The sequence below is a fragment of the Brugia malayi genome (assembly GCF_000002995.4).
Source record: "Brugia malayi strain FR3 genome assembly, contig: Bm_v4_Chr4_scaffold_001, whole genome shotgun sequence".
NCBI lineage: Eukaryota > Metazoa > Nematoda > Chromadorea > Rhabditida > Onchocercidae > Brugia > Brugia malayi.
The window spans coordinates 1,727,826-1,862,359 of record NW_025062478.1 but is presented as its reverse complement, the minus strand read 5'-3'; the positions used below and the strand labels follow the sequence as shown (position 1 = coordinate 1,862,359).

At 24.8% G+C, this 134,534-nt stretch overlaps 17 protein-coding genes and 1 non-coding gene across 18 annotated transcripts; 12 read left to right on the top strand and 6 right to left on the bottom strand.

The window, feature by feature from the left end:
- Positions 1 to 8,865: 8,865 nt before the first annotated feature.
- Bm5112 (uncharacterized protein) lies at positions 8,866 to 10,063 on the top strand (the record flags this gene model as incomplete). Its single annotated transcript, XM_043081322.1, has 5 exons — positions 8,866 to 9,022; positions 9,135 to 9,256; positions 9,377 to 9,499; positions 9,574 to 9,753; positions 9,929 to 10,063. The coding sequence occupies 5 exons, from the start codon at positions 8,866 to 8,868 to the stop codon at positions 10,061 to 10,063; spliced, it is 717 nt and encodes a 238-aa protein (XP_042937256.1).
- Positions 10,064 to 14,614: 4,551 nt separating this feature from the next.
- Bm17717 (Uncharacterized protein) lies at positions 14,615 to 15,267 on the top strand (the record flags this gene model as incomplete). Its single annotated transcript, XM_043081321.1, has 4 exons — positions 14,615 to 14,640; positions 14,842 to 14,900; positions 15,075 to 15,147; positions 15,225 to 15,267. The coding sequence occupies 4 exons, from the start codon at positions 14,615 to 14,617 to the stop codon at positions 15,265 to 15,267; spliced, it is 201 nt and encodes a 66-aa protein (XP_042937255.1).
- A 27-nt stretch (positions 15,268 to 15,294) lies between these two features.
- On the top strand, positions 15,295 to 15,650 carry Bm17716 (Uncharacterized protein; the record flags this gene model as incomplete). Its single annotated transcript, XM_043081320.1, has 2 exons — positions 15,295 to 15,420; positions 15,546 to 15,650. The coding sequence occupies 2 exons, from the start codon at positions 15,295 to 15,297 to the stop codon at positions 15,648 to 15,650; spliced, it is 231 nt and encodes a 76-aa protein (XP_042937254.1).
- A 1,368-nt stretch (positions 15,651 to 17,018) lies between these two features.
- Positions 17,019 to 17,248, top strand: Bm1170 (Uncharacterized protein; the record flags this gene model as incomplete). The annotated part of the gene is made up of 2 exons (XM_043081319.1): positions 17,019 to 17,123; positions 17,207 to 17,248. The coding sequence occupies 2 exons, from the start codon at positions 17,019 to 17,021 to the stop codon at positions 17,246 to 17,248; spliced, it is 147 nt and encodes a 48-aa protein (XP_042937253.1).
- A 4,130-nt stretch (positions 17,249 to 21,378) lies between these two features.
- Positions 21,379 to 24,204, top strand: Bm8837 (Uncharacterized protein; the record flags this gene model as incomplete). Its single annotated transcript, XM_001894728.2, has 2 exons — positions 21,379 to 21,498; positions 23,533 to 24,204. The coding sequence occupies 2 exons, from the start codon at positions 21,379 to 21,381 to the stop codon at positions 24,202 to 24,204; spliced, it is 792 nt and encodes a 263-aa protein (XP_001894763.2).
- Positions 24,205 to 25,031: 827 nt separating this feature from the next.
- Positions 25,032 to 28,049, bottom strand: Bma-anmt-3 (Uncharacterized protein; the record flags this gene model as incomplete). Its single annotated transcript, XM_043081318.1, has 6 exons — positions 25,032 to 25,228; positions 25,583 to 25,679; positions 25,861 to 25,938; positions 26,134 to 26,295; positions 27,542 to 27,697; positions 27,972 to 28,049. 6 exons carry the CDS (start codon positions 28,047 to 28,049, stop codon positions 25,032 to 25,034), a joined length of 768 nt encoding a protein of 255 aa, XP_042937252.1.
- A 7,589-nt stretch (positions 28,050 to 35,638) lies between these two features.
- On the top strand, positions 35,639 to 38,832 carry Bma-arx-2 (actin-like protein C, putative,actin-like protein 2, putative; the record flags this gene model as incomplete). Its single annotated transcript, XM_001896740.2, has 10 exons — positions 35,639 to 35,686; positions 35,851 to 35,961; positions 36,052 to 36,201; positions 36,376 to 36,489; positions 36,878 to 37,039; positions 37,294 to 37,443; positions 37,738 to 37,876; positions 38,220 to 38,359; positions 38,514 to 38,609; positions 38,758 to 38,832. The coding sequence occupies 10 exons, from the start codon at positions 35,639 to 35,641 to the stop codon at positions 38,830 to 38,832; spliced, it is 1,185 nt and encodes a 394-aa protein (XP_001896775.2).
- Positions 38,833 to 40,483: 1,651 nt separating this feature from the next.
- Bm13793 (insulin-degrading enzyme, putative) lies at positions 40,484 to 48,739 on the top strand (the record flags this gene model as incomplete). The annotated part of the gene is made up of 23 exons (XM_001896741.2): positions 40,484 to 40,596; positions 41,231 to 41,351; positions 41,508 to 41,601; positions 41,841 to 42,034; positions 42,368 to 42,507; positions 42,925 to 43,065; positions 43,288 to 43,441; positions 43,648 to 43,741; positions 44,181 to 44,321; positions 44,525 to 44,655; positions 44,820 to 44,928; positions 45,078 to 45,217; positions 45,372 to 45,487; positions 45,689 to 45,857; positions 46,116 to 46,275; positions 46,496 to 46,648; positions 46,832 to 46,923; positions 47,014 to 47,125; positions 47,370 to 47,537; positions 47,698 to 47,822; positions 47,916 to 48,063; positions 48,244 to 48,425; positions 48,614 to 48,739. 23 exons carry the CDS (start codon positions 40,484 to 40,486, stop codon positions 48,737 to 48,739), a joined length of 3,123 nt encoding a protein of 1,040 aa, XP_001896776.2.
- Positions 48,740 to 49,919: 1,180 nt separating this feature from the next.
- On the bottom strand, positions 49,920 to 55,800 carry Bm3725 (Uncharacterized protein; the record flags this gene model as incomplete). The annotated part of the gene is made up of 11 exons (XM_043081317.1): positions 49,920 to 50,167; positions 50,532 to 50,721; positions 51,257 to 51,347; positions 51,499 to 51,680; positions 52,409 to 52,502; positions 52,779 to 52,873; positions 53,395 to 53,539; positions 53,994 to 54,160; positions 54,340 to 54,433; positions 54,729 to 54,940; positions 55,549 to 55,800. The coding sequence occupies 11 exons, from the start codon at positions 55,798 to 55,800 to the stop codon at positions 49,920 to 49,922; spliced, it is 1,770 nt and encodes a 589-aa protein (XP_042937251.1).
- Positions 55,801 to 60,777: 4,977 nt separating this feature from the next.
- Bm2135 lies at positions 60,778 to 65,131 on the bottom strand (the record flags this gene model as incomplete). The annotated part of the gene is made up of 6 exons (XM_043081316.1): positions 60,778 to 61,100; positions 62,268 to 62,434; positions 62,718 to 62,854; positions 63,078 to 63,202; positions 64,373 to 64,505; positions 64,928 to 65,131. The coding sequence occupies 6 exons, from the start codon at positions 65,129 to 65,131 to the stop codon at positions 60,778 to 60,780; spliced, it is 1,089 nt and encodes a 362-aa protein (XP_042937250.1).
- Positions 61,855 to 61,926, top strand: Bm14545. The gene has a single exon. It is a non-coding gene; the product is annotated as a tRNA-Glu (tRNA).
- A 5,668-nt stretch (positions 65,132 to 70,799) lies between the features above and the next one.
- Bm5032 (Uncharacterized protein) lies at positions 70,800 to 72,539 on the top strand (the record flags this gene model as incomplete). The annotated part of the gene is made up of 4 exons (XM_043081315.1): positions 70,800 to 70,922; positions 71,402 to 71,566; positions 71,875 to 72,051; positions 72,489 to 72,539. The coding sequence occupies 4 exons, from the start codon at positions 70,800 to 70,802 to the stop codon at positions 72,537 to 72,539; spliced, it is 516 nt and encodes a 171-aa protein (XP_042937249.1).
- An 8,997-nt stretch (positions 72,540 to 81,536) lies between these two features.
- Positions 81,537 to 85,179, top strand: Bm3374 (Uncharacterized protein; the record flags this gene model as incomplete). Its single annotated transcript, XM_043081314.1, has 7 exons — positions 81,537 to 81,638; positions 82,123 to 82,236; positions 82,620 to 82,726; positions 83,486 to 83,568; positions 83,918 to 84,053; positions 84,593 to 84,705; positions 84,953 to 85,179. The coding sequence occupies 7 exons, from the start codon at positions 81,537 to 81,539 to the stop codon at positions 85,177 to 85,179; spliced, it is 882 nt and encodes a 293-aa protein (XP_042937248.1).
- A 423-nt stretch (positions 85,180 to 85,602) lies between these two features.
- Positions 85,603 to 86,971, bottom strand: Bm5552 (Uncharacterized protein; the record flags this gene model as incomplete). Its single annotated transcript, XM_043081313.1, has 4 exons — positions 85,603 to 85,721; positions 85,992 to 86,158; positions 86,534 to 86,576; positions 86,863 to 86,971. The coding sequence occupies 4 exons, from the start codon at positions 86,969 to 86,971 to the stop codon at positions 85,603 to 85,605; spliced, it is 438 nt and encodes a 145-aa protein (XP_042937247.1).
- Positions 86,972 to 89,017: 2,046 nt separating this feature from the next.
- Positions 89,018 to 96,991, top strand: Bma-msh-5 (MutS protein homolog 5, putative; the record flags this gene model as incomplete). The annotated part of the gene is made up of 21 exons (XM_043081312.1): positions 89,018 to 89,153; positions 89,878 to 89,958; positions 90,162 to 90,338; positions 90,488 to 90,600; positions 90,850 to 90,959; positions 91,035 to 91,205; positions 91,417 to 91,555; positions 91,890 to 91,952; positions 92,439 to 92,567; positions 92,699 to 92,771; positions 92,970 to 93,038; positions 93,155 to 93,371; positions 93,814 to 94,029; positions 94,318 to 94,393; positions 94,593 to 94,742; positions 94,944 to 95,018; positions 95,163 to 95,306; positions 95,518 to 95,655; positions 95,765 to 95,891; positions 96,191 to 96,356; positions 96,787 to 96,991. The coding sequence occupies 21 exons, from the start codon at positions 89,018 to 89,020 to the stop codon at positions 96,989 to 96,991; spliced, it is 2,775 nt and encodes a 924-aa protein (XP_042937246.1).
- A 1,481-nt stretch (positions 96,992 to 98,472) lies between these two features.
- Bma-ima-2 (Armadillo/beta-catenin-like repeat family protein) lies at positions 98,473 to 103,411 on the bottom strand (the record flags this gene model as incomplete). Its single annotated transcript, XM_043081311.1, has 11 exons — positions 98,473 to 98,617; positions 98,858 to 98,930; positions 99,501 to 99,678; positions 100,089 to 100,291; positions 100,547 to 100,793; positions 101,170 to 101,257; positions 101,356 to 101,484; positions 101,561 to 101,759; positions 102,274 to 102,376; positions 102,805 to 102,947; positions 103,312 to 103,411. 11 exons carry the CDS (start codon positions 103,409 to 103,411, stop codon positions 98,473 to 98,475), a joined length of 1,608 nt encoding a protein of 535 aa, XP_042937245.1.
- Positions 103,412 to 107,951: 4,540 nt separating this feature from the next.
- Bma-dmd-3 (Uncharacterized protein) lies at positions 107,952 to 109,915 on the bottom strand (the record flags this gene model as incomplete). Its single annotated transcript, XM_043081310.1, has 5 exons — positions 107,952 to 108,211; positions 108,406 to 108,484; positions 108,569 to 108,711; positions 108,872 to 109,223; positions 109,769 to 109,915. The coding sequence occupies 5 exons, from the start codon at positions 109,913 to 109,915 to the stop codon at positions 107,952 to 107,954; spliced, it is 981 nt and encodes a 326-aa protein (XP_042937244.1).
- Positions 109,916 to 130,183: 20,268 nt separating this feature from the next.
- On the top strand, positions 130,184 to 134,139 carry Bm5518 (RE68566p, putative; the record flags this gene model as incomplete). Its single annotated transcript, XM_043081309.1, has 7 exons — positions 130,184 to 130,254; positions 130,742 to 130,940; positions 131,263 to 131,352; positions 131,669 to 131,899; positions 132,880 to 133,023; positions 133,418 to 133,620; positions 133,878 to 134,139. 7 exons carry the CDS (start codon positions 130,184 to 130,186, stop codon positions 134,137 to 134,139), a joined length of 1,200 nt encoding a protein of 399 aa, XP_042937243.1.
- Positions 134,140 to 134,534: the final 395 nt, after the last annotated feature.

Below are 134,534 nucleotides of genomic sequence, written 5' to 3'. Positions count from 1 at the left end.
TTGATTTAGGTGTAAGAACAATTGATTTCGAAGTATTTTGTAACTGTTTTACACTTGCATATCTCATTTATTGTCTGCAGTGACTAAGTAAAATCAAAATGCTTATAAAAGGGAATTTCTTTATTTTGCCATTGGAAAATGGAACATAGCTTGTTTTAGATCAAATCAATTTGAAATCACTCTTTCTTCCTTTTTTATTTTTTGTTTCCTTCACTAACTCTTTGTGATCAGCTAACTTTTATTAAAAATTTATTGTTATATTTTACTATTTTTTCACTCAAGTAATGTTGTGAATAATTTAGGCATGATCCCTTTCTTGAAATTCCACTTCCTATTACATACTTTCGTTCCATTTAATATCGACAGTACATATGGACCTCATCTGATGATTCGATATATAATTATTATTAATAACTTTTTTTTTTTGTTTTTTAAATCCTTCACAACTATCGTTTATTTTTAACTTTTATATTATTTCAGCCGTTATTTTTGTTTGCTGAAAATTTTGATTATTGTTATAATGTTTAACATTTATTTTTGAATTTTTGCTCTTTTAATTTTTTCTTCGTGAATTGCGTTCAAGTTCAAACTTCTCCCCTTGTTTTTTGAAATTATTTAGGTTTTATTTGAATTATTAGATTTTCGGAATTTTCATTTCTTCTTTTTCTGGAGTTAATACGATATTTGAATTTTCTATTTGCAAATTAGACTATCTTAGCCTTCTTGTTTTCCAAATTTTTTCATTTTCTCTGTGTTTTGTATACCCAATGGTAAATATGGTGTTAATCGAATCGAATACAATAGTTGAATTAGAACGTATCTTTTTGCCGTATCTGAATAACTGGACCTTTCCAGAAAGTCATTTAGGCAGTTTAATACAGGTAATTTCTTCATTCACAAGATTTTTTTATTGACGAAAAAACCATTTCTTAATAAGAATTCTATAAAATTCGCATCTTTCTAGGTTATACTTCCGGGATTTCTGTCCAGTTTTTCACACATCTGACACTTATTTGGATCCTGTCAGAAGCTTCCTGTAACAAATGTAATACTTAAATTCTTGTATATTTGAAATAAAAATTTTTCATCCTCCAATTCGTAATTACAGTTGCTGCAGTAGAATAAGCATAACCTCTATTCCATATAATACATTTGAAAACAAACATCAGGATCAACCAATCCTTTAGATATGAAATTTCAGAAGATAGTCATCCTGAATAGCATATAAAACTTGAAAACAGATTCACTCATCACAAAAATGGCAGGTGAAAATTACCAGTGAACTTTGATAATTATATTCTTCATCAGATTTTCTAATAGAATTGACTTGTCAACATCTTTACATGTCGGTTTCATTTACTTCAACAAATATTCTTGTCGAATCTTATTCTTCCCAGCTCATTTAACTATTGACTTACAACTAATTACCTTACTCTTTTATTAACCATATACTTTACCTGACTTCTTTTTTAGTTATATACTTAAAGTGTTAATTATTAATAGTGCAAAACAAAGCAGAAATATCATCCATGCATTTATTACCGAGTATAGTGTTACAAATGTAGCAGTAATTTGATGATGTCAAAATCTGTAAGCAATAACTAGCTCGACTATGGAAGAACGAATTCACAGGGAAACCGGCAATTAATAGAAAAGTATTTTAAGATTATCAAGCAATAAAAAGAAGTTAAAATAACTTTAAAATTGCCTGAAAATTTTCGGAATTTTTTTTTTTGGAGTTATTTTGATATTTAAATTTTCTATTTTCGAATTAGATTATCTTAGTTCTCTTTTTTTTTTTTTTTTTTTGGTTTTTTAATTTATGAAATTGTTTAAATTCTTTGAATCAACAGAAATTGTTTTTTGGCATTAATTTCAAGCAGGTTTTGTAATCGAATTTAAATGCTTCTACTTAATTTACTTTGTTTTTTTTTCGCTTAACTTGTTGCATGCTTTCCATTACTATAATATTTTATATAATTGCAGTCTCGAGTCTTTTTCTTTTAACATTGTTTTTGAAGTCTCTACTAATTTCATGCTCTTTTAACTTCCATTTGTCGCTAATGCATACGTTTTTCTTTGCATTTTATTGACTGCATGCTTTTTTTTAATTAATTTCACTTCTGCTATAATAGCTGATATTTTGGATTAATTTTGGTTATTGCTTGTTGCATATTAACTTGTTCACTACGACAATATTTACTGTTAATGCATGCGTTTTCTTGTATTTTATCAACTGCATGCTTTTTGTTAATTTGTTCATTCTTCATTTCTTTATTTTGCCATCCGAATTGCAAGTCAAAATTTTTAAACAAATTCGATCAAATGCTTAGAAGGCAAATTTTTTTTTGTCACGTTTTTAACTTAAAAGGTTTTAAACTTTAAACTTAAACTTAAACTTAAAAGGTTCTGTTTATGAATTATTCCTTTTTTAAATCCTTGAATTTTTCATTTTTTTGATGAATGTCTTTCTGTAATTTCATTACTTGATGCTATTCTTGCTGCCTTCATTTTTAATGCTTTATTATTACAATTTCAAATCATTTTTTTTAAATTTTATTTCTGCATGCATTATTGGTTATTGCTGTTAGCTGCATGGTTTTTGTAAACTTTATTCACACCATTTGACATTATTACATAGATCTCTTTTATTTTAGCAACTGCATGCTTCTACCTTTTTTTTCTTTATGCTAACTGCATCAGTTCAGGACTAGCATATGACTAAGAACGAAATAATATTTCCTTTTTCTATAAAAGAATTTCGCTCCACACAATTTGTTCATTAACAAAAATAAAATATGAAAAAATTAATTCTTCCCTTGTGAGATATTTTGGAAAAAAAAAAGAGAAAATTACCAATCATTTGACTATTGTAATGGTCATTAGACCAAAACATCCGAAACTATTCAACACACCTGTGACTTGCAAAAATGTTACGAATCAGGAACCATTTTTTTTTTTTTTTTTACATTAGTAAAAAGTAATATTTGCAAATTGGAATTGCAACATTTTAGCGCAACCACTCTCTGCTCAACTTGCTTCTATGAAGCAGTTGTTATTATTATCCACTTCACCAGTAAATAAGGACTTCGTTTCATTTATCCTTCACTAATTTCTCTAGGTTTGCTAATTCATGTTTCCTATCCTTTTCTAATTTCTCTAGTTTTGCTAATTCATTTATTTCAAAAAAAAAACCCCTTAATCATTTTCAGCAATAGCAGATATCAACAAACTGATAGCATCGTTATAATCATTTCTTAACTTTAAAAATGGCTCTAGGTTATTTTTAATTTTAGAACGATCTTCTTTTCTGTTAAAAAAAAAAAAATTTTGCAGTAGGTATTAGAGCCAGAGCTGAAGCACCAACACAAACATGGATTTAAAGTAGTAGCATATTTTGTAATCTTAAGAATGCCTGTCGTATTAATAAACAAAAGGGTTTGGAAAAAGTTTTAAAAAAGAGACATTTTTTTTTTCTTTCATTATCCATTAATACTCACTTTCACACCTTATTTACTCTACCAACGATAATAAATAATACTATAAAAATATAGGAATTAGGAATTTAATCTGCTGGTGATCGATCAAGTGATCAAACATCAAAGAATTTACTATGGCAAATATTATTGCAAGGACGAACCTACTCTTGTCATTACTCATAATAAAACTTTAACAGCAAACCTTTATCAGCAAATGAGAAGGCTTTTTTACCATAATGGTGTTGAATACTTCATTTTTCATATATAATTGCTATCATTCTGGAGCTTATTCATCACAGATTAACATTTATATTGAAAAAAGATTGTGTAATCAATGAAAGAATTAATATGCTGCATTATTCTACCGTTTATTTCCTACCGGAACGCGAGGTAACGATCACTTGAAAGGTGCCTCAATACAACCATAATTTTAAACGCTGGAAATAAAATTCATATTGATGATTTGCTGAATAATTTAGCTAATCGCTAATATAAGCGTTTCGATTTGAGAGCAAATATTTCAGAGTGTGAAGCGATTTTATTGATATATTATTTCTTGCTTATTACAAAAGCAAAGTTTGAACGATTATCGTTGATTTAGCAATGAAATAGAAAAGAGACTTCTGAGATAAACGATATTATCGTTTAATTTATCAAAACGTAGAGCAATATTATCAAGCATATAGATAAAATCATCATTTTCCCTACATGCATAATCCATTAGTCCTTATTTATCTCATTTTTTTTTTTTTCTGAAGTATATCCTATTATGTTAAAATCACCAGTTCCTCGTTAGGATGTAAGCTGTGTTAGCTGTACTAATGAAAAAGATTCTCTATAATCTTTATATTTTGACTTTTTTTTCTCTCAAAAAAACGAAGTACAATGTCAATTTCTCTTCCTCTCCCCTCTCACTCTCCATCTCAAAATTATTCGATCTATATTTTTTAATTAACACTCCATTTGTAACTAATTTTTATAAACTTACTAATAGTTGCATTACAAATGAAAAATGATGAATTACATCTATATAAGAGTGCTGAAGTGGCATGCTGAGATGACATGTGATTTGTTATTGTTGTGATGGTGGTTGCTAGCGCAACAGATGCAGTTTTCTTCTCCCTTTATTTAATGAACAAAAGTTAAGCATTTACTTTGATAAGTTTATTTAGTGTCTTGTCTGCTCTTCCATTTTCACACAAGCAATAGAAGATTCCTTTCCGCTTAAATCTTCCACTACATGTAGATTTGACTACTTCCATTCCACTATCTTTCGTCTCATTTTAGTGTTATAGTAAATGTGTCTCGGCAATGAATATAGTTGATGCTATTCATTTGATCAATCATTTTCTTCTTCGTTACTCACAGGCATTATGAAGAATTGAAATCTTCAAAGCTTTATCTTATTGATTCAGAATTGGTCCATAAACTATGATTTTAACGGCCTTAGAACAGTTCACTCTTCTTTTTATCTTTTTTATTCAATTTTTCAAAGTATTATTTTTCTATAGCTTTGTTTGTTTGCAACATTCTACTTATTCATTTTATTTAAATTTAATTCCATTCATTACTTCGTCAGTCAATTTTTGCACTCACTATAATCTCTCCATTCATTTATTTGATAAGACCTAAATCTAAACTGTCATTACTTCCTAAACATTTTCTTTCTAGCCGTTTCTGTATTATTTTTCTTCATTTCTGTCAAAAAAAATTTTTTTTTTTCTTGTTTCAGAATATATCAAAAGAATTTCATATCAGAAAAATGTTTTCCCGTATAGACCTATTAATAAAATTGTATAAGTCATAGAAATTTTAATCTTATAAGAATAAGTCTTCCATGTGATCACAATTAACCTGATTTTTCCAAGGTTCAGTCATATAATTATGCAACATTAAGTCATCCGGTAATTACAAAATTTTGAAATATTCAATAGTTAATTTGTTTTTTTGATTTGTTTTAGTTATAATTTGCATTAAATGTAAAATAGGAGAAATGTGGGAAGGATGGAAAATAATGAGAAGAGTGGTAAATTGCCCGTTTTTTACATCAGTTGTGCTTGTTTACGCGGTAAATGTCAATTTTCATTATCATCATCACTGTCACCTTCCATTGGATTCAGGTTGTGAAGCAGAGGTCAATGATTTAACTATGATGATGACAGGAAATAGCTTAATCAATAGAAGGCAAAAATTCAGTGTTCAGTAGAGGCATTATCTTCTCATTGATCCAATAAATAGGAGTAGATCGATATGGTTACTGGATCAGTGTTCAAAAGACAACGTTGACAGCTACAAGTGATCAAACAAATTTGAAGAAATTCGAGGATAAACAAGTAATCTGTTAAAGAGCATTACTTTGCCAATAAAATTTTCATGTAATGAAGGTAATGTGATCTATTTGCATAATGAAAAGAACACAATTTTCTTTCTTACTTTTTCTTCAACTTTTAAGGATAAAATGAATGGAACTGTGAAATTCATAGATTAGATAGTTTCAATCATTATATTATTTTTTAATATGGCGCATTAATTAATTGGCTCATCAATATGAGTTCATGGATTCAATTTCAATTCATTTTATGGGTTCACTCAGCACTAGTTGTCACATATTGAAATTTTTAATGTAAAATTTCTTCTTTCATACAAATTTCTCTTTCATATTAAATCTTTCTTTCATATACTATGCATTCGCATTACTTTGCGATGAACTATTTCGTTCAATCAACAATGAAGTTATTAAAAAGGTGGATGATTAATTACACCTTTGTGTTTGGTAATAAGGATTAATTTCTTGGTTAATTTTGTAAGTGGTAAAATTGCCAACGAAAATCTACTGGAATTTTTAATTTGCTGTAATTGATGCTCAGTTTTTTTATCTTGAAGTAAGCATTTGTAGTTGATCCTGGATTTGGTTATTTTTGTTCTTTCGATATTAATTCGATAGGAGAAAATAGACGATTCTTGTGATCCCTCTGCGTCAAAACTGTCACATTAATATTCTTCGCATTCATGAGTAATCGATTTTGAGCATCATATCACTTGTCATGAGGCACTTTACTTAGGTCATTTCAATTTTAATTCTCCAGAAATTTAAGAATAAACTTGCTGTCACATTGCTGGAGAAACTGGTTTATCCGGAATTTATCGATGATGGTTATAATTAACTTTTTAATAAAGGAATTATATTATCATCGGCCACAGTGCATCACACTTCTTACTTTCAACTTTTGGGTTGTAGTTAATTTTTTTCCTATTTTTTCTATTTGGCGTTTAGATGTAAAACATTCATAACTGAAAGATGAGAAATGAGATTTTTTGAATAGATAAAATAGAAAAGTTATCTGCTGCTATGAATATCAGTGGTAATAGGAAAATTCGGTGAAAAAAAAAGAGTATTTTTGACAATTATTTTAAATTCATAGCATTGAGTTCTAGTAAACAATGTCACCTGTTGATGACTCCAAATAAAAAAGTGACACGCTATGTCAGAGTAAAAATGATTGATCGATTGCATTCTTCATTTTATTTAAATGGTTGGTAATGGGCAACAAATTTCATTAACGAAATATTTGGGCATTGCAAATAATACGTATAGATTATATCTATAAATAACAATATAAGGAAAGTAATTGGGGAACAAATAATTCCACCAATCGTCAATCTTTCATTATTTTTTTTATTAGCATTGAATTTTCACCTTTAATCAGTAATTTTAGCGATTATTTGGATATTCATTCATTAATCATCCCAAATTGTGAGAATTATAAATGTTATTTCACACAAATATCCATTTTTAACGGTTAAAAAGTATTATTGAAGAGCTGTTTTACAATGAGCAGAATCATTATCTACAACATTTTTTTTTTTTTTTTTTTCTACAAATCTAATCCTACAACATGAAATAATAAACAGACTTTTGGTCGCAGATTTCAAATTTTTTGCTTTCTACCCAAATAGGGATTTTATTCTCATCAAAATTTCTAAATATTTAACGTTTTATTAAGGATATGGAGATTAACAGTGGTGTTTATCAACGTATGCTTGCTTACAGTGCACTTTTGCTTTTAATATTTTCCGTAATTTGGTCGAAAAATAGTGTTTACTTTTAATTGATATTTAATATTAATGTCATAATGAGGAATCATTTGATCATCTAATTTACAATACATGATCGGAGCATAATCATAATCATAATCATAATCAGCTCCAGCAATCTTTTGCTGTGCTGTTAGCGTGGCAGTATGATCCCAATGTGCTATCAGTATGGATTACAGTTACTTTGAACAATAACATCAAAAAAAAAGCTTAAGTGTGAATAATTTCAGAAGATCTCAGTTGGAAATACTAAATTGTATTTTCGTTTTGGTTGCATGTCTCACTTTTTACACTAACTTTTCACATATTCTTTCAAAAATATACTTTCTACATGAAGCAAAAATGTATTACAAACAGGGATACATTGATAACACTTTTGTCAATCTCCGTATGATTTAATAAAACGTTAAAAATTCAGGAATTTTGATGAGAATAGAATCTTTATTTGGGTAGAAAATAAAAAGCTGAAATGTGTAACTGACTAGACCGGTAATTTATCACTTCCTATCAACTTGCTGTTTTCGATGTAATGTTTTTCAGTTCAGTTCCTTAAATTTTATGCAAATTTAGAGAATCACAAAATTTCAAGAACTGTTTTTGTAAAAAAATGTGTGACTTACATATCTCAGTTGATCATCTAATTTATAAATCGATGAGAAAAAAGATGAAAATTTATGGACGAACTTTTGTTTGTTTTACTACTTTTATTCTAAGCATCTTATTTGCCAATTCTCGCACATCGTAAACAGTTACTCTGCTAAGGTGCGTGAGTGCTCAGTGATAACTGAAAATTTGCAAGATGTGAGAGCCATAATTATTTCTAACCACTTTTTACACAAGATATGATGCATAGATATATTAGGAGTGAAGTATCATAACAAAGAGTTATACAGTTATTGTCAAGCAAACATGAATTGTGGATTGATCTGATCCGATTTAAAGAATAGATCACATTATGAGGTTAACATGTATGAGCTTTGCTTCTTTTTATTGCTTCAGCTTATTCATTCCTTCATTTCTGATGTATCACTTATTGATCAGTTTTAAATTTATTACCAATTTGTACAGAACATCGCCATTTGTTGGTTGCAGTTATGCAAGGTGGTGGCATTATTGCATCAATTCCCTTTCTGAATATTAGTATATCATTGAATGACTGACAATTTCATTAATAATAATTATTGGAATACCTTTTCCGCTTGTTCCAACACTTTCAAATTTTATTGATGCGCTAAGAAACGCTATTTCAATTCTCATTTTCCGTCGTTCCTTTCAGTTTCGTATTTTACATATGGCGGAGACGAATTTTAATGGATTATCCATGCATCGAATTACCGAAACCGATTTTGATTGTGTTAAAAAATTTCTGTTAACCGATTTCTTATACAATGAACCGCTGAACAGATCAGTCAGTCTAAATGCCGAAGATTCAGATGAACTGTTTAATGGTTAGCTCACTGAACTTTTTCCTGTTTGCTTATCGACCGTTATTTTGTCAAATTACGAACTGTGAAATTTGAATAAAAGGGTTAGGGCCGACTAATCCGTTGTTTTTAACAGATTTGGTAAACAGTGGGATTGCCTCATCGTTATCGTATATGCTACGAAAACCGGATGGAGAGATCGCTGCACTTAGGTTGGCTTCAATATTGAATCGACCAGAAGACGAGCAACACAATGAAGTATATGCTTATTTCTAATTTTTTCAATTATAGATCTATCAGAAAATGAGCTCTATATCACAGGAATTGTGGAATATTAAATTATCCATAAAATAAAACTTTTCCATTCTCATTTTGCAGCATAGCGAAAGGTCATCTGGGAGTAAAAGTGCAACAAGTGGTAGTAATAAGAGGACAGCAACGAAAACAATGAGTCCAAAGGCTCAGATTATCATGGATATTCTTGAGGAACTGGAAAGCAAGGCTTGTTGATTTGTACCTTTCTCTACATGCAATTCTCATTTTCACTCTTCAAAGCAATCAGTGTGTATTTGCAGATTTGGATTCTCACTGATCCAAAATTAAAACGTTTGCTGCTGTGGTCTGTAATTTCAGTGCATAAAGATTACACTAGACGTGGACTTGCTGAGAAAATGCTTTTTTATAAGTTGGAAGAAGCCAAGCAAATGGGTTGTCAAGGGTGCGTTGCAGAAGCATCCGCATTTAAATCACAATTGGTCATTTTTCAATTTTGACTTATAAGATAAAAATTAACCAACGATATTATTTTCCATAAATGCAGTTCTAATTTCTATTTCTCTGACCTGAATTTCTAGATTCTTAATCTTTCAAGTTTTAATGAAGCCATTCGTGATTTCTCAAATTCCGTGAAATTAATAATTGAATTTCCAGCTATTCAAAAAGATTGGATACGAGACAATCTATGAAATAAAGCACGCTGACTGGCTTGATGACAAAGGGCGACAGATTTTCAAATGTGATGACAGCACTGATTGTATACAGATTGTTTTCAAACCATTGCAATGAATAATTGTTGTATTATAATTCTCGAAATTTCCGTTTGTTATAACAACGAAAATAAAAAAATGTGATAACAACACCGATCCCGTCGAGATCGCTGTATTTTCAATCTCAACCAAATATTATACCGAAATCACCGCTCGCTGATAGTCTAGAACATACCAAAGCTAATTGACCTAAGAAGATCTATGCGAGTTAATCCAGGTTTCTGATATGGTGTGATACAGTCAGAATTAATCCTGACGGGAAAGGTTTAGATTCTTTGCATCATTTAAGTGTCGTTTCTTTTTTAAGCAAAAAAAGAAAAAAAAAAAAAAGATTTGCAAATTTCAAGTTTCCAAATATCTTCGAGTGAAAAGTTGAACGTTCCGAAAATATTCATGTTATCTGTCTTTCTTTTTCTTTCCAACAAATTTTGGTTTCAAAAAGTTTTCGTAATTTTTATGGCTTCTGAAAAAAAAAGCAGCTCAATTTGGTAAAAAAAAAAAAGTTATTTTGACGGTAATTAGCTCATTTGGATGGAAAATAACGCATTTTGTTGGAAAATAGCTCATTCAAATGAGGGAAATAGGTATTTTAATAAAAATTAGGTCATTTTAATCAAAAATTAACGCGCATGCCTTCCTCCTCCAACGACTCATTCCGATCACACCAAGTTATATACTTTAACAGCTTGCACTGAAACCATCAATGACACTATATTTCGAAGGATCACATAAACCTCTCATTCTAAAGAATCTCAAATCCAATTATTAAACAGATATGACTTAACTTCGTTGATTCATCACCACTGTATTTAAATTTTATTTTAAATTACAAACTTTATCAATTAGATGATTTTAGTTCTCCAAACATTTTTTTTAAGTGGGGAAAGACATATTTTTAGAAACTAAAAACATCCCTTTCTAAATAACTCGGATTCATTTTGTTTATTTTCAATATCATATCTATTCTCACTACTCCTTTGTCCATATATCATAAAATGATAAAACATTGATATTATTTATTCATTCTCAATTCTTTTCGTAAAAATCTCCAGAAAATGAAGTTTACTTAATAATATATCCATCCAAAATTATTTAAATGCAGCAAATAGTACTTCCTTTGCAAGTTAAATAATAAATAATGTAGAAGAATAGCTCCAACGGTGTTTATGATAGCTAGAATAACAAGATAAATAAATATCAATGAAAAAATTTTTTAACTACGATAAATGAGATAGTTAACGTTGGGAAAATTCTGCACAAACAAAATTTAAAAATAAATTATATCTGCAAAAATGTGTAGCAAACGGACAATGCATTCACTTTTATGTTTTCAAAATATAATACTTGCACTTAAGTTTGAGATAAAATATCTCAAAATTTAAATATTATGATGCTGTTAAAAAAATGATAAAAGAATAAAGTGATTACCCTGATATGAATCATAAATTGGTGTAAATAACTGTAATGATATCACAGTATAGTGCTTAATTACAATGGCTATTCATCATGACCAAATATTAATGTGATATTTATGATTTCCGATTCAAATTTGAAACATCATGAATGCAGATGATCAAAAACTTGCATTAAAAAGAAAATTTTATTTTAATGTCGTAAATTAAAGATAGAAATTACGGCTAATCTGAATCATAGAAATACCATTAATGATTAAACCATATAAATATATTTGTTTGCTTCATAAACAGTTAAATACAGATGAGAATAAGGAAATTCTGTTCACACAAAGTAATTTAAGTGGATGATGTTAAAGAAATTAATCTAAATAAATGACCTTTACGGCAAACGGAAATTTTCTATCATTGGACATCGACAAAACAATAACGAGAAAATGTAAACAATGAAGTTCTCAATCAGAGAGGAGAAGTAATTATCCATGAGAAAACGAGAAGAGTGAGGGAAGAGAAGAGTAGAGAGCGAAAGTTTATCTAAAACATTAATAGAAACAGATTATCAGTGAGTAAAAGTGGAGTAGGTTAAGGTTGAGTAAGTTAGTGAGAATGTGAGTGAGTGGGTGAGAGTGAATGAGTAAGAGTGTGTGAATGAGAATCAGAGTGAATGAGTGGGAGTGAGAGTGAGTGAGAGAGTGAGTGGATGGATCGATCGATAGACATACGATGGATATTTTGGAAATCTACGGAAAATCGTTGATATTTAACTATCAAAATGAGAAAAATCAATTTTGGTCGAAATTAATTATATGAGAAAATCAATTTTGGTCGAAATGATTAATTATATTTTGAAGAATATCACTGCACAGATTGATACAAATCGTCAAAATATTTTATTTAATCTGAAAATTTCAACTCGTTTAGTTAGCTTATTAGCATATCCTTTTGATTTAACTCAAGATTACAAGATTTCCTAGCTTTTTTGCTAATTTCTTATTATAATAGCACAAGTTTGCCCAACTATTATTCATTTCCTACTCGATTTATACTTTCTAAGGGAATTAATCGGCGAATCTTTTGGTAATTGTTACCACGATAAAAATTGATTGATCCAAATCGATGGATCTATTGTTTTGGTCATAAATTTAGTATGAATAATTGTTTGCTAGTTTATTCACTAAATATGTTTTAAATTTATTATTCCATCGTATGCGCAATTAACAAATAGCTTTCCTGGCCGTTCTCTCACAAAGCACAATTTTATTGCTAAAATAAATTTTGATATTCTCACATTATTTGTCTTTTGTTATTCTTTCATTCTTCTGCAAGAATAACAAAATTTGAATTTTTTCCATTCAATTAAATTTTACAGAATGTTATTGCCATTTTTGCTCAAAATGTATGATTTGAACGATATAACAGGAAATTTCGTATTAGTGCATACTGGAGTATAATTTCAGAGCTGAATTCTGTTCAAAATACAATTGAAAATTTGATTTTGCTTAGCTAAAAAATGCTAAATTTTAAATCCAAGAATCAAAAATAAAACAAAAATAAAAAAACAAACAAAAATCAGAAATAAAACAAAAAAGTGCTAAATAGTGCTAAACATTAATTTTTATTTCAACAAATTTGCAGGTTGTTTATTCATGTCCTTTCAATAACAAATACCGTTGATCTATATCAAAAATATGAAATGAAAAAGAAACGAAAATACAAATAATCAAATTTTCTATGAGCAATATATATTTATTATTACTACAGCATTACTGCCGATTTTCATCTGAGAAAACAATCACCGTAAGACTCATTATCAATTAGTCTTTGAAGATAAAAGCAATTACGGCCACAACAAAAGCTACTAGCTTACATTAATCAATGTAGTGTAAATTCATTTCAAGCAACTCACGAAAGGTCATAAGTCATAAGATGGAAACACTCTTTAATGTAATCCCTCATCAACCAATCTATGATAGAAGATATTTGAAAAGTTTTAAATAATAGTGAGAAAAAACAAATCGCCGTAAGACTCATTTCATTTGTTGACAGGAACACTTGAAATCAAAAAATAAAAAATTGAATTTTGGATAGCAAACCACAAACCTGAAAATAAAAGCAAAAACCAGAGCAAGAATTAATTGGGAATGAATAAATGTATAAAGCACAAGTTATATTTCAATATTTAACGAAGGAATTATTTGAATGCTTTGAATTAAAATTTAATTTGCATACAAATTAGAAACAAATCAACATTTGATGAAATCAAATTCAAATGAAAAAGAAAAGGGTTACACAGCAAATTTGAAATCATTGTTGGAGACTACGTCTATCACTAATGGACCATAATGATATATATTCAATAGCAATCTCGACTGAATTACAAAACAAAAAACCCGCACGAATAAAATCAAAAAGCATTGGTCTTTTCATATTGAATAATAATTAATTAAAAGGATGAGAAGTTATACATTGTTTAAGTAGTATATCCAACGTCTTTTTTGTAAATAAATTGGTCGACACTTTTTGATGGCTGACATAGTGACATAAAAATTTTAGCCAACGATAGAAAATGTTAAAAATAGAATATAAGAAGAATTGCTAAAGAAATCTCAGTGAATTGTCCAAAGATGAGCAGTGGTAATTTGCAGGCAACGTTTATCTGATCATTAATTCTCAAAAAATTCAGCAGAAATTTGCATTAAAAAAATGCTTAGAAAGTTGTTTGTGCAGAGTAACAAAAATATAATGTGAGAATGTCAGGTAGAGATCAGAAGAGAAAGCAGATGATATTCGTTATGAAAAGCATAAAAGGCAAGAGAGCAAGAGGATTAAATAGTCTCGACACACACACACACACACACACACACACACACACACACACACACACACACACACACACACACACACACACACACACACACACACACACACACACACACACACACACACACACACACACACACACACACACACACACACACACACACACACACACACAAAGATACACAAAAATATTTGCTTATCTTCGTGAGTAAGGGGGTGAGAGAGAATACAGGAAATTAGAAATTATCATGGGTGTTCGTTTCTGTCACTTTTTTTCTTGTCATTTTCTTCTTCCATCAGACTTAGAATAGGAGGAAGTATATTCGGTATTAGCATAGATGTATTATGCTGTAGGTAAATTGAAGTGTGTAATTCTTTTGTTATATGTAAATAATAGTTGCATCGCGTGTTTTTGCGTTTGAATATTTGGTCAATTTACTACTTTTAGAGAATAACGACGAGGACGATCAGAATCCGGGTTCCTAGCATAGGAGGCACTAGCTACGGCAATAGTAGAAGAGCTTCACCCAGATAATTTAAATGATCATTCAAAGCAACTCTGAAGGGAGTTGAAAGTGCCCCAGACAGAACCATACACTCAAGGAAAAGGGAACAATAAAACCGGTAAATTTATAATTTTAATAACTTTGGAAATGATTATATGCCTGTAATTTGTGGGAAAAATATAACATATTTTAATTTCTTCCTGATAAAATCTTATTCAATAAAAAAAATCGATTTACACCATTTATTCGATATTCTAGCAACAATTTGTGCAATAGTATTTTCTATTTTCAGTGTGTGGTCTCTGCGGCAGACAGTTTGAACAAAGGGTGGCGTATTCACGCCTCGAGAACACACAAGCAAGACGGTAAGTATTTTGAAATGGAATTTCCAATTGGTTTTTAAATTGAAAGCCAGTAGATTCATTAATCATTCATGTTCCAGGCTTTTGCGCCCTTTGTGGCCATCACCTCTTGCTGCCACCTGAATTTACGGCCACTAGAGAACGGCAGCAATGGAGCTTCATGCCCTCGATTGGTGTTCAAGGGCATGTGCGGCCGTAATAAACGAACGACAGGTGAAACGCCGAAGACTTGATTTGGTGGAAGAGAAGAGGATGCCCATCACTTCTTCATTCCAGGTAAGAAATTGGTATCACTTAAAAGGCGAGATTTAAATGTTAAAAACGAAAAATTGAATAACTATAATTGAAATTGAATGACTATCTTATAGTTTTTTCAATCATTGATTTTTTTTTTGTTTCAGGTCAACCGGCTTCCTCACACGGCCAACTTGTCGCTGTTTGCTTCAGTTCTCCATCCTCTATCCAATGAAATAAGTCCAAGCGGGTTAATAATATTCAAAAAATAAAAATGAAAAAACCAAGAAAAATTTTAAAAATTGGAAAAGAAAAAAATGTGAAAAACAAAAAAATAGAAAAAAATGTTAAAAGATGAAAAGGATTCAAAAAAAAAAAATCAAAAGGATAAAAAAATGCAAAAAACAAAGAAAAAACAAAAAAAAAGAAAAAATGATGGAAAAAATAAAAAAACAGAGAAAATGAAGGAAATGCTAAAAAACGAAAAGAAGCAGAAAAAAGAAAAAAAGTTTAAAAAAAAATAAAAAGATAAAAAAATGCAAAAAACAAAGAAAAAACGAGAAAAAGTCGAAAAAAATGGAAAAAATAAAAAATAGAAAATTTTAAAAAAATGCAAAAAAAAGCAAAGACAATACAAAAAAAAAATTACAAAAAAAAAAAATAACAAAAAAAAGATTTATAAGAAAAAATACAAAAAAGGGTAAACAAAAAATTAAAAAAATGGGAAGAAGATTAAAAAAAAAAACAAAAACAGAAAAACGCAGAAGGATAGCATAAAAAGTGGAGAAGAATAAAATTGAAAAAAAGTTGTGTTGTTTGATTTAGGTGTGAAACAATCGATTTCGAAGTATGGGAAAGATTGTGGATTTTGTAACTGTTTTACATTTGCATATGTCATTTATCGTTTGTAGTGACTGAGTAAATCGAAATGAAATGGCTTGGGTTTTATTCAAATTATCAGATTTTCGGAATTGTTTTGATGTTTGAATATTCCATCTGATTAGATTTTTGATTAGATTAGACTTTCTTAGTCTTCTTGTTTTTCAAATTTTTAAAGAAAAATTAAAAAAAAAACTTTTTGCACTTAATAGGGATGAAATCCTATTAAGCAAAAGACCGACATATGTCAGTCTTTGCCTCATCATATTATCAACATATTGTCAGTCTTTGCCTCATCATATTATCAACATTAAACAATTTTCCTGGTCGAATGTTTTTGACTTTATATCCTAACCATACATGTGTGTTTGCATTTTATTTTAAGGGCACTATTCCGATTCGACACAAGTTTATGTCGATTTAAAAATTATTCCTTGTTCTGCGAATGGATTGATCATTTTACTCTATTCATGCTGTTTTATTTTGTACATATTGGTGCTACATTTTGTCATACTTATTTCAATCTCACTCCGCATTTTTCATTTACATTTACATTTGCTAAAGCATTTTGTTCGTTGTGGATTTCTTTGTCAGACAAATAGTATAACTGGAACTGTACTCTCAAATTTCCATTTATATAGTTGTTTTTGATAATTTTAAAGGGTAAAACAGTATGAAACACACAACGTACCGGCACATTATTTCTCTGGGATACTCGTCCTTACAAAGCATTGGTATGTTTTGTATGCCTAACGGTAAATATGGTGTTAATCGAATCGAATACAATAGTTGAATTAGAACGCATCTTTTTGCCGTATCTGAATAACTGGACCTTTCCAGAAAGTCATTTAGGCAGTTTAATACAGGTAATTTCTTCATTCACAAGATTTTTTTATTGACGAAAAAACCATTTCTTAATAAGAATTCTATAAAATTCGCATCTTTCTAGGTTATACTTCCGGGATTTCTGTCCAGTTTTTCACACATCTGACACTTATTTGGATCCTGTCAGAAGCTTCCTGTAACAAATGTAATACTTAAATTCTTGTATATTTGAAATAAAAATTTTTCATCCTCCAATTCGTAATTACAGTTGCTGCAGTAGAATAAGCATAACCTCTATTCCATATAATACATTTGAAAACAAACATCAGGATCAACCAATCCTTTAGATATGAAATTTCAGAAGATAGTCATCCTGAATAGCATATAAAACTTGAAAACAGATTCACTCATCACAAAAATGGCAGGTGAAAATTACCAGTGAACTTTGATAATTATATTCTTCATCAGATTTTCTAATAGAATTGACTTGTCAACATCTTTACATGTCGGTTTCATTTACTTCAACAAATATTCTTGTCGAATCTTATTCTTCCCAGTTCATTTAACTATTGACTTACAACTAATTACCTTACTCTTTTATTAACCATATACTTTACCTGACTTCTTTTTTAGTTATATACTTAAAGTGTTAATTATTAATAGTGCAAAACAAAGCAGAAATATCATCCATGCATTTATTACCGAGTATAGTGTTGCAAATGTAGCAGTAATTTGATGATGTTAAAGAAAAAAGCCTTTTTTTTCATCCATATAAAAGCATTTATAAGGTTTAATTAAATTCCATTCTTTTCATCATTATCACACTTATCCTTAAGGGCTAAATTACCGGAAACCAATGTACATGTAAATGCTTCCAATCTAATAACTAGTGATATTTCACTCGTCATGCTAATCAAATCTTCTTTTATGCAACTTTTCACATAGCTTTGTCTAATACAATTATATCAGGATGTTTAAAAGGTTCAAGACAAACAAAAAAGGTTATGAGAGATTAGTTGGTTGATACAGAAAAAGGAATGTTGGTTGAATGATTCATCATATTGAACATCGTAAATTTATTTAGTTCCAATTTGTAGCATTACTTGGGAAATTATATATATAAAAGATAATCATGACAAATATATATATATATTTGTCATGATTATCTTGAGGTTCGCAATAGGATCGGAATGAGCAGCATGGTTTCTTAAATCCATAAACAATAACTAGCTTGACTACATTCAAAGCACTACGAATGCAAGAAAGGAAGAACGAATTTGCAGGGAAATGGCAATTAATAAAAAGGTATTTTAAGATTATCAAGCAATAAAAAAAATTATAAAAAATAAAAATTTTAAGAATTTTAAGATTATCAAGCAATAAAAAGAAGTTACAATAGCTTTAAGTCGTCTCCTAGATCCAGGATATACATTCAAGGTCTATCTCTTTCACAAGAAATAGCTAAAATATCCTAAAAATAGCAGTAAATATACCACAGTTACATTTACCAACATTTAGCGGTGATCCAGAAAGATGGAGGTACTTCTAGAACAATTCCGATGCCACAGTTCATCTATGAAGTATGTCAGACGTTCACAAACTGAGTTGTTTAATGTTCTGTCTAAAAGAAGAAGTTCTGTTAGATGTTAAAGGCAACAGTATTTCTTCTCCGAACTTCTCCAAACCAGCATTAGTGACTTTAACTGAAAATTTTGGAAAGACATCCGTTATAAAAAAAAATCTTAACATGCTGAATTAAATTTATCAAAGAAGATGATATGAATCAGAAAGCAGTAATAGAAGCAATCGAAAAATTTTTGGAATACCAAAACTTCCAAAAAAAGTAAATTATCTGTTTGGATACTCTCAACAGTTTTTATCTTTTTGAAGTTGTTCGATTAATGAATGGTTTTAGGCTACTGAATAGACCAAAGTTAAATTTTGTTTCTTTTAATGACCAAATAACAACTTTTTAATTCTAGTGATTTTCCTTTAAATTGTTCTAGCGCCTACTTATTACCATGGGTATTAGGTTGTTCCTACTGCTTGTAAATTTTAGTTTTCAGATCTATATCTCAACTTTTAATAGCATAAGTCATTTCTATGAACTTAAATCCATTAATTAAATAACAAAAAGATAAACATTGCTGATATATTTTGTGCAGCATTCAAACAGGGTAACTTATTTTTTTTGAAGTTTTCATATTGCGGTGTTCAAAATTTCTTCGATTGCTTCTGATTGTCGGAGTATTCTTTTTCAGTTGTTTTCATTGTTATTTTCCATTCCCGATCGGTTAATTTGACAAATTGTAATTCGGTATATAAAGGTATTTTTTATAATAAGGTATTTCCCCGAATTTTTCAATTAAAGTCTTTCTAATGGTTTTTTTTTTTTTTTTTTTTTTTGAGGAGTAATGTCGTAATTTCTAACAACTAGCAGAGCTCCTTTTTCTAGGTAGGATTAATTCAGTTTCTGAACGTGTGGTATGATTTAGAAATGGACTGTAACATCGGAACTGTTTTAGAATTGCCTTCATCTTTTCGAATCAATGCTAAGTAACTGTAATTGCAACTGTGATAGGTTCACTGTCAATTGTGAGACTATTTTAAATCTTTCTTGTGACTGAATTAGATTTTGAGTTATGTATCCTGAATTTAGGTTAGATCTTGATCCTGGGTTTAGGTGATGAACTTGATAAACTGCTAACTCGTAGCCATTTTCATAATTTTAAAGTTATTTTGATTCCATTTCCTCTTCCATTCTTTGAATATAGTCAACGGTCTAATTTTTTCCTCATAGTTCATTTTGATTGATTGGTGATGAATCCAATTCTTTTATTTCTCTAAGAAGTAATTCTATTTTTTTTCTAGCGTTGATTAAGCGCTTTTTGTCATGCTGCTGACATTCTGGCATGTGACATCAAATTTGTCGTGAAGTTCTTTGACTTTAATTTTCACAGGAAGAATTATTATCTTTTGCCACCTGACTTTTTGATTCTTTTTTTTTTCAGTATCTCAAATTTGGATAATTAAACCTTTATTCTGATAAAATGATTATTTTAGATGATATCAATCAACAAAAAGAAAGATTTCAAATTACGCCTCAATATCACAACCAACCATTCACCCAAATTACTTTGTAAAATGATTTCGATAGGTGAGGTGCAGATCCTTTATAAGATCACAAGTTTTCACTAGTATAGCGCTCTCTATTAGTGCAAACTATAAAGTATATATGTGTGTGACTTAGAATGAGAATATTTAGCTTTAAGCCAAAGGATTCGTGATACAGTAAAAGTTATTATTTAGTTGTAATATTGGATTAGAACTGAGGAGAAATTGATTGAGTTGCAGTCTAGGAGAACTCAGTTGTAATTATACTATTGAAGCGAAAATCCTCCGTAGAGAGTGAAAAGCAAAAAATGGCGTAAAAAAACAAGGAAAAAGATGCTGCTAATGAATTCTAATTCTTTATATATCGGATGATTTATAAATACAACCTTATTCGGATACAGAGAAAGTTATGTGAACAAAAAGAAGGAAATTGTGAACAGAAAGAAAGAGCTGGTTGTAGCTTAACTTTTAAATATTAGCTATCAGAACGAATACATTTACATGTTCATTGGTTTCTGGTGTGTGATAAACTGAACAATCAGAAACAAAGATTAGAATTAGATAAATCATTCATTTCATTAGATATCATAACATCAATTTACATTCATTTTATGCTATGAATCATTTAAATGAGAAATATTGTTATAAATACTTTGATTATTTAGAAGTATTTATATTACAAATTATTTCAGTTTTCTCGACACCATCACATTTGCATTATGTTGCATACATATATAAGATAAAATTCCATGTAAATATTATAAATTAATATTATAAATAGAAATTGCATTTATTATCTACAGATATTAAATTATAAATTACTCTTTCTTTACTTTTACTCTGAAACTGGTTTGCAGTTTTCGAAGTGAAAATGATTCATAAATTATGTTTTTTTTGTTTTCTGTTTTTTTTTTTTTTTGTCCCTTTTCAGTACTTTTCATTTTACCGCCCCATTTTTACTCTATGTTACTTAATAACAAACATTTCCTATTTCAATGCTGTTAACTGATATTTATATATAGTTGTCTGATACTGTAACATAGTGGCATTTCCTATTTTTGTATTACTAATTCATATTTATATATAGTTATCAGATACTCTAAACTAGTAACATTTCCTATTTTTGGCTGCTAATTAATTGCTATATTGACACTGTAAGCTATCGTAGAAAGTCAAATAATTATGTCAAATTTAGTACTTTTCTTACTTGTTTCGTTCACTTGTAAAATCTTATCTGCAAGATTACCTCATAGCAATGAACATTCATCCTCGAATGATGATTCAGCAATTGGCCATAATAAGGTATTTGTTTTTTTTTTTAAATTAATAATAATTTCAAATTTTCTAAAATTTGAAATTATTATTGATTTTTTTGCTTTATTTTAAATGCTTTCTTTTTCTTTTGAATTATTATTTTCTTGATAATATTGCAAATAATCAAATATAGAGCCATAATTTAGAGATATAGGATAAGATAGAAACAAAGTAATCTGGAGATGAAATAGAATACCAAACTTAGCGCTTGATTAGAATATTTATACATAAAAAAAATACAATGAATTAATTTTTGAAATTTATTTGTATATGATTCATTTGCTGTGCTTCATTTTACATTTTCGTTTTGTTCTTTTTTTTTTTTTTTTTAAAGAAAACAAAAAACTTTTTTAATCTTTTTCAAAAGAGAAAAGTCCGGTTCAGTAGAAGGCAGTAATGTATTATCGATTCTAATAAATATTGGAAAATAGTAGTAGCCTTGCTTTTTTATTCTTTGCCTTAACAGTTAGACTTAAAGATTGATGCAAATTTAAAATTTTTGGACTTTTGTAAGACATTATATTATTTTGTTAGATTTATAAAACTTTTTTTTATAACTGCCGAAGCTTCCTCTTAATTACTCAATTTTTTCAAACTATGCCTTTTTTTAATACAACAATTTAGTTTGGAAAATAAAAAAAGATGAATATCAATTTTATAAAAAAAAGAAAAAATACAGAAAAAAATAGCTAGTTTTTGAAAACTTCAGTTAACTCTCGCTAAGCAATATTTGGATATTCCTTATTTTTTATCAAGAGAAATATAAATTTTAACGTAAATAAAACTGAACAGCAAAAAAATAAATATTGCACTTGAACTTTGGTTTTCTTTTTTCTAATTTTTTTTTATCAAAAATGTCTTTTTTTAATAACCAGTTTTGGTAAAATGTTAGGTTTCCCTTTTCATCGTTTTTTTTTTTTTTTTTTTTTTTTTTTTTTGATATGATCGATCAGTTTAGATTTATTTTGAGTTGTTGGTTTTTTCTTTTACTTTCTTATTTTGTGTCAAATTAAACACTCTTCTTTTACTGTGAGCGAAATTATTTGAAATTTTTCTTAAAAAAAAAGAGGAAGATTCAGAAATAATTTCATTATTTGCGACAATAGAAAATAAAAACAAAAAAAAAAAAAAAAAAACGTTTATAATTGCATCATAAATTTTTTGTTATTGATGCAAAAAAAATTTTGGCAATTATTTGATATTAGCAATTCAACAATCGCTGCAATTTAGATTTCTTTCATAAATACATAGTTGATCATTTTATTCGGCTGTGCGAAATTCAATGGAAGCTTTAAAAATTGAAATCGATATATTTGTTTCATAATTTTAATTAGCTTAAAAACTGAAAATTAATCATTCTTAATCATTAGGTAATTTTTGGAGCTTGCATCTTTTAAAAAAATTATATAATATGAAGAAATATTTTAATTTCTGTTTTATTTTGTAATAAAAGATTAATTTTAATATTTCAACACAAACATTGCAATTTTATTGAAATTCTTTAAAGTTTTCATTAAAAAAAATTACACTGATTCAATATTCTTTGATACTTATACAGTTGTGTTCAAATTTATTCATTATAAGAAATGACAATTTAAATTTGGCGTTTAAAATATCAATAATGAAATAATTTTCGATAATAATAAAGTAACATCTAGCGTTTAACGATGAAATCGTGAATTAATTGAAAGAAGGGAAATTTTTTAATTTTAAAGTAATTTATGGTGATTGTTAAAGATTTTATTGATCAATAAAGTAATGCGGACAAATTTTTTAAACTTTTACATCAGCCAATAATATGAATTTTAATGGGAAAATTTTTTGCAAAATTAATCATTTTATTTCATTTTTACAAAATTATTTTATTTTTATTTTTCAACATTAGTAAAGCAAAATTTTCAGATAGTTTAAATGTAAGTTTTCAGATTATCATCATATAGTTTAATAAATTAAAAAAAAAAAAAAAAAAAGAATTCTTTTTACCATTTTAGACAATTTCTGGAGCATATTTAAAAATTTCAGGAGGTAGTTGTGACAACCGTTGCGACAACAACATTAGACTTGGAATCAACGACGATGCAACATACTTTCAATGACATGGATAGTGTTTTGTATGCGGAATTGAGTGAAGATGGTTCAATGCATGTTAAACCAGCTGTAACGCACGTGATTGACGTGTCTTTATTATCGGATGATTTGGTAACACTTACACATATCGACAGGTTAACAACTAAAAAAAATTTCGAATCGTCTCAGAATCAAGAAATGGAAACTACGAAAAATTCAATAAATTCGGATAGTTTGAAAAACGGGACAAATCCGGAATTGAAGTCAGTGACAAATGATTCCAATAAATTTCCGGACGAAATAGAAACAACAACATGCTGCTATAATTTTGATATAACGAATAAAATTGTTAACTTTCAATCGAAATCAAATCAAGATATCGAAGTTAAAATACTTCAACCTGCTGCTATAGCGGAATTTTCGAAGCCTGAACATGAACCTACGTTAAAATCATTATCAGGAAATTCCAGTGAAATGAATGATCCAGTGAAAATGATATCTTTAATCAAATTAACGAGACAAGGAAACGCAAATGATGAAATATCAAAAGGTAACACAACAAATTTACCAATGGTTTCCGCTTCAATTGCTTGCTTAATAGTTTCAATTTTTTTAAAAATTTTGTAAATTTTTCGTTGAAATTTAAATTTTGAATATTGAATTTTTATTTATTGTATATTTTGTGCTCAAATTTTTTTTTGCAAAAATTTTTTTTACTGCAAATATTTTTACATTTGTATAATTAAATTCATTTGTATATTCAATTCAATAGGAACAAAACACAATATAAATCGAAAAGTTAAATTATATTTATTAAAGTACTCATTTCAATTCTTTTTATCTTTCACGGGAGAAGAGAGAGAGAGTAAAAGTAACTCTCTTTCATAAAGATATGAAAGGAAATTTTTGTTGTTATACAGAAAAATGAAAAAAGATTACTTGTAAAAGAGCACATAGCACGGAATTTACTTATTCCTTTGAATTGTTTTGCAACAATATTTTATCATATTGTTTGTGGTATAATCTTTAATTAAATATTTGATTTTAATATATTTAAATAAATACTTGATTTTAGAACGCTTATTGTGCTTCGTTAATGTTTTTGAATGAAAAGAAAGAAAAAAAAAGTTAACGTAAGTTATTATTACTACTTTAGATAATCATAATTCTTTTTCGAAAAAAAAACACAAAAGATGAACCATTTTTCAAATTTGATATTATTGTGAACAATAAATATAATTTATTATGTTTATTCTTTTGGTGTAATATATTTTTACACTAAGCAAAAGATGAGCAAGTAAATTAGAATGACGATAAAATGAAAGATAGCAAGCAGCTAATGCATACAATAGTAAACAAATAAAAGATAGAGAAATTTATGAATTATTTGGTCAATTTTTTGAAACTAATTGTAGAAAATAAATAAATACTCAAAAGCATGTTAAATTTACCATTTAAATTTGTTTCTTACAACAAATGAGGAAAATACCTTGCGCACAGTAATAAATACATGACTGATCATCATCTACTAACAAATTAGCTTCACGTAATGCTTCAAATAATAAATTTTCGGTAAGATATAAACACGTAAATTTACGTCCACCGAATGAACACCACGTTTCTTCTAATACACCACCCATTACAAACCAACCTAAAATGATAACATAAAATTAATCTCAAAATTGTTAATAATTTTTCTTTTTCTTAACAAATAATTGAAATTAAATATTAATTATTCATTTTAAGCTAGAAACTTTGTAATTAATTTATTTAATTGAAAAAAGTATTATAGAAATGCATATATTTTACCAATTAATTTTACTTGGCAAATATATGTAAAATTCTCTAGTATAAAATACATGCATTCTTTTATTGATTAAAATTTAATTAAAAACTTTCACCTAAATTTTCACCTCCTAATTAGTTTGCTAACTAATTACTCCCAGGAAAATATCATTCATTGAAATTTCTGAGGAGAAAGAATAAAAAAAAAAAAAAAACTTACCGCCAGGTTTTACTTGATCTACAACATTTCGTACTGCTTCCTTATATTCCATCTCACTGCTACAACAATATTCCAAGCAAAGAATAGTCACAACTATCTGAAATATTAATTCAAAAGGAAAAATTAAAAATAAAAACTAAAACTTCTGCTGATTAATTAAAATTTTTCAATTAATAAAATAGATATGATTCAAAATATCTCGTCTATTTCAATATTTATGATCAAAAATATTAGCATGAAGTGAATATGGAACTTAATTACTTCGCAGTTTTACTTACATCAAAATTATTTTGGAGAATTTTCGGAGCGCTTATCGATGGTTTATTATGACAATTACAGTGAAAAATTGAACGAATCTGTAAAAAAAAAAAAAAATTAAAACAATGATTCTGTTCTAAAATCACACACATATGCAATGATTCGTTACAATTAATAACATTTTTCATCTTAATTAATTTTACTAATTGCTATCAAAAGAATTTTTCTTCCTCATTGCTTTTTTGTTTTTATTCGAAAATTTCAAATTTAATTGATAGAATTGAAATTATAACCTTTGACTTAGTATATTGTTCCATTTCTTCAAGTTGCAACCAACCGGAACCTTCCACTGAAGCAATCATTTTAAGTGCTGGTGTCCAATCAAATGCACTTTTACCATTTGCCCATCGTGATAATTCATTACGATTTTGCGGTAAATAATCAGCCAAATATATCTGGAATATAATTAGCCTAAAATTTATAGCTAGTCGAAATTTATAAACATCTATAAAGTAACATTTTATAAAAGAGCCAAGTATGTCAAAAAAAAAAAATTCAGTTTTCCTTATGCTGAAAGCTAAATAAGCCAAATATAGAGTTTATCGCATGTCCAAAATGAGCCAAGTATGTCAAAAATGTAGTTTAAAGTCTACATGAATCTATCATTGCAAATCTTTTTTTTTTTTTTTTTTTTGTTTTTGGTTGTAACATGATATATGATTTTTGATAGATTTTCTTGGAATAAAATTTAAATTTAAAAATTTTCAGACAATGAATACTTTTAAAATAATTTATGCTTATATAAATCTTTGCAAGACATACGTTTTTTGCTTCCTCTAATTCAAGTAAGTAAGCAATTTTTTCTTTTTTCTTTTAGCAATAATACTTTTCGTTTGCCATAATTTTCAAACAATATTTATATTATTTTGTCTGAAAACTTTTGACACTAGCAAGTTTAGAATTAAGATTTCAATAAATTCTATCTGAGAAGAATACCAAATAAATGAAAAGATGATGACATTAAAAAAAGCAAAAATTTTGATGTGTCTAAAAGTTTTCAAAGTTGAAATTTTTGACGCCAGCAAAATTACAATTTAGATTTTTTATATAAATTTTACCTGGAAAGAATATCAAACAGAAAAAAAACAACAGTGTAAAAAAAAAAAAAAGGTTTTAGTGTTACCTCTTATTGTAATATTGCACTTGGAAGTTTCTGACTAAAACTTTGACAACCATTGGTTAAATTTCAAAAAATTTGCAAATTTCGTTTCAAAAAGAAAAAATGCAACAATAATGTAATTTCAATGATATTTTACATCCTTTTTTTTTGATATTTTAGAAATAAAAGTTTTAATTTCAATTTCATTTATTTCTTTTTGTTTCTTTATATCATTTAAGAAAGTAAAAGATGAAATATAACTTCACATTTTTTTTTTTGTAATATTATTGATAATTAAATTTTTGATAACCACTAGTTATATTTCAAAATGTTTTGGCAAGTGAAAAAAAAGATCAAATTAAAAAACTGGTAAAATAAATTTTACCATAATCATTTAATTAAAATCATTAATATCATTTAATCTTTATCAGAATACTAAAAAAAAAAAAAATGAAAAAAAGGAAAAAAAAAAGGAACAAAAAAGATTTTTCCAAATTTTAAGTATTCTGATAACTAATTATAATAAATATATAAATGCTTACATTGTTTACTTTATTCCTGAAAACAACCGAAACATGTATGGTTGGTCCAGCACCAAAATCCAAAAGATTATCATAACAATCAATACGCTCAGCAATACTAGGTAACAACATAATCATCATTTGCATTGCTGGATCATCAACACGTTGATAAAAATCCTAAATTAATAATTAAAAAATTTAATTGAATTTCAAAGTTTAAAAATTAGTTCAATTATAAAAAATATTAGATAATAAAATTTTGTTAAAAGAATGCATATCGTTTAGTTGCTTGATAACTATTTCATATTTTTATTCCTCTAATTCAATTAAACTTTTTTAACATTTCAAATCTTAAATTAACTTTACCATTTCAATTATTTAAGTTTTTATTTTTTTCAAATTCGTAGGAGAATTATACTATCCTGAATTATAGATTTAAAAAAATATGCACCGAAAGATAGGCTTGAGAATCAAAATTACTTTCCAATCCATCTAGCCCAACAATTGTATCATTCTCAATTGTCATCATTAATTGTTAAGGCTAAAAAGTTCTAAAAATTTATGAAATTTTAATTAATCGATAATTCAGAAAAAAGAATTTCGTAAAATTGCTTATTGGTTATTTGCTGAAAATTCATTTATAACCTTCAAAACGATCAATTATGCTTGAAAAAAAGAACAAAAAAAAAAAGAAAAAAAATCAATAATTCATTTTCAAAATATAAAAACGTTTTAATGTTTCGGAATACAACGAACGAAAAAATGCACATATTCACTTTCTTCATTAATTAATAAATAATATTTTAATATATATATTTATAGAAAAGAATTGATTACATTCCATTTCATTATTTATTAAAGTATTTATTTGATAAATCATTTTTAAAGATCCATAAAATTACATCCATGCGAATTTATTTGTAAACATTATTTATTTTTTTTTATCATATATATTTTGTGTTTATTATATTCATAATGTTTATTCATTTCTATTGTTTACATATTTACAATGTTTATCATTTATTAATTACCAGGCAAAAATGCATCGTCTTTTTGTAAGTCATTCTAACCTTTCTTTCTTTTTTTTTGGTAGAAATTAATTTTAAAGTTTAAATTATAAGTAATATTTAATAAGTTAAAATGGATGATAAAATAAAATAACACATTAAAGCAAAAGGGAATGTAAAAGAAAGTATGTTTTGATTAAATAGATTAAAATTTTTAAATTGAAAAAGTTTAAAATAAATTTAAAGAGCTATTGCTCACTTCTATTTGCTGTACTTGTGATGAAGCGTTTAAAAATATAGCTCAAAATATTGTTGTAAATTTGAAAAGCATTGAACTATCTAGCATCAAATTACTATCATTTTAGCCTTTCAAATTTTAATTTAATAATACCACCTTTTTTTTTAATAAATTCCATTTTTAATTGTGACATAATTAATTAAAACTTAATTCATTATCAATAATTATCAAAATTTTATCGTTTGTTCATTTATTATAAATAACAAGTAATGACTAAGTAATAAATAAGTAATTTTACTAATTTCATTGCTGTTAATTATACCACAGGTCACCAAAAAATTTTTTAATTTTAATTTAATGATACTATCCGATTTCTAACTGTAACATAATAAATCAAAATTCGATTTATTAACAATAATAATTTATTAAAGTTTTACTTTCCTTGCTGCTGTTTTTTATTGACTTTTAATAACTACTGTTTTTTGATTATTTATTGTAAACAATAAATAATCAAAAAATTGAATTAATCATTGTCAGTTCATTTATTACAACAATAAGAGATGGCTTACTTATTATTAATTACATGACATATAATTAAGAAATTCCACATTACTTGTTGCTTGCCTTTATTATAAATAAAAAATAGGTAGGTAATGAGTATTTTTATTATTATTAGCACTAGTGTTTATGAATACTTTTCTTTTATTTCTCATAAAAAATAAATGATTATTCTCGAACATAAACTACAAAATATTTTCCTAATTCATTTACTCAATTCTTTGAATTCATTCTTTTTAAATTAAAACAACAAGCAAATGAATTAAAATGTCAGGTGAATAACAAATATTTAAATGTCAAACTTATGAAATAAATAAAAAGTTTTTCGAATGGTCTAATCTCTGACGATTACAAATATTCGAAAATTTACAACTAAAATAAAGCAACATATTCACTTTAACAAGCTAAAAAATTAACCAATTCATCAGGAATTATCGATAAATTTACTGATAAGTAGTGATTTGACATGTATTTACAATTTTCAGATAACTAAAGTAAAAAATAAAAAAAAAAAAAAGGAGAAAGTACACATATATACATATGCATCTCATTTGTTCTGCTTAAATATTGCAAAAGCAGTAAAGTTCAGTTTCACTTTTTTCTTTTTTTTGTTTCAAAAAGAAATTGTTTTTTCACACCAAAAGAAAGAGAAGAAAATGAATTATGGGACGATCAAATAACGATTGACGTAATTGTAAAGTAATAATGTTTCGATAAAGAAAGAAAACGAACTTTTTTTTTTCTTCAATTTTTCAAGAAGTAAACGATAAATTAAAAGAAAAAAAAAAAAACTAAGAAACAAAATTTGAAAATTTTTTTTATGACAAATTTCGTTTGCTTTTTTTTTTTTTTTTTTTTTTTTTTGTTTTAAACTAACCACCTGTTAATTCCATCTTAACAAAATAATCGTACTCTCTCGTACCATTTACCTAATCATATTATCAATATTTAAGTGAACTAAGCTTCATTTTCGTTCTTTTTTTTGATTTGCTTAAAAAAAAATGAAAGGTATTAATCAACAGACTCAATGCGCAAATATTTAAAAGTTTAAAGATGGAACAAGAAACAAATGGTTGATTAATTAAATTTCTTTTTTACTTGCTAAGACAGCTAAGTACATATTCAAACAATTTAATTATGTTTTTGATCACAAATTATTACTATTTCAGATATTAAATTGAACTTTTAATTAGAGCACTTAACTCACATTAAACTCGCATAAAAAAAAAAAAGAAAAAGGTAAGAAAAACAAAGGAACGTTAATATGTCTAAATACCAAAATATGTGCGTTGATTAAACTAATAAAAGATTCAACTATTTAATAGTTTTTTTTAATAGATTTTTTTAATAGTTATTTTAATAGTTTTTTTTTTTGTTTTATTATAGTTGTTTTTCAGCATTTGATCAAAGCAATTAATTGTTAAGTTTTGCAACAAAAAAATAAGTAAATAAAAATAAAATAATAATAATAAATTCAATATTTATATGACTTTTAGAGAGGAAAAATTATTTTTTAGCGAGATCAAGGTAAACAAAAAAATTATTAATGATTATTTTTTTACTTATCAATGATAACTAAGGCTAATTTTGCTTGCAGATATTTTTCTGAAGTTTCGGTAAATCTAGAAAAATATAATTTTTTTCAAAATCAAATGTAATATCATAAATAATAGTTTCTTCTTTCTTAATTATAGCACATTAAATTTTTACAAGAGATTCAAAAAGAAAAAAAAAAATGAAAAAGAAAGACAGTGGTTCAAAAATACATATAATTCAAAAATATGACTATATGATCACGTTGGTTCAAAAATAAGATCATATTAAGATTATGTAGAAACTATTATATTACGTAAAAATAAATTTTAATAAAATTTTATTCAGCATTCTAAAATTAAATCGTCTTATTATATAGGATTTAAAAAAATGTTGCATTACCATGTTGAAATCAAAAGTAAGATTATATCATTACGCTGGATTCAAAAAATAAAATCGTATTATTACGTAAAACTCAGAAATAAGACTGTATTAATTCATAAAATTTAAAAAATGAATTGCATATTTATTGATATGCGAAATCATTACTTAGATAAGGTATTTTAGAATATAATAAAATTATATAAAAAAATTTTTTCATTCTTCTTCTCATTACCTAACTCTTTATTTTATTATAATAAGGAACATGTAGAAACCTAAGTATCTGATAATATTTAAACTACCGTATGGAATGTTTTTTTTTTTCATCATTTAACATTTGTAAAGTATATAATATGTATATTAAGCTTTTAATTATATTTCCTTCCTCAAATATATCATGAAATTAACTCTGTCCTATATCACATTATAGTAGTAATTTCAGTATTACTAATTTAAGGTTACCAGTGTGTACATTAGGCTTATAATTAAAAGCTTATTTCCAAATATATGTCAGATTTGTAATTAAAAGTTTATGTTCAAATAGCAAATATTTTGAATTATCAATTTGATATTACTAGTCAAATTAATAAAATATTTAATGCTGAGAAAAAAAAAGTTTGCAATGGAAAAAAAAAAAAAATTTGTTTGCAATGGAAAAAAAAAAAAAACTAATTAAAAGTTTACTGAATTTTTTTCTCTCACAAAATTACACAACAAAAGCTAAATAATATATCGAAAAGGGAGAAAATAACTAAAATTACGTTTAAAATTAACATTGTAAGAAAATCTCCACAAAAAATTAAATTTTTTATGTAAAATGTCAATCATATGTATGCGTAAAAATATCTGATGAATTAAAGAAATGAAGAAAAAGAAAAAATAAATGAAAAGCTTGCATCATTCTTTTTTCTCTACAATAAAAAAAAAAATTATATTTTATGAAATTTTTCATTTATTATATTTTCACAATAATAATTTCGTTTCCATTTAAAATGCAAGAAGTCAAAAAAATAGATAAATAAATAAATAAAAACAAATAAACAATTAATAAATTTCATTTTTTACAATCCTATGCCATTCAACAATTTTCGTTTTATCACTTTCATGCAATGTATGAAATATAAGACAAAATTCAGCTGGAAAAAAGAAAGAAAAAAATTTTTTTTCCCTCCAATATTTTCCACTTGTTCTATTTTATTTAAATGTTGAAATAATGCTGAAATCTACTTAAAATTTTTTTTTTTCACCATCTCCCTCTGTTTCTCTCTGTCCCTTAAACCCGCTTTCTTTCCTCTGTTTGATTTTTATTTGTTTATCATAGTTTTGAATCAATTCATTTTGTCTCACTTACATCAATATAATAAATCAAAAGTTTCCAGTAGCAAACTAAACAAGATGAATAATGCTTAAAGGACGAAAAAAAATTTATCAATATTGTTGAACGTTGCAATTTCTTTTTTTTTAACAATAGTTTCATACAAGTGACTTTAAATTTTAATATTTTGATTAATAAACATGATATATGAAACAAAACCATCATTAAATCGATCATTTGTTGTAAAATAGTTTTAAAATTTGAGATGAGAATAGTTGTTATTGCAATTATTGTTGTCGCATCGGTATTTTACATGTTACATATTGCGTATACAATTTTATTGACTGAAATTCAGTTATCAGAAATTGAAAATTTTAGGACTTCGTCACTTACTTAAAAGAGTACTTACAAAATGCGGAAATGTTCAGATTTTGCAGATCAAATTACTTAAAATAAAGAAAATTGTTTACACTGTTAAATGAGTAAATTTGTGAGAAGCCTTTTTTTCTTGTCAAATCAAAATTTTTAGATTATTTTATTTTAACCGTATACATCAAAAAGTAAAAAGCAGTTTTATGATTCATTTAATTCACACTCTCATTTATTGTGAAAATTAAAGATAATGAATTTTCATCAAAGCATGCCAACACTATTAATTTTTGGAAATAAAACTCCCCAGTATAATAATATAACTGGTATAGAAAAAAAAAAAAGAAGCTAAAAACTGCTATTAGAATCAAATTTTGTACATTGGAAACTTAGAAGTACTTAGTTCAAACTTAATCCATATCTTCATATCTTACAAACAGTAGTTTTTCCTACTTAAAACAATAAGCAATATAGTAAAGTTACTACTTTAAAATCAAATTTATAAATGTTTTACAATATACCACAAGTGCTTTATAATATTTATAATAATATTGTATAAATGAACCACAAATATTTCATACCATAATTTTTTTATAAATATAAAAAATAAACTTATATCATAACGGTGTAAATTTATGTTAAATTTATACCATTTTAACATGAATAAAACGATTGAAATACTACTATTGCATGATCATTAAATTCCATCTATTTTTCATCTATTCATTCTCTAATCAAACAAATGCACCAAGCAATATAATAAAGCATCGTATAACCAATTATTATCATTTAATGAACCAATTACTATCACTTAATGAACCAATTACTATCACTTAATGAACCAAATACTCACATTACTTAATTGATGAACCAATTACTATCACTTAATGAACCAATTACTATCACTTAATGAACCAAATACTCACATTACTTAATTGATGAACTAATTACTAACATTTAATCGACTAATTCCTATCACTTACTGCAGTGGAATATTGTATAATATCATTGATAAATAAAATATTGCATAGTCAAAAACTATCGCATAACGAATGAAATACTACTGTAATAAAGTACTACAGTGATGAAGTGTTACTGTAATGAAGTATTACTGCAATAAAGCACTACTGCGATAAAAATACTACTGTAATAAAGTATTACTGTAGTGAACCGACACTGTAATGAATGAAATGTTGTAAAGTGCTATCGCATAATGAAATATGGTACATATTCCAGTTATTACACAGTACCATGTATAATAACTGGAATACGTATAATGAACTGCTTATGACATATCGTATAATGAATGAAATACCGTATAATGTAGCACTATCGTATCATGAATGAAAAATAACGAATATATTACTACTGCATTATTTTTTCATATTATGATGCATCAATAATTCGATAATTCATTTACAAAAAAAAAAAAAAAAAAAAAAAGAAAAGTGAAAAAATAAAAGTGGAAAAAGGAAGAAAAGAAATTTATAACAAATTATATGAATGATATAATTCATAAAACAGCTTTTCTTCCACTTTTAGAATCATTCATGGTGAAGAATTACAAAATAGCGAAAGTTTATCATTAATTAATCTATCATCAAAATCTAAAAAAGAAAATTTTTTTTTTTAATAAATCGATTATACGAAATAATAATTGCAACAAATTAAAAAAAAAAAAAAAAAAAAAAAAAAAAACAAATTAACGAAAATCGTTTTTTCAACATTAATAAGCTTTTAATAAGAGAATGGTAGAATGATCAATTTAACAGATTAATAAATTAGCCTAATACTTAATGTTTTCAATTTTAATTATATCTAATACATCAAAAAAAATTTGTTCAATTGATCAAATAATTAAAATCTACGAATCAACTAGTTATTATCGTCAATTAAACGATTTTTAACCAGGTATACAAAAATGTTAATCATATTCGTTTAAATACATTCTTTTCAATATTTAGTGTTGACTTATGTAACGGTATTCTCGAAACGCTAACTTGTGTACCGTAATTTGTGATTTAGTGAGTCATTTAATGAGTCATAAAATTGACACTTTATATTTGCATATATGGTTAACGTATTAATTTTGGTGATTGATTAGTTCAGCTATAAATAAGTTACGTTACATAGAATTCATTAAATTTTTATATATAGAAAACTTAATTAATTTTATTATACGACGATTTTTTTAATATGTACTCTTATGTGTCATAATTGAAATAGTTATGATTTAAACTCTTTTATTCAGTTATAAAATACTTTTACAGGTGTAGTTGTTAGTTTCACAAATTATATAGTACAAATTGAAAAAAAAAAAGTTTTTTCCTAACATTGTTGTAATTCCTGTCAAATCAATTTCACTTTTCTTGCGTATTCTTTTTCTTTCCATTAGTTACTATGATCATTGCTTTAAATCTCATCGTCACATTTTGTAAGTTTGATATTTCGCTTATACATTTTCTTTTAGTTTTTTTTTTTTCCAATTATTGTGAAGCTTAATATCCTGACCTTTTTTTTCCGGAATAATAGTTTTAATTTTTGGTAGAAAACGGTTGGTAATTATAACCTGACATGTATTCAAGCATCAGTTTTACATTGTGGTTAAATCTTTCTTGACTAGTTTTATCTATTGCAGGTATAACCTGTAAGATTGGCAAGAAGCAGGGCAAATAATTAATTATTAGAGTGTATTTTGCTAGCTTCTAAGTATCGTTATGGATTCACAAGGTCGAAAGCTTATCGTCGTTGACAACGGCACTGGAGTAATCTTTTCATTTAAAATAATAAAAAAAAAAGTTGACATTGGAAAGCAAGTCTATTGTTTTTCAAAGTTCGGCTGCTCTTTTATTTAATTTAGTTTTTAATCTAAAATTAAATTTGGCAGCATTAAATTTTCAAAGTACTTAAATAAATATAAGTTTTTCAGTTTGTAAAATGTGGTTACGCTGGAACCAATTTTCCTGCCCATATATTTCCATCAGTGGTAGGACGTCCATTGGTACGGTCATCGCAAAAAGTTGGTAGTATAGAAATTAAGGTAAACCATTTCGTCATTTCTGACTTTTTTTTTCTGATTTGGATAATTCCTTTTGTTAGGTGAAAAATGGGTAGTATTGATGATTTTCAGGATCTTATGATTGGTGAAGAATGTACTCAGTTAAGGCAGATGTTAGAATGCAGTTATCCAATGGAAAATGGAATAGTTAGAAATTGGGATGACATGGGTCATGTATGGGACTATACATTTGGTCCAGAAAAGATGGATATTGATCCGAAAGTGGGTTCTTGTTTTCCTTCTCTTTGATCTTTTATAACGCTGTTGTGAGAACCCAACCAAGATTAACTAATTTACTAGGCAGGCATTTATATAACATCGTATAACTTTGATAAAATCTAGTGGCAGATCACGATATATTATTTAAATTTTTTGTTGTAATTTATTTAATTCCAGGACTGCAAATTATTACTTACTGAGCCACCGTTGAATCCAAGTGGTAATCGTGAGAAACTTTTCCAAGTTATGTTTGAGCAGTACGGTTTCAATTCTCTCTACGTGGCTGTACAAGTAAGTTTTCTAGATTTGCTGAAAATTTAATTTTTTATTGAAGATAAAACAGTATTCAACGAACACTTATTGTCATAGTATTCTATTACCCGAACCACTGATGTTGCAGTTTCTTTTAGTTGATTTAATACAGTCCACACTCCTCAGTTAAATCTAGAAGGAATTTTTATATTGAACCATTCATTTTACCTGTATTCCTTACTTTTGTGTTGCAGTACAAATCCGAATTGAACCCTCTTGTTAAATTTTTTTTTTCTTTATACTCATTTCAAATGACTACTAATTGTTCAGATTATAAAAATTTGGTGTTTTGTATCTCTACTTCATTTTCTGCTGTATTTCTTTGCAAATTATCTTCCACTTCTTAATTTTTTGGATAAAAATTCAGGCAGTATTGACACTTTATCATCAAGGATTACTTACGGGTGTTGTTGTTGATAGTGGTGAAGGTGTAACACACATTTGTCCGGTGTACGAAGGATACGCTTTGAATCATTTGACACGCCGTTTAGATATTGCTGGGCGTGACATCACTCGTTATTTAATTAAAGTATGTGGATAGATTTCTAAACCATCAGTTTATTTTACTTTTGTTTTTTACTAAAGTTATAATAATTTTGGAAGTAAAGTAGAGATATATGTTATAACGTTTATGGTGAATAAATGCAAGTATTGTTTACTTTTCTATGATTTGTTCTCACGAACATGAAAGATAATGAGCTGTCATACTGGAATTTAAGAAATTTTGATAAAGTAACCTATTTTTAAGTATGCTTTCACAATCCTTACTTGACGCATTTTTAGCTCTTGCTACTGCGAGGTTATGCTTTCAATCATACAGCAGATTTCGAAACTGTTCGATTATTGAAAGAAAAATTATGTTACGTAGCTTATGACGTGGAGAAAGAACAACGTCTAGCTCTTGAGACGACAGTTCTCACGGAATCATATACTGTTAGTATTCTTAAAGATAATGGCTTGTACAATGACCATTCTCTTCTCCTTGCTGTGTCGGTCGGCTTTTACTCCATTCATTACTCCAACTATCCATTTAGTAACATTTTTAAAAAATTCTTCAATCTGGAATTGAGCAGTATAGGTAATTTGTTTAGCATTTTCTTCAGTATTTATGTTCAAAATAGCATTATCGGAATTTCAGCATTAATAGGTTGTTTGATATTTTATTAGTAATTCTAATGATAGTTTATTGTTCTGTTAAATTTGATTGTAAAGTGCAGATTAATTTAGTTACCGGATGGTCGCGTGATTCGTGTTGGGGGCGAAAGATTCGAAGCACCTGAAGTTTTATTTCAACCACATTTGATTAATGTTGAAAGATCTGGTCTTAGTGAGTTACTGTTTGGAGTTATACAATCTGCTGACATCGGTAAGTAACTTGTATTTTTATTACTCTTCCGTAACCGCAAAATCATTATCAGTATCAAAACTTAATGTTAGTATTAAATAATGTACTTGATTGTCAGCAATATTATTTGCTCTTGATGGATAATAACTTTGTTTGAAACAAAGAGTCTTATGTTTTAGCATACCTGTGCAGCGAAAACTTTGACTTTAGAAAAAGATAATAGGCGCTTTAAATGTAGCTGTTCTTTTTATTTTTAGAGCTTTGCTCAAATTATTCGATCAAATATGTAATAGATTACTCACAGTGAGGTGTCAATGACTTTAAATTTTGTTATAGAACCCTTATTTTTTTTTTCTTTTTTTAGATACTCGACTTGAATTTTATAAGCATATTGTGCTATCTGGTGGTACCACCATGTATCCTGGTCTTCAGAGCCGTTTGGAACGTGAGTTGAAACAGCTTTATCTCGATCGAGTTCTGCGAGGGAATACTGAGGCGTTTCAGGTCTGTTAACTAAAACACCCTTTTCGGTCATGAGTTACCAGACTGAATTTTGCTGTAACGTCTTGATGTAATTATCACTAAGATCTTATTTGACATCTACTCATATACTCATAGTTGGGTTGCTAGCAATTATGTAAGATTTATTTTATTCCAGAAGTTCAAAATTCGAATTGAAGCACCTCCAAGGAGGCAACATATGGTATTTCTTGGTGGTGCTGTATTAGCGAACATCATGAGGGATCGAGACACAGTAAATAATTATTTTTATTTGCATATGTCTATTTTTTGCTTTCACTTCTACGATATTGTTGTATAAGGGTCGGATAATGTTATTGTGATTGTTTATTTCACAACGAGCCAAATTACATGTTTTTATTTTAATTATTGTATTATTTCAGGATTTCTGGATTTCGAAACAGGAATATGAAGAAGGAGGACTTGAGCGATGTTTGAGAAAGTTAGGCATTAGGTGATTTGAACTTATTGAGCTTAGCGTTATGTGTTATGGAATGTTATGTTATGAAATTATTTGTTGTATCAAATTAAGTTGTATAGCTCTACTGATTAAGAAGGAGAATGTCATGCTTAAAATCTCATGAGGCATTGTTATTATTGAAAAATTCCATGTCGCCATAAATGTGATTCATTTTCTTGACTAATTGTACTTCATATGAAAGTATGTAGCTACATAATCGTGTTCACATAACTTTCTCATAACATAGGAAACATCTTTATTATCCAGAAATTATTAAGGATACTTTTTTTGAAGGGGGAGAGGTGGTGGGGAGGGGGGAGACAATTAAGGAGTGATCCATTAAGTAATGAAGACTCATGTCTTTCACATTATTATTCATCATTATTTATCAGTACTGGGTAATTGTAAAGTTGTTGATTAATAATTCTGTTAACTAATAATTTGCTAACTAGTAATTTTTGCTTTACCTTTAAAAATTTAATTACTGATTATCTCTACATTGTTGTTCCATTTTAGTATATTTGTTTTACTGCATTATTTGTTGTGAGAGCTAATGATTAGATAAATAATAGAAACGAATTAGATTTTACTTTTGCTTGTAATGAAAATATCTTTGAATGTGAGATTACGCTTTAAATCCTGAGTTTGCAAATGGGAAGTATTATTATGGATAGCAAAAAGTACGGAAAATAAGAGGGATTTTTGGTGCTTTAGAATTATTAAGCTTTAAATAATATCAGCTTAGCAGTTTCATTATCTTATTGACATTGATGTTCACTTTTCTTGTGCTATGTTTCTAATTGTAATTTCTTGTTTTGTTTTTAATTATCGAAAGTGATAAATTGGCCCAATCTTGTATTATAATCATAATCATGATCATGTTAGGTGGAAATTGTTGCTTCGACATACTTTCGTCTCTTATATCAATTTTTTGGGAAAGAAATTAAATGTTCACTTCCTAAAATAGGATGGAAGAAATAATGCGGAGTGATATGAGAGGAAGAGGGAAAGGAAGTGAAAGAAATGATGAGGAGTAGTTTGAGGGAGAGAGAAGAGACGGATATGGGGAGAGCAAGGGTGAGCTGAATTTTAATATTGAAGAAAATGTTTATAGTATCTTTTGAAAAGGAAATGTTACTTGTGCAGTTTTTTGTAATAAAAAAGAAAGAATAAAATCAGTCGTAGACAGGAAGTAGAATGATATTTGATGGGAGTGTAAGTTCTGTAGTTTACTCTGAGAAAATGGGTATTAATGCAGTGGGTTCTGTGCTTTAATCTGAGTAGCATATGATATAGTTAATTATTGAACATGGTTAATTCATATGAAATCTTTGGTCGAAAAAGTTATACTAATAAATAAGTTCAATAATTCGTCATTTTATTTTGAAATGTTTAAGAGTTGATAAATAAAACTAAATAGGTCACCCGGTAAGATAAGATAATGAGAAAATTTTGCTATGAATTGCATTGCATTACAATTCCTATTAATAGACGTATATATGGATAGTATAAAATGAATATGTCATGATATATTTAGATTATTACTATGTTATGTTTCAGAAATTTCAGTTAAAATTTAGAAAAACTAATTGTCCGAGAAAATAATTGATAATATCGTAATCGTGGCGGAATACCGTTCCACGTTTTGAATGAACAACATTTATCGCTGTTTGTTTTCGAAAACACCCGTACGCTTTTGGTCGACAATCGAACGATCGTTTGCGTCATTGGGTGTTTTATCTCCTAGAACATTATCAATACGGTAATGATGTATATTCATTTCTTTAAAACATTTTTTTTTATTTTTAAATTAAATGTGTTATATTTAAAAGTATACAATGTAGATGATTCACCTCTAAAATGTATGTTATATATTATTATCCATTATTATTATTGTTATTATTATTATTATTATTATTATTGTTATTACTATTGTTATTATTTTCATAAATGTATATAATGGTGCATTTCTTTTCAAAAATGATTATATATGTATATATTTGCTTGCTTATGTATAAAATTTTCACTTTTAAAAAATTACACTTTTTACATGCATAGTTTGTGAAATATATTTATTATATTTTGATATATAGCATATTTTTTTGATGGCAATTTATTTTATATCACTAAGATAGCTTTCATTTAAGAATAGAATATTTCCGTGTACTTTTAATTATTTTTCAAATAATTACTACAATTGTAATTAATCAAATCGTATAGACTCCTTTTTTTTTCGATTTCTCAATATTGAATTATGATCAAAGATAGAAGAAAATAGCAGTGTATAGCTTTCGTGTTGACTAGTTCTTGCATTCATTTTCAGTTTATTCACATAAGTCGTTTTTATGCTCGTTTTATTACTTTGTTATATTTTTCTGAAATTATTGAAATTTTAGGAATTTACGTTTCTCACCTACTCGATTCATACTATCAATGTCTCCCTCGAAAATTTCATCAGTTGATGTGATTGCACAGCGATATGATAATATTATTAAATCGAAGGAGGATAAGCGAGAAGTTGGTGATTAACATTTGGATTGAATTATAATTCAATTTCAATATTTATTCATGAGAATTTACATCAATTTGTTGTTCTCTCTGTTGGTAAATCTTTTCGAATAAATTTTCATGAATTAAATTTGCTTTAAAAAAATTTATGGAAAAAAATTTCAGTATCGAGGATTGGAGCTAACAAATGGTCTTCGGGTTCTTTTGATTTCAGATCCAAAGACAGATAAAAGTGCTGCATCAATGGATGTTAATGTTGGTAGGTATTTATACCATTAATCTTCAATTTTCATAACTTTTTGTTGATGAGGAAAAAAAAGGAAAGAAGTGTGGAATGGGAGATTTATCCAAAGTTGTTATGGAAAATAAGATTTGATGGATGTATTATTACATCTACTGCGGAATTTTGCATTTTGTTCAGGTTTTATTGAGAAATATTTTTCGAAAATTTTATGCCTGTTTATATGTTTACAATATCACTTCATGATTTATATTCAGGACACTTGATGGATCCATGGGAATTACCCGGATTAGCACATTTTTGTGAACATATGCTTTTCTTGGGCACTGATAAATACCCATCGGAGAATGAGTATAGTAAATTTATTTCATCGCATGGTGGAATAACAAATGCTTATACAGCTACCGACCATACGAATTATCATTTCGATATTGCACCTGAACATTTACATGTCAATCTTTTTCACTTAATTTCCTCGAAGAATTTGATTTTATTTTCTATCCCAAAATATTTGCTAGTTTGGTATTATTTGATCAAAATTTTCGTTTACTGTTGTATTACAATTAATATTAGTGATTATCGAATACAGTCATTTTAATCTTTTTGTTTTCCTTTCGTGGCTGACTTTTAGCAATTATTAAAATTAGAGATTCGTAAAAAAATAAACAAATTGCTTTCAAAGATATCTATCATACTTTTCCTTTTGCTACACATCTCTTATATTATTAGCAGTTATTCATTCACTTATTTACTTTTTCCTTCTTTAATATTTCCATATTTTTAGGGTGCTCTAGACAGATTCGTACAGTTTTTCCTATGTCCACAGTTCACGGAAAGTGCAACTGAGCGAGAAGTACGAGCTGTTGATTCGGAATTTTCCAATAGTCTTTTTAATGATCAATGGCGCATGTTGCAAGTTGAACGGTAAGCTGATTTATTATTTATTTCAGTTATATCAAAGTGGTGAAGGAGAACACTAAAGATTCCTATTTTTTCACTTACAGAATTTCGGATTTTTAGAAATTTCCTTTTTTTTTTTTCCTTCTAATAACCATCAATAAAGTATATATATATCGTTTGCTAGGAAGAGTCTGCGTAGTTTCATCATGAATCTCAACTTATTTTGAAACATAAAAAACATCTTTATCGCTATAATAAGCAAAATAATAGATAATGGGCTTCATTGTCAAGAGTTGGAATTTACAATAATTAAAATGGAATTATTTTCCAAGACAATAGCAGGAATACTAAAAACTTTGATAGAGGAAGAAAGCAATATGTTTCTTAAATGTCGTTCTAATACATTTATATTTAATTCTTTCCTGCATCGTTTTATGTTAGATCATTATCAAAGCCTTCGCATGATTATGGCAAATTTGGTACCGGTAATCGTACAACACTTATGGTTGAAGCATTAAAAAATGGAATTGAACCACGTAAAGCTCTATTAGAATTTCACAAGACATATTACTCATCGGACATGTAAGTCCTTATCCTACAAGTGCTTGTATAAAATTATCTTTTACCAGTCACTTTTTGAAATGATTGAAAAAGCTGCAAAAAAAGATATATTTTGTTTCATAAAAAGTTTTGTCAGTTTCATTTATTTCAATTTAAAATTAAATTGACAAGAAATAGGATGCTGTTTTTGTGTTTATTCTGTGCTAAATAAGAATTTTATGATTTCGAACAAAACTTTTCAAGAATGTCATTCGCCATTTTGGGGAAGGAATCACTGGATCAGCTGGAGCAAATGGTCACATCGCTTAGCTTTGGGGATATCGAAAAAAAGAATGTAACAAGAAAAATCTGGAATGAAGGGCCGTATGGTGAGGAACAGTTAGGAGTTAAAGTTGAAGTATGATTTTTATATCAGTAACCATCATAATATTTATGAATGGGCGATTTTGATAAATTATTGGGACCTTTTGTTTGGCTTTATTCCTGCCATAACTTTTAATTGCGTGGTCCGATGTGAAATAAAAATTGTCAGGATGATTTCTTTTAAAAACAATTTTGCTATAAAACTTATTCACGTATGATTTTATCGAGTTATTTTTTCAGTTAGTACCTGTGAAAGACCTCAGATATTTAACTCTGACATTTCCAATTCGCGATTATCGAGATGACTACCGATCTTGGCCAGCCCATTATGTCTGTGAGTTTAATCGCTTTTGATTTATCCAATTATTTTCTATTTTGGTCTTTGAATTGTGATTTTTTGTTAGTGAAAAGTCATTAAAATTTGTTGATCATGCAATAGTTGCACAACTACGCTGTTTGCATTGGATTCATGACAATAGTGGACATTTTCATTTATTTGCTTCGTATGTTTACACTTTCATTAATTTCGGGTTATGAAACAAATGAGAATTTTTTTTTTCTTTTGAATAAACAAAATTGAGTGAGAAAATTCGACGTTTATTTACTTTCTTGGCTTGCTTTTAAGCATTGAGCAGTATTAAAACTGAAGGAAAATTACTTATCTAAATTACAGCAATATCAAATTTAGGTCTCATATTCTTGGATCAAAGCTCATGTTTAGAAACTTTTGCAACTTATCAATAGCATCATAACTGATAAATATCACTTTTCAGCACATCTAATAGGTCATGAAGGTCCGGGATCACTATTATCTGAGTTGAAAAGGCGTGGTTGGGTTAATTCATTGTCAGCTGGTGATCGACTTTTAGCTAGGGGTTTTGGTAACTTCAGCATATCAGTTGATCTAAGCGAAGGTCTGTTTTTCCATATTTCTTTACCATTATTTCTGAGAATTAGACAAACTATAAACATATTTCATACTCGATAAATTTGCTCTATGGAATTTCACTTTGTATTCATCATTAAGTGTTAATTAATTCAAATTAGTTTATGTCCTATTATTGAGTTTCGTAATTTTTATTTTGAAATTAAAAACATTATTATTATTATTTTCTAGAAGGTTTGCTGCATACTGATGATATCGTTAAGCTGGTGTTCAATGAAGTGGGCTTAGTAAAGCAAACTGGTCCACTGAAATGGATCTTTGATGAGCTGAAGCAGTTGCAAGAAATTAAATTTCGTTTTAAAGTATGTTATTTTATTTTTGTAATTTTTCATTCCTATGGACTGCTTGAATGTAATATTTATTTCTGACACCTCAAATTTGAATTGTAATTTCTGTTAATCATTTTCATCAGAATTCAGTCATTACTACTTATTGTAACAGTAAATATTCCAAGTAATTGTTACAGGACAAAGAAAGTCCACTAAATTATGTCACGCAGATTTCTTCGGAATTACAACGGATACCATTCGAAGATGTAATCTGTGCAGATTATAAAATGGATTTGTACAAACCAGGTATTTTGCTTTTCAAGGATATATAATTGAATCTGACTTTAAAAAAGGAAAGGAAAAAGACGAAAAATCATGAGAACGCTTTTTTCATTGCCTTACATACAAGTTATGTTATTATTTCACTCTATTTTTGACTTTAACGGGTATTGCAGATTTGATAAAAGAATTTGTCGAAGAGATTAAACCCGAAAATATGTTTTACGCTGTAATTTCACAAGAATATGCTGGCAAAGAGCACAATATAAAAGAAAAATGGTACGGAACAGAATATAACAATACAAAAATTGACAAGGTTTGTTGTATTTATCTTATTTTATAAAAATAGTCGCATGTTGTGATAACGTGAGATTTTTCATAATGAGAAAGAATTTATAGGTCAGAGTAAAATGAGTGCTAATTGATAAAATTGTTTGGTTAGTTCTTTGAGGCATGAATATTCATTGCAGAAAGTTTTATCGAAATTCAATGAAGCACTAACTCAGATACCAGATTTCTTCAGTTTACCAGCCAAAAATGAGTACATTGCAACCAAATTTGACTTAAAACCACGAGAAAAAACCAAGTGAGAAAAAAAAAAGCAGTTATTTTATGATTTGGATTTTTCCGTTCTATGTGTTAAATCTAAATTGATAATAATTGAATGGATAGATGAAAAAAGAAAAAAAAAAAAACCTGCGTTTCTAAAATACAAAAAAATGTTAAAATTTATTTTTTTTTCGAGAAATCCACTGAAGATTCTATTCTTAACATTTGTTATCTTTAGAAAAATACCGTATCTTGTCGTGAATAACGATTGGTGCCGATTATGGTTTATGCAGGATAATGATTTTAAGCTACCGAAATTAAGCACCCGGATAGCTTTCAAATCGCCGATGATGCATTCAGATCCGCTAAATTCCTATCTTTCTGCAATGTTCGTCATCTGCTTACAGGTAATTTTATTTTGTTTTTATAAAAAATTGGTGAAATAATGGATGGCCATTGGAATATTTGCTTGTAATAGCAATGAAAAATTTGGTTATATTTATACTGTGTGATTTGTGTTTGTTCAGATTTATGTTTTCTGTGCTTTTCTTTTGAATTTTACTGATTAATTGTTAGCTGAAGAGCTTAAATAATCATTTCTAATTGTAAGAAACTGTATGAGTTTAAAGGGAATTCCGTAGGTTCTTTCATAGATTCATTTTCAGGATGCTATCAGTGAGGAAACTTACAATGCACATCTTGCTGGTCTAAAATCGTCATTCGATTTGCAATCTTATGGTATTACTTTACATGTATCAGGTTACGATGAAAAGCAGCCAAAATATATCAATGATTTGATTCAGCGATTTATCACTTTTGTGCCAGGTAATAATTTCTTGAGGTGAATATGCATCATCTTGAATTGCACCTTCATCAGGCGATAGACTAAAAATGAAATAAAAAATTGATTTCTCAGGTTCCAAATCAGCTTAGTTTGATTTTTTTTTTTTTATTTTTTATACTATGAAATAATTGTAACATTATGTGAAAATTTTTAGCGGTGATTAATTTTGCTTTAAGCATGCTAATTGACAGTGATATTTAGATGAGGAACGTTACAAGGTATTGAAAGAAACATTTTGCCGAAATCTGCGAAATTTTCGTCAAAGTCAACCGTACATGCAGGCTCACTACTACAGTACATTATTGCTTGGTAGCCGTCAGTGGAGTAAGGAGGAAGTATTAGCTTGCGCTGAGAGTTAGTTTATGTTTTATGTGGTTTCCTAATGTTTTTGTTCTTTTGAATTAAGAATCGATTAATTCACAATAATAATAATTAATAGTAACAGTTAGTTATAATAGTAATAATAATGATAATAATAAGAAAAAGAATAAGAAAAACAGTAGTAGTGCTCTCAGAAAGATAAAAAAAATATTTCAGATTGTGAGGTTGATAAATTACGGAAATTTGCGCATGAATCTCTACAAGCTTTACAAATTGAAGCACTTGTTTACGGCAATAGCACTGAAAAAGTAAGCATTTTGCTGGATCAGTTTTCCTCTGAAATCAATGATTTTCTTCTGGCTTTTGTTTTAGATCTAATTCAAAGAGTGGATTTTTAGGAGTCTGCCAAAATTCTGGATGACGTTATATCGAAGTTCAAAGCACTTCCAGATGCTCGACATCTTTTCGATAGTGAATTAGATCAATGTAGAGAGCATGAAATTCCAAAAGGTAAAATTTTCATCATTCAGTTAAGTTTTACGCTGTCATGCTACTGTTTATTCTTTAGCAACAACATGCATATGTCATCGAAATATTGAATATTTTACAACTAAGGAATTTTCCTGTATATTAAATTATATTGCATAATGTCTCTCAAAAAACATCTTTCCACATTTACCACTTTTTCCGAAGAATTAAATTGTAAAATTCAAATTCAAGCTTAAAAAGCATGTAAGATATTTTCTCATTTCAGGATGCCAGTACGTTTACAAAGCATTTCAACCAACACATCCAAATGCATCAGTCAATTATCTTATGCAAACGGGTCAACAAGATACTCGAGAAAATGTCTTGTTAGAATTAGTCGTGCAACTGGCTGCTGAACCTGCTTTCAATCAGCTAAGGACAACGGAACAGTTGGGTAAGGAAAATTTTGGCTTCATTTATTTAATAATATATTCAGTTTTATTTCTTTGTATATAGTTCAATCTTACCAGAAGTTTTGATTTTAGGATTTGAAGCGGAAAAGGTTATTTCAAGATTCACAGAGTTACAATATTTTGTAATTTGAAAAATTCCAGGTTATATTGTTCACACAGGAGCGAGGCGAAGTAATGGTGTTCAAGGAATTGAATTACTGATTCAGGGTCAACATATTCCCGAATTTATAGTAGAAAGAATCGAAAATTTCCTCGTAAAATTCAGGGTAGAGATTAACATCATAATAATTTTTTTAATGATCATACTTCTCAAAATATTTTTTTTCAGTCAAAAAAAAAAAAAAATCTTATTTTTCCAGTCCGATCTCGAAAAAATGTCTGATGATGAATTTCTTGACAACGTTGAAGCACTTGCAACCAAACGTCTCGAAAAGCCAAAGACAATGAAAGCTCAGGCAGGCCGTTACTGGGCTGAAGTTGATAGCGGATTTTATTTATTCGAAAGAAGTACTGTAATTAATTTTCAATTTTTCGTTTCCGAAGAATTAGAAAATGTTTAATATTGTTCAGAGATAGCACTATAATCAATCTCTTGAATTTTTTTTTCGTTTTTAAAAAAATTAAACGGACGATGGAAGTTATAATCTTTATCGGATGCTTTTTTTATCAGTATGAAACCAATTTCAGATGATATTGAAGTACCAATACTGCGAAAACTAACCAAAGCAGATGTTATTGAATATTTTGACAAGCACTTTGCGGTGAATTCTTCGGAAAGACGAAAACTTTGTGCAATGGTTTACGCTAATAGCGAAACGGAAGATACAGTTTCAAAGCGTGAACATAACGCTTCCGGTGATGCTGAACAGGTAAGCTTTCTTTCATCCACCTGTATACCAGTGAATCAAACTGCAAATGACATAATCCGTTATATTCAATGAAAAGAAATATTTACTTTATACCAATTTATTAATAATTGTTCCGTTTTCTCAATTCTTTTTGATATTTCTGGAATCACAAATTCACTTCCCATATCCGGAATTATTTGCTTTTGCAGTTGCCTGAACGGATAACGAATATAAGAATATTCAAGTCTCGATTATCGCTTTATCCGTTACCACAACCAGCAGTAGATATTAATCAACATATTTCAAGAGAGCAGAATGAAGTAAATAAGCAGTGATATTTATATCCATTTTTATATACACTAAATATAAAAATTTTGTTTTCTGATTGGAATTGCTGGAAATTTCAATCCTTTATGACAAGAAAAATTTTTGCATGTTTTTTGTTGCAGCAGTGTTATTTATAGTAGCTTAAAATTTTAGTATTTAATATTTTAGGATGCTTCAAAATTTTCACTCCTCCTGTTTACACGGTTTTGTTTACTAAATTTGCCATTACACGAATGTTTTCTTAAATGGTATTTTTATTTTTTTTCTTTTTTAAATATGTTTTATTATTATTGTTGATATTTAAGGATTATTTCTATTTTTCTAATCATTGAATATAATACATCTCATAATATTGATTTGATCGCATACCGAAATAGCCATTTGTTGCTCATTCCTAATGATGATGTTCTCTATAATGTTGTGATGTTGATACATTCGAACTTCTAAAGTTAAAGTTATGCATTAAACTTCATTTCATTATCCGATCTTTTTAAATTTCATAATATTTTCACAGAATTTAAAATTTTCCATATTTTTATAATGTTAAATCTTCATACTTCTCTATGATTATAAAATGCTAAATATGTGATAAAATTGTTGAAAACGACTAACATATTTTTAAATGCTTTCATGTTTATTTTGCATTTGTAAAATTTGATTTAAAGTAATAGTTGAACCAATAAAATGAATAGTTTATATCATTAATCTATCATACATAAATGCAAAGAAATTAATGGTTGATGAAGGAAGATAGAAGTTGATAATAAAATAAGAGATTTTAAATTCCTATCTTTAATTCGAATAATAGGTTAGGAAGAAAGTTTAATACAGTACAATAATTTGAAGGTTTGAAAATTCTTAAATCGCTTAAAAAAAACGAGTGATACTGCTCCTTGCTAGTTATCAATAATCATTCATTCATGAAAGTGCATAATCATATTAATTCATTACTTAATATTTTTTCTTTTTTTTTTTTTTAAAAAAAAAAATTATCTTCCCTTATTAATTGAAAAAAGCAAAAAAAAAGAAAGAAAAAAAATTTTAGACTACTTAATTCTTTTACTTATTATAATTGCTTTAATTATTTTATTTTTTATGATTTAGGAAACAATTTTTCTAATTTTTATTTTATTTTACATACAATATTATTCAAAATTTAATTCTATTTAATACAATTATAAATGTAATTTATAAATGCATTAAACTATTTGGTTCAATTTTTGCTATTGGTTCTTCCGAATTTATCACTTCAGCAACACTACATTCAGTTGTTGTTAGTGATTGCAATGTATTAAGTGGTGCTAATTTACGTCGGAATGAACCACGTACACGTGTTTTGCTACGTCTTAACGAACGACGTGCGTGTATAGCATTTCGCATAATAATTGGTCGATTTGCATCCATTTTAGAGATTTCAGCACACTGTTCGAAAAATTCTGAAAAAAAAAAAAAAAGAAATATTTCTTCAAAATACAAAATATAAAATGTGAAAATTTACTTAATAAAATAATTCATATAAAGTGATTAACATATATTTTTCTTTTCATTAATATATTTCAAATTTTTATTTTAAATTCATAATTAAACTTACATATAAAATTTTATACTTATAATATCTGTAATAGATTAAGGAAACGAAAAAAAAAAAAAAAGTAAAAGGAAGAAGAAAGTGATGGTAATGTAATTGAAATAAATTTTTCTAAAACTTTTCAAATTATCACTTAATTTTTGAAAAAAAAAAAAAATTCTAAAATTTTCTTTTTTCAACTTTTGAATTTTTTATTCTAATTTTATTTTTACCTCGTAATTTATGAACATCTGGCATAATATGCTCCTGTAATTCGCTCATTTGTGCTCCAGTTAGCTTTAATGCTGTTTCTAAATGCTCTAAGGCTTTTTCGGCAGCTTGAAGTTGCTTTTCGGCACCTATTCGTGCCATTACTTCATCTTTTAATTCAGCTTCTGTTATATCACGTTGTTCGCTTACTTCCTGTAAAATTTTTCCCTTTTTTTTTTTTTTTCATTTTCTTTTTATCAAAAATTTTATGCATTTATGGATATACATATATATTTTGTTTTTGGTTCATTTTAATGAAATTCAAAATTATTTTCATTTTGAAATATAATTTATTTAAGTAATAACCGTTCAAATGGAAGATGAAATTAAACTTCTCTTTTTTTTTTTCTATTTTTTCCCACTTTTTGTTTGTATGAAAAAATATTGCATTAGTTTTTTTTTTTTTTTAAATGATTAGTTAAAAAAGAAAATGAAATTTAACATAAAAAATTTCTAAATTATAAAGAAATATTTTTGATATATTTTATGCATTATAAAACAATTGTAAAAAGTCGCAAAAAGAAAGAAATGTTTTATTAATAAATAAAAAATCAAAAAAAAAAAAAAATCAATCTTTGTTGTAATATTTTTTTAAATTATAAGTGATAAAATCATAAATTATACCATTTTCAAATACAAAAAGAGAAGAAATTATTTCTGAAATAAAGAAAGAAAATAATAATTTTACTTTCAATGAATTTAAAAGTTCCATTGTTTGACTATTGTAATATTCTCTTTCCTTCTCCAAATCAATCGTTTTTTTTTCATTTAAGCGAAGCCTAAATTGAAAACAGTAAAATGCTGAATAAATGAAATTTTAAATAAATTAAATTAATTTAATTTATTTCAAAAAAAAAAGTGAAAAGTAAAATTTTCTTAAATTTTATAATAGAAAATGAATTAAAAACGAAAGAAATACTACAATCATACATTGCTTCAACACGTTCCTTTTCCACTAAAATACAATTTGTTTTCGTTTCAATTTCCATTAATCGATTTTTTAATTGACATGTTACAGTTGATAAATTCTGATTTTCAAGTAAAAATTTTTCACGCTCTCTGATTATCGTTGATACTTGCTCTTCAATTTTTGATTTTTCCAAATTGAGCGACTATGAAATGCAACGAATATATAATTTTACTTAATTATTTAATTAATTAACAACAAACAATCAAAATATAAAATTTTAAATTGCAGAAAAATGACATAATTTAGAGAAGATAATTTCAAAATGAAATATGATTTTTTTAATTGATTAACTAATTAAGATCTATGTAATTTCAACAAAATAACAACGTTTTTTTTTTTTTTTTTATTTGCTATTTCTCAATTCTGTATTTTCCTTTTTTTTTTTTATTTTGTTTTTGTTTTGACAAATGAAAGAAACAAAGAAAAAAGCCTGAAAAAAAAAAGGAAAAATAACTGTTATAAATTTCAAAAAATATTTTTATGCATATAAAATTATCAGTTTTATTAAAATTGGTACTTTTTATTTCAAAAATTTTTTTTTAATTTGCAAAAAAAAGAAAAAAACGAAAATTTTGTGACTAAATTTGTTTGCTATATCAATGCTAATATACTGGTACTTTTCTTAAACAATAATAATAATTATAATTTTGTTCTGTTAATTTCTACTATTAATACTTAACATAATTTAATTAAATTTTGCTCATTTGTTTATATCTTGCTAAAAAATGCTCGAACAATTGAATTGTCAAAATAATAATATTAGCAATTAATTTACCAAAAATTTTTATGCATAAATTCTTTTCTCTTCCTTCATTTTCCTATTTTGACCTTTGTTTAATTTTTATAAATTTAATTTGATCAATTACTCACCTGCATATTACTGACAAGATGTTCAGTTTTAGCATTTAATGAAATTTTTTCCTGCTCCAATGTTCGTTTCGTTTCATTTGTAATTTTCAATTCACTATTAAAAAAAAAAAAAAAAGAAATCATTTCTATTAAACGAAATTTTCTCATTAAAAAAAAAATAAACGAAACTAATTAAAATGAACAAATAAATAGAAATGAATAAAAAATTTCAATTGGTTAATGAAGACAAAAATAAAATTAAAAAAAAAAAAAAGAGAAACGAAATAAATTTTGTCTAAAATCTAAATTTCAAATGATTAATTTAAAAAAATAATTATAAAAAAAAAAAGAATTATTAGAAAATAATTATGTAAAATTGAATATGATTAACTTTTTTACGCTTTGCAAATCATCTTTTAATTTTTTTGTCATTCGAATTAATCTTTCTCGTTCCTTTTCCAATTCATCTTTTGCTCTTTCAAGACACTATAATATGATGATAAGATGATGAAATTAAATGATAAGATTAATTGTTTGTGATAAGATTTTTTAAAAAAAAAAAAAATTTTTTTTTTTTTAAAATTATTGTAAACATTTCTTCTCTTTCGTTTCATTCAATTACTATTACTATATTTATATGCTATAATTACAAAGGAAAAAAATGAAATTCAAATTTTTCCATTTCACAAAAAAATTTATCATTCATAAATGCTTAAATAATTTAAAATTATTTGCATTAAACTTTTCTAAAAAAAAAAAAAAAAATGTTTTTTAAAAATTATATGAATATGCTAAATATTATTTATTGCAATTTTTTTTAAGTAAAAAAAAAAAACAATAACTTAAGCTTAACAAATACAAAAAATTTTACCAGTGAACTTATTATGCATTTTATTACAAATTATTTTAAATAAAAAATACAAATTTAAAAAAATTTTTTTTTTTTTGAATAAAGAAACAAAAAAAAAAATTCGAATTAAAATTTTATATAAAAAAATTAATGAAACCAAATATCGGCTATGTTCTTCTTGACGTGCTTGCGACTCGGCTAACAATTTTTCTTCATACATTTTTTTTTCTTCACTTAACAGTACGCCACGACTTTCTAATTCATTCACTAATTTTTCCCAGGAAGTAGTATTCTTATATGAACTAAAATTAAATTTTTTTTTAAACTAAATTTTATTAAAATTTTTTATAAAAATAATATTGCATAAATTTTTTTTTTGCAATCTTACTAAATTAGTTTGCTAATTAAAGCAATTAGAAATTTAAAAATTAACACATTACAGTAAATTTTTCAAATTTTACTTACAAAAATAACTTATATAAAGTATTAAAATTATACGATTAACTTGTAAGTAATATAATGAGTATAACAAAAATACAATTTTCCGTGTTAATTTTTTACTTATAACAATTTTTTTGTGTGTTAATTTCAATAATTTCTCAAAAATGATATTACAATCTTTTCTTTTTCTTTTTTTCTTTTTTTTTTTTTTTTTACAAATTTTATTCATCAAATTTAAAAAACGATGCAGATTAAATTTGCTGAAAAATTATAAATAAAAAAACAAAAATTTCAAATTGATTTATACTAACTAACATTTTTGTAGCATCACGTAAAGCAGTTAGCCAACTTTCTTGTGTTTTTGAATCTGGTGCACAAACAATAATTGCTGATTTAAATTGTGTATGCGTTATCAGTAAACAATTCTTATGTCCATGATCTTGACCAGCAACCACAGAACAACCAACCAATGGAACTATTCCCTAAAATAAATTCAATTCTATCAATTTTAATACTTTGATAATTTTTAAGTAAATAAGTCAAATAATTTATATTAATTATTAGTAAGCAACAAAAAAAAAAAAAAAAAAAAAAAAAAAAAAAAAACCAGTAGAAATATTATAATTATAATTTAATACTAATCACTCATAATAAGAATTACTTTTGGATGTAGACTCATTCGTCTTGTTTTCTCAAATATTTTTTTCTCCGATGCTTTATAATAAACCAGAAAACATTCTTTGAGTATGAAAAACCTAAAAAAAAAAAAAAAAAAATAATAAACTACTTCTAATTTTAAAATTCTAACTCTTTTTTTCCAACAAATTAAATGCATGAAATTTTTAATATTTGCTTTATTAAACTGTAAAATGAACAATAACAAATGTAATAAGCAAAGAAAAGAAAGGAAAAATTATAAATTTTTTGTGTTTTTTCTTTTTTTTTCTTAAAAAAAGGCGACAAATTGGTCGTAAATTGAAAATAAAATTTGTAAAAAATTAAATATTTTAAAATTTGAATAGAAATATCAAAATAATTTTTTTATCATACCGTTTATTCCATTTTGCTGTACGATTTTTTCGTTTATTTTGTTTTAACATGATGCCATAATGTTGAACACCAAATGTTGATGAATACATGGCTAATTCAAGACGATTTGGCATATAACCTTGATTATCAAATGCGCCTTGTTGTTCAGCATCATCTGAACTGTCGAATACGTCAGCTAACTTACGTCTGCCACGAGTTAACGATGTACTAAACTAAAGATTTCACCACTAAATTATTTAATTCTAATTAATTATCATTTTAATAAAATTTAACATCTTTCTAAAAGATCAATAAATACATTGATAACATTTATTTTCCATTTCTTGATTCACTGAACATTTAAATTAATCATTAAAAAATAATAATCCTATATTAGATTAATGTATGTATGAAACTTATATTAATTTAATTAATTAAAATCAGTCTTTTAATTTAAATCTAACTAATAATATTCCAAACCAATTATCAACAAAATTATTGACTGTGATATTGAACTTTGAATTATCATTGAAATAATAAATTAAACAGATATATTCTAAAAGTGTTCAAAAAATTTCAAAAAAAAATAACGATGTAATCAATCTTATATTAATTTAAATTAATAAATAGCTATTAATTGGACAATGCTATATATGTTGTTATTGCTACTAGCCATGAAAATAAATTTCCTAATGAAAACAGAAATAAATTTAATGAACGCAATAAATTGTTTGATCAGATATTATAACATTTTATTGAATAAATGTTGATAATTTTAAATTGATTAAAATTGAAATTTTTTTGACAAATTTTTAGCATTTTTTGTAAATTTTTTTTTCACCTGAAATGAAAGACTTCGCAGAATTCCCCGCTTCTCATCACAACAACTGCTTTTTGGCAATCCTTGTATTCTAATTACTGGCGATGTTGTTGTCGTTGTTGTTGTTGTTGTTGTTGTTGTTGTTGTTGCTAGTATTGTTGTTGCAGTTGTTGTTGGTATTGTTGTTGTTGTTGTTGCTGTTGTTGCTCTTGCTATGTTAGCATGTGAGCGGCGTTGTCTTTGTTTTGAATGATCATCCGCATCGACCCCCATTCATTTAATTGATTTTCTCTTTTCGCTAATAATTGAAATCATAATTTTTCATTTTGAAAAAAAAAAAAAAAAAGAAAAAATCTTTTTAAAAAGATGGAAAAACTCTTACGAAAACTATCGGACGAATGGGATCGATTTTTCTATCAAATTTTGCAATGGCAATTCGGTAAGCTTTTCTTTTTATTGTTGTTGTGCTATTGCTGTTGTTGTTGTTGTTATTATTATTGCTATTATTGTTATTGTCGTTCTTGTTTGGATGTTGAGAAAAAGAGCTTTAATTCAGTTTTAAATTCGAAATAATTTAGCTGACTGAAATTATGACCATAAATTCCGGAAAGTGAAACGAACAACAAAAGTGAATGACAGTTACCATTTTAATAAATGATTTAACTAATTGATAGATTAATTAATATAAGCTAAGTTAAGCTTAGTTTAGGTAACTAAGAAAATAAGTGGATGAATGAACCGCAAATTTTTTAACAATAGTAATAAATATTATTTACTTCAATTATCTGTAAATAATTGCAAATACATTGTAGTATTATTTGTAAGGTATAAATAAGATTTTTCCTTTTAGTATCATTTGCTTTTAATATTATTGAAAGTATAAAAATGCATTTAATATTGCTTATCAATTACAAATAATGTTTATCGATCATAAAATATTATTAACCGATTATAAATATTATTTATCGATCATAAATGTTATTTATCGATTATAAGTATTGTTTTTCGCTTTCTATGCATAAATACTGTTTATCGATTATTCTTTAATCATTTATCAATTGTGATAAAACTGAAAGAAAAAAAAAATCTAACGAAATTTTTCCAAAAAAGCACTAAAAAATTTTTATTCATTTTTTCGCAGTCACACTTCAAATACTTTTATCTTTCATCTAAACAATAAATGAATTTAATTTTTTACTTTTGTTTATGTTTACTATTTTGTTTATGTTTACCCTCACATTCACTAATGCATTGTAATTATCATTGATATATTTCTCATCCCTTTAATCTTTTTAGTTATCAAATAATTATCAAACAATAATAATACAAATAAAAATGAACTGTTTCAAGTTTTATATCTGAGCTAAATATCCTTAAACATCACAATAGCTCTTGAATTGCATTTTTTTTTTTTCATATAAGATTAATAAGAATGGAAAAAACAAATAAATGATATCAGTTTATAAAATTTCACTCATTTCAATAATTTTCAGATTTCCTAATTGTTGAAAATTAAATATTATTATTTGATGCTTTCTGCTTTCTTGTATATAGTTATAATAACACTTATAATTTTTGTTTTGCAAATAACACGATCATTTAATATTTATTATTATTATTATTACTTATTATTACTTACATTTTAATTAATGTTACTTGTTCTATAAAACCGTATTATAAAAATGAATTTTATCAACACATACAAAAAAAAAATGTATAAAAAATACATTAAAAATGAAATAATTTTATGAACAGCGTGAAAATATATACTTAGGTACAAACTTTTTTTAAAACTAAATAAAGTGCTTCTTTTTTTTTTTTTTGAAATGAAACAATATGACTATGTAATATATATTATAGAAACATACAATAAATACAATAACTCTAATATTCGACATATTTATGCAATAATTTTTAGCAAATTTAAAATAAAAAAAATCTATTAAAATTGTTAAATGATTTGAATCATTTTTAAGAAAATATTTTTTCGAATAAAAATAAAAATATACGATTAAATAAAGCACTAGCACAATATTAAATGAAATAAATAGGAGATCATTGATAAATGATAAATTTCAAGGACATTTTTGGCTCATATAAAAGTAAATAAAATTGTAAATGGTACATTTATTACTGATTCTCAAGAAAGAGAAAGGAACCCTATTGCTATTTCCATTTCTCAATTCATACATTTTAGAATGAATGGCTATTTATGCCAATAAATATTTATATATTTGTTAAAATGAATGGTCACTTATGTAACATAACAACACTAATGCCCTTATAGCCATTGACCATATCGATACATTGACCTAATTATTTGTTAAATGAAGAAAGTTGGTTAAATGTTTCAAATCATTCGTCAGCCAAATATTTTAATAGTTTAACATTATTTCGTATAGTATAATTTCGTATAAGATATTTTAATAAATTTTCAATTATTAGTAAAAAATAAAAAGAAATTATTAAGAAATTTTTGAAAGGAATAAACATCAAAAAATTATATCAATTTGTTGAAATTTTTATTTTTATTACAAAAAAAAAATAACAAAAGAATAAAACATTTAATTTTTAGCAGTTTAAATTATCAAAGCAAAGTGAAGATAAGAAAAGAAAAAGGAAAAAAAAAACAAGAATTATCATTGCTAATTCAATTGAATTTATTACTACGCATTATATCATTACAATATGAAAACCTCGGTTTCAAATTATTAATTTAAAAATTTTTTTTGTAAGAATGTGAATTTTTTAAAAAAATTTTTTTATCTTAGTACGTTTAAATTTTCTTTTTAAATTTTTTATTTATGGTTTAAAAATCTTAAAACGACATGCTCATCGTTCTAAAACTATACTAATATACCAATAAAAAACTAAAATTATTTAATCATTATCTTTTATTACATTTTAATCGTTTGTTGTCAATTATCATTGTTTATGTATTACTTATCATTATTTTTAAGTACTAATTCTTATTTTAGATTCTAGAATAAATCAATGGAAATTTCTTGAAAATATTTGATCTATGATTGCTCTCTTTTCTCTATTTAAAACAATGATTATTACTGCAAATCCGTAATATTTTTAATTTTTACATACTGGTTTTTTTTTAATTGTAGAAATTTTATTACACAAATTGACTTCTTTAACTTGTTACTAATTTAATTTAAAATTTCAACTCTAACTTAATGGAGCTATTACAAAATGTTCTAATATACATTATTGGTTTGTGCATTTGCTCACAAATTATAACTCATTTATAATCATTAGTAATTAACTTGAAGCCTTTCAAAATTATCTTTTTAATTGTTTATAATAATTACTTTAAAAAAAATCCTTTTTGGAATAAATATAAAAATTGGACATAAAATTTATTATTTTGAAATTTCTCACAAAAAATCTGATGATAATACATGAAAGTTGTGAAACATTAAGGTAGTATTTTAGTAATAGTATTATTTTAATATTAACATCAAAAATGTAATTTTCGCTAGTTTCTTGAATATTTACAAAATATTCACTGTCTTTTTTTTTTTCTTGATACGATGACTTATAACATTTATCAATTGGGGCTAAGATGTTAGTAAAAAAAAAATTTAAACTTGAGTAGGATGTTACAAAGTACTAAACATGGCTAAGTATGGATTAATCTTTATCACATACTAAAAACAGGTAGAAGTGTTGCAAATACATATTTAAAAAAAAGAAAAAAAGAGTATAACTAAATACCAAACGTAAAATGCCATCAAATATTGAACAACAATACTATTAAATTGATTTTAACTAAAATTTAGTGTCAACTTTATAGGTTAACGACATGAATTAAACACATAAAATTGATCAGAAATTTATTTGAAATTGAAAAGAGGGCAAAAATTTTAAAAATTTATAAATGTAAATGACGATTTTTAAATTTTCATATATAATAAAATATTTTCAATAAGCAAAAATAGCCACAACAAGGTATATTTGATACGATGACGTTTTCGAAAAAAAAAAAAAAAAAAGCACTGAAAAAAAAAGATTATTCACTTATTTTTTATTTTTATAAATACTACAAGAGACTAAATCGTTCCATATTGAGAATGACCTAAATTGATGAAATGTAGAGTGAATTAATTTGATAAAAGAAATAAAAAAATGGAAAAAATCGAATATGCCACCATAATGAACCATTAAATTTGTTCATTTTTGCATCCAGCAAAAAACCATAATAAACTTTACAAATTCAAAACCAAAAATAACAAATCTGAACTAAAATTGAATTTGGTTAGTTTATTGCAAATTGATTTACCCAAATAGAATTTAATGTTTAAAATTGGCAACAAAAATTAGAAATTAATAATGGTTCTATTTTTTTTTTCCCATCTGATTGTTCTTGGTGGTAGTTAAAAATAATCTTTACTATTAATTATTAATTAAAACATCATATCTTTTATAAGCTGCAACATTTTCATTGCTTTATTCAAATACGTTATAAATATCATATCAGTCACACTATCGTTCATCAATCGCATTATCTTTCATTATTATCATATGATTAACTTTAAGTTATTCAAGCATACATTTAATTATTATTGGTTTTTTTTCTGAGCTAAACTAAAAATGCAATTCATTTTTGCACAAATATTTTTTTAAATTATTCAAGCATACTAGTATCTACAGTATATTACTACAGTATACTACTCTTCATTATATCACTGTTAATTGTATCATTGCATTACTTATGTCAATGAAATCAAAAATAAATATTTCATTAGATATCATTGACTTTACCATCTTTACAAATATAAAAGCTGAAATAATATCATAATTTTGTTGCTATGAAATTACCACGTACGTCACCCAGTTCTGTACGTACCGTATATACCACCACGGTGCTACAGTATGCTGTCAATCACAGTATTTGTGCGATTTCATCTAATTTAATTTATTATCCATTTTCCTTACATTTATCATAAACATGCATTTACTTCACTGTTTCACTATATTTCATCAATTCTTCATTCATTTATGCATGCATATCTCAGTTACATATGTTTGTTTACATATATTTGTAACTTATTTTATTCATAGTTAATATTGCAAAATTATCATTACAATATGATAAAAAATAGATTATTTAAATGTTACAATTAATATGACAGAAAATATTGGTGAAAGTTAGATAATTAAATGAAATAATAAAAATAATAAAATATAATAAAATATGCAGAAACAAAAATTGAAAAAAAAAAAAAAAATGTTTTTTATTTATGAAATTATTTCATTCCCTTTAATTTTCTTCATAAACCAATCAGCTATAGTGTGTTTTAACAGGAAGTAACCATTAATAAGATTAAATGTTGATGGAATTACTTTTGGTGGCCAACCAGTTATGAAAGAGTATAAGTCACATATCAGAAAATCTCGTATGTTGGTTGGAAGTAATAGAAGTAACAAATATATCGAATCCAATCCGGGACAATAATGACATCGTGGAAAATTGCCTGTGATCGCATGATAGTATGAATCAATTACTAAATTTAATGATGTTGATGCACCATCGTTGAAAAATTCACACGAACGTTCACAATCTGAAAAATTCAAATTTTGTAATGAAAAATTAAAATCACTTCTGTAAACAATATGAAATTCAAATAATTTTTATAAAATTATTTTGTCTGAAAAAAAAAAAAAAAGATTATTTAAATGTTACAATTAATATGAAAAAAATATTTGTGAAAGTTAAGTAATTAAATGAAAATTTTTTTAAAAAAAAAAATCAAAAATTTTCGCTTACTATTTGCATAAAATTTACTACAATGACTGATTAATATTTATAACAAAAACATAATTACAATTTTCTATTAGGAATTAGCACAATAATTTTATCTATTATCACTATAAGATATTTTTTTAAACATTATAGGTATTAAATCATTTTTATAAAATCCTAGAAAAATTTGCAGAAATAATGAAGCAAATTTAATTTGTATTAATATGTATTAATAATTTGCAGTTTTTTTTTTTCTCAAAATATATTGTATAGCAAATTTTGCATATGTTTACACAACAATTTATTAAAATCATTTTTTATTTAATTTTATTTCTTTAAAATCATTTTTATTTAATTTTATCTCTCTAATTTTATTTCATAATTTTTATTGAGCAAAAAAACTAACTCATATACATATATAATAGGCTTAAAAGACGATAATACTTTCAAAAATCTAATAGATATGGTTTTTAAAAGATGAGAAAAAACTGAGGGATTTAAATTTTCAATTAAATTTAATAAATTTCAATTTTCATTCTTTTTGGATTTTACTTCGTCATCCCACCCGTGAATCCCATGTGGTCTAGTGGCTAGGATTCGTGGCTTTCACCCACGCGGCCCGGGTTCGATTCCCGGCATGGGAAGTCGTGTGATCCACCGGCGATGTGAATCGCGACTCTTTTATATTGAAAAAAATCAGCTTTTTATTATGATAATACCTTTGATCATTACATATCTCTGTGATTTACGAGATCAATCAATAAATGAAATGATATGATATGTTTAAATGTTACTTATCATATACCAATAATTCTAATTATAACTGTTCATTGAATTCTATTTATTCAAGTAATCTTTTCTTTCTTTTTTTTTGAAAAACTTTTCTTATTTATCACATAATTCAAAATTAATTTTTGTTTTTAATTAAATTTCCAAAATTTGATTTATAATTTTTAATGAAAGGAAAAAAAAGAAAAAAACTTACATAATTCTTTAAATGCTTCACCACCATATTCAGCTTTTTTAGCATTATCCAAACGATTCCACACACGACTGATACGATCTATCATTGCTTTTTTATCCATAAGACCGGTCCGAAAGCGCCCAGGCTCCAAAATTATACATTGAACACCAAATTCTCGCATTTCTTGACTAAAATATCACTTTTCCATTCTTCAAATATTCATCGTATTTCTCCTTTTTCCTTTTCTTTTTTTAAAAGTTTTTTTTTTTTTCTGTAAATTAATCTAATTTTAATAATTTATCAGTTTTCTGAATAATTTTAATTTCTTTATTTTTTCTTTTTTGTTTTAAAAACAACTATCAAAGTAATTTGAATGAGTCATTTGAACAAAAGACATATTCCTAGTAATTTAATGACTAGTTGTAACAAATTTTTGCAAAATTTAATCATTATAATGCTTTGTAAAATTACCGCAAAACATTGATATAAGCCTCGGTGGCAAATTTTGAGACAGTATATGGGCCAATTCCAGGTAATGCTAAACGACCACAAATACTGGTTATTGTTATTACTCGACCACGAGATTGCTTTAGCAAAGACAAAAATGCCTAAAATACTTTCCGCTTTTTGAGATAATTAAACATTAATTCATAAAAATAATAAATAGTTTAAAAAACGACTATTCTTCTTCTTTTCTATTATTAAAAAATTGGAATTTTAAAATTAATTAAAAGGCAAGGAAAAAGAGTCACATATTTTACTCTAATTTATTCGGAAATTTTTTTTTATAATACTCATAAGATTAATTTGAAAGTATAAAATAGTACAAACATGTGTAACTCGAATAACGCCAAGTGTATTCACACTCAAATCTTTTTCATATTCCTCAATCTTACACCAGTCATCATATCCATAAATTCCAAATGATCCAGCATTATTTACTAATGCCCATAATTCTGAAATAAAAAAATAAATAAACAAATAGATAAATAAATAAGTAATTATAAATACATACGAAAGATAATTAAAAAAAAAAAAAATTCCAGAGGGAAATAATTTCAATAATTAAATGTTGCATTAGCAAGTTAACTGCTTTAAAAATGTTGTTAGACTTGAAATTCTACTTGAAAATTTTGTTATAACATTAAAAATATCACATTATCAAATTAATTAATTTATCAATAAAATAATATATTTCAGTGAAATTCATAAGTGCGGCATCTAAAAAATTAATCATATTAAATAAATATTATATTATCACAGTAATTAAATATCACATTGTCACTGCAAATGACTAATAATAATAATAATAATATAATTAAATTTCTATATATATGTACGTCACTTAAATAAAAAATAACAAAATTTGTAAAATAAAGTATTCCATTATATGTATGCATGTATGTATGTATGTATGTCACTTCACAAATAAATAAATCACCAATTAAAGTTTAAATATTAAATGTTGGTTCAGAATTCAAACTGTAATTTGTAATGGCATCCGGAAAGAAATTGATTCATCACAGTTTAAATGTGACGCAAATATTTTTAATTAATTATGACTGACGCATTTTTAATTGATTATGTTTGAAATTTTTTTAATCGATTATACCTGATATTTTTTATATTTTTAATTAATTAAATCTCGACAAATATTTTTAGTTCATAAATGGCATAATTTTAATTAATTATGTTTGGAGCACTCCTAATTATTATTATTACCTGACTTAATTATTTTCAATTGATAAACTTTTAATTTCATTACTTCGATTAATTTATAAAATAACTTTAGATCATTGTTATCTGATAAAATATAACCAATTATTTTATCATACAAAAGAAAAAAAATACAGTAAAAATTATTAGTTAATATCAATCATTAAATCGTCTGATTTGCGCATTAAACAACGTAAGGATTTACTACACTATTTTCTTTTATTTTATCATTTTTCAACAATTTTTTTCGATTAATTTTTTTGGAAAAATAAAAATAAGTTTCATTGCATTTTTTTTTTTATATTTTGAACCATATTTTTTAAAAAATTTATTATACTTTTTGTTTATAAATTTAATTTTCATAATTTATTAATGGAAAGCTATAGTATTTTAATGTCTAATTTGCGCACTTAATTTAGAATCCAAATTCTCTTGCACAAAACGGACAGCATTTTGAACCGAATCTTCTTTGGTGACATCAATTTGTACCGGAATTAACATTCCGATAGTTTTTTTAGCTTCTTCTCTGATTGTTTGCATTCCCTAAATGAGTAAAATAGTCGAATATTGCTCAAATATTTTAAATTATGTTTTAAATTCATTTTCCAATGTTTGAATTCGAGAAAATGAATTCAAGAAATGGCTAGCATGCAAATTTCTTCCTTTAATTTTATCATTTTCTTTTCAAGATCTATTATCAATATCTATTATTACTAAATAAGCATTCTATAATACTATAATAAATCAGTTATAATCTTACCATTTCAAAACTTTATTTTCCGTTCAAATTTCATCAGTTAATTAAGTAATATACAAAAACATAAAATAATTATTTATCATTAATAACATTCACAATCAAATCATTTATCTTAATTATTTATTTCAAAATTTTACTTTCATTTAAAAATAATAATAATAATTAAAAAAAAAAGATACATGTAAAAGTTAAAAAAAGACAAACACACCTCTTCAGTTAAACATCCAGCAAATGTTGGTAGGCCATTTTTTGCACATTTAATAGCCAATAAGTAGCCAAAGCCAGAATCACATCCACTAATGAAAACTGCCTTAGAATTAAGATTAGCTAGTTGAATTGTTTCCAAGTAATTTCGTATGCCATAATAAAGAAAGATAAGTGCTGCGATAAGTAATAATACTTGTAGTAACATTTTTCTTCAAATTTTTAATCCATCAAAAATGGTATTAAAATTTCAAAAATCTGAAAATAAAGCAAATTTCTTTATTTTTTTTTTTTTTTTTTTGCAAAATAATTATAAAATTAGAATTAAAATTTTTTTCAACAGCACTTTATTAGCGTATTATTCAAAATTATCGCAATAAAATAATAATTATAAAATCAATGATACAACAGAATTAATTAAAAATAAAATATTTCCACAAAAAAATTTCCAAAATTAAAAATATCAATTCAAAAGCAATGTAATAAAATTTCTTGTTTCATTCTCCTAAATGAAATAAATCGGCTCTTTTATATATTAAACATTAATTTCAAATTTGTTTCCAGTTTCTTCACTTACATCAAATTTCAAATTATTTTCAAGTAAAAATATATATAACGAAATGTTTCCAAATTTTCTTAAAAATTTATATTTAAAAATATGGAAGTTATAGTGATGAAATATAAATAAGATATATTTTAAAAATTTAAATTAATCAATTATCTAATTGCACATATAAATTAATTGAATTTTCTAATGTTTCACTTAAAATTAATTTTTTTTTCAAAATCAAAATGAAAAAACGAAGGAATGAAAGAAGAGAAGAAATAGAAAAGATATATACCAACATTTTTCGTTTTTGAAACAAAAAAAAAAAAAAAAGTAAAACCAATGAAAAAAAAAAAAGTGATGATTTAATTACAAAAAAAATAAAAAAGAAGGAAAGAAAGGTAAGAATTGAAAAAGTGGTAGTAAAATGGCATTATTTATCAATAAAAGTCATGTATGACTATCATTTGACAACTGTCAACTACAACCATTTTTCACCTACTTTTAATCTTTCCTTTTTCTCTTTTCCGATCTATCATCCATCATTTAATTATTTCATTTTTTTTTTTTTTTTTTTTTTTGTTTCATTTCATTCACTTCACATTTTCTTTTTAATTTTTTATATTATATTTTAGGTCACATTAAAACACAAAACAAACATTTGGGAAATAAGTAACAGTGACAAAATAAAAATATCATTCGTTGTTAGGTCAACGACAGGGTCAAATGTATTTTGTAGAGCAAAAAAGAGAAAGAAAAAGAAGGTCAGTTAAATAAACTGTGGAACATTAGTGATTTTTAATTGCTGTGTAAAATGATATTAAATGAGAGAGAGGAAGAGAGAGAGAGAGAGAGAGAGAGAGAGAGAGAGAGAAAGAGCAACAAAATGAATGAAAAAAAAAATTTTTGGAAAGACAAAAATAAAATTTTGCCAGTTACATTTGATGAAATAATTTTACAAATAACACAAATGAACAAATGAAATGAATTGAAAAGAAATTATTTCAAAATTTAAAATTTGTCACTTCTTTTTTCAAATGATCAATCACTGAAAATACTGCTGAAAATGAAATTTAAATGTGAAAATTTTAATTTAATCAAATTTTTACCTTTAATATATTGCTTCTTAATTTAGCAACAGTAATTTAATAGTAACAATTAATTGGTGAATTTGTCGTAATTTATTTTTTAAAATATCAATAATTAATTTAAAAATTTATTAGCACATAATTTTGCAATTATTAAAAAGTATTATTTGCTTTAGCAATATTAATTTGATATTTACATTTAATTAATTGTTTGCATTCATTCATAGTTCTTCCAAAAATTGTAATAATTTCGAGAAGCTTTTTTTTTTTCTCTCTTATAGCAGAATAAAACTAAATTATGTAAGCAAAGAAAGTTAGCTAATGAATATGAAAGATAATAATTGATGTTTCCATTTGAAAAGAATGAAAAAAAAAATAAACATTTAAGTGAATTAAATGCAAATAAATTAGTTAAAACTTATATATTAGACAAATAGATTAAGTAATAACTTTCTTAAAATATATATTTGTGAATTTTTTCACAATTTTTTGTGGTTAAATTGATTAATTATCTATTTATTAACATCAATTAATTCCTTTGTCATTTTCAATATAGTATTAAGTATGTTTATAATTTAACAATTTGTTTCACTATTTATGATTGCATACTAAAATTAACAATGTTATTGCAAAATTTTAAATTAACTTATAAAAGATGCCCTTAAATAAACACAAATAGATGCAAATATACTTTGTTGCCTTAAAAAAAAAAAAAGAAAGAACCGGAATTAGAAAAGAAAAGGAAATCCGGAATACTCATCTCATAGCATAATGTTATTTCGAATTACTTTATCATTTTTGCTTTTATATGAAAACAAAAAAAGGAAAAACTTGTTTTATAATAATTTCATAAACAAATATAAACATATGACAAGCAAAAGGGAAAGTAAAAAGCTGATAAATAATAAACAAATTGATAATATAATAAGAAATAATTAAGCAATCAATTAATTAAAAAATATAAACTGTACAAATTATTGATGTCTAAAATAGCATTAAGTGGATAAAAGTAAGAAAGGACAAAATTTAGTTAAAAAAGAAAAAATTAGGTATGAAAAAATTTTTAAATAAATAATACGTATGTACCATACCAATTATTGCTATTTTTAGGGTAAAAAAGAAAAAAATTTGATTAAGAAATGAGAAATGATTTTTTAATTTAAATTTAAATTCTAATTTATTCACTTAAATATCAATTAAAATATTTAAGATTGATAAAATTTGAAGTTCCTTTATTTATAGGTATTGTTAGGAAGCAAACGGTTTTGTATATCAAACATTTCAATGTATGCATGAAATGGGTAATAATATGTTAAACATTTTCATTTATTGTTTTAAAAAGAAAAAATAAAATCTAAATTTATTTTTGTGTAAGTTAAAATTTTTTGTTCAAATTTTTCTTTTTAATATTTAAAATTCAAAAATTTACTTTAGTAATTGTATTACGCTGCTTAGATAAAATTTGATCTTTGATTGTTTATCATTTCATTATAATTAATTATATAATAATTTTACTAATGAATTTTTTATAATTTATTTGTGATTTACATATTTTATTAATTTATACATTCAATTTTCACAAGTGATTTCGTATCGTTTATTTCAAGCAATATATTGTTGCTTATTAATTGATAAAACAATTAATTAATGCTTCTCATTATAAATGTAAATTATAATAATTTCTGATATTCATTAATGTTTGATACTTAATTAAATTTCTATTAAAATCAAATAATATTATAAGAAAGTTTTGCAATACTGTTGTCATAATCATTGTTATATAATTATTTCATGTGATATAAAATAAATAAACAAATAATTTTGCTAAAGGACTTTTATTAGCTAATTTTTTAGCAAATCAATTTGAAAAGAATCAAAGGTTGCAAAAGCTTTCGGAACAAAATTTTGTTAAAGGTGAAAGTATTATAAAATTCACTGAAAATTTACGAACTTCAGGTATTATAAAAAGTTTTATCTAAATTTAATTTGCAAAAATCAATTCAAATAGCAAAAGATGCGATATTTAAAATTTTATTCAAAGAACTACACGGCCGCTGCAATTAAATTTTTCACCTTCCATTTTAAGCTTTAATTTTAGAGCTATTTGTAAATGCTATAAATGACTTATTAAGTTCGTTTATTAATTAAATAATTGATAATAAATTTTGTTAATTTAAATACTCGATAATAGTATTTAATAAATTAAATACTTGATAACAAGAGGCGTCGAATTAAATAAGTAATATTTGTTCGCAGGGAAATTAAAAATGATAACAGAACATGATGGAATGCGACGAAAAGAACGGCATATATCAAGTTTTATGCAAAATCAAAAAGTAAAAGTTCAAAAATTTTTTACTTCGTTTTTTCTTTTTCTTATTTAAAAATTTTCCTTTGGAATTTCCGCTACAAATATACTTTTTTAAATATTTAATTTTAATTAAAAACTATTTTAGTTTTTCATTTCTTTCATAAAAATTTTATAAGTAATTGCTTAAATTATTATTCTGAAATTAAAATAGTCAAGAATTAAACATTTGCATTATAACATTTGAAGAACAATAATATTATTTTCTAACACAAGAAAAAAATTGCTTTCATCTAATTTTTTAAATTAATTTTAAATTAATCGAAATTAATCAATCATATGCATTTCAAATAATATAACTAAGTTTGACAAAATTTTTAATAATTTGAAAAATATTATTTATTAATTTGGTTGAAATAAATCGAACAAAATAGATATTTGCTAAAAAATTTTATTAATTAGCAAAATATAATTTTTGCAGAAAAATCGTTATCAACACATTGTGCTTTACAATGAAGGAGCAATAATTCTTAAAGTGACAAAAAAAGATGCTAAAGATGATGATTATATTCATGCAACTAAAATTAAAGGAAATTTTGGAAGCTATATACTAGCTCAGGTATTATAAATTTATCTTTCCTTGTTTATTTTCTTGAAAACAAAGAAAAAACTAACAGTAAAAAAAAAAAAAAAATTATTTTACATTTATTGATTAAATCATTTATTAAAAGTCTTACAAAAAAAAAACTATTTTAATAATTTTTCTATAATATTTTATGGCGATAAATGTGAAATATATTAAATAAATCTATTAAAATTTGAAGAATTTAATTCCATTTTAAAATAGTAAAATAGTAACATTAAAATCTATTAAAAGTTAAAAAAATTGCTGAGAAATTAAATTCCGAAATAATTGCATAAGTATTTTATCAATACGCTTCTTTTATTAAGAAAATAAATAATATTAAATTAATTTTAAAAAAAATTTCGAATAATAATGTGCAATTTCTTAGAATTAGCAATAGCATTAGTTTACTTTCTCTATGAAATAAGCAATTTAATTCAATTCAAATAAAATTTTAAATCGATTAAAAAAAAATAATAATTGCAATTATTTTGTTAATTTCATATAATAATGAATTGTTTGCTTGTTTATTTATTTATTTGTTTTTCATATCAAATTAGAGAAAAGTTTATTAGAGTCCAAAGCGTACAACAATAAATTCATGGTTACGTATGATTTGGCAATTTAATGTTACAATTATTATTTGCTTAATACCGCTCATTTCCGAAGACAAATGCGCCAAATATTTTGAAAAAGAAGAAGGCAAAAAATTCAATGTATTCATTTTGTTTTTATTAATATTTAAGAGACAATTCTTTTAATAACAATAATGATAATAACATCACCAATAAGAGTCTATTAGTTGTATTAACATGATAAAATGATAAGAACAATGCTAATATTTATGGAGACACTGATAAGAGCAATAACAATTTGATATTTACATTGCTATTTGTATAATTTCCGAAGATAAACAAATTAAAATGAATACTATTTTTTAGGCCAATATTCATAGGATTAAATTACACTGAATGTAATTTTAAATTTATTTTGAAAATGATTTTGCAACGAATATATAAAAACAAATAATTCAGAAAATGATTTAAATTAGTTTGTAGTAGAAGCTGCAAATCTTACTTAATAATATATATAAATTAAAAATTTTGATTGACAATTTAAAAAAAAAAATTATTTCTTATATATTGAAAAATCATTAAATATTATCTCATTTAGAGAGAAAAAAAAAAGGATTTGGAGACAATTTCTATTTCATACATAATTTGATATATTTCAACTGAAATTAATTGTAAACAAATGAACTAATTAAAATAAAATTAAAATATAATTAGTTTTTAGCAAAAATATTTTATGATTAAAACAGTTTCATCACGAATAGAAGGTTCAATTACAACATTTATTTTAAAATTAACAAATAAATATGATCTCGGTGAACGTACAATATATGTGCTTGTTTTTAGTGGCTGGCAAGAAGTATGTCTTTTTCTCATTAGAAAAAAGTATTATCAACTGATAATGATGTCTTTTTTTAATGATAAAAATAAGTGATCAAAATATGGTAAATAAAGGAGAAAAATTTTTTTTTGAAAAAAAAGAATTTAAAAATGTAATAATATGAATGAATAATTAATATCTGATTTGGAAATTTTTTAGATATTACTATAAAATTTCAAATTATTTGCATTTTATTTTAATAGATTAAATTTTTTAACTGAAATAAAAAATTGTTTCATAATTGCATTAATGTAGTTTTATCCTTTTTTTTTCATTTCAAATTTCAAACTTAATTTCTTTTTCGGTAGTTTAGTTCTGCTACATTTTAATTAGAATTTATACAGTGAAAATAAAATTTCATTTTGATACATAATTTAAAATATGAATTAAATGATTTAAATTAAATAATTTTTTTAAATAAATAAAAATTAAATAATTAAAAATATGAATTTTCAAAGGTATCGAAACGACCTGTAATAACTGAACTACTCGGTCTTCTTCGAGCAGCATGGGCAATTGAACAAAGTAATGTATCAGATAAAAAATATCCAATATTAGTACATGGTGTTAGTGGTACTAGAAGAACTGGAACATATGTACTACTTTCGATACTTTGCAAACAGGTAAGTAATATATGGGTAAGTAATATAATTAATTAGCATAATTTGTTAGTAACTAATTAATTAAAATATTTATTACGAAAGAAATTATTAAATTTAAACGATAATTTATTGAATCATTGATAATCAATAATTGTTCAAATCAAATTGTTAAATGTGGTTGAAATGAAATATTTAACTAATATTACTGAATTAATTTATTAAAAAAAGAATCGTAAATTCATTTTATTAAATACATTAATTAATATTCATTCATAAACAAATGAATCATTTCAATTGTTTCAATTAATTAATTAAATTAATAAATTTAGATGACAGAACGTGGACAACTTTCACTGATAACAGCATGTTTAGCTGTACGTAGTTATCGTTATCATGTTATGAATAGCCTTTATTATTTTATCATTTTATTAGAAGCATTGCTAATTTATGCAGCTGATATTGGCTTAATTAATCAAACAAAACAAAGTTTTGCAATAGCTAAAAAGGTTTGAAATTTTTTAAATAATTCAAACAAAGCAAAAGTTTGCAATAATCAAAAAAAAATTTTAAAAAATAAGCTAAAAATTGCAAAAAAAAAAAAATGTATTATTAATTTTATTAGTATTTAATGTTTGTTTATAAAAATAAACAAAATCTTTTTTCCTTTAATTAATAATGCAGCAATATTTTCTAATCAACTTCTTTCTATCTTCTTTTTCATTTCATATTATTTCAAATTAATAACGATTGTGATATAAACAAAAAGTAAAAATAGGATCTTTAAAAATTTTTCCATTTTCTAAATTCTTTTTAATTCAAAATTTTAATACTTTGGAATTTTAAATTGTATTAAATTAACAAAATAGAATAAATAAAAGTTCAATAAAAAACAAAAGTGAAATTTTTCATATGAAAAGTTTGTTTTTTTCTTTTTTTCTTTCAGTTCATACGAGATTTGGCAATAAAAGAAAGAGAAAATTGTGATAATTATTAATCAATTAATAATGGCAATAAAAATATTTCGAATAAACAAATTCAAAAAAAAAAAAAAGAGAAAAAATTTTATTTTCAAAATTATTTTTGTTAATTGTAAATGATCAATTATTTTTGTCAAATTTTTTTCACTCAATGTTTAATGATTATTGCTAAATAGAATCGATTTACAATTCAAGAATTAATTTTTTACATTTTATAAAATCATTCGAATTTTGAATTAATGACAAAACAAAAAAAAAAAAAAGAAAAAATTTTTAAATGAAGAAAAAAAGAGCAATAAAACGAGTGAAATTTTAAAAAATATGAAAATATCAGGTATTATCACTTATTATTTAACATTATTTCAGAAAAAAAAAAAAAAAAAAGTTAAACGTTAAAAAAAGAAATGAATTAAATAAATAAATATTGTTGAAAAATATTATTTTAGAAAATATTTTTTGAATGAAAATTTAAAAATTGTTTTAGATATAAATGTTTTTTTTTTTTTCCTCACCGAACTACGTTAATTATTTTTACTCTTCGAATTTGCATATCCGCAAGTAAACTTTTAATGTTATCTCACTTGAAATTTGAATATTTTATTGACATAACTTTTTCTTTCGAATTTTTTTTGTGGTTATTTTAATATTTTAAAAGTATGCAAAATTTGTTGTCTGTAAGAAAAAATAAATTAAACATTTAATTTCTGCAATTAAAAGCATAACATAGAACGAAAAGAAAAATTAAAAAAAAATTAATTAATTAAAAAAAAAATTAAATTTTAAAAATATCGTCTAAAAAAAAAAGAATAAATATTTATTTATTAGAACTATTGATGAATTTTTTTTTCGTACTGTAATATATTAGCCTAATTTTTGCTACCTTTTTTAAATGACAACAACAAAAAGTTTTTTATATAAAATAGAATTGGTCAATTAAAGATAAAAGAGAAGAGAGAGGGATGCAGGGATAAACAGAGGGAGAGGTGAGAAGTGAAATTGAAGTAATCATTCTCTTTAGAGTAGCAAGAAAAAAAGATGATGAACGAATAATACTTAAATTAGAAGAGTGACCTCTGAACCTGCCATTTTCATTTTTTACACTTCTCCTTTACAATTTCCTTTTTTATCATTTTTTGTTGCTCTAACAAAATAATATCAATGGTAGAAATATAAATTACAATAAAATTTATTACTAATTTAAATTATATCACTGAAATTTAATTTTTTTTTTTGTTGTTAAAAAAAATTATTGCAAGCAAATTCAAATTCTTTTTTCTTCTAGCAAAATTTAAATTTACTATTTATGCATATTTTTTCCAATGAATGTTTTAAATTTGCTACTTGTATATATCTTTTCCCTAAAATTGTTTACTATTTATGTTCAACTTTTTTAAATTTACTATTTACATATATAATTTTAATTTAATATTTATGTATATCTTTTCAATTTTTATCATTATCACATGCTATCGATCCAAAAAATTATAATTATTTGAAATAAATTGAAAATGAATGACAACAGAATTGTCATTGCTAAATTAATTAATTCAAAAAATTTTGTCTTGTAATTATTTTTAATTTTCAAGTTGAAAAAATTTCTGTTTTTATCCTAATTTTAATGAATAAGAGGAATTAAAGAATTTTTTTAAACGACTTTTGCACTTTGTACAAGATTTGCCATAATTTTTTGACCACTATGCTGGTCATTTGATAAGAGCGCATTTTTCCCATGTAATTATAAATTAGATTCCTTATCCATTTGGTCACTCTTATCAAATGACCAAATGGACTTCCCATGTTATTAATTACATTCCTTTACCCATTAGATCGTTTGATTTGATAAGAATGGACTGTTCTCATGTAATTAATTACATTTCTTAGCCATTTGATCATTCGATAAGAGTAGTAGCACATTGCTGAATTTAAAATTTGCAAAAAATTCTGACGAAACTTATTTAAAGTCAAAAATAATGCTTTCATTATTTCTTCAGCAATTTAAAATTGAATTTTTGAAAACTTGAAAATTTAAATTTTGAATTTATTTTTAGTATTTAAATGTAGTCATAATATTTACGCATGCTACACAGCAAATTGTAAATTTAAAATTCTTAATAAAACTTAATGGAAGTTAAAAGTTATATTTTTTTAACAATTTTAAATTGCATTTTTGGAACTTTAATTTTTAGTACGAATTACTAAAAGTTAACAAACAATAAAAAGTATTATCTATCATTTGTCATATCAATTTGGACAGTTAAAATTGGAATTATAAGAAAACTGTACCGAATTTCTCCTTAAACTATTTCACTATTTTAACTTAATAACTCTGACATTTAATTTCTTCAATATTTTGAAATTTCTTTTTCAGAATGAAATCGCTAAATTAACTTTCTCTACTCTTCTACTAGTAAGTATATTACAATTCGGGTGAGAATAATATTTGTCATTTTCCGGAAGAATCTGCTGAAAATCGATAGATACTTACTATAAGTCACTTTTTCCGGAAAATTCTTTAATATTTCAAATTGACTTTAAATGCAATGAGTGTCATAACTTATTAATTAACTAAATCACTCAAAAATAGAATTGAATATAGGTAAAGCGGTAATTGTTGGATATTTAAGGGTATTAAATTTAATTAAATTTCAAAATAAATTTATGAATATGATTATATAATTTTATAATTTTAAATAATTTTAGAAACTCAATGACAATTGACAAATGATAACAATAAAACAATTTTATTATGCGGTGATAAAGAAATTGATGAATTGATAAAATCAATTCATTTTTATAATAAATTTGATAGCAATAATTTAATTTATGTTATACTGATACAAGATAAAGTTGTATAATTATATTGGAAATAAAAAAAATATATGCTAAACTTATCAATAATTATTTTAAAATCAAATACAAAGGATAGTGAAATTTGAAAAAATATTTAACTATCATTATAATTCGATACTAATCAGTTCATCTGTTTTTTTTTCTTTCTTTTTTTTAGATAAAAAAAGAAATTAATGAAATATCGGAAGCATATTATTATTTAAAATAAATTTGAAACAAAAATAACAATAAGAATAAATCATATATTATAAAAAGATATTTTTAAAAGCATTGCATAAAAATCATTTTTCAATTAATATAATAACATCTTTCCCCTATCATTTGATTATTTCATGAAAATTTAACATTTTTTAATAATATATTGAGAAAAAACATATTAGTTAGACATGAATTTCTTTTTTCATAAAATTTCTTTATAATTATTAAAATAAAAAAAGAAATTTAAATTGTGAATAAGTATTCGATAATATAGGATATAATAATAATAATAATAATAATAATAATAATAATAATAATAATAATAATAATAATAATAATAATAATAACAATAATAATTAATAAATAAATAATTTAGTCTTCATATTGCACTTAATTGTCACATATATTTGAAAGTGGCAAATTAGCTTATCAACGCACGTCGCCTTTCCTGTTAAAAAGATAAAAAAGTCAAAATTCATTTTTCAGGCTTAATTTTTTTTCTGAACTGAACTGTGTTTTGATAATATCAACAAATATTTATTGATTAATTACACAATACTTTGTGTGAAGTTCATAAATTTTTTAAGTTTTTGATTTATTTTATCATTTGTAACTTAGCTTTTTTTAAGTTTGTTGTATATAAATTATATCATTTCAATCAGATTTTAAAAACATAATTAAATTGTCAAATATTTGAAAGTCATTTCTTGCAAATTTAACAAGAAATCAATTAATTATTTTAATACTTTCAAATATGTAAATGCAATATATTTTTTACTGCAACATTTCATTGATACCGTATCAATAAACTTGACAAGATATGAATAAAACGTTTATGTAATTTAATAAAAAATTTTAGCTCAAACAATAAATACTAAACGAAATTCTGAACTAGCAATATTTCCATAACAAATAATTTGTCCTAAAAAAAAAGAAAAAAAAAATAGATAAAAATGAACATGAAAAAAAGAATAAGAAAATAATTTAAAATGCTACTATTGATGCTGTGCGACAGATGCGCAGCAGCAGTGAATTCTAATGACAATTGCGCAATAACAATGCTAGAAAATAAATGTAAATAACTAATGCTAACATTATTCATTGCAAGTGAATTCTAATGACAATTGCGCAATAACAATGCTAGAAAATAAATGTAAATAACCAATGCTAACATTATTCATTGCAAACATTACGAATTATGATTTTCCTGGGATCTAAAGCTAATTTTACATTTGTCAACTATAATTATTAACATTTGTAAACCATAATTTAAATGGAATATATTATTAATTAAAGTTATTAATAAGTTATTAATTACTTTAATTTCCACTGATGTTGTTTTTTTTCGCTATAATTATGTCATTTTTACTCATTATGCATATTTACCTTAATTATTATAACCAATGAATTAATTCATTTTCACAGGCATTATCAATTTATTTTCGAGAATATTTAAATACCAATTGTGGTAATTATATTTGTATTATCGATCAAACAAAAAAATTTAAGTAAGTTCTTGCATTTTATATTATTTTGATCTAATTACTTTAAAATTTAAGCAATTATTGTTCAATTTCTTGGTTTGATTTACAATTCTGTGCAATGAATTTTCTTTTCTGAACAAATACACAATAACAATAATAATAATATCAAAAGAAATAACGATCAAATGTTATGTTATGAATGAATTCTTATCACTTTGAAATATTCAACTGTCGCAGTTTTATTATTCATTCATTCATTCATCCATTTTGTATTTTGATGGGAATTCAGTCAAATATGTTTTGCTTTATGCAAAAAACATTTTATTTTAATTTTGATAATAATGAATTTATTATTACATTCTTTTTGCTGTTATTCATTGTATTTTATTATCATTAATTATTTATTATTATTATTATTATTATTATTATTATTATTATTATTATTATTATTATTATTGCAATTGCAGTTGTTATTGATCATTTTATTGGTAATTCAACTATTTCTTTTATACAAATATGCATTTTAAATTGCTAAAATGCAAACATTTTATAAACATTTAATTCATTTTTGCATTTTTATAAACATTTAATTCAAATTTTCATGTTATGAAATAGATGAACTAATTGTTGAATTATTTAATTCAATATAAAAAAATGATTAAAAATAAGTGTCATATTTCACTCATTTTATAATTTTGCTGAAGCAAAAAATTAACACTTTTTCTGTTTTGTAACTCTTTTAAAATTTCAAAAAGTTTACTTCATTTTTGATTTCAAATTTAAACTTTCGAATGATTAATGCAACCAAATGAGAAAGGAAGGAAGCAAAAGAACAAAATCATTTATTTTCAACATTGTATATTTTCTTATCATAAATAAACATTCTGGTATTTAGTGTGTGTTTATTTAGAATTTCATTTCAATATTCAAAATTTATTCATTCTCATATTCTTTCAATTTATTTCTGTTCAGCTATTGTTTCATTGAATATTTATTTATTTCAATATTCTTGCATAACTTGTTTGCATATTTAAATTTTCAATTTATTCATTTGAATATTTCAATTTGTTTATTTGAATTTTTTGAATTCTCTTTGTTTTATCATTTGACATGTTTATTGGAATATTTATTTTGTTGGTTGCATCTAATACGCAGTAACCTGTTTTTTAATTTTATTACATATTTCACTATTTCTTCCTTTTTTTTTTTTTTTGAATTTATATTTTAACGAATCATTTAATTATTTCATTCATTACTTTTTTTATTATCCCATCTATTTTTGAATTTTTTGTTCTTCTTTAAAATGGATGAAAAAAAAAATGTGTGAATTAATTAATTAATGATGTTAACTAATAATTAATAATTGTTAATAATATTTATAAATAAAAAAATAATGTCATGTTATTTTGTTAATTAAAGATGATAAAAACTTGACAATAATTATTAGTTCAAGTAATATTCCTAGCAGAAGTATTCCAATTGTAATTTATAAATGAAAGAAGTTAAGATGAAAGGAAAATGAATGAAAGATGAAAAAGCGGAAAAGTTGAATGAGAAACAATTTTGATTTAAATTCCGAGCAAAAAATTATTCATCGATAAATTTGTTTAAAATGAAATTCTAAAATATTCAAACTTCTTCAATGCATTCAAATATTCTATTTGTCTCTTTCTAACCTTTTCATTCATTGATATTTACAATGTTAAGAAAAATATGTAAATTTAGTCGAAAAGAAAAAAAATAAAAACAAAAAGTAAATGATAATATATTTTAATTATATTTAATATATTTTAACAAATAATTTATTACATTCTTAGCATTATTATTATTATTATTTTTTTTTTTTAATTATGCATTACATCATTTACGATGTTATAATTCACATAAATTATTTCAAAACTAATAAAAGTATGAGTTATTTAATTAGTTTAATTATTCTTAGGTTTGGTAGATGGCAGATTTTATAATGAATGATTGATCCAATAGAAACTAAAAAAAATGTCCTTTATCCCACCCACTCATTACACACCTGTTTGTTTATTTATTTATTTATATACATCTTCATTATTAGTCTAAAGATTATTTTATCTGTAGAATTATTCATAATTTAATTTAGTTGTGAATTTATTTTAATTGTTTTTTTATTTACATTTAATTACTGAAAATTTGATTTATTTATTATTTTTATACATACACATGGGTATGTACCTGTATGGGTACGTATGTTTGTGCATACGTACGTGTATGTGGTGTCTTTTGTAGATACATATGAGTATGTGCCTGTATGGTACGTATGTTACGTACGTGTATGTGCGTGTCGCAGTGTGTTCTTTTATTTTCTTTCTTAATTATAACAATGAAACGATGTTTTTAGCCTTTCTTCTATTTTTTTTTTCCATTTTGAAATATTTAATAATATATTTAATTTTTTATTCAGAATTTTTATGGCTAAAATTTGATTGCCATTTGACCTTTAAGCAATATTATATTATAATTTAAATATATCAAATCATTCAGTGATAAATTGTTATTGCATATTTAAATTGTATACTTAATTTTAAAATGTCTCCATCATAACAAAAAATGTTCACTTAGAGTTGACAATAAAATATTATCAAATGTCAAGGTTGTTTATAGAAGAGTTCAGATAAAGTTCAAAATATCAAAAAAGAGTGAGAGAGAGAGGAAGAGAGAAAGAGAGAGAGAGAGAAGAAAAAAGTGGAATAAATTATCTATAAGAATAAAAGAATATTCAATTGAATTTAAATAAATTAGGAAATAAAAGTTGAATTTTTCAAAAATTTTTTTTTTTCTTTTCTTTTTAAAATAGATGAAACAGAAAAGAGAAAATATATAAACTAATCTTCGTATCTTTCTTTCTTTCTTTCTTTCTCGCTTTTTCTCTTTCTCCCTCTCTCTCCCTCTCTCTCTCTCTCTCTTTATTTGCTTTCTCATTTAAATTTTTTGAAATGGTTAAAATAATCAACGCTGTGCCGTTTTCTAAAAAGTTGTGCTGATCTTTGCTGATTGCTGCTTATAGTTGGATTAGACATTGCTAAAGTAATTCGATAATTTTAAAGATAAGAAAGAGAAAAGTCGAGAGTGATATCTTTATTCTTTTTTTTTCTTTTTTTCTGTTACATTTGCGCTCATTTATACTAATCAACAATAAATGAAAGAAGAAAAAAGAAAAATACTAAATCTTTCAATCCTGAAAATGTTTCATTTGTGAACAACTTTCATTTTATGATGTCAAAATTGTTTTTCGTTTATTCATTTGAAATTTTTTTAAAAATTAATTCCAAAAAAAAAAAAAAAAAAAGTAATTTTCTTTATTGTTATTTATTTCTTTTTATTTCAATTTCAAATCATCAATAATTTGTAAAAATTAATGAATTGCTAAAATTTTAATGTTTAAAAATATAATCATTTCGTTTTTTTTTTTTTTTTTTTGGTTCTCATTTTTTAGTTAAATAAATACGATAAAATTGAAATAAAATAAGTTAAATTAATTATTTGATTTTTAATTAGGAAATAGATTGAAAAACGCAGCTAACTTGACAACTTTCGAAAATTCGTACTTACTATTCATCAAAATTTATAAATTGTTTTTCAATTTATTTTAAGCATTACAATGTGATAGGATGGAAATTTTTTTTTAACTATTTACTTCCCTCCTTCTTCTGCTATTAATTCTAACTTTTTTAATTCAATAATTTTTTCATTTACAGCTTTTGTCCATTTCAAAATTTCAAATTTTCCTTTTCCTTTTTTCTTATAAATTAATGCTTTTCCTTTCTTTTTAACATTCATACTACTTTACTAAAATGTTAAATTTATTCAAATTTCCAGCTACTTTTTTTATGATTTATGCTACTACCTCCCATCCATATTCATTAATTATAATTTATTATATTTTATAAATGCTAATATACCATTTGTTATTTTTCATTCAGCAATTGCCAATAATTTTATTCGAAATTTGTAAATGATATTAAAATAATTTGATCATAATTTTATTAGTAGAAATGTAAGTAATAATTTTATTTATGCGTTAGAAATGATAAGCTGCTATAACTGCTTGTTAAAATTTTCATTTTTTCCTTTTAATTGTTAAAGTTTTATTAAATTATGTTTATGATTTTTGCTTAATAATTTAAAAAAAAAATTTCTTTAGTTTTTTCAACTTCATTATATATTTTTTATTTTACAATTATGTTTTTATTGTTTATTTGCTTCTTTCTTTTTTTTTTAAAAAAAAATTGATTTTAGTTTTTCGTGAATTTTTTTTGCTAAATTTTTAATTTAATTATTTATTTACATAGTTCTATTACATTGTTTCACTTTTTTTTTTAAATTTCACAAAATTATGATTTTTTTTTTAGGATGAAATCCTCAGAACTAACATTTTCAATTGTTCTAATACTACTATATCAGAAAGGATTATGTTTTAATCATGAAAAATCAACAAATCTCACAATTATGACATTTAATACCTGGATTTCGGGTGATAATGTCGAGCATGGAATAATAAAAATTGTAAAACACATCAAATTGATCGATCCGGATGTTGTCGCATTACAGGTAAATAAATTATTCAAATAATTTAAAATAAAAAAAAAAAATTTTTTTGCTAACAAATTTATTAAAAGAGAAGAAGAAAATTTATTAATGAAATAAATTTTAGCATCAGGCTATTAGCATGAATTTATTGCTATCTCATCATTTAATTACAATTAATTTATGAACAAACATATTTAAAAATTTTCTTCTCAATGATAGTAATTCTTGAATAGCAATTTTTTATTAAATGATAATAATTATAAATTAATTACTCAATTATTAAATGATAATTTGTCATAAATTCAATATAAAAAATGAAATTGCTTAGCATAATTCTACTTCATTAATTACATATAATTAATTATTCTTTACTGTATTAATTACACATTTTTTATCACTTTTTTCATTTAAAAAAAAAAAATTTTTTTTAAACCAATATTTTAATATTAAAATTAAAAAGTTTTTGCTCAAATTTTTTATTCTCAAAAAAAAAGAAAATTTATAGGAAGTTCATGATGCAGAATGCTTGGAACATTTAATGGTTGAAATGGGTAAAGGATGGACGGCTATTTCAACAACATATTCATATCCTGATACAGCTATTTTAACAAAACATAAAGTTAGTTAGCATTAGCTCTTTAATTTTCATTAGTCTCAAATTATATTTTTAAAAAAATATTAAAAACAAACAAACAAAAATAATCAAAAAAAGAAAAGATGAAATACAAAAAGAATAAAACAATTTATTTGACACTTTTTAAAATATAACTTATTTTAAATTTTGATTGTTTTACACAATAATGAGCAAATCATCATTTTAGCCTAAAAAAATTTTTTTTAAATATCATTTAGTTTAAATTTTTATTATTTTAAACTAAAATGACTCGCTTCAAATTTTGAATTTCTTTAAGTTAATCTTTCATTTTTTTTTTTTTATTTTTTTGTTCTTTTTTCGCAACTATTTTTTGTCTATTTTATTATTAGTCTTTTCTCATTTTTCAGCTAGTAAATCAATCATTTCATCAAATAAGCCATGGTATGGGTGTTAAAATAGAAATTGAGAATACAAATAGAACAATTCATATATGGAATCTTCATTTGGATTATCAGTTAGTGTTGAAATATTTTTTTAATGGAACTAATATTTAATATTTATTTTAAATTTCGAAGTTTTTTGAATTAATCTTTCATTTTTATCATTTTTTATGAATTGCAATAATGAGATTAATTAGTAATTTAATAATATCAGCAATTTTTTTTTTTTTTTTTTTTGATTTTAAAGATGAAAGAACAATATGTGATTAGCATTTTTAGAGTAATAAATGAAATTATCTCCTTATATCTAATTATTTCTTATATCCAACTAAAAATCACCTGCATGAAATTAGCGATTTTTATCTTTAATTTTTTTAAAAATTAATTAAAGGCATTTTAGCAATATCTTTAATTAGTTTATAAAATATTTGAATCTGTAAATCTAATTCGGTGAAAATTACTAGTAACCATGACAGAATTAGATTTACATTAGATACGAAGAAATTCATTTAACAAATAATATGTGGTAGAAACTTATACAATTTAAAATGTAGTTTAGAAATGATATCTAATAAATAATTAGCAGGTGGTTTATCATACGAATTACTTTTTGATTATCATAAGAAATGTTAGAAGCCAAAAAAATGTAACTGATTATATAAAGAGAAATATGATTAAATATGAATCATATCATTGTCGTTGTAACAATCATTTGTCATTCAGTGAATAAGCCATTAAATTGATTTTAGTTAGAAAGAATATATGACCAAATATTTTACGCTTATTTTTACTTTATTATTATTATTACTATTTTTTTTTTTTTTTTTTTGTAGGTCATATGGTCCATATGCAGCATTTAATAAAATGGTTACTAAAGTAACACAAATTATGGCTGGTGAAATGATTGATGGCAAAGGTTTTTGTTTCTTTCTTACTTTTCTTTTTTCATCTTATTTTATTGTTACGATAAACTATAAAAATGTAATTGATGGAATATAAATTTTATTCTTCTTTTGAATTAAAAAAGAAAAAGAAAGAAAAGTACGCCAAATCTTTTAAATGAATAAATTTCGTTTTTTTTTTTTTTTCTGCTAGCAAGAATTTCGTAAATTTAAAAATTTTACTTATATTTTTCTGCTTCAACTAAACATTTATTTTTTTTTTCTCTTTTTTTCTCATTTCTTCCTGTGTCAGAAATTTAAGATTATTTTCATTAATTAACAATGAGTAATTAATTCACTTCGAAAAAAGTAGTAAAAGTTTAGGTCGTTTCCAGAATATGCGAGAATTAATAGTTGATGATCATTTTCAAGCTGCAGTTGGAAATTCATCCACTGAGCCATTGATTGTTTGTGGTGATTTTAATTCACCCTCACATCTTGATTGGACGAATCAAACAAGGTTAGAATTTGACAAAAATGAAATTTCTTTTTTCTTTTTAAAATTTGGAAAAGGAAGTTAATTCATTGGAGAACAAAAAGGCATGCTTTTCACCCCTTTATTTATTTTTTGAAATTATTTGGTCATATAGTAGGGAAAGTTTATGATTGCTAATTTTAGCAATTAAAAGAATCATCTTATTGGATTTCAATTCAAACGAAAACTGACATCTACTGTATGGAAAATTATTATTTTAGAATACCAGCTGATATATCTTTTTTTTTTTTGTCGTTGAATTTATATTTATGAATCGGAAAATAGAAAAACTAAAAGGGAAAACATTTGATTTTATGTTCAGTGTATGAATGAATGCAAAAAAGATGATTGAAAATGAAATGCAAAATGACAGAATTGAAATTTTCATAAGTGAAATTTTAGAAACAAAAATATAGAAATGCCCAAGAAATTTTTTTACGAGAATAAAATTATGTGTGAAATTAATTTTAGATTTAAATGTATGAGTTCTACTTGATGTTCGAAGAAATTTGAAAAAATTTCAGTTTTCTTCACGGTAACTGGAAATTTCAATGGCCAACAACGCAAATATTACAAAATGAAGCTGGAATGAAAGATTCTTATCGAGAACTACATCCAGAAGTTCTTGAAAATCCAGGTTCATTTTGCTCAAAATTAGTAGGTCTCAAAAAAGATTAACTTTTTTTTTTTTCAAAGATGAAACTCACGTAATGTTTCCCTGTAAAAATTATCTCTTTGACAAATTCCAATTGTAAGAACAATTAGGGAAACATCCGGCATTATCATTTAAAGGCTAAAGATGACCACCTATTAAACTCTGGATAAAGTACTGCAAATTGACCACTTTATAATATCTCTAAAAAGCAAAATTTTTATAACATCAGGAATAACATGGTCAACAGTAGAAAAAATGACCAGTACCGGTTGGAGCTGGACGATACCGGAACCACAGGATAGAATTGATTACATCTTTTATCGTAGTCCTCTGCTTTTTCCCATACAGTCATATACATATCAAGGTCATGCAACTGTTTATCCTAAACCATTCCACTGGAAAAATGATTATCCATCTGATCATTTTGCTGTTATTACCACTTTCCGTCTAATGTAACTTTAACAAATTCACCTAAGAAGGATAAACTTGCACGAAAATTCTATGAACATTTGTTTTGTTAGGTTATAATCCTAATTAATTTATTACTAATATTTGTACCAGGTTTTACTCCTGCTTTTTTTTAAGTTTTAAGATTAGCTATCTCAGTGCAATTTCAACCTAAATTGATCATTAACCTGGAAGTTACAGGTACTAAATGAATGCATATTATTGCCAAATAAATGAGAGAATGAAGAAAACATTTGAGAATAATAAGTTTTAATAATACATACCAGCCAAAAAAGAACGAAATCATATTGACCAAACGGAATGAAAGAGTTTAGATGAAGATAATATTGCAACTTTCTATTCACTTCAATTAAACAAATTAGAAAAAGCTGTAGTACCCGAAATATTTAGGAAGAAAAAATGATACTAGTTTCAAACAATTTGTCTATATTCAGCATATGTTATATAACCGTCATCATCGATATCCAATTTTTTTAATGTCTCTGATACAATATCTTCCAAATCTGTTTCAGAAATCGATCCTGTATTCTCTGAAATTATGTTTCATTTTTTGAATAAATAAACTTAAATGAAACGTTCAACAGACCTATATCAGTTTTTTTGTAATAATAATTGTTATAAGCTTTCTTATTGCCTCGTTTATAGGGATTGAACTGAGGGTAAATTTTGAAACAGAGAAAAAGAAACACTCTTAACCATTGCAATAATAAGTGTCTATTATAGTAGATATACCTCTTAAGATTGAAGGTTGAAATTAGCTTTGCTCCAATTTTAGTGTAAGGAAAAATGGAAAAACTCACCATTCATTTTTTCATGTAAGTGGGTTAATCCTTTAATAAGCTCAACACCATCAATTTTGCCATCTTTATTTAAATCATGCATTCGGAAATAATGAAAAGTTTCCAAATCTTTGTTGAATGACATTCTGCGAACATCCACTTTCCGCTTCAAATGTTGCTTGATATGCCTGGAAACATTCAATAAACTACAGCATATTTGCAACAAAAGCAAATAGATCATAACACATAACAATAACTTCATGGAGTTTAAAAAGCAAACTTAACTGCGATAAGAACATACAAAACTTTTCATTTGTAAGTCAAATTTTTTTAATAATTTCAGATTACAAAACTGTAATTCAATGTATCGATAATGCAAAAAGTTAATTACAGTGAGATCGCATTTACATATATGCTCAAAACTTTTTACATATATCTGTGAATCTTTACATATATCTGTGAATCGAATATTCAATAGATAATTAAAAAAGGATCTCATATGCTTATAGGTGCAAATGAACTTAATAAAACAACTGATGATAACAATATCAATAGAAACTTACGATGTATCATGTACTGCATCTTTTTCACCAAATCTCACCGCCACTGAAACAACGGAAAATTTCACCAATTTGAAATATAAATACGGTTTAATGAAACAACCAAATGCAATACAGAAAAACATCCAAAAATAAAAAAATTAAAATCAGAAAACAAAATGCTAAAATAAGCTTTCTATAAGTTTACAAAAGTGTACAATGTTAAAATATCACCCCTTTTTCTCTCTTCATTTTCAATATCCTACGCTTTAACTGTCAACCATAAAATTAAGCGCACGCACACTTTTAGTGACACAACAAACTAGCATAGTATTTTTATTCATTTAACAAACCTGGTGGTGGTTGTGGTGGTGCTGATGGTAAATTATTTGATTGTGAAGTTTTACCAACATCCTGAATTGCTGGTAAAATTTGAATGATAAAAATGATAAACTGTAACATGCTAGTGAGTAAATGAATGGTAATGATGCTGGTGATGACGATGATGATAATAATTACGATGATACTGATGGTAACATAGCTGCCAATAAAAACATCAATGGATCAATAACTCGATAATCGATAATATCACGAAATGAAAGTACTAGAGCAAACAGCAGCAAAAGCAACTATTTTATGAAAAGCATCATATCATATTCTCGATGACAAAACGAAACGCTTCGATAAGCCTAAAATAGGATCATATGATCAATAGATACAAATGCAAACAATCAAAAAACGCACTGCCAGCCAAATGATCTGTAATATTTCGAACAAAAACAACGGGAATAACAATGATAATGGTAAGAATAATGTGATAATTAATAAGAATAATAATAAGAATAATGGTGATAATTAATAATAATAAGAATAATAGTGATAATTAATAATAATAAGAATAATGGTGATAATTAATAATAATAATAGTAATAATAATAATAATATAATAATAATAATAATAATAATAATAATAATAATATAATAATAATAATAATAATAATAATAATAATAATAATAATAATAATAATAATAATAATAAATAAATAATAATAATAATAATAATAATAATAATAATAATAATAATAATAATAATAATAATAATAATAATAATAATAATAATAATAATAATAATAATAATAATAATAATAATAATAATAATAATAATAATAATAATAATAATAATAATAATAATAATAATAATAATAATAATAATAATAATAATAATAATAATAATAATAATAATAATAATAATAATAATAATAATAATAATAATAATAATAATAATAATAATAATAATAATAATAATAATAATAATAATAATAATAATAATAATAATAATAATAATAATAATAATAATAATAATAATAATCAGTAACATTGACAACAACAATAATGACAGCGAAATTAAAAATAAGAATAATATAATAAACAACAATAATAATAATAGTAACAGTAACAATAATTATTTTCGTTTAACACTGACAGAAGCTAATAATGGTGACTAATAATGGAAATGGAACATTCCGGAAAAAAAAAACAGAAATGAAAAAAAATGGCGCGAAAAGGATTTGTTCAAATTTACAAAATTTCACTTTTTGTGATTGAATGCTAATTTCTTCCTTTGTAACTTTTAATCAATAAAAACAAAAAAAAAAAAGCAGCGAATTGTACTTTTTGCCTATTAAATTTTAAATATGAATGCGTGTAAACTTACAATTTGAAATTTTACCAATTAAATTTCAATTTTAATTATTCCTTTTTGCAATTACTAATTTTTTTAATGGAACAATTTAGTAAGTAAAAGATTTTTTTGTTTATTTTGCTGTTTGTGTTGTTGCAAAGTAAGTTTTTAGATTTTTTTTACTAAAATTTGAAATTTGAATTTGCAATTTATTAGTGTGTAAATGATAAAATGGTTATGATTATTTTCCAAGTTAAAAAAAAAAATGAATATTTGAGAAATTAAGGAAAGGAATTAAAGAATAAATTTAGGATTGAGGAAGGATGAAGGAATAGTGAAATATGTTTGTAAAATTTGGAAAAATTAATTTAAACGCTGAAATTTCATTGCTGAAATTTGGTTTTAGTTGAAATTGAAGTTAATAAAATACATTTTCCTAACGGTACACTTTTAATGACAATTTTTTCTTTCTTGCATTTACAAAATAAAAATTGTTCATCAAAAATTATTAGTGGATAAAATTTTGGTTAAAAATTGAGTAAAAAATTGCTTTATAATTAGTTTTAAAATGTTCAAAAAGCGTTTAAATTTAAAAGGACTCCGTTTGGAAGTGATTTTGCTATGAATTAATTTTTAATATTATAGAAATCCATCTGAGAAGTATTAATTTCTGAGAATTTAATAATCTTTTTTTTTCAAAAACTAAGCTATTAATTTTGCCAAAAAATTTATTCCTGAGAACTATTATTAAATTTTTTAAAGGAAATTTTGTATAGTGTTGAATTTTAATTAATACAGGTTGAAATCCTAATTTATGTGCTTTACAGATGTCAGCTAGAGTTTTATCAGTGTATTATAACCGGAACAGACTTGGTGCTGCATGTTATGATCAGGAAACGGCCACAATATTTGTGCTGACCGATTTGTTGGAGGATGAGGATGATTTCCGGATGGCACATTCCTGTAAGTCTACTGAAAATTTTCATCTCAATTTTTCTCTTAATTATTGAACATTTTTGTTGTTTTGTTCTTGTTTACTTGATAATTGCTCAAAATAAACTTTTAAAATATATTATTCCTCAGTGATATATTTACCTAATTCTACATTTGTGCAATTAATTAACCTTTTTTTCAGTGTGCTGAATTTTAAATTATTGAAAAAACACACAAAAAAGTGAATGTTATGATTTTTCAAAGCACATTTTAAATTGTCAAAATATGTTTTGAAGCACAATGTGAATTTGTGTCAGAAAATTTTGTAAATTTTGAAAAATTGAGCCTATTTAATAAATGCTGCTCTAAATGATCAATTAAAGGGTTGGCATAATTACATCTTCTTTAAATGTAAAACTTATAATTTCAATGATTCGTCGATCAAAATTAGAACATAAAATAAAAATAAATGAAGTTTTTTTTTTTTTTTTTTTTTTTTTAAATCACTGCATAAGTAATCAAACTTAAAGTTTCAAAATTTTGTCTTATGAATCTCAAAAACTCAGCGGAATTCAGATTGCTTTTGTTGGCTATTTTATTCGCAACACAAATGATAATGCTTAAAATTTAGTGGAAAATATTCATTTGACCATTTATTTTTCAAATATGTTCCATTATTTTCAAATAGGTGAAGTGAGTTTTCTAATAATTTCTTTCATTTTTTTTTTTTTCATTTTTTTAAATTTCATTGCAGTATTGTTGCAATTGGAACCATCAATAGTGATTGTTAGTAAAATGCAAGATGTCAATCTTCTAACGAAACTTAATAAGTTATGTAAGTCTTCAACAGTTAGACTTACTCTTTTCGAATGAGTGAATTTAATAACTTTATATTAATTTAATGAATTTTTTGTTTATTAGAATATCTTTCTTTCACATAATTTGATTTGATGCATAATTTGATTAATTAAATAAAATGCACGATTAAGATTGTTATGGAAAATGCTTTTTTTGTGTTTGTCTATTTGTTTTAAATAGGTTTTGGTGAGAAAAATAGCACTGCTACCAAAATACCAGACAAACAAACTGAACAGAATTCTGCGATAAATGAAGAAGAAATGGATGAAAAAGATGAGGAGGATGTCGATGAAAATGAGGAACAAACAGAGGAAAGACCTTTAATTGCATTACATTTGATGCCAAGTGTTGCTTACAGTTCGTTCTTTTCTTCTTTTAAAATTAATTATTCTTCTACTAAAATTATTTAATACTTAACGAGCAGTTGTTAATTATGGAGTGGTAATTTGCAAAATAATTTGATTATTTTGATTGGTTGAATGACTTTTAAATTGATGCATTTTCAGATTTTGAGGATGCTAAGAAGCGTATTTCGTCTCTTTTTGAATCACTGAATTTAACCGAGGAAGAGAATCATCTTCGATTGGCATTTCGAGTAGATTTAACAGCTACGAATATGGTTAGTCTATTAATTAATAACTTATTGGTGTGATTTTATGAATGGGCAGTATTTAAAACAACTAAAATTTAAATGATTTGCAATCAATTTTGTCAAGTATTATATAAACGGTATTTAATGTTACCATGGCTTTTTTAGAATAGTTTTTTCTCAATTAAAGGAATGCTATATCCAATTCCTTTTTAGAACATGTTCGAATGTTTCAATTTTCCCTTTTTTTTCTAATTTAATTTTTAGATTCAATTTTAGATTTCTGCTTTTGGTGCTTTGTTGAAATATTTAGACGCTGTGCGGTTAGGTGTGGAATTTGAAGACATCAATACGAAAACACCCATCAGCACAATTAAAACGATTACCCTGTTTGGTTTAATTTTTGAATTCGATCGAATATTTTTTGGGAAATATTTTTAATGCAATATAGGCTTTTTTTTTAGAGAAGAAATGTTGCAAATGGATGACAGTTCGATGCGTGCCTTGCAAATTTTTCAAGATGATCTACATCCGTCAGCTTGCAAAGCGTATTCGGTTGGTGGTGCTCGTGAAGGGATCAGCTTATTTCGTATGTGTAATCGATGCCAGTCAAAAAGTGGCGAAGCTTTACTTCGGTATTTTTCACTCCTGTAATAAAATTTTGGCAGCAAAAAGCTACCTGTCCTTAATTAATAATTACTTTCATGAAATATTGCGCTTTCATAGTCTCAGATATAAACATATTTTAATGTAATAGACAAACCTGTGTATTTAGTTTAACTTTTTAGTGAGGTTTTTGGATTACAGATATTTCCTTCCCAAAAAACTTCATAATCTTTTTTTCAGGCGCTGGTTTGAAAGACCAACCACAAATCGAGAAACGTTAACAAATCGTGTGACAGCTATTCATTATTTCGTGCAAGATTGCAATTTAGATTCAGCTGATTTCATACGCATAAGATTGAAGAAAATTTGCATTTTAAAAGTATGAAATGCTCTCTCTTTTTTACGTTTTTTCTTAAAACTTTTTCTTTACTTTTCTGTATATTATAAGATAGTCAATGAAAATAGTCGGCAATAACGTTAAATGGTTAAATGGGATGATTATACATATAATTGTGAACTTTTTCCTATAGAAATTATTTTTAAAATCTACCTGGCTTATAGCATTAAACAGTTTGTTTTTATCTTTTGACGCAAATAATCTATTTAATATTAATATTTATTTCGATTTATTTGAAATGATTTATTTATTATATATATGTTGAACTGAATACACTTGTACATTTGCATTTATGATTTTACAGACATCATTTTAGGGAATTCTCAAAAGAGCGAAATCACAACGTTTATCGGTTAATGATTGGCGAAATCTTTATATGGTTACATTCAATATTGATTATAGATTTTACAAAATCCAAAAGTTGATATGAATTTAACTTTAATTTTTAGTACATATCTTTTTTTTCAACTATTTTGATGTTCACAGCTATTAAGCCCTAACTACAAGTGAGATAATCAATTAAATCTTATCATTAAAAAGAAAAGTGTTAGCTAAAATAAGGTTTTAGCTAAATAACATAAAGCACTGAGCCTCATGGATCACATTTTATTGAAATAAGGATGAATTTTTGCAAAAATCTTCATTGTTGCTTCTCCAATTTATTCCTTTATCACTCTATTTACCAAATCTCCCTATAATCATATGTTCAATTTAAATTTTATATTATTAAAATAATTTTTTAATAATTTTTTTAAAATAATTTTTTAGCACAACTTAAAGTAGGAAAAAAGTCTAATTAATAATTCAAATTTACATTCATTATTGATAGAGCTTTTAAAATATAATTGCTAATTTATTTTTAAAGACATGCAATACAGCACAGCAAATCATGGATTATATTAAAATGCGAGAAATAAAACTTAAATTATTTGAGAATGATATAAGAATGGTTGGCAGTGATATTACACGCATCACAGCTGTCATTTTTGAAGTTGTAAGTCTGCTGTCTTTTAATTTTTAATTTAATTTAGCTTATTCTTTTTTATATAATTCTTCCTATAAAATACGATTTATTGAATCATAACAAGAAGCTGAACAATGACTCAGTTATTTTTTTCTTAACAGATCAATTTTTCGGAATCATTTGTGGAAAATCGATTTGTCGTAAATGCAAATGTTGATGGAAATTTGGACCAATGTAAAACATTGCTTTACCATTCTACAAATTTATACTTTTTCCTTATATTATAATTTTTTTTCTTTTGTTTACGTCATTTTTATTCGTGAAGTGATTTTTTCCAGCACAGTTTAAAAAGGGATAATTGTACAAGTATCATATCATTACAAATTTAAATTACTAGTTTACGTCCATTTTTTGATGAATTCTAATTTTCAGTGAAAAAATTGTATGCGTCATTGCCAGAAACACTAACACATATTGCAAGAATGGAAGCTGTAGCTTTGAGTACGATTATTTTTATTGTTTTGTTCATCTTTTCACGAAATTATGCAAATGTTAGAATTTGTTGTGTTAACACAAAGAAATTAGTGAAATTTTTATAAATAAATATTTTATTTCAGATGTACCATCGGCAGTATGTTACGTACCAATGTTTGGTTATTTATTAGTGGTACCAAAAAATACGGTATTTCCATTATCTGTTCAGAATGAGATTGAACTTTTGTATGAGATAGAAGATGCATTACATGTGAAAAATGATCGAATGCGTCAACTTGATCGAGAAATTGGTGATATAAAGATGGAAATAATTGATATTGAAACAAATGCAATGTTAAAGTTTGTTTCCTTTCGTAATTTTCAAAAAATATTTTGGAATATTGGGATATCTCAAAATTGAAATGATAACTAAAAAAGTCAAGGTGAAAAATGTTTTTGTTTTTGAGTTAAAAATTATTTTACAAATTAGATATTAGATATATTTGATATTTTACAAATTTAATATTAGATATTTGAAGCTACTGTTATGTTAATTTGCAATCTCAGTTGCAGTATTTCTGAAATAGCTTTTAATTCCATTTCTCCTTTAATAGAAGATATATGAGAAAAATTATGGAAAAAGTAACTCATGTTGAATTGGCATATTCTTCCACGTATCATTTCGCCTAAAAGTTTATTACTTTCTTTTTTTTTATTTAGTTTTAAATTTTTTCATTGGATTGTTTTGTTTAAGTTATTTGAACAGAGATGATGATAAGAGAATTCAAGTTTGTCAATTTAGACTAAAACAATTAATTTGCCGGTATGATAAAGCTATCCGTCAAGCAATTAATATTTGTGCCAAATTGGATTGTATTATTTCACTTGCACTAACAGCTCGTGAATATAACTGGTATTGTCCACGTTACGTGGATGAGTCTGTAATTGACGTAGATGATGGAAGACACGCTATCATGGAGTTGCTATCAAAGACTAAATTCGTTCCAAATCCAATTCGGTAAACAAAAAGTTGTTCAATTTTAAAATTTTATTAGTTTATATAATTGCAGTTGATTTATGTATTGATGAATTCATGCTGGATTGTTTATTGATAAATAATATATTTTAAAGTGTAATACTCCATATTTAGATTTAGCTATGTTTTTTATTTTTTTATTTCATTCTAGAATTGACCAAAATAAGTAAATATTATCCTTCACAAGAAGTTCTCGAAAAGAATCGGACTGTATTAGTTTAGTTTTATAGTGATTAGGATTAATATATATATAACGAATATTTTTTACAGTTCTGGAGGTGCACAAACAAAGGTGAAAATTCTAATGGGACCAAACACATCAGGCAAAAGTATTTACCTGAAACAGGTATATGGTCTTATAAAAATACAAGTATTAAAGTTTATGGATTTTAATGATGGTTCAGTTAATTAATTCAGTTAATCGATTAATAGTGTGCAAGAACGAGTTAAAGTGTTGCTTTATTCTTAAGCAGCAGTATAATGATTTTCTTAAAGCTTTATGATTTTTTTTTTTTTCTTAAATAATAAATAAAATTATTATGCAGATTGGAATTATCGTATTTCTTGCGCATATTGGAAGCTTTGTGCCAGCAAAAAGTGCTACTATCGGACCAGTGGATCGCATCATTACAAGAATGCATTCACTTGATTGCGTATTAGATGGAATGTCAACATTTGCAAATGATTTGTCGCAGGTTATTTACTAAATTGTATCATTCATTTAATTATTTGATTGCTTATTGAAATTATTTACTTGTTGTTTGAAACTAAGTTTGATTTTTTTAATCAAAATACATGTGAATTATTAAATTTATTACTTTTCCATTACTTTTGCAACAAATAGGATTTAAAATATAATAACTGCAGATGATATAATTTTCCTCCAAAATTTTCAGATGGCTATCGCACTACGACGTGGGACTGGAAATTCCCTTATTTTGATTGATGAGTTTGGTAAAGGCACAGTTATGGTAGCATAATTTTAATTATTCAACAACAATTTTTCTAACTCTTTCGAAAAATGAGATCTCTTGTATAAACAAGCTATTTTGCTGAAAGACAAAATCTTTTTATATTAATATTATTTAAAAAATGTTCTTCGTGATGTTTTTCAGGAAGCTGGACTCTCTCTGCTAACATCATCATTGAATTACTGGATTCGAAAAGGCAAAACCGATTGTCCACATGTTTTTGCTGTATCTCATTTCCATTCACTAATTGATCATATCGTTAAGGATGTCAACTTATTATCATTTTTGGTACATAAATTAAATTATACAATTTAAAAAAATATTTTGTTCAAAATGTTTGCGAAATTTCATTTAGCAAAAAATCACTGTAGATTATCGGAAAAAGAAATCCCAAACAGTGGCATGAATTATAGTTTGCACATTTATTTAACTATTTAAATTGAAAGGATGAAAATTTGGATAAGAAAAGATTGAACTCTTTTTTTTATTCTTTCTATAGACAATGGATGTAATCTTAAATGATGGAAATTTTGATTTTCAATACAAACTTGTTGATGGTTTTATTGACTTTTCACATGCATCATATGTTGCATCCAAAGTAGGCATTGGTGATGAAGTTATAAAACGTGCAAATCAGGTATATTTCTGAAAAATTATTTGTATTTTTTAATTTTTTCCTATATTATTGAAAACAATGTGAAAGTAAAGCAATTTGTTGATATTAATTTGAAATTAGTTAACTTCAGATTTATGAATGTTTAAAGTGTAATAAACCCATAGATCCTTTGGATGATGATGATGGAGAATTATTATTCAAAATTGTACCTTTGTTGGATAATCTGAAGAATACTGATTTTAACGTTGATCTCAAAAGTAATTTTTGGCATTATTTAGGTGTTTTCTAATATTATTTTTCAATTAAAATGTAATTTGCTCATTTCTAAACTGTATCTTACATAGAGATAGCTTTTTTTTTGATGGACTGAATTACTTATTTTAAATTTTAACATGATATTGATATTAATTTATCCTAAAGAGTATTGACAAAAAAACAATAGTGTATAAGTTATTTGATAAATGAAATTTTAATATCAAAATTCTTTGTCAAATGTGCTATAAAATAGATTACAATTAGAAAACTTATAGGAAGAGAAAATTTTCATCATTTTTAGATTTCTTGCAAATTATGACTGATTTATTGCTACCAGTGAAAGAGCGAAATGCAACATTAATGGAGGAAATGAATGAAAATATTGATATGAACATACAAAATGATGATAGCATTAATGTAGAACAGATCGATTTAACACGAAGTGATGATCAAAGGATAAAATTAGGGTAATACTTGGAAGATAATAACGAATACTTTGGTCATTCTAAACACAGTTAACGAAGATAGCTAACAAGAAACTGACTTAAAGTTAATATTATTTATTTTTTTTTTATATAAGTTTACTTTTATAACTGATTGTTGAAGCATTATAAAAAGTTCTGGTATGGTGTAAAAGACTTTCTTTTCATTTTTGCTAATAAGGAAAATTTTCTAGCAAATCTGCTAGTTGAATATAATCCTGATTTATATGATATTTTTTTTTTTCTTTTTAAAATAAAACAATACAAATATTGTATGATTTAGGAAGCACTTCCTTTTTATCAAAAAACTTTCCTTGCTGCTTTTTTTTTAGTTTCGAAACTTCAATTGTCTCGTAGAATTACAACATAATTTAAAATATCAGATTTAAAATATATAAAAAAATATATTTTGCAGGCAAAACGACTCTCATGCATCATCTTCTGGAGTGTTACAAAGATTAAATGATTCAGCTATAATTTTGACAGATTTGTTGCATGGACCAGAAGACAATAATAGTACTATGATAGATATATTTGAGTCGTGTCTAAATGCCACAGGAAAATCGTCAATAATGAAGAAAACGCAATTTGAACATGCAAGTCTTAATTTGTTCAACTAGCTACGTACAGTATGATTTTAAATTAGTATAACAAACCCTCTGATAAATAATCTTATCAATGTGGCACTAAGCAACCGATCAGCGACAACTAATTAGCTAATCTGAGTAATTTTCGAGATTTTCGAGGCCCTAATTAATTTTAAGGAATTTTTTTTTTTAAAAAAAAATCTAGCAAGGAAACATATCTTTGATTTATGATACATTTTTCAGTCATCAAAATCTTCGCGCAATGTTTCATTTTTGAGTCCGATAGTTGATCGTCAAAACTCTAAAATATTTGGGTGAGTGCTTTCAAGCCAATTAACTTACTGATTTATTACCAGATTTACATCTGTTGATTAAACAAAAATAAAAATTGTTAAAAGAAACTGCTAATAATGTAATATACAAAATGTGCGAAATCGTTTATGGATGCAAGTCGTCAAAGAAAACTGTTGGTCCTTACAAAAAAAAAAAAAGATATTTGAATGAGTCTTTCTCGTTTAGAGTAGAAAATGAATCAAAATCGTCTAACCAATAGAGTATCAGAATGCTATATAAAATCAATGGTTGTATGTTCACAATGATTTCGAACTAGTTTCGATGATGCTGTGCATAGCAAATATAATGTTATTAACTTGTATGATAATCTCATGTTCAACTCAACCTTCCTTACCCTTCTAACATTTCCGCAATCGATCTCGAACTTTTCCAAAACAACATTTCATGTATGCTAACTATGATCTGTTTTCCAATGATCTATTTGACTGAATTTTTTGATAAAAGAATACGGAAACTGTTAAGTTCTCGAAAAGTCCACAATTGCTCCTACACCACCACTATTTTTTGTTCCATTTTATTATTTTTGTCAAGAAATCATATCTCGCCCTAAAACCTAACTCTTCAAATTTTCTATCCTCCCTAATACTTGTTGTTTATTGTTGTTCACTTTGTTGAGAAGTCAACGTCTTTAAATCCCTGTCATAAACTCATTTCTTGTATCAATACATAGAATTTTACACTGACAATACATAGCACATTCTTCTCTAATCGATAATCAGAAATATTTTCAAGACTATACTTGCACATTATACAAGCTCTCATCAATAAGTATTATAGAACTAAGTTAAGTTACTACGGCATCTCAAATTTTGTTGTATTTCACATACGTCACTATTGTTTAAATCGAAAACTATAAATAGCAAGTACTCATTTTGATAGATTTTTGATACTCCTGTTCCCTTTTTTGGATTTTCGTTTTCGTAAAAACCATATCAAACGAAGGATGCTACTTGCTAAAAAAAAGGGAACTTCCAAAAAAAAACAATGGATGCTACTTACTAAGAAAAACTACTAAATTATAAAAGATCATCATCAATGATGATCTTTTAAATCAATTCCAGCACTGTGAATTCTGGACATAATTAAGCGGTGGATATATCAGAAAGACCTCAATGCATTTGATACCATAAATCACAAAGGAGAAAAAAAGAAAGCAGAAATTAAGAGAAATTAAAATTATTTAATTTATGATTGCGAACTACATTATTTTCATTGTTAGCAGCATTATTTTCCTCATTATTGTCGCGAAGATAGTATTTCTCCATGATTGTGCATGCTTTAAAAAATATTTCCGTATTCGCACTTCTAAAAAAAAATGCTTGAAAAAATATCTCGGTTTTATTAAAATAAAAATATTATTAAAGGAAACGTTAACCTGAAAAGATTTGGAAAACACAGAAGCAAAAAAAAAGAACGATGAAACGACTGAACTATTTATCTCTACCAGCTAGAAAAACAGAGAGGTCGGCGAAAAATCCATCAAATCGTGTGATGCACCTGCTGAAACCATAATAAAAGTATTTTCATCACGAAAATTCAACTTACAACATCAAGAATTCGAGTTTATCGACCACGTTCAGTTCTTCCAATCTGGCAGCGTAAGGATTTTGGCCATCAACTGCAAAACGAATTATAATATAATAAATATTAAAAAATGCAATCGTCGTTTGTAAACTATATCTATCAAAATAACTATTTACGACTATTTCATGGAAAATTCCTTAGCACTGATATAGTCGATAAGTACACATCCATTATTCAGGTTGCTCCTGGTGAGAACTATTGATAAACCCAATTATTCATCTCTTTACTTTTTTTTTTTTTCTAAACCTTAATCATGTCGATCATTCTCAAGTCCACATATTTTTTTTGCAAAATAATTTATCAGCAAAAAATTTTTTATTAATAAGTTACTTTTTACTTTTGATTTTTGTAAAAAAAAAAAGACGACCTAGAACTCCCAGTTTCTTTTCTTTTTTCATTTATTTATTTATTCTTTTTTGATGTCCTGTACTGATCTATCAGAAATAAATAAGTAAACACATAATTGCATACAACATATCTTTTTAAATGCTACTTTAGCTACTTAATTACTTAAAACTAATAGAAATGCCACACATGTTCATAAAGAGGAATAAATGAGAAAACAAATAATGTCAGCAAACAACTGAATACAACTGAACACTACCTTTAAAATATTCACCGCATTCCAGAATCTCACTCAGTGCTTTCAATACCATAACAACAACACCGCAATCCATGACAGTTAGCATATCACTAAGTGGGGTAAGAGCACCTTCACGTACAATTCTTGCTATATGTTCTCTGTTACCACCAGTAATCGTATTAGCAATCACCCAACAGGCCTAAAAAATATTTCACTGCATTTTAATTCTATTAATTAAGCACAGTTGAAAAAAATTTCCATTAAGTCTTCATCAAACTATGCTGAATGTTCTACAACAATTGAACGAAATATGAAAGAACAATTTTATATTGATTTATTTTATCGTCATTTTCCACAACTTTGATCTATTTTTTTTTCTTTTTTCTTAAAGAAATATGATGACATAAATCTTCTTGATGCCAAAAGTCTCATTCTATGCATTTCAGTTAAACAAGGAACCATTCCATTTGGGAATAATTTCCTTATTTTAACCCACTAATACAGAACTTGCATCTTTCTCTGAAAATCCTAATTTTCATGAGACAATATTTGAAAGACTGTTCGATGTAAAACAAGAAAGAAATAAATTTCACAGCAATGAAAATTCACCTCTGAACGAACTTGGAATGTTTCCGTCTTCAAAACTTGTATCAAAGATGGAATAATTCCAGCATCAAAGATGGTCTGTATCTGCGAAGACGTACCAGCAGCAACATTCGATAGCACCCAACATACTTCACGCTTCATTTTCTGATCACCATCCAGCAAGAGACGATGAATGTAGTTCAACGCATTCGCGCAGTTTAAAACACCTTCAATTGTGTTATATCTATTATCAATTGTCAAAGATGATCGCATTATGATATGTTATTGATATTCCTCGTACAAAATTATGTATCGGACATGATTTAATTTCTCTATTATAAATTTAGTAGAAGTAGATGCTTGATGACTTAAGCGCGAGAAAATTGCTTAATTGAATATTTTGAAATAAAATTAAGACATGCTTTTAATAGCTGAAAAAAATCAGGCCAAAACTTAAATTAATAGGAACTATATTCACTTACTTTGTGTTTGCTCATCATCTCCTGAAACAATATTTCCAACCGCAAGTAATGCTGCTAAAGATATTTTTGAATTTGGATTTCCCATATGCTCTACTAGACATTCAATGGTATTTGCCTTCAGAATATATTTATATGAACTTTCTGGTGCAGCATCAAGCAACCGACCAAATGCACGACATGCATCTGAGATAATTAATGTGTCATTACTGTACAAGGCTTCGTTGAACAATGGCAGCAGCACAGCAATCTGTAATTCATTCACTGCTATATAAAAATTTTTGATGCATGTAAACAAATTATAAAGTACAGCAAATAATTAGAGACATTCCAAAACGACTCTTTAATTTGCTTATTTAATTTAGCTCAATTCAGATATTCAATTTAATTTAACTTGTGATTCCAGTGCTATGAGTTCTACCTAATAATAAAAATACAAAGAAGAAAAAAACAAGTTTTTAGTTTCGTTCCGTAGAAAGCACATAACAGTTTACTGAGATGAAATAAAGTGAAGCCAATTGTTTCAAACTACATCATGCTCCAAAAGACTGTACACGATAAGAAGTTTGATTAACAAAGAACTAATCTGCATCTAATAATAGCGTAATCATTTTAAGTACACTAACCTTTTGGAGATCAACTGGAGGATTTTTTCCACGACATAAATTAGAAGCAGCCCAAACAGCACATCGCGCTTCCATTAATGTCATAGTACTGTAAAGTAAATGCGACCTTAAAATTCAAATAACTCAAAAAAGGAGCAAAACAAAAGTAAAAGTCAGGATAAGACCGCATAGTTTTACAAAATTCACCTATTTGGAATCATCGTCATTTTATCGGCCATACCATATCCAATGCAAAGATCCCTGTATTCACAACACTCAGCGGCTATGTTACCCAGTGCAAATAATGTTAGCTCACGCATTTCACGATCTGGATTACTGCAAACATTCAATTATATAAGTGATATTTTGAGAAATTATTATGAAAATGTTTCAAAAAAAAGAAAAGAATTACCAAATCAAATCAACCAAATCTGGAACAACACCGCTTTTGACAATTGCTTCGGTATGCATTGAACAGACGGAAACAATAGCGCCAACAATATGAGTAGCAGTTCGACGTATATTAAAAGTTGGCCCAGTTCTCAACAATTCCACAATGCGAGGTATTAAATTCAGTACAACAATTTCATCTGCCACATCACTGGCATTACCTTTAATACATTGTATTCTTCATAGATAAACATAATGAATTCTATTACAAATTTTGATAGAAATTGAAAATGCTTAACGAATTTTTTTTTTCTCTTTTCAAAAATAGAATAACTCGTTCTGCAATGATTTTGGAAAAATTGAACAGTCAATGGAACTAACTAAATAATTCGACCATTATTTGAATCAGGTTTCAATTTTCTTTCTTTTAGTTAAGCAAAAAAAAAAAAAGAAAAGAATTGGTTTGTTGATTTGATTATTCATGCAACAAGCGGCTATCAGCAGATTAAATACCTTCAAGTATGCTAATAAGTGATGATCATGATACGGCATATCTTTCTAAAGGTACAGGCCATTTATTAGGCATTAACTTATATATATATATATATATAAATAGGAAGTATATATATGTAGAATAGTGACTCTCACACTACAAATGATAATTCATACTGAACTCAAAAATTATATAAAATAATAACTCAAACAAAAATTATATAAAAAATACAATATAATTACCTGTGCGAAAACGGCGTCTATAGAAATCCAGAGCTTCCTCTATATCTTCCGGGCATTCTCCACGTAGTTTTGTAAAGATTCGCCCATCCACTGTAGTACACGCCTAAAACAGCTATTTGAAATTAGTTCACACTTCGATGAATTTTATCTATATACAATTTCCTCTATAACAGCCACTTTACCTAAATTCCAATATAAAATGAAATATAACGTGTTCTGGCAAAGCGTGAAACTAAGCAATCCAAACTACATTCCTTTCATCAAATATAACACAACAGATAATTACAAGTTCAATAAAAATTTCAGGACCACAAAAACAGTACCAATAACTACAAATTCCCTATAATTTATAAAAATGGAAATCAAAACTATCAGTTTGTTCGTGGCCTGCCACTGCAATAACTTGGCTCCACGCTGAAGACGACCGTACACTAACTTCCTGAAAGAGAATCACGATGCTAATGTCAAATGAGCCCACTATTGCTATCCTATAAAACGTCCTGCTCAATAAGTAATGCTAAAATGACTTACAGCTTCGTATCCTGATTCTTCCTCCAAATTAGCTTGTGCCATATCCATTTGGCGTCGTTTGTTTAAATCATCATATCGCTTAGCTTTACGAATTTCAGCGCAAGCTTCCTCACGTCGCTTACGCATAGCATCTGGTGTCATACCTAAAACATCATTTTATTTCCTTATTAGCAATTTACTCCTGAAAACAAATACACTTGTGTCATAATATCCTATGATAGCGTAAATGACATACATCAATAATAACAAGAGGAATCTCATATCATGCCTATAATATTATAGTAATTCATGCGCTGTTGCAAAATCATACCGTCGATATTTGATGCTACTTTTTTTCCTTAAATATATGTAAAATATAAAAAAAAAACAAAAATGCATACTTATTTCCAAACATGGAAAATCCATTATTGTTAATAAATCAAGATAAAAATCGCTTATTACTATTAACAGACAGAGAGAGAGAAAAGGAGAAAAAGAGAGAAGCAAATAAATTCAACACATTACTACCTTTATTTTTATACATTGCTTCATGTGAAGTAGCATCAAAAGCAGAATCTTTGTCATGCGAACTTGAAAGTCCGGATGACGATGCTCCTTCTTCACCCATCTTTCCTGAAATATAACATTTCTGTAGAAAAATCATTTATAAAAGTGAAAAAAACAATCATCAAAACACACCTACAAAATACATACAACTAAACTGACCATAACCCAATAACCGCCGGAATTATTATTACACACCAAGATTGTAAATATTGCACGAGCCATCAAATACCAAACTCATTATGCACGATGTATTTTTTTCACTTTAAGGTGGTGCATGCTGCACGCTGCACGCTGCGTACGTGTGAGCACGTAAAACAGCTTTATTGCGCATTTGTGTAAGATACGTCTACGTCTGATGTTTCCGTTTTTTTTTTCACTTGAAGCATTTAGAATAAAATAATAACATAGTTCTTTTGTGCACACTGTATATTGCGCCTTTTTCCTTACTATCCCATCATGTGCAACGTGTAAATGTAGAAATATCTTCATTTTCAATTGTATTCCAAAAATAAATAAATAAATGAAAATAAAAACTGAGGAGAATAAAAAAAAATTAGTTAATTAATTAATTAAAAAAAAAAACATGAAAATAGTTTTGTGGTAATTCTTGAGTATTTTTTGGGAAAAAAATCAGTAAAACTTCAAAACACTTGATAAAAATTTATCTGATAGAGTTAAAAAAAAAAAAATACTTTTAACAGAATTTGAAGTGTCACTTTATTTTGCGTAATTTTATTCAATTTCAAGGGATTTTTTTTTTTTTTTTTTGGAATTGCAAAGAAAAAATGTAGTAGTTTTGTTGTTTACGAATTATGACATGACTTTTAAGCTTTCTCTTGTCAGCTTTTGAAACTATCCTACTCTATCATGTTTTTATCTTATTTTTTTCTATTTCTATGTTCTACATTTCTTATCACTACAATTTCGAACATTTGCATGAAAACATCAAATACTTTCAAAAATTTTCATTCAATAACTGTAATTTTTTTGCAAAATTTTATTTCGTAATTTCAATTTTATAGTTTTTCTTTTTAATATTTATAATAATTTATTTCCATTTTTCACCTCATTTTATCCAATAATTCATTTTATTCGTGATTTTTTAAAATATCAGTTTATTTGTTCTATTTTACTTTTCTTTTGTTTTATTTAATTCATTCATTTTTAACAGACATGAAAAGGAAAAGAAAAAACAAATTATTCCAGCACTGATTTTGTATTTAGAAATTCTTTTACATCAAGTAATTAAATGGATATATGAATAATTTTTAAAACAAGGGAGCGAAAGACAGTAAATCACTGTGAACAAATAAAAAGTAATGGCAGTTCCAAAAAGTTAAATTTTAATTTCATATTCTTTTTTTTTACAATATGCTAATATAATCGGAATTTAATATACCAGTACACTCAATGGTATGTCTGTTATTAATATACCAATGTACTTAATAGTATAACCGAGAATTGATATACTTAAATGCTATGTGCCAATGTATTTAATGTATATTCGGAACTTAAAATTGATAATACCATTGCACTTAACGGTACATTCGAAACTTAATATACTAATATCGGAATTTAATAACTTAATATACTAATGCACTTAATGGTGTGCCCAAGTTGATAGTGATTTAGTATTGTACTAATATATATATATATATATATATATTGATATACTAATGTGCTACATATCAATGCACCGAATGATATATCGGAACTTAATATATTAATATGGAAAGTTCGACATTTTTTACTCTTTTCATAATAATAGTAATAATAAAATATATGACAATATTAAGTTATAACAACAATTAATTTCACTAATGCTTCTGTTTTCATAATAGTATAATAATATATAATAATAAATTCCTATTGATTTCTTCCATTTAAAATAATCAAAAAACAATTTTTTTTAACTCTTCTGGTCAAATATATATATATATATATATGGATTATTGTAAGTAATAAAAAATTGTCTTTTCTCATCTTTATATTTTTCATCAAGAACATTCATTTTCACATATTTGTTCATCCAATCAAAAAATGTGTTTTAACAGGAAAAAAAATTTGAAAAAAAAGTGGTAGCTTTTCAATAAAGCTTTTCTTTTTTGTTCTTCACATACTGAAAGCTAATATCAAATTTCTCTTTCTCATTCTCTTCGTTTTTTTTTTTTTTTTGGAAAAAAGATGAATAAAAATAAGAAAACGAAAAAGTAACAGAAATTATCATTCTGTGATGCCATAAAATGATTAACATAGTAGTATGAAATAATTTTTATTTTATTTCCACTAAATACAGTATAAAATATAAAATATGCTCATGTTTGCCGAATACATTTTAAAATAAATTACCAATTAGATTTCAATTAGAAAATGAATACAAAGTTAAAATTAAATAAAAAAAAAAAAAAGACAAAACAGAGAGAAGAAAGGAATGGCAATGAACGCCTTTGTTTTTGATTAGAAAAACAAATTTTTGCATCAAAAATTGAAATTTTGATGCCAAATTCATTACAGTTCGGTAGCAAAAAGACTGGAATGGAATGATCATTATCATCATATCACATCAACAAGTGATTATTTTTTATCATAATTATCAATAAATAATTACTTTTCATCATAATAATTATTTCTTATGAATAAACAACAATATTCCATTTTATTTGTGACATTATTTCATCCCAAAGAAAATTAGTGTATATTTTAATGAACTTGTTAAAAAATTCATTCCTTAATAATAATTTTATCCTTTACACTGAACAGATTTGAAAATAATTCAAACAATTAATTTATTTAATGTGAAATTTTGCAAAATAATTAAATTATCATTGAATTTTTTTCAAATATGCAAAGTTGGAGCAATACTCAAATGCTATTTGATAATTGAAATTTATTTTCATTTTGCGATTTCCATTTTTTTTTAATTGATTATGGCTTCATCACTTCTATTTATATTTGTTACGAATTTTTGTAGCGACTATTTCAATATAAAAGCATATTTTTATAAATGAAATGAAATAAAATAGAATAAAATAAAATCGAATGAGATAAAATTAATTCTAACAAAAAGATTTGAACTAAAAGAACCATGAGACAAATGTAATATTTATGGTATTATTTGTGAAAAACATCAGTGTTCTTATTTTTTCATAAATTATAACAGGCAGAAATTTGATCAATTCGTACTAAAAAAAAAAAAAAAAAAATTTTTTTCTTTTGGATTATTCAAATTCTGCTGGTTTGTACTTTCATATATATAACTAAAACAAAGCAAAAAAAAAAATTCCATTTCTTAATATTTGTAGTCCTAAATTTATGTGCAGAATAAAAATAAATAAATTCTTAGAAAAAAAAGATTATAACTTTTGTGGCATTTAAAATTTACAGAAGAAAAAACGAAATGCATAAAATCAAAATTAATTCTAATATATAGGCGTTTTTAATAAATATACAAATTAAAAGAAAGAATTGATAAAACTGACCGAAATAGTTTCATTATTACAATATGCAACAAACATGGATTTTAGACAATAATAATAATAATAATAATAATATAATATTCGCAATAATAATAGTAATAATAATAATATTGAAAATTAACAATTTTCGATATTCTTTCAAATATTTCTTATGTACAAAAATATCAAATGTTATTAATTGAAGATGATGACAATGATAAAATTTAATTTAGAAATATTTAAAAATTTACCATCTTTGTTTTTCTGTTTTCCTCGAATTTAATAGTATTAAAACAAAGAAAACTGAAGTTTTTTTTCAAAAAAAAAAAACGTAACTTTTATGCGTAACAATATTTCAGCACGTATATAACTGTTAATGTTATCTAAGATTTTCGCAATGTTAAATTAAAGTTGAAATTTACATCAAAAAAAAAACTAATTATATAATCCGGTTAGGTGAGAAATTCATTATGATTTTCCCGTTGCATTAGATTAAAACATATTTTTTCATTTCTCTTTTCCTACTTCTTTTAGGTATTTAAAAGTTTGAATTTGCAAAATGAATTGAAATTATTTCAGATCAAACTATGAAAAATTCTCCAAGAATTATTAAACTTTGATGCCTAATGATCCAATCAAATAAATGTTATATCTTTGTGCATTCGAATCAAAAAAACATTTTTATCATCACTAATTTAATTTTAAGAATTATTCAAATCTTATCATTGGCTTGGTTTGATTAATTTAATATAATCTGTTGTCCAAAGCTATCCTTCACTTAATTTTAACTAACTGTTAATGCACAATATTGAAATGAACCCTTTATCACATCAATATCTTTAACAAAAAAAAAAGAAACTATAGAGATAATAATTTGTACTAGTAATTGTAATGCAATAATTATTATAGTTATTATTAATATATTTAATATAAATTATTGATATATATTTAAAAATTTAATTGACTTATATTATACAATTTGGAATAACCCACTTTTTTTTTTTTTCTTTTTTAAATTAAAAGTCATACTTTTTTGTCAGACGAAAAAAAATGTGCAATTAAAGTACTGAATAGAATTTGAAAAAGAAAAAGTATGTTTTTTTTATTGATTATGGCTTCATCACGTTTATTCACTATGTACTATTATTAGTTATCACTATTATTACTATTATTATTATTATTATGGTCATGACTATTATTATTATTATTATTGTTATTGTTATTATTACTATCGTCATCATCATTTTTATGGTTATTATGCGGACAAGCTGCAAGAATAGCTGAAAATGTGGATGGCTGAAGAGTTGCAGTTGGATCGATGAATGTTAAAATTTGCTGGTAGGCCAATACTTGTTGGGCACATTTCAAGCAACCACTAAATAATGCGCATTGTTGTTCGGAAAAGCCTATAAAAATGGAAGACATGAAAGTATTACGATATTTTTAGAATTTTAGCTTGTAATTTTTTTTTTTTTTCATAACTTTACAAAAGTAACATATAAATTAAATGAAGTATTTTAAATTTAGTGAATGCATAATTCATAAAACTTCGAAAAAAGAAGAAAAAGAAAAAAGGATGTTTAGCACGAAGAAAAATTACTCATAATACTTCGTAAATTGTCACTATCACTTAATGCATCCAAATTTTTTTGTTTCTTTTGTCGCCTTCTCAATTTTATCTGAAAAATATATTTTATTCAGTTTATCAATGTTAAATAGATATGAGAAAATGTATTGAAACTTTAGAAAAAAAAAGATGAAACCTGATCAGCCATCAATTTTTGTCGTTCTTGAACAACTTGACATTTAGCACATGGACAATTTCGAAATGGGCAACAACGCTTATGTCCCTTTAGTCGAGCTAACACTGAATGTTGGGCACAACGCTGACAATTTGGTCGCCTTTCTGGAAATTATTTATACTTCTGAAGTAGTCTACTTTCTGAAGAAAAGTAAGCAAAACCAAGTAACAAAACTAATAAAGAAAAGGAACAAAAAAATTTCAAACACTATCACTGGATTCGGTTTAAACCTGAACAGAATTACCTACAACATCATCTGCCAACCTTTTCCCTTCATAGCGGGTGGTGATATAGCTTGTTCTGGTATCGGAGAAAACATGCTCATATCCGGTAGAAGAGGAACAGTTGTCGTCAAAACATTACTATTTGGTGGCGGTTGTGATAACGATGATAATGATGAAGATGATGATGACGTTGATGATGATAATGATAATGATGATGACGATGATAAAGTAGACAATGATGTTGATGACGATGATGATGATGATGGTACTAGCGGTAGTGGTGGTAGGGGTAGTGGTGGTGGTGGTGGTGGTGGTGGTGGTGGAGGTGGTGGTGACGAAATACTTTCAATTTGTAACAATCGTGAGTTCAGCTCACGTCGTTTGTCAACCATCTGAATTAGAATGCGAATTTTAAATAAAAAACAATTCATATTATTTTATTTAATAAGCGAAACTAATAAACTAATAATTTGCAAATGTAATTAGTGTTGTTAGATGGTAAATTATATACTACTATAATATTTTGAAGCTACTGCAATTCCATGGTACCATAATATTCTACGGCACCATTGCATAAGAATTAAACAAAGTGATACCGTATGCTACCGTACCACCGCTATAAATGCATAGTACCGTAATTTAGTAATAACATTTTATAATATAATTAATATTTTGATATCACATTATTATCATAAGAAGCTAACAAAGAAAGCAATGGCTATTTACAAGATGATAAGGACATCATATTTAAAGGAGACGAAATGATGAAAACTTTCTTTTATTAGGTAATAAAAAAAAAAAAATGATTATTTTAATTTAGCTAAGGTAAACATGCATATACTATCCATGAAATTAGCTTAATAATGTATTGATTTTTTTGATTTTTTCTAACTTCAATTGATTTTTTGATTTTTTAACTTCAATAATGCTCATTTACCTGACAATCATTACATGTGCAAAATCGATAAATACATTCTGATTTATGATTTTTACGCTTTATTTCTAAGCCATGATTTAAGCAACGTTGACAATAGTATACACGTTTTTCTCCAAATAATTCAGGTAAAATCTCTTCAATGTTCATCTGAAAGTGAATGGAATATATTTGTGAATGGGACAATATGAAATTATCAGTGTAGCAATTATATCTTACTCAATTCAAATATAATTTCTAAATAATAGCACAATTTTGAAAAAAAAAAATTAATTATGCAATCAAAATGAGCAGAATTTGAAAAATTGAATTTTGATTTTAATTCTATGGATTTCGTTTTCGAATGACAAAAGTTAAATTATTAATGCTTAATTTGTATATTGAACACTTCATAATCATCGATAGGAGTGAACATATGTATTATAATTATTTTACATCGCATTTTGGAGAATGTAGGCGAAATAATGAAAAGAAAATTGTAATTTCATTAAAAAAAAAATCAAAATTCAATAAACGGAAAATGGCAGTAAAGTGAGGACTTCAGAGATTATATTGAAGTTATGATCTCAATGTAAATTTACATTGACTTTCGCATTAATTATTAAAACTATGAATTAAAATTCTACAAATTATTAAAATATAGAAAACAAAAATTTTTTCAATAGTTTGCTTCAATTCTATACGAAACGTTAATTTTTTATTGCATATTTCACATAGCATTTAATATTTCTAATATATTTGAATTGAAAAAAAAAAAAAAAGAAGAAACAAATGGATAAAAAATATTACAACGGCGAAAAAAGTGGTTCAATTTAAATCTAAATGATATGATTCAGTTAGAAATCAAATTTAAGAACAATTGAAAATAAATAGGTTGATGTAAAATTCCATCATTCAATTACTTATTATCCAAAAATTTGAATTGAAGTGGCAAAATGCAAAGTGATTAAATATAATGAGAGTGTTATCAGGAAAAATTAAAGTGCAAAAAAATATTTAACCAAATTTTGTCATAATTTATTTCACAATTATTTTCTCACATATTTCAATTCATTCTTTTTTTCATAATATTAAGGCATTAAATAATTAGCTCAATCTTATTTGTAATTATCTCAATCTTATTTAATTTTAAAGTTATATGTATGTTTAAGCAATATTGCACTCCTGTTGATTATAATAATTATGATTATAACATGATTAATTCATATTTTATAAATATGCTTAATGTATGGCATTTATAATTAAGAAAAAAAAAAAACAAAAAAACAAAGAAGCAAATCTTGAAGAATATTGCTTTAAAAATAAGAAAGTATAGAAGTATATCCGTATATATATTTGAAAGCCACCAATTGGGATATGATACAATTGGAAGCAAAACCCTATCGTTTTTTTTTTTTTCTCTCTCTCTTTTTTTCTCTGTCTCTCTCCCTCTCTCTATATCACTTTCTGTTTCATATGAGTAATTGCTATATAAGGACAATGCAATTTTAGAAGAGCTTTTGAGCAGAACTTTTATTAATGTATGAAATAAATTCATCTTTTGCTAGAAGAGAGAGAATTGTTACAGTAATCGCAACTTAATATTGGATATGCCAGAAAGAGGGCAGAGCAATGAGTATGGATGACGGTATAAGGAAGGAAAAAGAAGGGATAAATGTTTATTGGCTTTTTCTCTTTTTTTCTTAAAAAAAAGAAAAAATTTATTCCAATGTTTTTCTTTTTTGAAGAAGTACTAACTTAACTCTCTAAGTATTCATTTATTTATCTATTGATCCATCGATTTTTTTTTTCATTCTATTTCTCTTATCATTCTTTTAAAATTATTTTTGTAATGAAAATTTTTTTTTAGCTATTATAAAGAAGCAAAAAAAAAAAATGTAAAGTATGATAGAAAATTTTAATCTTAAGATTACTGTAGCAAAAATTCTAGAAGAATTTTTAACACTTTCAACTGATTTTATAATTAGTTAATTAATTAATTCTTCATATTTTATATGATCTATTCGTTTTTCAAACTTAAAAATTTATGTGATTTGTTCCTTTTTCAATTTAATCGAAATATTTTTTGTTTTGCGGGAGAAATGATGATAATAAGAGTAATGATGATCTTACCCATATAAATAATATAAAATGTTAATATTATTCAATACCGAAATATTATAACATCTAAATTTAATTTTTAACCAAAAAAAAATGTTTTGTTCATCTTTTTTTTTCTTTCCTTTTTTTTTCAACTGAATTATTAAACAAAAAAGATGAAACAAAAATCTTTAAATAATAATAATAATAGAAAAAGAGTGAAAAAGATTATCGAGATCAATCAATAATCTAAAAATTATGCTGAAAAAATACTAAAGAGAAAAATGGTAGCGAAAGAGAGAGAGAGAGGTAAAGAGAGAGAGAGAGAGAAAGAGGAAAAAGTGAAAGAGAAAAAAAAAATGAAATAGGAGGATAAAATTGCTTTCTCAATATTCTTTCCTTTTTCATTCGTATTCACAATGGGTAGAAAATTTAGTTATTTATTTAGAAGGAAAATGAAAAAAAAAAACAAAAAAACAAAGGAATAGAAAGACAAATATTTTCATATATTTATTTATACTGTATGTACATGTATGAAAAATAGAAAAGAAAAGAAATGTTGCCATATATTTATAATAAATATATGAAAAAGAAAGATTAATATTGTCATATAGTTATACTAAATAAATGCATATGAAAATGGATGGAATAGAACAATAATATTTTAATTAATTATACTAAATATTACAAATAGAAAAATTAGAATAGAGAATTAATATTTCTGTATAATTACTAATATTTCTATGCAATTATATTACACAGAATAAAAAAATGAAAAATAGCATTTTGCCAATATAACTTTACTAAATATATTTATATACAGTAAACAATAGAACAGTAATGTTTTCATTTAATTACACAAAATATGTTTGTATGGAATGGAAAATAAATTTGTGAGTACGAAAATTCCGAATCAACGGGAAAGAAAATATGGAAAAGGCATATATAATTTCCGGAATTGTCCAAATCTATCTTTTATTCATCATTTTCCTCTTTCTTTCATTTTATTTTTTTTTTCTTAACTACTTTCTTTCGTTTTATTAAAAAAAGAAAAAAAAAATTTTTTTTTGGAAGTATATTTAGAAAATTCGAACGTATATGACTAAGCATATCAAAATATTATATGCAAAAATAACTTCTTTGCACTCCCTATTTCACATTTATTTTTAATGGACGAAGAAAATTTTTAAAACCTACACTTAAACAAAAAAAGACAAAAATAATACTGAAAAAAAAAATAAGATGGAAAAAAATTGAATGGATTTATAATTTAAATGTAATTAATTGTTTTGAAAATAAAATATTTTATCTGCAAATTTTACGTCAATTATGAAATGTATTTATTTGTCTAAAAAATCTGGGTTAATTTCATCAAAATTTAACAATGATTTTAAAAAAGTAGAAAGCAATGAAGTGTTTCTGTTTTGACTTTACCGTCTTAAGCAAATTTATTTAGCCGCTGGAATTTAATTTTATTGTAAGGAGAGAATAAGATTTAAAATAAATCTCATCAAACAAATTAACTAATAATAATATTATAATATTACTGTAAGTTGTTACCAAAAATACATATCCAAATTTTAGTCATTAATTAGAAATATGCTTCTATATAGTACCAAAGTTTTTTTTTTTTTTTTTATATCGTATCAAATAATATATTAGCATATCAATTATGTAATATAATTTTTTGTTTATGAGAAATGCTACTAAATTTCAAGTTCTGATAATTTAAAATAATCAAAATTGAAAATTTTCAGTAGAGTAGATGAAATGTAACATCGAAATACTTAGATATTCAATTACTAGAACATATGACACCAATTAATTACTGATTGGAAAAAAATGATTACGTTTAAAATTTTATGACATCTTTCTTATTAATACAATATATCCGAAATAATCCTATCCGTAAACTGTCAGTTTTAAAAATGTTCATCGAAATTAAATACATCAATTTTTATAATGTAATGAAAACAAAGGGAAATACAACATTGTTGTAACGTTTTCGTTATTCTTTTTTTCCATTTTAAAAATTGTTTTATAATTCTTTGAAAAAAAATTTTTCTCCAACTTCATTTCACAAAAAAAAAAAAAAAAATCATTTTACTAACTAGGAAAAATAAATTGCATGTTATAGAAATAAATCAAACAAAAATGATATTTCAACTTTTTTTTTTCAAATCTTTTTAATCATTTCGCTATTTTTTTAAAGCTTATAATAAAAAATAAAAAAAAATTTTTGAATATTTTCAATTAAATCATCCAAAGTTGATGGCAGAAAAAAAAAAAGAAAATGTGAGAAAAATTTCATAAATGTTTTTTGTGAAATAAATCCTCTAACAGTAATTGTTCACTTTTGATGTATCAAAATCATTAATTATCTCAAGTTATTGCAGTATAAGAAAAGTAAGCATTTATTTTTAAATTTTATGATCATAGCTATTACTAATACAAAATATTTTACATTAAGTGTAGTACGATAAAGTTATAATAAAACTAAATTTTCGGAAAATATTTGATCGAATTATCTCAAAGATAAATCTTTATTAAAATTAAAACCATAGGAAAAAAAAAAAACTAAAAACATGGTAAAATTTAACTGAAATAATAAAAATTCCAAAAAATTACTGTTTGAAATTAACGAAAGCTTTTCGATACATTGTGAAAATGACTAACTATCAATAATGTTCACTATTAAACTAAAGCTAAAATAGTAAAATTTTTAGTAGTTAATGGATTATCGTAGCAACCACTTATCTAAAGCAAATATAATGGATACTGTAGCTAAATTAACAGCTTAAAAAACTTAATGGATAATTCCAGAAATAGTATCAAAACCTAATTTGCGTATAAAATTTACCAATGAGATATTAAGTATAACTCATAATTTAAAACAAAGAAAAAAAAATTGAAATCTCAAAATTTTTTAAGTGAAAATTTTTAATCAGATTACAAACAATAATAATAAAATTGTTTCATATTGTAGTAGCAGGAAAAAAAAAGACGAATTCGAATTTTTTCTGTTTTTTTTTTTTTGAAAACATATCATATTTTTTGCTAATTGAGAAAGTTAGTTCAAAATTATTTAAAATTATTATTAAATTTAACAAGCACATATTTTCTTTTATCATTTTATAAATGGAAAAATATTTTACATAAAATGAATTTTATTTTAAACTTTGAAATAGTACAAAGAACAATAGAATGAAACAAATTTTATTCAATACAGTCCATAATTATTATTTATCAGTATGAAATTTATTTCATCTAAAAAAAATTTTTAAAAGTGTTAAAAGTCTAAAAGTAAGTTTTATTCAAAATAAAAGAAGATAATATAAAAAATATTTCACTTCGTTAAAGTAGTAACGAAAAAAAGAGAATGAATTTTATTTATTCTTTTTTTCAAGTTTTATTATTACCTAAGAAATTTCCTTTTTTATTATTATCTGAGAGTTCATTCATTTTTTTTTTCTTTTTTTTTAAATTCTCTTATTATCTGGGAAAATGATGTAGCATTTTCTTAATAAATACAAAAGAAATATTAGCTAATTAAAAGAGAAAATTTTAGTTATTATCAAATGTTGTGAAAGGCGGAAGAGATTTTTGTTGCATAATTTAAATTATAATTAGCAAAAAATATTTTAAATATTTTATAATAAGAAAAGAAACAATTTGTATTCTAATAAAAAAGACTATTCATATTTAATATTTTTTTGGTACTTTGAATATTTAATTTACTAATATGATAACATAAAGATATAATACTTTAATACTCGTTCAATCGTTAAATAAGTAAAAAATTTTAGGAATTGCTTAAAATTTTTAATTTAAATGGAAATATATTGATATTTAAATGAGTTAATGGAAAAAAAGACATTGAGTTGAAAACAGTTTTGAAATGGAAATTGTCACTTTTGAAATTTTATTTTTTATTTTTATCGTTTAACTGTTAGCGTAATAGTATTTTTTAAAATTAAATTTAAATTAAGTTTTTTTTACCAAAAAAAAAAAAAAGAAAAGCAGAAAAATGAAACGCAATTAAATAAACCACTTATTTAGTTATTTAGTACGATACTTTCTTTCAAATAATCAAGAAAATATCATTTTAGATTAGTACTGCTTAATTATATAATATTATAAAACTTCGAATGCGAATAATCCAACAACAAAAAAAACAAAATTTGCCAAATTTTTCTCATTTTTTCAAATGTATTAACAATTTTCTCTTTTTTTTTTTAAAAAAAATCAAAGATTTATTTTGCTTAATTCCATTTATTTACAAATTAATACAAACAAAATTCAAATATATGTACCGGAAAGTTTATAAGTATTTACTAGATTTATATTAATACTGATAGTATAATCTAATCAAATTAATACATAATATTTTTACCTGAGAAAAAGTCTTCCCCATCTTATGTCTTTTATTTTCATTATCGCCTAATTAATATTTCTTATCATGATTATGTCAAGGTTAAATTTATAGAAAATTATCAAATATTTGTCTAAAAAAAAAAAAAAAAGATTTTTAATTTAGAGGACAAATAAAAAAGTTGAAAAAAAAGAGAGAAAACAAAAATTATTTGATAATATCATCAAATAAATTGAATTTCATTCCACAATAACATCAAACAAATTGAATTTAAATTTAATGATATTCAAAGAAAAGTTGACAAAATTTCTTATAACAAAAAGTTTGACATGATAAAAATGAATGAAAGAAAAATTATCATTTTCATTTTTTTATTTTTTTTTTCTCTAATATTTATCTGACAAAATTTTTCATTCAAAATTATTGACATTAAAAAGGAAACGAGAAAAAAAAAAAAACAAATTGTTTTTTTTTTCAAATAATTTTCAAATCGAAAACGAAGAAATGAAATGAAATAAAATAAATTTTAGAAAAATCAAAAAAAAAATATTACAAATCAAAATTGAGAAGTGAAAAAAAAAAAAAAATGAAAATTGATGCAGCAAATGAAACTGTATGAATATAATTTTTATTTATTTCTTCAATCAACATTTCATCTTTTAAAATAGTACTATCAATAGAAAAAACAAAATGATGTGTGTATGTATATTAAAATATGTAACTCTCTCTCTTACCCGACTATTTCTACTTACCCAACATCAGAGATAATTTGGGTGTTAAAAAAAAAAAGTGATAGTGATATATATGTGAGGGAAATATGAAAATATTATACAACTCTAATAACTTTTTCTTTTTTATTCGTCTTCTGTTATTTCCATTTCATTCCAACCTCCGATTTTTAGTTTATGCAAAAAAATAAAATAAAAGAAAATAAAAAAAAAAAAAAAAAAGAAAAATGATATAAATAAATATACGAGGAAAGTAGAAGGAACTTGTTAGATCAAACTAATTATAATAAAGATTAATAACATTTTAAAATTAAATTTTTTCCTTTCCTTAAATAACAAATTAATCTTATTAAAAAATTCAATTGATAATTTTTTAGGATTCATAAAAGGAAATTTGAAAGGAATTTTGGATTGCAATAATATTATATTTTCTTTAAAATGAATAAGTTTAACAAGATTTTAAACAACAAAAAAGTAACTTAAGGAGAAAATTTCGCAGTTTTAAAACAAAAATTTGATAATTTTGAGAATAAATCTATAAGAATTGTGCAAATTTAAAAGAACATCAACTGTTTTAAATGATTATTCCGATATTGTGGGAAAAAATTTAATAATTTTTCTATTAAAGATGCAATAATTCAATTTATCGAGGTATAAATAAAAATTAAAAAGTGGTTGTGAAATTGAATAAAATCAAGTTTTCGAGTATTTATAATGGGATTAGACTGACCATTCTCTTTGTTATCACATTGCTTTTCATGATTTTATGCATTTATATCTAAGATTGCAACTAGCAAAAATTTAAAAATTTAAATTTTGGCGCTAAACAAATTTTAGTGAATTATAATCAATTTGTCAATATTTTGTATTAATTAAAATTTCAAATTCACAAAGTTTTTCCAATGTGACTTTCTGTTAATGAGTGTAAAATTAAAAGTAAAGCAAAAAAAAAAAAAAAAAATAACAAAAGAATGAACTATCCTTTTGAAATTTTCAAATAAAATCCATTTATCCATCGAAATGAACCAATTAGGTTGAATAATAAAATGATGCATCCAATTTAACATAAGATATATTTATCTATGATGAGTACCATTCAGGTCAAAGGTTATGAGATGTATCCATCTATAAGAGATATCATCCAGTTTAAAAGATATAAAATACTATAATAATTGTTATTCAGGTTAGAAAATTTATTCAAAAATTGCTAATCAAATTGAGCAGATTGATAAAGGCTTAATGCTTCAAAAATGCAAGCGAACAGACGGATGAATGAATCAAATTAAAATGGTAATGGCACTTTCATTTCAGTGAAAAAAAAAAAAAAGAAAAAAATCTGAAAACAAAAAAAAGAAAGAAGCAAAGGAAAAAAAAAAAATTACTCTAACAATGACAATTAAATAACCCAAAAAGAATTGAATTTCCTTACGACCACACGCATACTCACGAGTACATATGTCACCATACGTCACCGAACCGATGAATATATTAACAAATAATATAAATATATCCAAAAAAAAAAAAAGAATTGAAAATGATAAAAAATTAAAATTAAAATTTGAAAAATAAAATGCCAATAATTTTACATTTTTTCTTTATTTCTAAATTGTTTTCCCGCAAATCATCCTTTTATTGTTTACATTTTAATTAAATGATTTTTTTTTTCTTTTTAAATAAAGTGAAAATTTACATCCTACAGCTCTTTCATTTCAATCATCAAATTCAAACATATATACATACTTCTCTCTCTCTCTCTTTCTCTCTCTCTCATTCTCTCTCTTCTTCTTTTATGATTTTTTTTTTTCACTTTTGGCATTTATTGAATATATATATTAAAAAAAATATATACATTAAAAAAAAAAAGATTATACTTTTTTCTTTCTATCCGCCATCTTTGCACTTTTCCGCCATTTTGGAATGTGCGAGAATATAAAATTTTATTGTTGAATGGCAGTTTTGTTTATACATACATAAACTTTTATTTATAAACATAAATTTTATATATAAATTCAAAAATTCCATACATGAATACTCGAATTTCATTTAAAAATACATAGACTATTATGAAAGCTGACTTTACAATATTATAAAATTATACTTTTATTATAACTTCCTAGAGAACTATAAATATACATTAAATAAAAAATGAAATGCTAAAAATGTACATTAATCGATGCAGTAATTACATCAAATCTTAATCATTCTTAATCTTCATAAGTAAATATATAAGTTTTTTGTTGGCAAATATAAATTTCGTATATAAATGCATAAATTTCATAAATGAATGAATGAAATTTTAATAACAAATACATAGATTATATCTACCAAATATACTAAATATTACTCATTAATCTGTAAATTTTGTACATAAATATATAAATTTTAATTCATAAATATAAAAAAATATATATATGAATGTATAAATTTCATACGTAAATTCATGGATTTTATTCACAATTATATAAACATATATAAATTAATTTGAAATGTAAATATACTTTAATGCTTAAATATATATGTGTCTATAAGATGCAGATGTTTTCGCTTTTTTTTTTAAAAAAAATCATTTTACTTGGTGGTCCTTTTCTTTTTTTTTTGTAAACATTGAAAAGCTATTAAAAATGCCAAATTGAACAGAAAGAAAAATGAAAGAGAGAGAGGGAGGGATGAATGAAAGGGAGAAAGAAATAAAGAAGTATAAATTGCATTTCATTATATCATTAATACAGTGAAAAGAAGAGAAAGGGGAAGAGAAAAAGGGAGAGAGAGAGAGGGATGTGAAAGAGCAAGGAAGAAAGAAAACGAAAAGATAAAAAAGATTGAATAAACAACATCATTTATAATAAAGAAAAAGGAAAGAAACAACAAAAAAGGAGAAAGAAAAGTTTAAAAAATTCAGTTAATTAGAATTTTTTTAAAAAAAAAAAAAAAAAAAGTGAAACAATACGCTACAAATAAATTATATTTATACGATTTTGTTGTTGAAGAAAGAAAAAAAAAAGATCAAGAAAAGTGAAAAAAAGATGTGAAACGAAATTTCAATTCTAATTCGAATTATTTGACCTTCAAGAAAAAAAAAAAAATGGAAAGGATAAATTTCATTTTTCTATAATTATATTTCAATGAGATGAATTAGATGATTGATAGCAAAAAGCTATTGCATTGACAAATTTATGAAAGTAAAATTGCTTGAATTTTGTTGTTGTCGATTGTAAAATATGATTTTAATATGGAGGAAAAAAAGAACGAAAAAAAAAAATCTTTCCAATTTGACAATGATGTATTTGAATATATATACATATATATGTTGGTGACTAATATTTGAGATGAAAAAAATAAGAAATAAAGCAAAATTCATTTAATTTTATTAAAAAGTTATTCATTTTTTTTTGTTTATCTTTTTAACTATTGAATCTAAATTACAAATTTCAACTCGTGTGAACTTTTGTTTCAATTTTTAATCTAAAATTTTAATTTCAATAAGTATTGTTTCTTATTCTAGGTTATTTCACATTATCATATATTAATAATACTGTATAGAAGGAAAAACATTTTTTTGTTGGATTATATTAAAGAAAATTTATTGGTTCAACTATAAAATATCAAATAATCTTAAACATTATTTGATAAAATATTGTTATTTGATTGATAGCAACTTCGATGGAATTTTAAATTTAAAAATTAATACAAATTATTACTAAATGGAATTATAAATTTTTCTCAGTTGCACCATTATTATTTTACAAACATTTGATATTTAGATATTCCGAACTTTTTTTGGTATACTAATGAAGAAAATGAAGAGCTAACGAAATACATACATTCATTTACAGTACTATACAAATGACTACTGTAGAACACCGTATAAATTACCGTATAACTGGCAATGTTGCATAATTTTACGGTTGAAATCTACTATTGTTATTAGATTATCTTGTCACTTTTGAAATTTGTCATCGTAATAAAAAGGAAAAAAAAAAGTAAACGATAACAAGAAAAAAGCAATAATTGGAATAATAATTTAAAATAATCATTCTAATACCTGCAAAAAAGCTTTCCATCGTTCGTTTTTTTTTTTTTTCGTTTAAATTAATTTAAACAAAAGAACATTTTATGGATATTTTTATAGACATAAATTTTCTGTTTCATCCATTTCCCTTCATATAGCCACTTTTTTTTTTCCTTTAATAGCTTTCTCCTTGAAATTTAAAAATTTTTTTTTTTTTAAAAAATGATTGCATTCCTTTTCATTGGAACATTTGTTGTTTTTTCTCTTCTTTTTTTGCTTTTTCATTCTTATTTAAAGACTAACGTAATGAAAAATCTGCTTTTGCGAAAATTTGCAATATAAACTAAACAAAATCAATGCATTAACAATTTATTTTAACATTTATTACGCTGATAAAACATTTAAATAACAAAAAGAAAGAGAAAAAATAAATTAGTATTTCTAAATTTTGCTCGAATTCACTAATTATTGTTGTTTCTTTTTTTGTCGATAGTGAAAAGATAAAATGAAATAGAAGAATTTTGTCGCTTTGCATTTGCGAGAATAATAAAAATTGCATAAATAATTTTAATAAATATCATTAAACGCTAAATTCTGAAAAATGTAATTGTTACATTTCAGAAAATATATTTTTGTTTTTTTTTTTTCAAAAATGATTTTTAATTATTGCACTGATCTTTTCCTTTTTTTTTTTTTAAAAAAAAAATAAGAAATAGCAAATATTTTTTTCATCTAAGAAAAGATTTATGACACTTATTTTTTATTTCTTTTCATTTCATAAATAATAAACATATGTAAATTATACATTTTCATACTTACGTAACTGATGTATAAAACATTTAGATGGTTTTTTTTTTTTTTTTTTTTAACAAATATAAAAATGTAATGTTTCAAATTACAAATTTTTTTTTTTTTGATATTTTCATACAAAAACGACAAGGATATCTGTCTGCTGGCAATATTTTACTTACTGAATTGCCGTCCATATGTTATAAAAAAGAATAAATATTATAACTTGAAGCTACTTTATTCAATTTCTTTATCAGCAATAATTCGTTTCTTGCAAATGTCAATAGATATCATTAATATGCTTAATAATACGGTGAAAGCTGTAATATTTCAGAAAATTAAATAAGAAATTGGAAGCTAATAATTTGAAATTTAATTTGAAATATTTTATGGATCATAAATATTAATTTTGCTGAGCAAAACAATGATGCGTTAATATATTTATGTGTCAACAGCAATTTTTAAGTGCAACGAACATTTCAATTGAACACCTAATTTAATTTAAGAATTCACTGTCATTCATTGTTACAATCTAAATTTTATAATAAATCTCTTATTCAAACTCGCTAATAAAAGTTAGTAATGCATTCCAATTTACTGAAAAGTTCAAACACTAATTTTTTTTATTAAACCATAAAATTGATGTTGCAATTAAGTTACCAAATCCAGTCAAACAATTTTCACGTATTTACGCTATTTACGTATTTAAGCTATTACCGAATATGTCGATCCGATAGATAGGTCAATGAAAATTCGAATGAATAAACTATGTTGTCCTAATTTCTAATCCGAACTTTGTTCAAGTATTGACCCTATTTATGACCAAATTTTAATCTGGCATCAAATCATAATCTAGCGAACAATTTACTCCAACAAAAGAATTTTCGTTTATTAGTAAAATTCTACCTATTTTTACTCAAAAAAAAGCAGAAATTTAGAAGCATTAAAAAAGCAAAATGATATCAATAAATGAAATATTTCAGAATGCTTTCATTTTTAAAAAAAAATTCGAATCCGTTGCATCTATTTACTTTCTTTTACAAAATAAATTACACCTTCGAATAAGTAAAAAACTTTTTTTACAAAAAAAAAAAAACAGTGAAGTTAAAATTTGAATAAAGTATCATTCAATTATAACAAATAAAAGTTTATTCATGCTAAAAAAAAAAAAAAAAATCCGTGCTAATTAAATCATTAAATTATTGAGAAACTAAAAAAAGTTGTCAAGTGTTTAAATTACAAGCAATCTTGAAACAGTTATTTAATCGCTTTAAGAAAAAAAAACAGTACAGTAAATTAAAGCTCAAACAGAAAAACAGAAAAATAATGAATTATGAATTTTTTCTTTTCCTTTTTTCTCCAAGTCAAATAAGAGGAGAAAAAAAGGAGCAATTTAATCATTAAATATCAAACGTTCAATTAATACAAATTATAAAAAAATCATAGAAATAAAATTAAAAAAGTAAAGCAAAAAAATTGGATTAGAATAAAAATTTATACTGCAATTATTTTAGGAACGAAATTTCATTGTTTATGGTAAAATAATTAGAATGATGATAATTTTAGGTTAATGTACATAAATTTATTATTATGATATGTGTCTTTATGCGTACAGATAATGAGTGAATGTTACAGATGTAATCCAACACTTGGTTCAATAGAGAAATAAATTGAAATAAAAAGTTAAAACGAAAGAAAAAAACAAAACAAAGGAAAATTAAGATTTCATTTTTCCTAAATTTTAATATAAACAAATGAGACAAATTTAATATAAACAGATAACATACTTCCTAAATAATTAATATAAATAGACAGATAAGACATAAAAGCATATATGTATAAGAATACATCAAAATATATCAAGTATAAGTATTAATGGATGAAAAAGCGGTATGTGCAAAAAGGAAAGATATATTGGATAGTTGAGGGAAATTAATACAACAAAAAAAAAAAAACAATCATTTGGTCGGGGAGTGATTTATTGTCTAATTTGCTTTCACTCTAAGAAACAATTCATTTGATTGAGAAAGAACGATGGATCAATGTCTACAGATGACAATATGATGACGATAGGAATGATAGAAACGATTTTGGGATTGGAATCAATTTCAAATTGAGTCGCTTTTAATAGTAACACATTCTCCAGGCGAATGGGAATGAAACACGACGAAGAAGAGAAAAGAGAAATGAAAAAAATTTAATAATTGAAATATATAAATTACATAGGACAAATTAAAAAAAGGAAAAAGAAAAAAAATAGTATTTTTTTTTTTTGGTATCTTCTATTTTGTTTATTTTGATAAATTAAGCGTCTTTTTCCTCTTTGTTCCATTTATCGTTTAATGTATTTATTTCAATGAATTTTCGAATATGGAAAATAATTTCGCCAAATAAACTAACGAAAAAAAAAAAAAAAAATTGAAGAAAACAAAACATCGATTTCTACCTGTAATCAAACTGTTTTTAGTCTGTAATAAGTATTTTAAAAATTAAATTACACATGAAATAATCGATCTTCATGATAAAAGGCGATAGGATAGATAAAACAGTAGTAATGAGTGCTACTACATTATGCACGAGAATGCAGTAACGGTATGATACAGTAATAGATATAAGCACAATATCAGTAAAATAATGATGTGCTGCTGTGGATTTGAATACGATGAAATATATTTAAGTATATTAGTAATTTAACATGGATATGAATGAACAAAACAATTCAACAAGACAGTAGTATAATATGCATACAGTACCCATTATCGATCGTTAAGCATAACACAGTATCACAGTAATCAGAACTTTTCTTTTAACTAGCTAACAGTGATCCTCAATATTATCACAAATAAAAAATGCAACAAAAATTAATGTATGAGTGACCAACGTCATATGATTAAGTGTAAAATAATAGAAGTTATGCACTACAGTATACAAAGCATAAATATATTACGGTATACAATGCATAAATATGTTACGGTAGCGTTATATAAAAGAAATAGACGTACGTTAAAATGTTATATAGCACATTACATTATGTTATACATTATTATGTGTGGTTTATATAATATTTACTTATGTGGTTTATATAATTGTTTCTGTAACTTACTTATGTGGTTTATATAATTGTTTCTGTAACTTACTTATGTGGTTTATATAATTGTTTCTGTAACTTACTTATATGGTTTGCTCATCTACTAATACTACTTTACAATATTATAAAATGCGATATGATATTATTACTCTCTGTGTGCATATTTTCCTAATTTCAGAGAATATGACATAAAATAGTGCATTATGATTCAAATAAATTTGTTAAATTTATCAGAATTTGAAATTAGAAAGTATATAGTACATAACTAAATTATAATAATGATTACATTAAAAAACTTAGAACTTCAACCGTATAGCTTTTAATTTTTCATCTAAAGTCTTAAGAGTAATTAAGCTATTAAATGGATTAGATAAGAAGAAAAGATTGATTAAATGGAAAAAAGCAAGAAAAACGAGAAATGAAAAGCTAGTAATATGATCATTAATGATCTATAATACATCCAAAAAAAAAAGTACTTAACCCACCAAAAATAAACATATTAGAAAGCCTTTGAAAACTGAATCATAAATTTAAATTACAATTTAAAAATTCATATTAAAATTAGTTTGCAGTCAGTTGCTTCAGACTGATTATGTAAAAAAAGCATAAAATTTTATAAAAAAAGTAGAAATTTGAGCATTTTATTATTTCCCTTTTTTTTTTTTTTTTTTTGAATAATTTCCACAAACAAATTTATAATTCTCTAGTATCTCGATATTACCAATAATGCATTAAGGATATAATTAAAGTAGATCATATAATTGATATCATAATTAAATGTGCAAAAAAAGAAAGAAAAAACAATTTCTTTCTATCAGTAAAATGATATGATAAAATGTAAAAAAGGAAAATATAACATCCAAAAAGCCAACTAGCATAATTTTATTTTACTTTCAATCAATCATAAATCGTTTTGTGATTGAATATCGAAAAGTTACAGCATTTGAAGTTTTATATAACATTAGTAAGCTACATAATATGTATTCATTTTTTTTTTCGGAATTATCTTGCATTGATTAATTTATAAATAGTAGTGATATATTTGCTTATTTAATTTTTACTGAATATTTAATATAAGATTTAATTTTTGTCATACATTCTGTCTCATTTTTTACTACAAAAAACAAAATCAATTCTATGACAAACTGAAAGTTCTTAAAATTATATAGAAATTTACGATTTCTATTTTTTCATTTGCTTACTGCTTCTAGCTGTATTTATGGATTTGCTGATGATAATTAAAGAATCTAATCAAAAACATTTCAGGTAGCAGTTAAATGAAAGAAATAACTTCATTATGTAAAAGTAATATTAGTAATTCAAAAATGATAAATTTCTTATTGCAAATATTCTTGGGGTAATTTTTTAAATAACTATTTCAAATTTTAGATCAGATTTCAGTAAAACATTATTGGTAAATGATAATGAATTATTTTTCAAAAGTAATAAGTAATCCAATCATTATTAAATTTTAAACATTAACAACGATTTATTGAATTATCAAAAAAAAAAAAAAATTTCCTATTCGATGCTGAACAAGCTATTATCGGTATCAGCCATCATATGTGTGTTCAGGTATAATAATTCAGATATGACAAACGAATATGACAGTATTACAAATATTAGTACCAAATATTATTTATACAAAAATCTAATTAATATAATTAGTCAATATGGTTAATTATCAAGTGTTAAAGAAATGATATATTTAAATTTTGAGAAGTTTGATTATCTTATTTGTCCTTAATTCAGACTCTTAAAAAATTTTATAATATACAAATATATAATAACTTTCATATGAATTAAACCAAGTATAAATGTTGTATAACAGATTTCATAGAATGCCATTAAAGATCAATCATTTTTTTAATTGAAGCGAAATAAAATTTAACTAAGCTTTTTATAAATGGAACAATTCAATAACTATTTAAGTCATATTGGTATATCAGCATTAACTTTTTTTCTGTGGAAGTTTCTAATTATTATATTAAATTATACTACTGAATGAAAATCTTTCGCATCTATAAATTAGCATTTATAAAATGCTTGTTATCTTATCAAAGTCATGCTAAATTATCAAATAAAAAAAAATAATTAAACGAAATTTAAATTCGACAATTTATGTTTGTGCCATTCAGCTTACATCAAATTACGAGAATTATAGATTGTCATTTTAATCAATTTTAGCAATATGAAAGAATTTAGCAATATGCAATATGAAAAAAATTTATTTTATGCTCAATAGCTATATAAAAAAATAAGCAAAAAAAAAAAACATAATTAAATTATATTTTGTAAAATATAAAATGGTTCATATAATGTGATTCATTCATTGTAACCTCATGTCACATACTTAGATGACGTGATCAATTTTATTTCTTTGACAACATATAACTTATTTTTTCTGATATACATTATTTTGTCTGTATAATATGATCTGGTTGCTATAACCTTTAACTTACGTGAAACTTCACGTGCACAAACGTGTATAATCTGTTTCCTTTCGCTAATATCATTTTAATGTGTTATGTAACAATTTACTTTATCATAGAACAATAAAATATGTGAAAGTTTCAATATTTTACGATATAAAATGCAAATTTTAATCAGTCAATCAATAAATCAGTCGATCGAATAATTAATTACTATTCATTTTATTACTAATTCACCTACAATAAAATACGATTAATTAGTAATGCATTGATCAGTTTGTTTTTCACATCAAAATATAGGGTAAACTTTTATTTTATAGGTAAATTTTTTTTAGCTTAGTGATCGCATTATAATTTGAACATGAAATTATGACTGAATGAAATTCATAAATTATGTTGCATTCCGGATCAGTACTATATTTTCACTTCAGTTAATCGAAATTTAAAAAAAAAAAAAAAAAAAAAAAACAATAACTTTGAAAAGTGTCCAATGTTTGCACAATGTGTATATTTAAATATACGATTTATTAATAAGCTTATCCTTTTGTTCCACTCATCAATTCATAACATTTAAAAAGAAGTTGAACTGACGTAAAATATGTCCTAATTACTTAACATGGCACGTTATGGTACATTGAGAATTTGACTAGATTTTATAAAAATTAAATTTTTCAATATTTCTTTTTTTTTTTTTTTTTAAATGAAACGCATAGAAAAAAAACATTCGCCGTTACTACAAGTAGATGACAGTATTGATTGGTTAATTGAATTTAATTGATTAAATATTGATAATTACATCATATAAAACTATCAAATGATACAAATTTAAAATTAAAAAAAAAAAAAAGAATTAAAAAATAAAAATAAGGTAAGTCACATGCTATTATTTAACACAAAAAATATGTTTCACTTAATTTTTTTTTTTTCAAACGAAAATATACAAATATGTTCTTGTTTTTTTTTTTATCTAATTTAATCATTCATTATTTAAAATGTACCTTATCGATATGTGCACTTTTCTAAAAGATAAATTATATTGGACAAGAAAATAAAATTTAAATACCAGTTCTACAGTGATACAAATTATTTGCATCTTTAAAATTCGTGTCAGACTTTGTTTATGCAGAAATTTGATTTAAAATTTGTAAGCGTTTTTCAGTCTTATTTTGCATAAATTTTATTTCTTTTTGAATGTTATCCTAATGTTTTTAATTAATGCTAAACATTAATTTTCATACATTAGTAATTGTTAAATAATGATTATTATTAAAAAAATTCCTCAATAATTTTTAAAATTTTCAATTTTTTTAGCTCAATAGTTTATGAAAAGTTACATTTAAATTTTTTTATGCTCAAAAAATGAATTACAAAATTAATGTTATATATAGAAATTTTTCATTTTAATTGAAGATTAAATTAATTTCATCCACAACTAAAAATGTTCATTTATGATTAATTAACCAATAATTTTGATTTGGAAAAATGAATTATGCTTTAATATCAGCCTTTATTTTAATTTCACCTTTTAATTGAAAAAGATTTTAGTAAATTTTATTTTTATTTTCTATTTTTTTTTTTGAATTATAAAAATAGTTTCTCACTAAATTTTAATATTTTCCCTCTATTTCTTTTGACGCACTTTTTTCTCCTTTGTTCCCTTTCATTTTCATCGTTTTTTTTTTCCTCTTTTTTCTTTCGTTAATTTATTTCCGTCATTCCATATTCGTTGAAAAAGAAAGAAAGTGAAATTTCTTATCTTACCTAATTTTATTTAAATCTTTAAACAAAAATACGATTGATATAATAAAGAAAAAAAGGGGTCAAAAAAAAAAAAAAAAAAAGAAAAACGACAAGGAATGAACAAGTTTACAAAAATAATTATTTCTAATTTAAACATAAACATCACTTATTTTGCACTTTTTTTTCTTATTTAATTTCAATTTTATTGTTTGTCAAATTTATCAAACTATGTCAACCCATCTATTCATCCAACTGAGAGAATTTATGACCCAAAAAGAATTTAATACATCCCATCTATTTATTTGTTTATTTTGCCTTTCTCATTTACCTACTTTTGTTTCCATTTCTTTTTTCTTTTGTGGATATGGCGAGAATAAATATGAGAGATAGCTAATCATAACTGTAGATAGAATTTTCACCCATAACATACTTACCCTAGATAAGACGGGTTAGTTACAAAAGGAATGATAAGTGGAACAGATGATTTACTTTAAGTTTAAATGGTTATCATACCAATATAAGAATTTATGGAATTTTGCAAGATTTAATATCATACTTTGTTTTTTTTTTTTTAAAATCAGTTAAGTTGATATTGCTATTTCAATAAAAATATTTCTAATAATTTTCTTTATTTATTTTATAAGAATTATCAGTTAAAAGTTGGCTGAGAGAATAAAAGTTGGCTGAGAGAACAAGCTTTTACGTAATATTTTATTGCAAACGATTGTAAGCAATTTTTGCATGAAATTATCACAAACACAAAATTTGCTATTATTATTGTCGAATTACAATGATTATGATTTTTGGATATAATAACTGACGAATAATTGTTACTGCCATAATTTTGTTCAATTTTTTATTTGTTGTTGAAGTACTGAAGTCACTTCGCAATTTTGTTTATATATATTTTCAGCTATCATTTGTATATTCATAATTTAACTATTATTAATTTAAAGCAGTAAATAATGAAGGAAAAAAAAAAGAGACATACAAAATTTATAAAACTATACCCCAAATTTCCAACGATAAATTTTTTCTACAATGAATATTTATATTTATCTGATGTATGCAAAAACAAAAAGAAAGTAAAAAATTGAATGATAATTTTAATTTTTATGCTACTATTAATCAACAATATTACAACGATAAGTGCACTTATAAACTAACGATTTGTGAATGATATGAAATCATCGACATATTTTACGCCAGCTCCAATAACAACGGATGAAATAGCTGGTGCTGAAAAAATTCGGTTAGCATTTTTAAGTAATTTCCATTTATTTAAATCAGACTTATCTCAGCGTTTGTTTTTCTTTTCAACTAATCTTATCAAATATTATGATAGATAATAATAAGTTAAATATTTGTTACAAATACTATATAAACATATTTGTTAAAAAATGAAATATTAATTAGAAATGTATGCCTAAACTTAAAGTTTTATGAAAAAATTCTTTAATGCATACTACAAATATATACTGTAAACTTTACGCATATTGTATCAACCATCTCCCATAGTAATGTATACAGTAAAAAATACCGTATAAAATTGCATACGGTAAAGTAAAATACCGTATAAAAATTTTCCTTCGTACATAAAGGAAAAATGAAAAAGAAAATGTATGCTTAGTTTAAAAAAACTGTAATTCTTTTGTGATATGCATTTTTTATGCATACAATAAAGCGATAAAAATATATTACATCCGATATTACATCCGGTACATATATATTATTTACAGGGAAATTATTGACGATATTCCGGATTTATTTAATACAACGTTTTATTTGGCACGTTGGTGGCGTGCTTACAATGGTGATTTGGAGCGTATTAAACGGAATATGAAAGATTTATTTGATCATCGACGAGCACTTGGATATGATCGTATTGAAACACATTTACTACAAACAAAATTAGAAATTACCAAAAAAACATTTGAAGTAAGCAAAAGGAAAAAAAAAAAAGTTTTGTTCCTTGCTAAGATAAATTACAATTAAGAAATATTTATTTGTTCATTTTTTCCTCTATATTTTAATAAAATTCGATTTTTTTTAAATCTAGTTCAAAAATTTCAAGTAAACTTTTTAATGTAAATTGAAAACATCAACATATATTATAATTTTCAAGAGATAACTTGCATATAATTCGCTTTTTCACTTTTTCACCATTTTCTTTCATCGCATCATATCGTTACTATCTTTTTTTAAAAAATATTTTTATAATTTTTGGTCTTCTCAGAAGTTTATTTTTAACTAATTTCAGCGTTTTTGCATCTCAAAAATTGCATTATACAGAAAGATGAACAATGTTTGTGTATTTTTTCAACGAATGGTTACAAATGATATTGATGAGGTTTGTATCATTTCCATTTTTTTTATTTATTACCCATTAAAATTTTTTAAATTTCTAATTATTGAAATTATTTTTGGATTGCTATCAATTACATTTTTGATTTAGCATTATTCCTATATTAAATTTAGTACTATATCCATTCAGTGGATACTTTTCTTCAATGGCTAAACTTTAAATTAAGAATATTAACCATTTTTGAAGTGCTATCATTTTCAATTTTGTTCCATCATCAGTTCTACTTTTTAAAATTGATATTATTTTTAATTTTTAAATTACTATCATTCTCATTTTTAAATTACACATATGAAAATTGCAGATAACTCGAGTGGTACCATTCAGTTACGTTCTTCATTCATATTTTATAATGCAAGAAGCATTTACTCGTGCTCAATTAGAGGTGGAAAAAGCAACAGGTAAACCAGCAGCTGTTGTTAGCATTCTTGACCTTTCGGAGATAAATACAGCAGCTTTATTGAATCCGTTGAGTGTTTCGGCGCAATTTGTACGATTAATTGTAAAAATATGGGCTGATTATTTCGTTGAAGCGGTAAAAATTTTTCATTTGCTACTACTAATAATAATAATATTTGAAAAGAAAAACGATTTAAATATTAAATTTAAGTTATATTTTTTGAGTTTAAATTAATTCATTCATTTCTTTCTTTTTTTTTTTTTTTTTTTTTTTTGCTAAATATTGTTAGAAGAAATAAAATTATTCTTTTTCTCAGCAATTAGAATGTTTTCATCTTTTTTTTTTTTTAAAAAAAAAGATTTGGAAAAACATTTTTGTAGAATAAATTATTGGATTATTCCACTTATTTTTTAGGTCAAAAAAAAAAAAAAAAAATTAGAAAACTAATTTGAATTTATGTTTCATCGATCTATAGTTTTTCACAGTGGCAAATTTTGTTTGTCATATTTCGATAAGATAAAAAATTAAAATTTTTGTACAATCTACTCAAATATTTTTTGTACTTACATCAAAAAATTTTTGTACTTACATCTAACAAATTCATGTAAGTAGTCAATCAATCAGCAGCGCTCTTGTCAACGTGTCAAGAGTTCTTCATAAGTTTAACCTTTGCATACACGTCACGAATTGATAAATGAAACAAAAGGATAAGCTTATTAAGCATACATTTAAACATATATTTAAAAAATAGCCAACACTTTGTGATATTAGAAATTTTTGTTAAATTTCAATTATTTGCAGTTAGAAAATGATGCTGAATGTTGTATTTAATCTAACTTAATGCAATACTAATTTGGAATAATTTTTCTTAAATTTTAATATTTTTGAAAAAAATTAGCTAAAAAATAGTTTATTTTATTTAATTATTTTCAATCCTTTATTTTTGCAGAAAAATAAATTAATATTTTATCATAAAATTAGTTTAGAGTATATTTTATAATAAAAATAATTAATGAAATATTTGATCATATAAATTTTTGTGATATTTTATCATGAAGTTTAATTTTTACTAACAAGAAAAAAGCAATTCAGTTGAATTTATTGATTGATTGCAGCAAGCAAAGTTATTTCTGATAAATTCACCAGCATTATTGAGCATAATGGGACAAATTGTTAAACTTTTAATGGATAAAGCAACACAATCACGACTTCAATTCCTTTATCAACCAACTGATTTAATTAAACATTTAAATCCTTATGTAAGCTAATTGTTGTTTTTGAATTTAAAAATTTATTATAAAATTACATAAAATTTCATGGCATATAAAACACAACCTTATTTATTATCAATGAATTAACTTTGAAATAAATTAATCAAATTTGAAATATTCAATCAGAAAAAATAAAAAAGATAAGCAATGCATAAGCAATTTATTTTATTTTAATTTTTCGATGTGCATTAAATTTATCAATGAAAACGATTGATAAGCAGAAGTTATTGTTTGAGACAAATTTCCGGATTGTTTAAAAATCCGGTTGCATCATGCTAATATACTTTAGTATTATTCACATATAATATTCACATACAATTGCTCCAACAAATTAATAGTATTTTTCATGCTAAATTCGCCAACTGAATTTTTTTTCATGCAGTTGGTACCAGAAATATACGGCGGAGAATGGCGTGATGATAGTGGATATGCAGAAAAACCGGAATTAGTATGTCAAAAACCGATTAAAATAGAACCGGAACACTATTATAATTGTGATTCACTTTGGCAAAAATATGGTTTTCCAAAAGTTCCAGCAAAATGTTCGGAAACAATCAAACGAAAACAAACATTTGAAGTTCAAAAGTAAGTTTGCATTGCAAAAAAAATGCAATTTTTGCTAAAACAAAAATAAAAAAAAAAAAAAAAGAAAGAATTAATTTGAAGTGAATAAAAATTATAAGAAATAAAATAATTAAATAAAATTTCTTTTAAACCTTTTTTTTTTAGTCATATATTATTGATAATTTTATCTATTTAATTTTTATTTGTTTTTTTTTCTTTTATTTTTGTTTTATTTAAATTTTATTAAAATGAAAAAATTTTTTTTTTTTTTTTTTAAGAATTTCCACAACTGAATCACAAATACTACTATGGCATTTTACGGTAAGCAGTGATATTGAATTCTCGATATTAATGAAAACCGAAAAAGATGATGAACAAATTGTATGGCCTAAAATAACATTAACAAGTTTACGAACACCTGAACAAGGTTCAATTATTTGTAAGCGTAACTGCATTTATACGTTACGTTTTACAAATCCAAGTCGATTTATAATACCGATTAAATTACAATATGTTATTAAATTGTGTTCTAATATATAAATATGAAGTTTTTTTTTCTAGAAAAAGGAAAAAAAAAATTCAATTTTAAATTGTCTAAAATTTCACTTTCATTCATTTATTTAATTAATTATATATGCTAATGATTGTTAATTATGAAAATGATTAGATAAGATAAAAAAAGAATTATAGAAAAAGCTCATTTTTTAATTATTTAATAAAATAAGAATAAAACATTCTTTATGAATATTATAAATCAAGTTTACCGCTTTTTTTTCTAGCAAAACTAAAATTTTTAAAAAAAAAAGTTGTTCATTCGAATGAAATATAAGGACTATACGTTTCGTTTAATCATACCAAAAATTAATTATAAAAAAGTTGTCTCATTATATTTCAAAAAAAAAAAAGTTTAACCTTCAACAAAATTTTTTTTTTAA